The sequence below is a fragment of the Strix aluco genome, chromosome 4, assembly GCF_031877795.1.
Source record: "Strix aluco isolate bStrAlu1 chromosome 4, bStrAlu1.hap1, whole genome shotgun sequence".
Taxonomy (NCBI): Eukaryota; Metazoa; Chordata; class Aves; order Strigiformes; family Strigidae; genus Strix; species Strix aluco.
This window is the reverse complement of record NC_133934.1, coordinates 131,741,000-131,882,391: the sequence shown is the minus strand read 5'-3', so window position 1 is coordinate 131,882,391 and position 141,392 is coordinate 131,741,000. Positions and strand designations below refer to the sequence as shown.

At 52.3% G+C, this 141,392-nt stretch overlaps 1 protein-coding gene across 4 annotated transcripts; it reads left to right on the top strand.

The window, feature by feature from the left end:
- The first annotated feature begins 48,930 nt into the window (after positions 1 to 48,930).
- On the top strand, positions 48,931 to 94,956 carry LRFN5 (leucine rich repeat and fibronectin type III domain containing 5). Of its 4 annotated transcripts, XR_012622887.1 has the most exons (5): positions 49,210 to 49,372; positions 84,052 to 85,459; positions 86,061 to 86,773; positions 93,035 to 93,214; positions 94,910 to 94,956. XR_012622887.1 is itself a non-coding variant. In XM_074821222.1 (4 exons), the coding sequence occupies exons 2-4, from the start codon at positions 84,072 to 84,074 to the stop codon at positions 93,142 to 93,144; spliced, it is 2,211 nt and encodes a 736-aa protein (XP_074677323.1). In that variant the 5' UTR covers positions 49,210 to 49,372; positions 84,052 to 84,071; the 3' UTR covers positions 93,145 to 93,454. The 4 variants fall into 4 exon arrangements, 3 of the variants coding, with proteins under 3 accessions (XP_074677322.1, XP_074677323.1, XP_074677321.1); XM_074821222.1 differs by lacking the exon at positions 94,910 to 94,956 and having other exon boundaries at positions 93,035 to 93,454; XM_074821221.1 differs by lacking the exons at positions 49,210 to 49,372; positions 93,035 to 93,214; positions 94,910 to 94,956 and adding an exon at positions 48,931 to 49,005 and having other exon boundaries at positions 86,061 to 87,595.
- Positions 94,957 to 141,392: the final 46,436 nt, after the last annotated feature.

Here is a 141,392-nt window from a genome sequence, read left to right as displayed (position 1 = left end):
CCAGCACTCTCAGCTTTGGCCAGGAGTTTCGAGTGAATTGTTATAAAAGCTTAAAGATCTCTTTCAAAATAGTATTTCTTTATTAGTGATCAGAAAACAAATGAGGACAGTGGAAGAACAGTGGGGGGTGAGATGACTGTCCCAAAGAAGTGAGGTGATGCCCCAGAGGCTGAGCTCAGCTTCTCTTCCCTGATCACCTTCTGACATGCTTGAGGGAGTCCATTCACAAAACTGTGTTCTTTGGTTGGTGATAACATCTGTCCAAGAAAAGATATTCCCCTTGGCAAGTTGCCTTATTATACCTTGCACTGAGAGGAACACAGAAAATCTGTGGCACATCTCTCTTGGGAAGAGACATGCTTCCTTGGCAAACCTCCCCACTGCCTCTGTGTAAGCTGTCCTCAGCACGAGGAGCTGCATCCCACCACGCTAATGTGCACAATGCCATGAAAATAACGTGCTTTAATCCCCCTCCTTTTAAAGATAATCCCATCCCTGATTTGCCTTTCCAGCCATCGTTCATCCTGCTCTTGTCTGGAAAGTTAACACGGACTACAGACTGCCTTTCAGCCATTTTATACTAGATGGTTACCAAACACTTGTGGGCTTCGCACCTACCTATCCCAGTTAGTCCAATTCCCCAAAAAGAGAACATGAGGAAGAGTCCTCTTGTAAAAAATCCCATGTTTTGGGCAGTCAGTCCAACAGCGTGTGGGAAGGGACAGGCTGTTCACTCCCCACTGCCCCATCCCTCCCGTAGAGCCATTAACTAGCAGTAATCGAGCTCAGCACTGCTTGTGGCACCAGGGATTTACGTCTCCTCCCAACTGCCATCTCAGCTGTCCCTGTGCTCTTTGCACACCTGCACGTGTCCAGACCCAGCTACCGAGGGGACCGTCCATCAGTCCCTCCCGCGGCTGCCAGGAGCTGCTCCCGTGCGCCCTCAGGTCTCCCTTGGGGTCACACCGCAGGCTCCTGCACCCTGAACAGGGCCTAAATAACTCACAGTAGCCACACACACTGAAACTCCTCCCAGTAAAATCTCTAATAAACTGTGCTCAGCTGAGTCTGAGCTCACTCAGCCTGCCAGCCACCTTCCCCTGTACTGACCAAACTAAAAACCAAATTAGATTAGGTTTTGCTATTTATATTTAAAAATAATTTACACCTATTACTCAATGTTTGGACATTGCTGATGCTTACATTTCTGATTTCAGTTGGACATGTGTTATTCTAAAATGAGTCTGATGAAGCCACGAGTTACAAGGGAAATACCAGGTTCATGTGTTAGTTTCCTGAGTCAGAGAAAAGATAATTCTGCTTTAGAAGAAAAAGGAATCAGCCAGGCCTCCCATCACTTGCTGATTTAAGCACTCAGAGTCTCAGAGGTGTTGTACACTGTTGTACACATGAAGATGCTGATACACACTGAGGAGATGAGGGACCAGCTCCCTTGTCCCTCCACTTTCAGCCTCCCTGGCTACTCCCCACATCCACAAGAGCCCTCGGCACTGGGCAAAAAGATGCCACTGCTGAACTCTGCCAGGTGCCCTGGGCAGGACCTGAGGGCATCAGGGCTTCCCATTTTTTGGGTGAAGTACCAGAGCAGGCCCAGCAGGGCCTTTGTGTGGCCACAACTAAAGCTCAACTGGCAGCAAACAACTTCTTTAAAAGGTGCAGCCCATTAAAGTCTGGTGAGTCACATCAGGCTCAGAGAATGAGGAATTTCCCAAGTGTACATCTGACATGGAGAGCTGATAATCAAAATTTTTTACCGGATAGATATGCAAATTATTTCTGAAGCTCTATTGATACTGTTTGTGGACAGACTCACTAAAACTTTCACTCTTAAGCCAGCTGTTGTGAATAATTTCCTTGTTAAGCCATATGGCATAGTTCTTATTTCATTTTGAAATGGGATTATTTTTTTTTTTTAGTTACTGTAGTGCTTTAGTTCCCATCTTTTTGTTCTTCTGTATGTGCCCCTCTGGAGCAATAGCACACTCAGGGTACTGGCCTCCATGATCAGCTCCATGTGTGTCATGCCAGGAAAGTTAATGTTGGTGGAAGGTGTCGGGGTCACCATTAGCCGGGGTCCTTATTTCTCCATGCGGGAACAGAAACGATGCAACACCAATGTGATGATCAGGTCATCCATCTTTTTATTTTTCCTTTTCTGGTTACATTTATATTCTACTAAGTTCCGTACACGCACTCATCTATCTTCTAATAGGCTACAGGTCATCTACACGCACTGTTCACGCGCGTCTACAAGCATTTGCATTGGTTAATTGCAATTAGCACATAAAGCCCAAAACTTGCCAAAACTCCCTTATCTCATACCCTGTTTTGCTCAGACTTGTGTGCTTTTGCTGACCACAGGTGTTTCTCACTTATCTGCTATCTTGTGTGTTTTTGCCAGCCTTATTTTGCTGGCCTTGTCTTCGTCCTTGCATTCTTCTGTCTGCACTAACTTTCTCCCAGCGCGGCCCAGACTCCTACAGGAAGGCATGTGTTATCATAGGAAGAAGGCCTGGATAAATCTTTCCCTTGTCACACCCATTCATTCAGCTAATACCATGTCTAAAGGTAGTGTGTAGTGCTTAAAAAAAAAAAAAAAAAAAAAAAATCACAGCAGGAAGCTAAGACTGTGTTAGGCTCTTGGCACGGAAGGATGCGTGTCCAGAGAATGCTCCCGTAACAGCAGTGAGGATGTGGCGGACCCTCTCAGGGAAGTTGTGCAGAATGATCATCACTGAAAAGGGCAGCAGGAGCAAAGCAAGAGAAGGAACTCATCTACTCTGTTACTCATGCAGCTCACCAGGGCAGAGCAGGGAATCTGCAACCCAAAACCTCCTGTGGAGAATTCAAAGGCTGGTGGCTGCCTCTGGGACCTGCCGAGATCGCGGGGCTTTGTGGAGGACTTTTATTCAGGAGGTGCAGACGAGGTAATCGGAGGATGGAAAGATGTATCACAGCTTTGGGCACACCCCCAAACTTTTGCTGTGTTCTTAGGTAAATTAGAGCAAAAATGAATTTCCGGACTAAGGGTTTACAAACTGTTTGGCACCCAGGACTGCACTCCTAAAGAAGAGTCCAACTCTTGGAAACAGAGCGTATAATTAAAATGCTTACACAACCATCACAGAGGTGGGAACACACTGCTGTAATTACACAGCTGTTCTTTCATTAAAGGAGGAATTTAATACAATTATAATATTTACAGTTCTGCACACTAAAAACCAAAACAAAACCAGAGTTTTTAGGAGCAATACAAATAGTCCTGTCTCCTCTCCAAATTGGCCTTTAGATATCAGAGCTTACAGAAAACTTTTACAAGGGCCAATGTACTCAGGGCGTTACCAGAATTTTCCCCATTCAAATGGTTGAATCCAGAACTGAAAACGACACCAGTGACTGAATGGTCTCTAATGACTTTTCAATGGCAAATTCATCCCAAGGGCGCAGTGCAAAATTCTTGGGATAAGAAATCAGAGGGGAAAAGACCCTGGGACAGAGTCCTGTGAAACCGACACTCGAGTCTGCATCAGCCTGCTCTGTCTAAACCCTCCCAGAGCGGCACAGGGATCCAGGATTTGTGCTGCTCAAGCTCTTGTGCTCTTGCCTGAGCTCAGCGAGAGGAATTTCACTCCCCACTTCCCATGACATGAGCAGAACAGCCCCCAAGACCATCTTCCACCAGGAGATTGAAGAGGGGCTTTTTTTGCTTAAAAAAACCTCGTCTGAACCTGAATTTACATGCAATTTCACAGCACCCGAACTTGCATTTCCGTAATTAATGAATTATTTAATAAAAAATTTAGACCAGATATTGCAAGGAGGTGTAGGAATGGTTTAAAAAAAAAAAATCATTTTTTTATAGAGTGTTGTTGATTACATCTTTGGACCTGCTGCTGAGTTACAGGATTTTGTGGAGGTGGAGTGGGGAAGTTTTCTGCACAGAACAGATACTATCTGGTGTTCATGCACCATCAAGGTTATTTATTTTGTACCTCAGTTTGAGGGTAAGAAACATGACTGTAATCTATTAGCAATGCAGATACCTGATGGTACTCAGCATTGTCACCAAGCTGGGTGTAGCAGGGAGCTGGTCTTCCATCCCTGGGTAAGTGCTTCTGTCCAACACCTAAAGCCTCTTTTGTGTCAGTTGGCTGAACCACTCCATATTTGCCAAGCTGGCTTAAAGGCAAGGGAGAAAAGGGGTTTCCTTCTGTTTCCTTCTGTTTGGACACTTCTGTTTGCACAGTGAAAGACATCCAAGCGTCACACTCCATCCTTCTCATCTTCTGACCTCAGAATCATCCAGGAGATGCAAACAACAAGCAGCAGTGCTCCGATGGCGAGCATTATTAAACATAATTGGCAAAGATGAAGGGACAGAGAACTGTGAATAAACCATCAGGATTTACCACCAGTCCTTTTTTTTTTTTTTTTTTTTTTTTCAAGTGCATAGCTTGGTATAATATAAACTATTACCTGGAGACTGCATGGTAAACTGAGGAACAACTGGAACTATAGCTTGGGCAGTTATGGTATTTAACTTTAATAGTAGTTACTAATGAAAAAGTGAAATTAATTGCACACTAAAGGTTGCACTTGACTTAGATGAAGTGGATGTAGATAAAGTGTCTCTAGTACATCACTCAGTCCTGAGTACATAGTAACAGGAAATCAATTAATCTCCACCAACATTTGTTCTTTCCAGTGTGAAACAGTTTTAATTAACTTATTGTGAGTGGTCAGTCACCGCTTATTCTAGAAGAGCCTTACAGATTTAATGAAGCACCATTCTTTCTAAATTTATGTTGGAAAAGTGACAATGACAAATTTTGAAGCTGAATTACTTGGCATATGTGATCAGTTAATGGAATACCTTCCTCTTCCCAATTATTTAATTCCTGTCCTGTTATTTTTCCCCAATTAAGCAGTGGTCTTCTGACTGAGGCTATGGGTCCAGGAGCAAGCATACTGTTGTCACTTAGCGATAAAACAATTTGTACACAAGGAAATCACTTTGGCACAGGTCATGGCCTCTAATATTTACTTGATACTGTCTAATTTGTTTGAAATCAATAAGAGCTATGCACCGTTCAGGGCAGGTCCTTCAGAGTAGACAAAACAGGATAATAGAGAGCGCCTGGGGTTATCCCACCCAAGCTCAGCGAAGAAGCCGTGGGCCAGGCACACACGGGGGGTCCCTGCCGGCTGCACAGACACACTCATTCTCTTCCAGGCAGCAACGAGCACACAGAGCAAAAAGAATTGAAATGAAATTTTGGACTCCCGATTACAAAAAGGTGTAATCCATGGGCCCATGTCTGTCAGTCACTATTTGAGGGCTACATACCAGCCTAAGCAACTGCAGCAGGAGATGAGTTGAGCAAGGAGTGAAGCTCCCCTGACTGCACTTGGTTTCTTTTGTGTTAATTTTCTCAGATCATTCCAAACATCACTGAATTTCATGGTCTCAAACACAAGATTCTGGTACATAAGGAGACAATAAGCCCAATGCCTGCTAGTTGCACTACAGCCCACAAAGAAATAGCTGTGGAAGAGATCTGAAGAGGAGGAAGAGCTGGTGAGCCAGTCACCTTACCTTAGCAGGCATGAGATACCAGTGAAGGCTCCAGTGGGCACACACAAGGGCCAGTAACCACTTGAGACTTCCTGAGGTTGCCTAGGAACAATATCACTAGGTCAGGGAGCAGAGAGGCTGGGTTTACTTTGAACCAGCTGTTTATACCTTTCCATCTTACCGATATTCACGACTTTCACCTGCATCACCTGCAGGACTTGCCTTGTTCCCACCTGAGCCAAGGTCTCACCAGGGTGAAGGATGGCAGGACTCTCATTAGAAACACATGAGCCATCTCTCCAAAGCTGGTATAATTAGATGACTTTTTAAGCATGAAGTCAGAGGTTTCATGATTGTGGTGATGAAAGTGGGAGTACTGCACAGCTGCTCCAGCACAGGGAGGGGGAGGCATATCTGAAGGTCCTTTATACCTTTCTAATGGCATTGTTTTTTGGTTTTCTTTTTTTGGTTCCAAGTCAGTCAGCTTTATCTTTCTGGGGTTATCACCGTTTGGGAGATCTGTGCCAGAAGACTAACACGGTGTTTATGAACAGGAAAGAGACACACAGCTTCACAGTAGATTCATTAGCCCACTTCTACATTTGTGGCAGAAACATTAAACAAAATACTAAATAATTCAGCCCCCTACAGTCACGGTCATCCACTAGCTCCCCGTCTGTCTTTCCCAACAGAAAGCACGTGGTTATTTCTCAGTGCTTCCCATTATGAATCAGAGAAAGTGATCTGGGTTCCCATGTGAGAGAAGGCTGTCGGAAGAGACAGAAGAAGCTGCAGCGACATGGGACAAAATGCATTAACCTTTCCAAGAGAGAACTGCAATGGCAGAAATCACAAATGGTGAATTATTTTCATGAAGAGTCAACTCTGTGGTTTTCAGCAGCAGCTTGTTTTGAAGATGATCTCTGCACATGCTGCAGAGTTAAAGACTTCATACAAGTGACAGGGGAGAAAGTCAGCAGTTAAACACCTTGTACAGACAGCTCAAGATAGGGAGATGGAAGCAGGAATTAAAAAAGGCAAACCTTATGTAAAGGTTAATGAAAATATTAATAATGCAAGGTTTCAATTATTCATGCATAAATAAAAAGATGCTTAATGATAGACACACACTGAGCATTAGTGTGGTGGACATGACATTGGGATGGAGAAGGAACAAAGGAGAGCTTTGGCTCTCAGCACAGAAAATTACTGTGGAGCACAGAAAATATTGGACAAGGGTGGGAGAGGGGATGGCAAGTGCTTGGGGAGAGACAGCCTGAGGCGGGGGCCACCGTCCAGTCCCGCGGGTCTGGAGCAGCCCTCACTGTCTCCATTCCCCCAAAGCCCCCCAGGCTCCCATCGTCCGAGCGCGGCTCTGCTGGGTGTGCAAGGGGCACGGGCAGGGTAGGACCCTGCAAGCGCACAGACCTTCAGGTTCAGGATCACTTCTGCTGCTCTTCCTGAAGGGCTCCTGCCAGAAAACGGAGCCACGCTCCAGCCTCTGCGACGCTGTGGTACTGCCATGGTCAATGCCCACCAGAAATAATGGGGCTTAGGCTCTTATGTCATAGAATCATAGAATCTCATAGAATCGTATTAGTCAGGTCTCAGATGTTCTTAATTTCTTGTCATAAATCACTGTGTTTGCCAATGTTTATTTGCATTGTTATTTTAAAAAAAGAATAATCAAATTACTAAGAAAAACATGCTATAAGACACCTTCATTTGTTTTAGTAGCCACCATATTTGATCTTCAAATACAGAGTTCTTGTACAGTAACAACTGAAAAATCCCGTAAAATTTTTACATCCTTATTTTCTACAGATCACAGAATCATAGAATCATAGAGCAGCCCAGGTTGGAAGGGACCTCGAAATATCTCATCCAGTCTTTTGTGGGAAAGGGAGCCTAGATGAGATTCTCCAGCACCCTGTCCAGCCACATGTTGAAAACCTCCAGCGACAGGGACTCCACCACGTCCCTGGGGTGGTTGTTCCATTGAATGATTGTTCTCACTATAAAAAATTTCTCTCATATTGAGATGAAACCTCTCCTGGTGCAACTTGTACCCATGACCCCTTGTCTTCTCCACAGGGCTCCATGTGAAGAGAGCGCCTCCCTCCTCCTTGGAGCCACCCTTTAGGTACTGGAATGCTGTGATGAGGTCCCCCCCGAGCCTTCTCCTCTCCAGGGAGAAGGGACATAAGTCCTCCAGGCTTTCCTCACAGGGGCAGGCTCTGCAGCCCTTTGGTCATCTTCATGGCCCTCCTCTGGACCCTCGCCAGTCTGTTCTTCCAGTCTGCTTCTTTCTTGACCTGTGGGGACCAGAGCTGGACCAGATCTGCATGTGCGCAGTGAGGCTGGGGGTCAGGCAAGCAGTACTTCTTTCCAACCTGAAGGCCAAAATGTCCTTAGCACAGTGCTGCCAGGTTTGTCATCCATAAGCCGTGCTGGCTGTGACCTCCTGGAACATCTGCGTGACTTGCAGCCTGCTGGCTCCGGACACCTGCCCTGCACTCCTGACACACCTTTCTGTATATGTGCCCTCCCTGCAGCATTTCTGTGCAAACACGTTGTCTCTGTGCAGCCATAATTGCCTTCTCAGTTTCTCTCTTTAAGCTGTCTTTGACAAATCATTTATATTTTGCCTGCTTTCCTGAGCCTTTATAGTGAGAGAAAGTTGGCAGGCAATTCTCAACTATCCTACTTGTCTCTTGTCTGTCTGATGATTGATTTCCAGTGGGAGTAAGTTTTGATATTTGAAAAGATCCAGACTATTATTACTGAACATTTGAGTTGTGTAATGGAAGTATGTGTCTGACAAATCCAGAAGGATATCTGAGCAAAAGGCTCAAAGGCTTAAGGAAATTCTGGATCATGTATAAAACATTGTCCAGAGCATTGTCTCTAACATCAGACAGAGAATGGAGAGAAGCCACAATGCCAGGAGAGTACAGCCAGGTTGAGGAAAAAAAGAGGAGCAAATGGAATATTTCAAAAAAGTCAGGAGAAATACCAGGTTCTGTGAGGACTGAAAGATACAGCAGACAATGGGATGAAGAGGACCGATCCTGACCTATATATGCAGGCAAAATCCCCGCTGACAGAGAGGAAAAATGATGCCTCTGATCTGCAATTGATACCAAGACTTTGGGCAGACAGAGTTGGATGAATACTGCTGAAAAGGAAAAAAATCGCACAAAACACAGTGGAGTCTGGGAACTCGCTTCAGACATATTAGCAGCTCGCTTTGTGTTCAGCCTGAGCTCATCTGGGGTTTGGGGACAGACAAACAAAAACACCCCACCTGGGGACGGGACATTTGTGATTAGCTGAGGGATGGAGCTCTGCCAGGGAAAGCGCCAGGCTGGGAGCGGCGGGCGGCGAGGCTGCAGAGCGTCGGTCACAGGAGCACCCTGGGGTGCTCTGCCTGGGGGCTCGCTGCCAGCTCTGGAGCTGGGCTCATGAGTCTTACACCCACAGACGTGTTTTTCCTGAAAAACAAACAAAAATTGCTGTCTCGGTCAGAGAATCCTCCCTTCATGCCTCAGAGCCTGACCCAAGTAAACACCTGGACTGATAAAACACTCATTTTACAGAACACATTAATGGTAAAGCACGTGGCCAGTTTTGAGTTTTGTTCGGTCTCGAATTGAGTCAGTGGTCACGATCTCCCCCTGCCACCTTTACTTCTCCCCCAGTTCCCACAGATTTTTGCTGACTTTATGTTTCTTGGGCAATCATCTGGCTTCTGGCACCTTCTGGGGCAGGATGCTCCCCTCTCACCAGTCCTTCTCACCTCCTCACTGGTGAAGGCGTTAGCAAGGCCTGGATCCTATTGGGCTGACCAATAGAGCCGGTGATTAGTGGTCAGACATTGGCAGGGGCTACAAGGCTACAGCAGGAAATCCCATGTCCAGTTCCGGAGGCTGGTTGTTTCCCATTTTAGGACTTTCAGCTTCTTCCTGCTCCACCAGGAAAAAAACATGTTTGATAAAGCCCAAGAAAATCCAGATTTTAGCCACTGCTTCTAAAAGGCTGGTCTGTAGATTTTCACCCTCGCTACTTCACATCGCAACTTTTCCTTCTCCTCCCATCCGTGTGTTTTATTTCACCTTTCCCAGCTGCAAGGGGAAAACTCCCCCTCCCAGCCTTCCCACCCGGGCTCTGCTGTCAGGGAGGGGAGGGCCTGGGGCACCCCCCCCCGCAGCTGGGGGTGGCAGGTGCCCTTGCCATGGCTCCTGTCACAGCTGCCAGCCCCGCCGCCCCGCTCACGTGTCTCCCGACGCGCTGAGCAGATGGATCAGCTTCCTGAGATGCTGCGTATATGGTCCTAAACCAGCATCGCATGGGAAAGAATCCGTATGGCCAGGATTATACCCACCGTCGCTGCATTAAACCAAGAATAACATCAGTCCACAGCAATGCCTGATATTAATGAGCGGCTGACGTTAATAGCTGCTAGCATGAGCTGGGGACCATTAACTCCTCAAAATGAGGTTTTTATTCCCCAGAAAACGCACAGTGCTGAGGCTGTTCCCACCTCAGCATGGCGATGCAGAGACTGCAGGGATGCTGTCCGTGCGCAACAAAAGGGATCCCTGGCCAGGGGGTCCCGTGTCCTGCGGGGACGGCAGCTACTTCTGGCCACAGGGGCCGCCCCTCGGTAGCCACAGGGCTGCCTGCCAGGGCTCAACGCTCCTGGGGGCTGGGGCCAGGGGCTGGAAGCTCTTTGCAAGGCTGCCTGGGCTGCGAGGGTCTGCAGGTATCTGGACGAGGGACACCTGGTTAACAGCTCTCCAACTGAAAACAGACGGGGCAAACGAAGGAATAAACCACAGCTGGTACACAAGCCCTCAGCAGGAGATGGTGGTGGCCAGAGCTGGAGGTCACCAACAGATGGGCTGGGGGAGCACCCAGGGTGACCTTGGGGAGCATGGGCCGTGCCTTGATTCCCTCCCAGGAATGGCAATAAGGGTGTCCTGGGGCTCATGGGGGGGACATGACTCATTATGGGGTGCTGGAGGGGGCTGTGGGGAGGTCTGAGCTTGCAGTGGGCCACATGGCACTGTGGTGGGATGGCAAGGCTGAAGGGTGGCGGAGGGGTCACAGGAATTAAGGAGGAAAGGGCAGGAGGGGATGTGAGGGCAGGTGGGGTCAGTGCAGGGCTGGGGGTGCCTGTCTGGTTTGAGCTGTGTCTCTGTGCGTGTGCGTACGAGTGTGTACGAGTGCTCGCGTGTGTCTGTGTGCTCTCTGCAAAGGGCTCCACAGGGCAAACGAATGCTGACACAGCACATCCTGAAATAATTAGCTATAGCTGTGTTAACTGCATTCCCATACTGTGGGGGAACCCATTGGGAATGCAATCCCGTAAACTGGGTCCCAGCATTTAACAAGGATGTTCAGGTACTTAAATGTGTCTGGAGGAGGGGAACTAACCTGGTGAAGGGCTGAAGGCAGGTGCTGTGAGGAGCGGCCCAGGGCTCCGGGCTTGTCTGGTTTGCAGGAAAGGAGGCAGAGGGGCCACCTCTCGGCAGCATCCTGAGGAGGGGACAGGGAGAGGGAGGTGCTGAGCTCTGCTCCCTGGGATCCAGGGGCAGGACACAGGGAATGGCTCAGAGCTGTGTCAGGGGAGGTCCAGACTGGACATTAGGAATCGTTTCTTTACCCAGAGGGTGGTCAAACCCTGGAACAGGCTTCCTGGAGAGGTGCCAATGCCCCAGGGCTGTCAGTGTTGAAGAGGCATTTGGACAATGCCCCTAATAACAGGCTTTAACTTTCCATCAGCCCTGAAGTGGTCAGGGAGTTGGACCAGATGATCATTGTAGGTCCCTTCCAACTGAAATGTTCTGTTCTATTCTAGTCTAATACCACTCTGTATGTCTCGGTACTGAATTTACCTTTTCTGTGACTGCCTCGCAGTGATGGCAAGCACTGGTGCTGGTAGGTTACTGCATCTCTGCTTCAGCAGCATTGCTGCCCTCTCCCACTGCTCTAGAGATCCTTACAGTCTGGTTTGTACAAACTGCACTTGTTTGCACAAGGCAGTTTGAAATGCTGGTGTGTATGCTTGTCCTAGAGGCAACTCACTGTATTTCCACTTAATTTTGCTCCACCACCTTCAGAAACCTTACTTGGGTTTCCTCTCCTTTGATGAGCTCAAGAACAATTATTTTAACTGCTTACATTTTAAATGTTTCTCAGATTTTAACATACTGTTAAATCAAAGCTACCCATCTGGTAGATTACTGACTAGATGTGCTCTCCATCTGGCAGATTATTGGTTCTTGGTTCTACTTAGGGATACTGACTTTTTCTCCTTTTTAATTCTGAGCAGAATTTGTGAAATGGTCCCTGCCTTCTTCGGGGCACGGTGCCACCCGGAGCTGGGCCACTGCCAGGTACTTTGTGGGAGGTATTCCTGGCAATAGTACATGTGGGTAAAATACTTTGGTACTTTTAAACTTGCTCTCTTTCCTTTTGTAACCTGCATAGTCTCAGTTCAAACCCCCTGCCGATCTCACACGTATTTCTGACCAGTCACCTCTGACCTGTGGTGTGTCCAGCGCTGCGGCGCCTGTGCCTGTCCCCCATGCACAGAGGTGTACACACATGCATGATGGAACAGAGGAACAATTTGCCAGCAGAGCATATTTGTTGCTGTCAGTTGCCGAAAACTAAAAAGGAGCAAAGGAAACAGTTCTGTTGTAGTATCATAATTGCTCAAAAATCTGAAGTAACAGTGTAATTGTTGACTCTTGGTAATTGCTCATGATTCATGAGTGGATGAGGTAAAACAGGGACTTTGCACTAAAGTCAGTAGAACAACTAAAAGCCAAGAGAGGAGACCTGGGAAAAACATTATCACAGCAAACTAGACATGGAGCTGGTGGGCTGTGTTGCAATTGCTCTTTTTTAATATTGCACATTGGGTCCAAAAATGCCATTTCTACTCATACCAGTACTATTGCAGGCGGAGGCACCAGGGACACGGGTCAGGGCCGGGGCAGGCGGAGGCACCGGGGCACTTCTGTCCTTCCTGGCACACACCAATCGCTCCTACATCCCCCTTCTGAGGGAGCAGCTCATTGAATCACATCTCCCCTTTCATCTTCAGCAACGCAGAGCTGTATGGTCCTTCCTGTTTACACCTGTGTACGAAAGAGCAAAGTATGTCCCTAGCAGAATATACATTTCCCCTTGTTTCTAGAAAAGGACAACTTAAGATCCGGACATGGAAATTCAGGCATCATCTCCTAACTGTCCTGATGTCCCCAGCATCTGGGGTATGAGTGACACCAGGGGTGGGAGTTGATAGCAAAGCAGACACGCCTATTAACACGTTGCACAATTAACAGAGGCACGTGTGCTCTGCAGTGGAGCAGGCCTTGTGACTGGGGACAAGGAAACTGGGAGGGGGGAAAAAGGAAAACAAAACTGAGGCGTAACTGCACTGCACACCTCCGAACCTGCCAGAGGTGAGGCATGGCCGGGGTCAAGTTGTCTGCAAATTATACAGCACATGCTGTTATTTTTGTCTTATTGTCACCCTGAATAATGCAGCACTAAAGCCACAGGAACTGTCTGGAAGTGTTCGTGCTGTGTTTGGGAGGCAGAAAATGCTTTTCTCTCCAGAATGTGCTGAGGTAGACTGTCTATCCCCCTCTTCAGAGCAGGTGTCTCTGGCTGAGACTGGTGCCTTCACTTCTCTGCGGCTTTCCCTGCTCCCTTCCCATCCCCTGCGGGCTCCCACCTCCACAGGGCAGGTGGCCCTAGAGCCGCCTGCGGCACCGCGCGCCCAGCCCTGGGGTCACGGTCTCCAGGAGCCCTTTCCAAACACGTCTCGAGGGAATCGGTCATTTAGGGCCAGGTACCAGCGTAGCCATGCCTGGTGGGTGGCTGAGCCAGGGCGGCTGTGGGCGACCATCTCCAGGGGTCAGGCATTGCTCCTCTCCCTGCGCCTCCATCACTGCGTTTCCGAATGGCTGCTGTGCTCTGGACTGAGGGAGAAGGCTTGTTATCAAACAGCTTTTACTGACAGAATTTGAGCCTTTAAATGAGCTGAGAAGTCTGAAGAAACCCCGGGGGATCTCCAGGGGCTGTGGGTGGCAGGAGCTGGCGCAGCCCAGCCTGCTCCAGGTCCTGCCGCGGGGACTCTGCTTGCCCACCCCCGTCACTCCTGCGTGCAGTTCTGACCATTTCAGGTGCCTCTGTGTGGCAGGGTTGCAAGAGTGGGAGAATGGCCTCATTTTTATTTTATCAAGGTAATTTCTGTCAAATACGACGCCAAACAACTGAATTTTGGCTTGCCAAGAGTAGCGTCCTACGAAGGCCCCGTCCCTCATGACGTGTCACTCCAGTTAGTATATAAAATATTAAGTACTGGAGAAAACTGAAGTCTCTGCTCAACAAGACAGTTCTGATCCCTCTCATCATTTTTCCCTCTGCAATAGCTTGGTTTGTTCTTGCTTTTAAGAGGGAGGTGACGGATCCACTACTGTAACCAATATTAATTTAGAAATGCAGTGAAAATAAAAGTACTTTCTTTCCTGGACTTCTGCAACCCCAAATTCTCCTCGGTGCATATAAAACGCCCACACTGTGCTGCACGTGTACTGCCCAACTGCAGCTCTAAGGGGCCAATAGTCAACTCGGGCAAAAACAAAGTACCAAAACATGGTATTTACTATTTTATCTATTAGAAAAGAAGACTTTATTATACCTCTGGAAAAGTAAAACTTGAGGAAAAGTTGTAGTAAGAGGGATGTTTCAAACCTGACCATCTGGGTTATTTCACATTCTATCAACTGACTTAAAAGGCATCTGTGTGCTTCCTTGTATAAATTCAAATGGACAAGCTGACAAAGCAGTGAGAAGAGTGACATTGTGTCAGATTTCTCCTTTAATTAGTCATTTTGATCACTGCAATTTACAATGCAGGTTCCAAAGCATTTGCTCATCTCCCTGATGACAGGTTTTTAATCCCTGAGGCATTTTGTAGAGATGCTTAAGGATATAAATCTGGACTGAACACATTGCTGGAGTTGTCCCTTTATTTGTTCACGGCTTGTGCTGCTGTTGTGGTAACATCTGTCTGTAGGTGTATACGTGCTGTGTGGTACCAGTAACAGCCCTAATAGCAACAATTATTTGCATTTCCAGACACTGAAAATCCTTTAAAAATCTGGGGGCTTGGCAGATTTTGAAGCTTGGTCAGGTGAGACTTTGAAGCGTGGTCAAGATGACCTTGACTAGCGATAGGATAGTCCTTGATCCCCAAACCCTATAAAATGACCAGAACATCCTGGACCATAAAGAGAATGTTGGGACTGTGTTGAGGATGAGTTATCTGACAACCTGGCAAAGGGACTAGTCGATTCATTAACTTGGCAATGAAACGGACTTTTGAGTGTCCTGACAGTGAACTACCTTCATGATAATACTGAAAACCACCCCCCCAGGTCACAAAGCCCCCTGCCCAGGTTAAGACCCTTCCCCTGAGCATGTGCAGGAGTAGCAGCATTATGTGAGCCGTGTTATCGGTGTATGTTAATCACTGACCAATCAGTGTCTAATAGGCGTGTTTGGGAAAGCACTAACCTCTGATTTTTGTGTGTAAAAGAAGCAGGAAAACCTGCTGGTGGTGTGCTTGATTTGTGGAGATGTCCACCCAGCACCCAGGCCTGAATAAACACAGGATTGGGTTACTGCAGGGCCCAGTCACCCCCTTCCCGGCAAGGTGAGGGGCCAGTGTCTCATTTCCAAGCCCAGCTCTTGGCTTGGGAGAACCAGCAGCCGTGCCTGGGCCCTCAGTGCTTTCTAAAGAAGCAGGACTGCAGGTCACATTCCTTTTACCTACTAGACAGAGTAAAATAAAGCAAATTAAACCAATTAGGAAGACTGAGCAGGCTTTTAGTTTCAGTAGTGCTGAGGGCTATCCTCTTCTCTTTGTATGGAGAGGGTTTTGTCATGCTAATTAGGCATTACTCTGCCATTGTGGCCTGCAACAAAAATGGGTTTCCCTGCTGCTTTCAAACCTTGATCAAGCTTCCCCTTGGATTGCTGTGTTAGAGCTGTGAAAATGGCAGGGAATTGACACTATTTCTCTGATTTGTAGCCATCATTTCTCTTTCAGACAGCTCGTGCTTTGCTGCCCGGGCAGAGGATTTGGCCATCCCGCACGGCGGCTGCTCTGGGCCCACAGGAGCAAAGTGACACCACGGGGCTTGTCACTGCAGCGAACGCGGCGAAAACTTGAATCATTGTCTTCCTTCTGAAGCCCCTGCCGTTTTATTTGAATAGGTGCTTTTATTTCACTGCCCAGCGATCAGTGAGGCCGGTAACTCACGGCACAGATGAGGGTTTCTGCCAGGTCACAGTTGCCCCAGCCCAGCCCCGCAGTGGTCAAGGCCATTGCCCCGCAGGTGCTGGCAGGGCCGGGCACAGGGACACGCCGGGTGCCTGGGAGGGGCCCTGTGGAGCCAGGCCGGGCCCCCCCTGGCGATCCCGGGCTGCCCCAAGGAGTGGCGGCGTGTGGAGGGCAAAGGGCCTGTGCTCGGCCTGGGGCTGTGGCTAGGCCTGGCCTGGGGCTGCGGCTGGGCCTGGCCAGGGCTCGCCCCGCTGGGCTGGTCCCTGTGCAGCCCCGGCCCTGTGGGGACAGCAGGAGGCTGCTGCAGACCCCAGCATGCCCCGGGACATCATGTCAGCCCTGGGCACGGCCGAGCCCCGCTCCTGCAGCTCCCTGTATTGCCACGAGCGTCCCCCCGCAAACCTGCTGGGCTGGGGCTGGCCAGGAGCTCCGGCAGAGAGTGGGTGGGAGTGCGGGTGGGCGAGCTCTGCTGAGCCTCCCCGGGCACCCCCCGCTAGCCCGGCCTGCTGTGGGAATCTGCACATGTGCTCCTTGCAGCTGGGGGGGCAAGACTGTTCGGTCTCGAATTGAGTCAGTGGTCACGATCTCCCCCTGCCACCTTTACTTCTCCCCCAGTTCCCACAGATTTTTGCTGACTTTATGTTTCTTGGGCAATCATCTGGCTTCTGGCACCTTCTGGGGCAGGATGCTCCCCTCTCACCAGTCCTTCTCACCTCCTCACTGGTGAAGGCGTTAGCAAGGCCTGGATCCTACCGGGCTGATGGAGCCACAAACCATTGGGCTTACACAAGGAGCCAGTGATTAGTGGTCCTTGTGCTTGATGAGAAACATTAGTACAGGCTAGAGGCCCCACAGCTGCCACTGCCTGCCCAGCCCTGGGTCACCCTGCCATCGCCCACCTGAGCCCTGAGCACAACCTCACGCTTCCTCCCACCCTTTGGTCAGGGAGGGAAAATGTTTCTTGGCCGTTTTCCTGCTGGCTGCAGTCCCCTGCGGTGGGGCAGGCTCAGAGCAGCGCAGCCCACTCACAGCCGCACCGCAACAATGCTGCAGTGGCCGTCACATTCCTGTGCACCAGCAGTCCCCTGAACAGGGACTGGGGACCTGCTGAGCCCGGGCGGGGAGAGGAAGGAGCCTCTTCGTCAGGGAGGGCAGCCCCACGCAGGCGGGACAGTGCAGCAGCAGCAGCAGGGCAGAGGAGCAACCCAGAAATACATCCATCATCTTCCAGAAACACAGCCATCTTCCAGAAATCAGCAAATTTTGAGAGAATAGGGAGGAGGTGTTTGTTTTCCCACAACTGATGAATCCGTGCTCAGAAGTGTATAGAGAGCTACAGCATCATAGTCAAACACAGAAAGATGCTGTAGGATATCTCATTAGCATATCTCTTCTCTTTTTACTAATCAAGTCAGGGTGAATAATTTGCTTATGATTGTGTTTGATTGTATTAGTGAATTATAGACTTGAAAAATCCTTTTTTTTTTATAAGTCTGCAGAAAGCAGCACAGCATTATTACTGAACTATTTTTAGAGAATTTTGCAGATAGCATACTCTGTTCTTTTACTGTTTCATTATAACAGGATTTTACATACAGACCTCCAAGGAAAAGGAAATGTGCCCTACACAGGTGGCGATTAGATAGGTTTGTATGATGAGCGGGTACATTTTCTGGGTCGTAAGTCATTTCACACCCTTGTACTGTCTGCCAAGCAGCAATGGTGATTCCATGCCAAAACTACTGCCCCCACTGATGTTGCTACGACTCCTGGCAATGCAGGAGGCACACGAGCCAGACCCGTGTCAGGCGATGAAGCCCAGGGCCAGTGCTCGCGGCTTCTGAGCAGGCTCTGGCCTGTGGTTGCAGCTCTTTTTAGACTGGAATAGGCACTCAGTAAAAAATCTGCTTTGTTTAAATCGGGTTTATGATCCAGGCTAAGAGTCATATGCTGGATTGCAATATCTGTGCACCTGGAGATCTTTATACTACATGTCTGAAAACAATTTTGCTGGAGGTTGATACTCCACTGCTTCAACTGAACATACGAAACCACGTGTGTGCGCTGCATCAGACAGAGCTTTCACTGAAAAGTGCTGAACATTACAAATGTTAAGGCAAAAATACTGTGTGTTACTTCAGATGTGTAATTAACAGAGCCTGCTGTTAACCCCTCTTCTAGGGATTGTTGGGCCAGGTCAGTAATGCAAGAAAGTAGGCAAAAGCAAAATTTCATGATTTCTGGTGTGGCTTCCACTTCCAACAGTTTCATTAGAACCAAACCTTTCCAGACAATTTCAAAGTTAGAAAAAGGACACAGAGTTCATGTGCTGCCATCTCCTACAAGAAATTCCTCTTGGTCCATCCTTGCCAGGAATACCTGGCAAGGTATTTGTCACCAATCAATTTGTCACCAATCATTAACAAATACTGCCAGTAACTGGGCAAAGAATGACCTTGCTCTTGTTTTCACATCACTACTATATCCAATTGTATTTTTGGTTTTCTATTTTTGGATCCCTAAAATAAAATTGAGCAGGGTTAAAAGGGAGATATACTCCTAGACTACATGATTACTGATGAAGGAAAAGATAACTCCTACCTCCATTCTGTTCTGACTGCAGTGCTGCTAAATAAAACCCAATGGTGCCACTATATTTTTAAAGCTCATGGACAAAATTACATTTTTTTAAATCACACATAACTTGCCTGCATTTACAACATAGCAGAATGACGGGAGATGTTTTCTGCTCCAGTGGTAAAGAGTGATTTATCTGTCAAGCCTGAAGTTATAATTGCAGGTGAAAACCGAGCGAATGTGGAAAGTAGATTTCCTTGTAATGTCAGTGACAGTCCTTTCAGGCCACAGAGGTTTTAAGGCCATTACAGGGCACAGCTTCAGCCCATCGTAAGTTATGGGTAGCTGCTCTCTTTCCAAGGGATTTTGCAGAAGAGGAGCAGTCCGGGTTGGCCTCGCAGCCCCCCCGCATGGCTGGAGTGTGGTGAGAGCCCTGCGAGTCCCTCCCTGGGGAGTGGGGCTGCAGCCCCTTGGTATGGCTGGATTTGTGGAAAAGTCCACCCAGCACCCAGGCCTGAATAAATACAGTATGTCTCCTGAGCCTGTTAGGATTGGGTTATTGCACGCCGGGCACGAATCCACTTTCCAGAGAACACTGGGGGTGACTGGAGCAGGCAGCTTCCTGGGACCCGGCGGTGCTCTGCTCTGTGCTGGCAACCAAGTATTTATGAAACCACACAGGGGGAAAAAAAAAGTTCTGGCTACTCAATATTTTCATAAATTACTTAGATGTTGATATAAAATCAGCACCTGTGCAGAGAGCTATGACCCATTACAGATGGGTGAGTGGTGCTTCCCACACTACAGCCGCAGAGAGGGATCTGGATCTGATGGTGGCCTGATCCCGTCGAGGTGAGCATTGCCAAGCCGGGCTCAGAGCCTGCTGCTCCTCTGGCACGAGGCGTACCAGTGCCGAGCTGGTGGGAGCGGGACGGCAGTCTATGAGCAGTGGGTGCTGGCACGGGGCTGCGGCAAGCGAAGTGACCGTGGGCTTTGGGCGTGCCAGGGGAGCAGTGGGAGGAAGCAGAAGGGAATTACCCTCTTGTAAGACTAATACTGGACTACTGCACAGTGTTCTGCTGTCTGTGTTTTAAAGAAAAATGTTCCAAACGAATCACCAAAACAATTTGTGGGGTGGGAAAAAAAATCCTTATCTGGCAAGAATTAAAGAGCTCCACCAGCCTATCCTGCCTGAAACACAACAATAAAATTGCTGACTTAAGTACATGTTTTCAGGGAGAGAATGTCTGGTACTAAGAAACTTTTAAATCTGGTTGAAAAAACAAAAGAAGAGCCTGACTGGAAGCTAAAGCAAAATTAATTGGATTGGCAATAAGACATGAGTTTGGAAAGTGCTGGAGATTAACTTTGGGTCACACGACCAAGGCGGCTGGTACCTGCTCCAGCTCCTGCAAAGAATCCACTAAGCCTGGACAGAGCCTTTTCTAGAAGACAGATGAGAGAAAGCCCAGCCGTTGTTTCTGCATGGGGGATGCTGCACGCGTTATGGAGGAGGTGCTTCCTGCAGCGCTGTGATCCGCCCAGCTGGGCAGGAGAAGGCTTTAGCTCCAGGGACTGTGCTGGAGCCTCGCGCCACCCATTGTGGTGGTTACAAAATGCAGGAGTGATGGTTGCCCTGGACACCACGATCCCAGCGATCCCAGCTCCCATTTATCCTCCACAAGGGTTATCTGTGACTTTGCTAATAACCCCTGGACTTTTGTATCCCCTTTGGGCTCTGGAGCTGTCTGGTCATCCTCATGTCCCAAGGGCATAATAGCTTCACCGTGAACTCTACCTCCTGGTTTCTGTGCTGTTGTTTTTAACAAAGAGCACATTTTTTTTTGAAACAAAAGCATGGATAAATTTCTTCTGTCCTCCCTCTGAGACTCACAGCTTCCTTGGAAATTACCCATTCCTATTGTGCTGGAACAGGGACTCATAAACTGTGACAAGCCATATCACTTCCTTGGTGTGCTACTTTAATCACGAGTTACGCTGGAAAGTCGCTCTTGCTGAGTGCACGCCTGAGGCCCTTCGGAGCTGACAGGGTGCTCTGAGCAAGCTGTGCCTCCAGCCTGGCAGCCCCGGGGCACCTGGCCCAGGGCTCCTGGCCAGGGGCTCGCTCCCCACCCATCCAGACCCACTTACAGTGCTCCCCTCCCTGAGAGCAATGGCTGGCTGAGAAGCAGGCATGGGGAGAAGGGATTACTCGGTTAGCTGGAGACAACGCTCAGGTACATCTCTGCCTGAGGTGCTCCCTTGTAGTGCTGTTCAGCTTTGGGGATGAAGAAGAAACTTGTGAGGAAGTAAAACATCATCTAGCTCTTTGGCTGAGTGCGTGTCCACACCTGCACGCACATACAGAAAACTCATATTTTTCTCCAGTGAATCCTAAAGAAGATAATTTGAGCATACACTGTTGTTACGCATATTGACATCAACACTTCCAAGGCACAAGGGAAGAGTGAAAGGAGATAAGATGCAAAATGGCTCTGTAATGGGAGCTGAGGATTTTCTGGGGAAAAGATTTTTTTTTCTCTGTTTGCTAAGTTTTCAAAAATAACACTGGCATTTACAAAGAAGAGTTTTTTATTTTTCCTTAGAGATTAAAAGCCTGCAGTCTCCTGTAGTGAATTATCCTGTGGGCACTGCTAGCACAGGTAAAGTCATACCATTCTAGTCATACCATTAGCACCCAGCAAGACAAAAATCCTCCGGAGTTAATTACAGATTTAATAAGAAGAAATTATCGACAACTCCATCATCTTCGCTCTGGCTGATGAACGGCAGCTTTACGTGTTCGCTGCGCTGGCGCGGGGACACTGACGCCCAGCAGCGCGCCCACAGCGGCACTGGCAGCCAGTGCGCCTTCCTGACACCTCCCGTGTGTCGCCAAAGGGTGTGGCGGCTGCAGCAGCTCAGCACGGTCAGTAGCTAATTGCCTGTGTCTTGGGCCCAGAATTAGGCACACAGATAGCCTGGGCCACCTAAATATGCCTGCCAGCAGCTGTGACAACGTTCGCATGACAACCAGCATCTGAAGGGAGGAGGAAACAAGGACTGTGAGATCGAGGGTCTCCATTTCAAGAAAGGTGGCAGAGACAAGACCAGGGCACTAAAGCATCGTGTTGAGTAACGGCGCTATCTTCAGCTGAAACCTTGGCTCTTACACCAGCGACAGACCCAGAAATTAGTAATTCCATTCCCGTGGCCCATCAGAAAGCTAACAGGACAAGCAACCATTGAAATGGTGCAGTGTATTAAAAAAGAAAGCCTGCATTAACTGCTGCTGGCAGAAATTACCCCAAACCACGTCCATGCAGTGTCCTGACTTAATGTGAATTGCGTGTCAGATTAAGGCTCCCCCAGGGTTGCCTCGGGGCTGGGACCCACAGTTGTGTCTAATGGCAGCCACAGTCAAAGGAAAAACAGTCTAGGTGTTTGCCAGCCTGTTTGCAGACTCCAGCTGATGATTTTGTGCTGTGTGAATTAATAAGTTTTACTCTGATTCCCCCACAGAAGGCAGATAAGAAGCCAAAAAACAAATAAGAAGCACAGCCAGAACAGTAAACATGTTTGCTTTGAGGAGTGGGAACCATGGTTAAGTTTCTAGACCATGAAGCTACAGGCATCCTCAAACTAAATTAATTTAATGGTTTATACATTTCCTTCATGGAGATATGGGTACTGAAATGTGCATCTCCAGGCGAGTGTAGGAAGATCTGTCAGATCCTCCTGACACCCCTCAGCCAGGCACAGACTCCATGTCTGCAGCAGGAGAGCTGGGAGGGGGACAGTGGCTCTGGGCAGTGCCCAGCGCCAGCAGCCCCTGTCCCCGTCCCCATCTCGGCCTGGCAGAGCTGGCCAAGCCGCCGCTGTGAGTAGGGGGGAACCGGCAGCCGCACGAGCCTTCCCGAGGAGGGGCCTTGGTGGGGAGCCCTGCCAAGCCTGGGCTCCCTCCATCACCCTGCTTCCAGCTTCGGCTCCTGCCAACGGCTCTCTGCCGCTTCTTCGCCAGGAAGGTTCTGTATTCCCATTCTCCAAATTACCTTTTACTCATTTGGCCAAGCCCTAATTCATCTTCTGTCGAATATTTTTTCCCCATGTCAGAAGCACAGTTCCTATTACTCTGTTCCTCGCATCCACTTTAGCCTAATGGCGTCTGTAAATAATGAATTTGCATAATGAACAGTATTTATGAAAACCAATTGCACTCTGTGTAGGTGACCTTGTGACTTCAAACAAGCTAATAACCTTTGAAGTAGCGACAAGATAATGCAGTAATACATCACCGCTCCCTGGGACGAGGAGGGAGCGACCATCGACAGCACAGGTACGCAGGCCGGCCGCTGCGGCAGTGGCGGGTTTGAAAAGCAGCTAATTGGCTCTGTGAGCTACGTGCAAGCTTGCCTTGCTTAATTTATTGCTGAATACAGAAGCCCAAAACACTGGAAACAGAAATTCGCTGGACTCCCTGCAAAAAAACCACAGCAGTTCCCTGCCTCCCGCACATTTGTAACCCACGGGCCTCTTGTTACACGTGTTCCTATGTTGAACAAAGCACAGTGCTGCTGAAAATGATGAAACAAAGTCAAATGACCCATTTCTTATGTTACAGGAAGTTTCTTGTACTGTGACAAGATTTAAAAGCTGTTATTATTAGATGACGCTTGGTTTTAGATTTTTGTAGCATTTAAGTATTAGTGATGTCACACAAGTAAAATACATCTGATTTTGCCTCTTTTTCAGGAAAATGGAATTTGCTTGCAAAATAATTCATTCCAGACCTGAGACTTTATTCATATAGTCTCCATTTAAGTGTCATTTCTCTCGCTGTTCAATCCCAAGCCCTCTCACATGTCCCTATTTCCATCTGTAAGCTGCATTTCCTTTCCCAGTTACAAAGGTCTCCAGTCACCTTTATGAAATCTCTGAAATGGAAAATTAGTCAAAGGGTTCGAGCTCTCCAGGGAAGCAACACTAAGCTGGAGGGTGGGGGACCCATAAGAAACTTAAAAGACTCGCTGGGGCCTGGTGGGAGACACAGACTGGGGGAACTGGGGCCACAAAGCATCTGCGGCTGTAACTTCCCGCTGGTCAGTCTCTAGGTAGCAAATCAAGAAAAACAGTGTGATGCCCTTTTTATTCTCTCATTAAAGGTCACTGTGCTGCTGCATTCCAGGAAAAGATTAGATTTTGGAGGTGTGCACGCCGCAGGGCGATGATTGGTATGGATATTCCATAAATCCATAGTGTGGCCGTGCCCGCAGAGCCCTGTGCCGTGCTGCCCCTCTCCCTTCGAGCAGGCAGGCGCGACGGCGGAGAGGAGACCGCGAACACGGGGTGGGGAGTGCGGGGAACATCAACACGGCGAGAAACGGCCATGAAACATGTGCAAGGCGGATGTGTAAAGTACCCAGGGAGAAGACAGCTAGTTCTGTTTTCTCTGTTTCATAACTTGAGGGTCTGGGGATGATCACGTATGTTAGAAGCCAGCAATAACTGAATCAGCAGTAAATTAAAGGGAACTTTCCTGGCCCCTGCAGAGCTCACCATGGGGATGCTCTGGCCAAGAGCTTCAGGTCAGGAGAATGTGGGCGCTGCTGTGCACGAGGCGCCTGGTGCAGGAGGGCTGAGGAGGTGCTGGGTTTCCACCCGGGCACCGCTGTGCCGTGATCCACCAGGCGGAAGGAGCCTCCTGCACTCCACAGGGTGGACCGGCCACTGCCTGTCTCCACTGGACCTTCCCGCAGCGCAGCAGGTAGAGCAAACGCCGGAGACAAACACACGGGAGGTCAGGCCCCATCTGGCAATCTCTGTTTTGTGTCCCCTGCAAAACAGATTAATAACTAGAGATAATCTGAAATTGTGTTTTCTCCCATGGGAATTCCTCATAGAAAAAAAACCATGAAAGTAATTTCCGTTAAGACCTTCTGTAAAAACTAAGTTATTTTTTTTAGAAGGGAGGAGGAGTCACTACATTCCCAGATTTCCACCTATTCTCAAATAAGCTGCCTCTAGGGGAGTGTTTTCAAACTAGATGTCTCGATTCTATGCAGAGCTGCAATACTTTTAAACAGAGCTGTAAGACTGGCAGAATTCAGTCTAATTCAATATTCACACAAAAATTTGGTGTTGCACTAAATTTTCAGCATACTTATGGGGTTGTGACTGGAAAACGTCTTAGAGCTTCTGCAGTAGGGAAAGCCCCAGCCTGTGCTGCTCCTCGGAGGCTGCTTCAAGCCACAGTTTTTGCTGACTCCCCTGCTCTGACTTGTGCCCGTACCGCTGGCTCAGCCTTGCTCAGCTCCGTCCCCTTTGACAGAGCTGGCAGCACCTTATAAGAATATCCTTTGATCAGTTTTACAGCATGATTTTAATGGCATTTTGCAGATCTTTAAGTGAACAAGGCAGAGGGCATTCGGACAACTGCAGCAGGGTGACAGCAAGGCAGATGGCTGTACTAGCCGGGCAGGATGAGACAGGCCGAGCAGCTCCGGCCCGCGGTGAGCGCTGTCCCTCAGGCGCAGGGAGCCACGGGGAGGGCCAGCTCCTGCTGCTGCCTGCTGTCCTCCACAAAGGTACGTTTGCTTTTTGTGGGCTTAAATGTACACTTGAAATCAGTGTGGAGTAAATGGCCATGGGCACATCTCTTTAATGCGTGCGATTGGTATCCATCAGCCGTCTCTTTGCAGGAGTTGAGCTTACACCCCCTGTGACCCTCAGAGAGAACTGCCACTTTATTTCTGGCGAGAACTGCCAGAGATCAGAACTTAAACTGCACGTAGGGTAGGGGCTGGTGCTGAAGAGCTGTTCAGCCAAGTTCATGTCCCCGTGCCTCCCATATCTCTGGGCTCAGCGTGGAAAATCCCCTCAGCTCCGGGGTGAAGATGCGCTGACCTTGGGGCATCTTGGGCAAGCCCCTCGGACATCCTCTGTGTGCCGTGGGGGCTGGCGATCTGTACCTTCCTCTCTCTGGGGGACCTCCCCCTCCACGGAAAACTTGCTGAAGTTCATGGTCCTTTCGGATGCCCCACCCAAGGGTTACTGGTATATAAATGGGCTTTACCAGACAGTGGGTTACTGTTGTGCACTAACAATGGGAAGTGCTTGAGCAAAAAGACTTAAATGTGACTCTTCTTAACAGTCTTTCCATTTTAAATGCAATCAACAAATTGCTCTTTCCAGTGAAGCAAGATGGAAGAACAGAGGAAACAGTAAATGTGCATTACTCATGACACATAATTCACTGAACAATCCTGCAATTATTATTATTTCTGACAAGTCATAAATAATGTAGCAGGAGAAACAGTCCTGATGAGAAGAAAGGGATCCACGTCACTTTTGTTGATCAGCTCTGCCTGAAGGAGCAGAAGGAAGGGCGTCACTGACTCCAGGCCATGCCTCCAGTGCTTCCTGCAGTGGGGCTGCGTCCAGCACTGGCCCGAGCTGCTCTGGTGCCCTTGCTCAGGGCTGCACCGACGCCGGGGACGGGGCTGGCTCAGGAACCCTTGTCCACATCCAGCACCCAAATATGACTGGCTGATCCCCTGCCAGCCGCTAGCACCAGCCCCTGAAGGAGAGCACAAGGCCAAGGCACTCCTCGCTCTGCTCAGCACCTGCAGCTCTCCTCTGGGACCATTTATCGAGGGAAACAATTTCATGTGTCTCATGATTTTCAGGGTTTTACAGCAACAGTTTCCAAGAACCAGCCTCAGCCCTGAACCAGTCTGAAAAAGACTTTTTGGGGATGGGAGACCATCTGTGTTGGGCACCAGTGGGAACAGCAGAGCCCAGGGGCTTAGAGTTCTGCAATGCCCAGGAATGGACTGAAATTCACTCCTTGGGCTTGGTAGTTCTGCCAAGGAACCTAAAACGTTAAGAATTATGAGAAGTAAACCAAAGTATCCATCACAGTGACTAATGGAAGTCCTTTGGTGGGATGTGGAGGCCAGACCTGTAGGTGAGCTGTCTCCAGTCCTTGCACCGACGGCCTGGCTCACACGCACAGCTCACTGACCCATGCACTTGCAATGTGACACAAAGTTTGCTGGTGTTTCCATGTGAAGAAATTGCCCCAAATTCCCTGAACAATGCAGCCACCCAACATGCTCACTTTTTTTTTTTTTTTATTTTTTGAAGAATTAGGATAAAAATTTGGATGAATGAGGGGAAAGGTAAAGAAAATTATCTGGTGGAAAAACTTCAGGATTTCAAACTAGCAGCTCATTTTGGCTTGTAATAGGAGGAAAAAATTGCCTTTCTCATTCTTTTTCAGCAGATTTAGTTTAATGAATTTCCATAATGAACCCACCTCATCTTCATTTTTAAATAATTCCACACTGATGTGGAGAACTGCAAACCCTATTACATATAAAATGTCCTTCCTGATATCTATGACATTTCCCTGAGATAATAAAACTGGCTGAAAACTTTAGCCACTGGGCAAATACAACGTTTCTCTGAGCTTTGCTGAAAATATGGAGCTGTCAGTAATTTACAGCCTTGCCCTTACAGGTTATCTAGAACAGCTAAGTCAGTTCACCAATGAGAATCTCAAATATTTTGCAAAATATCAGGCTTTTCCAAAACTTACTGTAAACTTCTTGTTTAATTTTATAACATCAAATCCTGCCCTCATTTTTACCTCCTCAATTTCCCATTTGCTCATGAGAGTATGGAGTCCCCTGCTGATAGCAAGCTGTGGTAAATTAAGTTTATCACTTTAAAAAAAATATGTGTTTAAGATGTAACTGTTAACTCCAGCTGAAATAATTCTACAGATTCCTCCTGCATGCAAAGAAATTCAGTTGGGAGATTATATCTCTATAACCATGTGATTTATATGTGTAAATATTAAAGGCATCAGCTCATCAGAAGGCTTTAAAAATGTCAGAAGCTCCGACCGTGGCTGTGTGCCAGCATCCAGCACACCCCGTCTGAGCGTGCAAGCGGTGGAAAGATGAGTAAAACCAGCCTCCTTTGGCAGTGCGCCCGAAAGCTGGCCGGGGCACGCGCCAGGGCTGCATGCCCGCTCCCCGCCCGGGTGTCTCTGGGCAGGGGTCACACAAACACTGGCTTTGGCCGGAGCAGTCTGCGGGCACAGTCCCCGTTTCATGGGACTGATCCGGTGCTACTGAAGCTTTCACTCGAGAATGCGTGTGCAATTTTTGGGCTGTCAGCCTTTCATTGCCTGAAGAAAGTTGTTTTGGGAAGCCCATGGCCTTAGATGCAGCCTAGATAGCCAGATCGGGGTGGTGAGCGTCACGACATTTCGTGTCAGTGCTGGGTGTTTGACACCCCGGATTCACCAGTGCAGTCGCGGGTGGCAAACTGCCGTGTGCAGGTTCAGCCTCGAGCAGACGAGTCCCTCAGCCCGGTCCCTTGCCAGGGCCCGGCGGGTCATGGCTGAGAGGAGCCCAGGCCCATGGCGGCTGCCCAGGGCAGGGACGGGCGTCTTCTGCGTCCCGGCCGGAGAGTGGCCGGGTGAGCACTTGGGGCAGAAGAAATTGTCGCGGGAGTGACGGTGCTGTCGGCCATGTCCCGCCTTTAAGGGTCGATCATCCCCACCCTACCCCAGAGGCTGACCTGCCTCCCCACCCACAGCAACAGGGAGGGTGATGGTTCCCCCCTCACCTTTTGGGGGGCTCCAGGACAGGGTTCGTGCTCAGGGCCGTGACGCTCTGAGGGTCTGGCTCTGGCAAAGGCTCCGTGCTGTGGGTCTGCCCTCACAGAGCCCTGCAGGCCTCTCCCCGGCCAAGGCGTCCCCTTCACTCCCTGGCATGGCTACGCTGAGTCGCCTTTAGCACCCAGCTGAGCGAAAGCGGAGTCTCTCCTGACACACGTCTTCTCACCCAGTACGAGTGGAAATGCAGGGATCCGTGGTTCATCCCGGCTTGCTGCTGCTCCCTGCTCCGAGCCCGAGGACAGGGGTGGTGACTCTGACCCAGTAACTGGGTGAAGCCGCAGCTGTCCTGCCTGACCTGTAAATCACCTCACTGTCAACCCAGCCGAGTCCCAGACTTGACAGATAGGAGACAGAAATCGTTCAAAATCAAATCATGCAATATTATTCCACAGGAAAAAGAAGCAGGCAGATATCTGCCTTCTTGCTGCACACATTCCTCTACCAGCACAGCCATGGTGAGAGGCTGCTTTGTGGGGCGATGCTTTTCTGCCCTTTAAATTTGCAGTGTGATCATTTTTGGTGTGCTGCCTACTTCATGTGTTGTGAGAAGCAGTAGATAACAATTCCTCATGCACCTTCTTCACCCCGTTGTTGGATACCATCACATCTCTCATGCAGACAGCTCTCCCTCATGCTGCAGTTTCAGTATCTGTGGTTACATCTCGGTGTCCTGCTCTGCACATCCCCTGACTCTCAGACATCCTCTCTGTGGGGGGGACCACAGCTGCAGAAAGCCCGCCGTGGGTTACATGGAGAGCAGCAAATAACGCTGTCTGCTTTGGCTTCTGTCCTGGTTCAGATAGACTCTTTGCCTTTTGCTGTCCCCAAGAGCTGAGCTGACGCCAGGTATTCACGGTGACTACATTTCCCTTTACTTCTAGGTGGAAATAGGTAATTCCTAGCTATGCACAGTGAACAGTTCCTTTCACCCCTCTGTCTTGCCTTCCAGCAGGATCGAACTCAACCAGTTCATTTACTGCCTGGTTATTTAAATCTGAAGCTGACTACAAAGACCTGAAGAAAGATCTCAAAAACCTGAGTAACTAAAGAATAAAGTGATGAAAGAAATCCAGTAGCAATGTCATTACTGACATGATACCTCAGAGCTGTGTAGCCCCGCAGCAGAGCATTGCCACGGCCGCTCACCAGCTGTGAGCTCTGCGCTGAGTTTCCCAGGTCTCAGCAGGAGCGGCAGCGTGGCGGGGGAGCGGGGACAGCCCCTCCGCAGCCCCTTACCTGGCAGGGGAGTGGGGATCCCCGTCCTCCTACCCAGGGTCTCGCTTGGAGCAAACAACTGACTTGTGCCCCTCCCGAGGGCAGCTTTTTAGAGACTGGCTGAAAAATCTGGAAAGAGAAGAAAAGGCCTTGAGCCAGTGGAGCCTGGAGGTGCTGAGCTGTGTGTGGCTGCCAGGAGGTTCTGGGTGACACAGCCTTTGGGCAGCATGTCATGTTTCAGCGTGAGCTCAAGAATTAGGTGCTGCTGTTGTCGATGCTAAAGATTCACTTGAATGAGTAAATTTATCACAGAAAAAACAATCCTGGATTTTTTTTTAAAACAAAAACATTTGAGCCACAAATCCCTGGAAGCTGGAAGAATACTCTAGGATTGCACACTTTAGTCTATTTTCCAGTTAAGTGCTGTCAGCCAGTGTACAAGTCTGTCATCTTTGCCTTAAGGTCTTTTTAATTTCTGCATTCTCCCTATTTTGCATTAATTTTCATGCATTTTCTGCACTTATGAACCAGACTGCCAGATTTTCTGACTTAAGGATTTCATCTCCAGACCTATGTTCTGTTACTGCCAGCATTAGGCTTTAGTTCTTTTCATGATATAGTGCGCTGATTTGCACAGATCTTTAGGATCTGGGATTTGGAAGTACATTGCTTTCTGACACAGCTCATGCTGGATAAATGGTTATACAAACTTTTGGTTGGATCCAGTAGCTGTTTGTGTCTTCTGCTGTATCTCTGACAGGGGAAAACGTTATTATCTTCCCATGTTGCAGAAATAATAAACTTATAGCCATGATAATCTAAATATATAAGTAAGGTAAAATCTGTAGATAGAAGTTATATTTTTTAATAGAACCACTGATATGGTAGGTGAAATTTCAGATCAGAAGAGCTTTTGTTTCTGAAATATTGCCTGTTTTCTTCCAGCTATATCAGATGGTAAGATAAAAGATCCTGTCTCTGCTATAAATCTAGCTTGCTTATATCCTTAGAGCATTGTGGCTACAGCAGCTCTACTGCTGTACCACGTGAGAGACGCGACGTCATTTCAGTCCTCTGAGGAAAAACGTGGCAGGTTTGGAATCCCAATCAGTGGTTTAAAAATAGTCTCACGAAGCTGCTTATGTAAATGGTAATTTGATAAAAAATCCCCTATAAGACAGAAATGTCTGTATTCCCTTCCTTTCTACATGCCAGCACATTCAGGAAGAAGCCCCTTTCACATTTGGTGCTGCACTGGGCTGTTGATAACGCATGTAAGCCTCACACGTATTAAGGATTACTCAGGCTAACTTTATGCTTCAAGCTCTTTTTAATTGCAAAGAAGGATAAAAGTTGAAATACCATAAACATAAAATGTTTCAGGGGTTTTCTTAACATTTGCTGAAGAAGCGTTTCATTTTGCTGTAACACAGGATGTGCCGCATATGACCAGTTTATGGTATGGCCCTCGTAGCTCTGCAGAGCTGCCCCAGAGGAGGCCCCAGCAGCTCTTGTGGCTCCTGGAGCCATGCCCTACCGCTCGCCACGTGGCTGCTCCTGGGAGAAGGCTCTGCTCTCACTTGGAGGTGTCGGGCGCTGCACAAGTCATGGATGGGGAGGGCTGGGTGCCACTATGCCTGGAAATCTGCAGGGGGATGTGGGTTGGTGCTCCAACGTGTCAACTTTGATTCATCAGTTCTGACCTGCAGGGCGGCACTTCCACAGCTGGGTATGGAAAATGTGAAACCAGCGGCTCAGACCTGCTGGGGTCTGCAGGTGGGAAGGGAAAGCCTTTGGGACTCCCTCGGTGGGCGCCTGCCTGGGCGGTCCATCACAGGGAGAGAAAGCTGGAGCACCACCCGTGGCACATCCCTGTGGGGTATCCCCATGGGACATCCCCATGACACATCCCTGTGGAACATCCCCGTGGCAAATCCCTGTGGCACATCCCTGTGGAACATCCTTATGGCGCATCCCTGTAGTGCATCCCCGTGGCATATTCCCGCGGAGCTTCCCCGTGGCACATCCCCGTGGCACATCCCCGTGGCACATCCCTGTGGTGTACCGCTGCAGCCCGGCACAGGCAGTTGTCCCCGCGGGGCATGGGGCAGGGCTGCCGTGGCTCTGCAGGAGCACTGGGAGATAAATCCACAAGAATGGACCCGTGCCTGTGACCTCAGCGGTACTGGCGACCCGCTGGTGACGCCGTCCTCCGCCCCTCGGGGATGGCCGATCGTCCCGCTGGGGCTGCCCAGCCGCCGGGTGCTGGGGAAGGTGAACCACGTGCAGCCCTTGCAGGGAGCCTTGCCTCCCAGAAACCAGCATTTTTCATCATACAAATGTTATTTTAAGCTTTCAATTGCTGACATAATTAATGGAATACAAAGCATACCTTGTATCATATGATACGTCAAACAAGATCTGATATATTACACACATTGGAGAAACTATTGCTTATTGCAGACTTGTCCTCCGCATTTTTCTAAACCTCACAGTCCAGTTTATGAGCCACAGTGTTGTGCAGTTTTGCCTGTTCTGGTGTCCCCTTCATGATTTATTTATTTTTCCTGATTTTTATGCATTTATTCAGCCTGTACTGAATAGTGGTGATTATTTATCACCAGACCACATGGCAGTGAACCCTGCTTGGCCGGTATTCAGCTGTCTGGAGGTACCTCATTTGTCTTGTGTTTGCCTTGAACATAAGTCATAAGCCACCATGTCTGCTCAGAAATACACCCTATTTTTCTGCAAGATAAATACATAATTCTGCAAAATAAACACACAAATAGAGTGCAAATTGTATTGGGTTTGCGTGGCCAGGTTTTGGTAGCGGGGGGGCTACAGGGGTGGCTTCTGTAAGAAGCTGCCAGAAGCTTCCCCATGTCTGATGGAGCCAACGCCAGCCGGCTCCAAGACAGACCCACCGCTGGCCAAGGCCGAGAACATCGGTGATGGTGGTAGCACCTCTGGGATAATGTATTTAAGAAGGGGAAAATGTTACCGTGCAATGGCAACTTCACCTGGAGAGAGGAGTGAGAATGTGAGAGACGCAGCCCTGCAGACACCCGGGTCAGTGAAGGAGGGCAGGAGGTGCTCCAGGCCCCAGAGCAGAGATTCCCCGGCAGCCCCTGGTGCAGCCCATGGTGAGGCAGCTGTGCCCTGCACCCAGGGAGGCCCACGGGGGAGCAGAATCCACCTGTGCTTGGGGAGGACCCCATGCCGGAGCAGGGGGATGCCCAAGGAGGCTGTGACCCCACGGGGGACCCACGCTGGAGCAGTTTGGGAAGAGCTGCAGCTCATGGGAAGGACTCACGCTGGAGAAGTTCATGGAGGACTCTCTGCTGCGGGAGGGACCCACGCTGGAGCAGGGGAGGGGTGTGAGGAGTCCTCCCCCTGAGGAGGGAGGAGCGGCAGAGACAATGGCTGATGAACTGACTGCACCCCCCATCCCTGTCCCCTGTGCTCCTGGGGGGAAGAGGGAGAGAAATGGGGAGCAAAGCTGAGCCTGGGAAGAACGGGCTTACTTTTGCCTCAGGGAGTGCCATCACTCTTCCATTTTCAACATTGCTAGCCCTTGTGGGATGGAAGTTAGGGACTGACCCGAAGACAGGACTAGTGTCAATTTTACTGCATAACCACCCTGAATAAAAGCAAAACGAGGTGTTTCCTTCCCCTACACGGACTGCTGCAATGTACCATGAGCGTGGCCCCACACTGCCATGGGAATGACCCGCTGGTGGCTCTCGTTGTCAGAGAGCTTTCTTGGAGCTGTCATGAAGACAGTACAGGTAAACAAATCATCAGCCAGAAATTACTGGCAACCTGTCTTCCGTTAGTCTTACAAGAAAAGTAATATCTCTGTGTACTGTCAAAGTTCAGGCACAGTGGTAACGGAGACATTAGCTGTGATCACTGGAATGGACAGACTGTCCTTTGGAATGGGAAGAGGATCATTCCAGGTAGCTCACTGCGTTAGGAACAAAATTGTTAGTTACGCTGATTAATGTTAATGAACCACCAGGATGAAGTGATTTGCACCTGCGAGTTCTGTGGGATTCGGGGATGGTATTGGCATACAATCGATTGTAGCCGATGGCCTGCTGCTTACACCCCATGGGGCCAGAGCCCTCCTTTCAGGGGGCTCTGGGGGCCACGCAAGGCGCTGGAGGCTGATACAGTCAGAGTATCAGTACAGACACCCCTCCTGCGCAAGTAAAGCCGAGGCATTGCTGTGTGAGTGCCGCCGCCACCTGATCGCCAGCAGGTTGTTAACGTCGTTACAACACACGGCGCCACAACCCGGCCGGGCAAAGGGGACGGCGAGTCCGGGCAGCGCAGGCATGCCGAGCTGTGGTGCTGAGGCCTGACAAACTTGCTGCAGAGCTCACGGCTGGTGACTGGCCATGGCAGAGCTGTGTCGCAGGGCTACACCCGTACCCACAACACCCTCCCCTTCTCCTGGCAGTCTGTCTGGAATGGACAAACAGCAGCAGTTTGCTTTGCTTTTGCGACTCACAGTCCATCCAGCTCTTGAGTTCAATCCCTTCACTGCCCTTGTTTTGGTGCTGATGAATTTAATGGTATCTCCTGTGTCCCCAGACTGACTACTGAGCAGTGGCAACAAGCATTTGTTAGGGAAGAAATGAACGTCTGGTGTGTGATACAATGAAGGGAGAAAGCAAAAAGGAGAGAAGAGAGAAGTACAACTTCATGGCTGGATTTCTTTTATTTGTTAGTGCTGGGTTTTGGGAAAGTGGAATTAGAAAAACACCTTAATTTAAGTTTTATTCAATGTCAACCTTCTCATCGTCAAAGAACTGTAACAATGCTGGTGGGTTATTTAAGTAAACCACAAAATGCCCACAAAATCTACTTTGCAGAGCTAATAGGAAATCTAGTGGTTCCAAGAGGTTGCTTAAGAAAAATATAAGGCCAGGCTGTAATAGTGTTTTGAGTACCACTTGCTTCAGGAATGTTGCCTTATTTGTTTCCACAGGATTCTCTCAGACATGTGTCCATCCTTGGAGATTTTGCAGAACATTCCTGGAAAAAAGAAAACCCACAAATGCCTGTGGGTGCCCTCAGCACAGAGCCCTCTTCACTGGGCATGGCGCTCAGTAAGGAGCAGCGAACCCTGTCTGGGAAGGGGTGCCAGGAGGACGCGGGAAGCGGTACTTCCCTTTCATTGGGGGTAGCTGGAAGGGAGGGAGGAAGAAACCACAAATATTTGTTTGCCATGAGAGTCTTCCCACCGAGGCCTCCCTCCCCTGGTGTACGGGGTCTCCCTGTCCTGCCTCATCACACCCTTCCAATGAGCCCTCACGATCACAGCGGCGGGTCTGAACCGCTAATTCCCTACAATGAAAATAGGCTGGTTGTTGAGTTTGACTTTACTATTGAAATGTCAACCCCTTCCAGACCAAGACAACATCAGCAACTGGCTGGCCAGTGGATAGACTCATTTTTATAATGCAAGAGGGATACTTCCAGGAGGAATGGAAGCCCTTGAGAGTTGTTACACAAGGCTTAAATTCATTATTAACAATGTAGAACTACTAATTGTAGAATTGTAATGTAGAATTTGGTAATTGCTTACTATACAAACACTTTAACGATTTAAAGAATGCATCTAATTACTGGCTTTTGACAGAAAGCAGGCTTGAAATAAATCCAGGGCCGGTAAAGTGAGTGGCTCAGCATTCTCACAGAGTGTTTGTAGATAAAATTACAAGCCAACACTAAGTGGATCCACCAGCTGGTTGCCACTGAAGGGGGAAATCTTGCTCACCTTCCTCTTCCTCATCCTGCTTCCCCTTCTGGTTGTGCTGTATTTCTTCTGTACAAAGGGCTGAAGGAGACACCAGGAGGCATTTCTTGGTACCATTTTCTGTCCTTAGTGGGAGTTTGACTTCAAAATTAATCCAAGAATGACCGATGCTTTTTACTAATCACATGGAAGCAATGTTGAAGATTATGGAGTAGCAGCGTCTGAATTGGCGAGTGTACTCGTTTTGACTGGGACAGAGTTCAGTTTCTTGACAGGAGCCTGTGTGGGGCTGTGTTTGGGGTCAGTGCTGAAAACACTGTTGGTGACACAGGGCTGTGCTAGTCCCTGCTGAGCACCAAGGGCTGTTCTGCCCCTCACCCTGCCCCGACAGCGAGGGGGCCGGGGGGCATGAGGAGCAGGGAGGGGGCACAGCCGGGACAGCCGACCCCAGCTGACCCCAGGGACGTCCCAGACCGTAGGACGTCGTGCTCAGCAATAAAACAGGGGAGGGAGGAGGAAGGGGGGGACGTTCGGAGTGATGGTGTTTGTGCCCGCTGCCCTGGGGATGGCTGAACACCCGCCTGTGATGGGCAGCGGGGAATGAATTCCTGAGTTTGCTTTGCCTGCGTGCGCAGCTTTCGCTTTAATTGGAAAGGAGGGTTGGTATTTCATGTGTGAGCTCTTTTGCACATTTTGGTGTTTCTCATGCTTGGAGATAAAAACAGAATTGACAAAACTCTCTTCTGGCTTTCTGCTGCAAATGTACTTAGGTTTGGTGAACTGCCATGGTAAATACACTTTAAAAAACTAATCTAAAATCAGATAGAGTTAATAAAATCTCTAGCAATGCTTTTCCAGTCACATGAGCAAGGTAAAAGATGTTTTCTTTTTTTCTTCTTCTGTTTTTTGAGAAAGAAAATGAATTCACTGCTGTTGTTTCAGAGTCAGAGCTCCTGAAATGCAGCTCTCTCAGATGTGACCAGCAATACAATCCCGTCCTGGACTGAGCCAGGGGTTCAACATGCTTGTCTCAGAAACTGAGAGATATTTGGTGGTCATACATGGAGCAGATTTTTGGTTCTGCTGATTGAGAACGTCTTATCCATGAGCATCTGTAGTTTTCCAGAAGGTAAAAAGCTTTTCTGGCAGCAGCTCCTTTTGCTGTGTAGTTTGAAATTGGAGAGGGGAAGGATGAGAGAGAAAGCTAAATGGAGACAATAGTACTTATTTCTTTATTGTATATGAGATCTTTCAATTGGAATGAATAAAGATAAAAACCCCACTTGAATATCAAAAAATGCCTTCTGGAAATCTTAGCTGTGCACTGCTCTATTTAGGTTCCTCCACAAAGGGGAGAATTTGAGTGAAGTTGCCCCAAATGGATGAAATGTTTTAAAGAGAACATAAGGAGTGAGAAAACTTGCAAAGAGTGGGGGAAAAAAGATTATCCACCAAAGGAAACTACATCTTGGAGACAGTGAAAATCTTGGAGAAAGCAAAGATTTCCAGAACAAAAGCAAAAAGAGGCCTTTGGAAAGCAGGAATACCAGGCAAAAGGTGGATCAGCACCCCAGAGGAGAGCAAAGCGGCTGCTCTGGGTTATGCTGGGGGTGAGGACTGAAGGAGATCTGCGCAAGGCACTCAAACTGAGTGGCTAATTCACTTCACGGGTTTGGTAAGGCTGTGGTGTGGAACACCGATGCAGGCGGGTGATGGGGCAAGGAAACGAGTTTACAGAGACAGAGGCTGCGGAAAAGGATGAGGATGAGGAGCAGCTCAGACCACTATGTTTCCTACACATGGAAGGCAGGTGACCAGAAGTCAGAATTTTAATAACTGTCAAATTGGAATGGTGTCATGGGGGAGGAAAAAGCTTCACTTGTTCCTGTATTTTAAGAAAGGGGCTGAAGTGAGATGGGAAAACAGGAATCTTTAGGCTAGTCCTCAGCGGTGTGCAAAGTTGCAGGAGAAATTGAGAAGAAATAGCAGCTAAAGACAAGTGGATGTGGGTCATTTAGGATTCGGACAAGCCAGGCTCCAGAGAGGCAAATTGCAGCAGAGCTCCCCAGACATTTTCTTAATGACCGACTCCCCAGGCAGGATTATCATGGACCTCGTAACGCACGGACCTAACGTGCACAGGCTCCAGGAGAGAAAATGTCATTTAAACTTGTCAGGATGGCGACACCTCCGATAACCAGTGGGCAGGCGAGGAGCAGCCAGCTGGGGGCACGGCTGTAGCGGGGAGCTCCTCGGCAGCGACCGCGGGGCCACCACGCTCGGCCCGCGGGAGAAGCTGCTGCACAGCACGGACGCATGCACGCAGTGCGTGGAGGGACAGCGGCGGGGAGCAACTCTCAGTAATGGTTGGATGATCTTCAAGGTCTTTTCCAACCTAGATGATTCTGTGATTCAATAGAGACAAAGGTCGCCACACGGAAAAATGGTCTCTGTTTCCACTGGGGAATAATAGCCTGAGCAGATGTGATTCTTGCTGCAAACACAGCTCCCAGCCTTGGTACTCTGCTCCCTGGCAGCCTTGTCTGATGGACTGGGAGTCAAACTGGGTGATCTCGTTTCTTCACCATGCCCACCCAGCACCCAGCCACGGGGGCGTGGGTGCTCGATGGCACCTCTGCATCCCGCTGCAGCCCTGTCAGTAACACAGACAGGGAGAAAAGCACCTGCAGGTTGCATCGCTGTGTGAGTGAGGGGGTGAGCTCCATCAGAGTCTCTTGGTGGGGACATATAGAAAAGTGCTGTGACAGGCAAAAGCCAGCCTGCCTCAGCTGCTCCTGTGCCACCTCGCTGCGGTACCCGGAAACACGAGCACAGGCAGCGCCTTTGGGGCTTTATTGAGAAGAGGAATCTAGGGGAAATCCAAGGATGCATCTTCTCAAAGCAGAAGAAGCCAGAATGCCCCCAGCCCAGCACCTCGGTGGCCAGGGCCGCATAAGGCTAGCAAGGCATTAGTTAAGCTGAGCAGAGGTTTCTGTGCTGAGCGTCCCCAGTTCAGCCGCCAGCAGCCCTGAGCTCCCTCCTACCCAGAAATCAGGTAAGCAGATTTCCAGGTCAGCGCCGAGCGCCAGCTCCTGCGCGGGCTAATCAGGAGCACTGCTGAGAGCTGGCTGAGCCGCTGCTGACGGGAAGATGCTTTTCATTAAGATGTCTGCCATTGGCAATGCAGAATTGACACTGAGCTGCAGAAACACGTCCAGATCTCTGCGAGCGGGGAGACTGAGATGGGGAGATTCCGCTGCGGCAGGGTAGTCTCTTGGTAATGGGAGAGGCATTTCTGAAGGGTATTATTTCTAACGCAGAGGGGAGTGCTTCCAGAGCTGCCTTTTAGTCGGTGTGTAGAGACAACTGCTGTGCCATGCAGCCATCTGAAGTGCTTGGTCATTGCCACGCAAAGGACATTTTCTGGAAATACAGTTCACATTCCCTGTGTAATTTCATGTTCCTGCACACACTGAATGCACATTCACATTGTGTATTCATGCTGCTCACTGGCTTCATAAGGGCACTGCATCTTCGCAATCTTGCTTCCGAGCCTGTAAAATAACAGTGGCGGAGGTTGGTTTATTTTTTCAGAAGCCAGAGAATCCGATTAACTGTTTGATAGTCACACACCTCCTTCTGGAGAGCAGAGCAGAGCTGGGCGAGACAGATGCTTTGCCGGGCAGGCAGGAACACAGCAGAGGAGGGTGATGCTCTGGAGCGGGGCGTGTGGTGGCAGCTCCGGACCTCACCGGGTGCGGGGCTTGGGCTGGTGCGGGCACCCGGCTGTGGGGACCAGACCCGGAGCGGGGGGGAAGGGGCTGACCCCCCTGCCGGGGATGCTGGGGGTGCCTGGCTCTGGGGCTCTCTGCCCCCGACCTTCCCGGGAAGCAGCCAGGCCGGGGGCTGGGGGCCAGGCTGGTGTGGGGAGGCAGCTCGGCTGCGGGGCCAGGCACTTGCCGTGCCCTGCGGGGTCCCTTCATCACAGCCAGGCAGAGCCTGGGACCCCCCGGCTTCTCCCTGAGCTTGGGCAGCGGTTCCCAAGAAGCCTCTTCCAAGAGGCTGCAGTGACCGAGCCCTTGTCACCCCTCGGGAGGGCCGGGGTGACCCCCCGCAGCACACACTGTGCCTTTTGGAGCGGCAGAGTGGGGTCTGGCCCTACAGAGGACACCCACTTCCCAAAGGGGTGACGATGTGACCCCAGCACGGCCTGGCAGTACTGACACAAGGGGAAAACCATCCGATAACCAATTTCGTCTGATTTGCAGAGTTTCTCAACCTTTTCAGATGATCAGCCCCGGTTTTGCGGCCACATTTGCTCAAGCCTGTGTGGCAGGATCCGCACTGCCCTCATTCTCCAGCTTTCTGTGTGTAAATTTCCGCAGCTGCAGCCGCGTGACCTCACAGGGCAGGACGGGAAGGGAGGGGATTATGGCTGGAGATGGCAGTACAGTCCTTAATATCTCCTGACCTCTTCCTGTTAGCCCATGGCCATTCACAGCACACATTACCCAGTGCCTGAGAAATATTTCTCTTCAGGGGCTAGACATTAAAAAAAGAAAAAAAAATCCATGTCTGGAAGCCACAGTAGGAAGCTTAAAAGTAGAAGTAAGATGCGCATTTTTAACGATAAGAATAGTAAGTCACTGGAGCAACCTACCCAAGGGGCCGTTCGAATTCTGTCTATTGAAGTTGTTTTTCTCTAACCCCGCCTGGGTTTGTCTCCAGAAGAACTTCAAACAGCAGCAACAACCACGAGCGTGTGGCTGCTGGCCCATGCTCTGCAGCAGGTCACGCCAGGAATGATACACCTGCCTCTCTTCCTTAAGAAATGACGATCCGTGTTTGCTGCCTTTGAAGGGGACCTGGGATGCAGCACTCGAACCTGCTTCCGTGGTCTGAGCGCGGTGCTGTGGTGCTTGAGACCTCGCAGGGCTGAGCATCCCGGCCTTGAAAGGTCAACACCAGCAGAAGCTGCGGACAAGCTTGTGTTAGCAACAAGAGAAGTAAAAGGGTAATTAACAGTGACGGTTCTTGACCCAGGCATCCCTGATCTCCCTGACTCTTGTAAAGGGAGTTATTAGTCAAATACAGTGCTTGTGTGTGAAACAATTATCACTAATTACCATCAAGTCATGGCATTCTGAGATTTTTAAACACAGCATGGAAGTCTTGTGTGATTAGAGAGACCGTCAGGGCTAGGAGTCTTCTAAGGCAACTGTCTAAGTGTTTTCCATGCAGCATATTCCTGAAAACACAAGATTCAGTGCCAAGCAGGTGACTTTCAATGCCTTTTAAACTGTATGTAATATTAAAAATAAAGCAGGCTGGCAGACTGAGACCAAGAATGGGCACAGCTACGCAGCAGGTAGCCCTAGCCCTGCCCTCATGCCCCCCCCCAAAAAAAGAAACGATGGGAATACTTGACCCCTTGTGCCTCCTGCTCAGATTCTGGCTCACACGGCTTATGCCAAGGCCTGATGTGAGCTGGGAGCAGTGCCAGTGAGCCAAAGCGAGCACCAGGTAGCCAGGAGGGGTGGCCAGAAGGAGGCACAGTGCCAGGACGCAGCCGTGGTGACCTGCAGCTGGCTGTCCCCTGCAGCCAGCACCTTCGAGCGTCGGGCAGTTCCGTCAGAGTCTGCTGACTCTTGGAAACGGGGAGTGCCGAACCTCCAGCTGGGAGGTGTGAAACATCAGCTTACCCACGGTGCTTTGGAAGCGGAGCCAACAGCAGCTGGGCTGCCGGAGCTTTTGTGCTTCCCGGTGTGACGCAGGGGACGCCTGCAAGGCGACGAGGGGGAGGGATGAGCATTCCCACCCTCGGCTAGGGAACGATTTACTCACCGGTGCATGAGTTCAGAGTGACGGGTTTTAAGTTATGACAGCTCATGACTTGAGAGGTGAGTAAGCGAATTCGTGTGAAAGACTAGTCTGGAAAAGGGGATCGAGCCTTTGTTTGTTTGTCGTATTTCTTAGTGAGCTCATAAAACAAAGCTTAATTTACAGAGTACTTTGTCCATAAAGTTGAGAGATCCAAATGAATGGTGACACCCCTCTGTCAGGTCTCCTTACCAGCTGCCATCTGTAACAAAGCGTGTTTTTGGCCACGCAGGGCGAAAGCCAGGCAGGCCAAAGCAGAGGTGTGCTGCGCAGGGCAGCAGTGCCCACGGCAGGGGAAGGACTGCTGCTGCTGCTGCCTTCTGCCTCACGCTGCGAGCCGCGGGATGGCAGGACGGCGGGGAGCTGAGCTGCCTGGGGGGTGCTGCCCCAACGCCGAGTCTGCAGAGAGGAAAGGAGGTGGGCACCAGGGGTAAGGAAGTGATTTTTAGCACCTCTAAATCTCTGGAAAGGGTTGAATCTAAGTCTGACTCAGGATCTTGAACCCAGTTTGTGTTACAATCACCATGAGACCCAGCTAGCGAATGTCAACTGTCGCGACCCACCCGCGGGCTCGTGTGCGGCCCCTCAGCATCGCTGCCTGCGCAGGCTGGGGCCACACAGCCGCCCGAGGGCAGCCAGCAGGGAAAGGGGTGGCGGGGAGCGGGGCCACGAATGACCCTGAACACTCAGCCTGAGGCCCTGCCGTCCCCAAACCGCATGCCCGAGCCCCTCCAGGCCAGTGGATCCCCCGCCGCCGTGGCACTGTGGGGGCAGGAGAACCTGCACGGGAGGGACACGCATGCTCCCCAGGGGCTGCCTCACGGCAGCCACGGACTGAAAGGTGGGTCGGAAAGGCCGTGACAATGTGCTCGCTGCCCTGACCAGACAGAGGAGTAAACCCTAGACTGGAAATACTGTGTCGTGGTTAAACCGAGTAACTCAATAGCACTTGGAAATTGCTTAGTCTCTTCCTTATTAGATTTATCTCGCGGCTCTTCCTTCCTCCTCTGTAGGGTTCTTTATTCAGAATTTGCTCAAATATTTTCCTTCAGAAGATTTAATATCTCAAAGTGCAAATATCCAAACCCTGTATCATTTTGCAATTTCATACTCCATGGTTCTTTCATATGCATATCACTCATTTGCTATCCCTTTGAAGAATGCAGCTTGAGTAATGGAAGAGAAAGAAAACCCATTCAGTGTTGATTTTAATTGAACAAGCTCAGAAGCTGTGGGGATCCATGCCAGACTCCAGCTCGCTCTCTTTTGAAGAGTTATTACTAGACTTCTTTTGCCTGTGTGTCTCTGTATTTTTTTTCCAATTAGCAACTTCCCCAAAATATTAGTTACCTTATTATTTTCCAGTTATGCTTGTTTGGATGCTTATGCTTAATAATCATTAAATCTGCTCTTCCCGTTCCGCTGGAATAGCACATTCCTTGTCTGGGGAGCAAAGCACCAGCCTGCATTCAGGAGTAAAATTTTGCAGTGACAATTGACTCATTTTTGGTGTAGCTTTTTTGCTTCAATGTGGTTATGGCAGTGGTGAGCTTCTGTAGGCTTTAAACTGTGACTGTAAAGACTGTAAATTAAAGACTGTAAAGACTGTAAGCGAAAGATTTTTTTTTTTCTTGTGTGCATAAATGAGGTCTCTGGTAGTTCTTCATTCTCCCATCCCAGACAGTTGAACACGAGCCCTCAGCCTGTTGCTTGGGTATAAGAGAGGAGATGAGACATGCAGAAGGAAGACAGTGCAAATGGCTTGAGTGATTGGATACTCTTTTCCACGCAGGATTGGCTTAAGGAAAACACTTAAGTCAGCAACTGGTAGAAGAGCAAACAATTTTCCAGTCTATTATGGAAACGAGCTCTCCACATGGCTCTCAGAGAGCAGCCTGCACGCCAAGGGAATTTGAGCAGGCTGGTGATGTTGATTTTGCTATTTTCTCCTGAGAAGTCACCTCAACAAAGAAGCAATAAATCGCATAAGAAAGAAAGGATTTCAAAAGACCCAACTGAAGAGAGTGCAGGGTTAGGGAGGCAGGTTGGTGCTGCCCTCCAGCTGCTTCCCTGCGGCTCCAGCTGGCCTGCCCCGGGAACGCTTGTCCCGTGGTCTGGAGGTGACAGTGAAACCCAGCAGAAGGAAACAGCCTTTTGCAGGTAACGGGTTTTTTGGGGGTAGGCTGCTTTTTTAAATTATGACTGGGCTTATTCTCTATTTTTGATTTACAACCGTGCAATAAATCTCTTCCTTCCAGTTTCACGTGCAGGGTCTCCATCTGCCATGTCTGCTCCCACTCCTGGATCCCTGCACACCGAATTAACCGAGCTGTGCTGCACGGGTCCCCGCCGCGGAGCAGCCCCTTGGCCGCGGGGCTGGAGGTGGCCAGAGAGCTGTGGGGCGAGCAAAGCCATCTCGTGGAGCCCAACGCTCTCCCGAGACAGATGCCAGAGGCCGTGCCCATGCCCTGAGCTCCTGCGCTGGCGCAGAGGGTTGGCAGAGCCCTGCCCGCGAGGTCTGGGGCTCTTAGACAGCACAGCAAAATCTTCTCAGCTGTGCCTCAAGGTCTTTCCCAGACAAAAATGTGCTCGCGCAATGCAGAATCCGTGCACGTGCTAGATCAGTACTGGACATCCAGCATTGATTTGTGTTAGTCCTCCAGCTTATAGCTAACGATTAAAAAGTACTGAAAGATATAAACCACTTTTTTGAAAGCCAGGTACTAACTGGTAGAAATCTTCATATAACCATGCAGGAGATTTCAAAAAAATCCAAAGTGTATCAGCGCGTTATTTTATTCCTCAAAGAGCAAATCTGTTAAAAGATCAAGCAAACAGTGCAATTACTATAATTATTAATTTAAATCTAAGTTGAACTGGTTTTTTTTTTAGAGATTTAAAAAATTTTAAAAAGGCTGTGCTTCAGCTCTTGTGTATCTCTGTGCTTGCTCTGGTTTCAGTGGATGAACTGAGTCCGTCCAGGACAGCCCTGGCGCCAGCCCCCCGCTCCCCGGGGTGGTTCCCAGCACAGGGTCCTATCCAGAGCGGGGGTGCTGGGAGGCACCCCGAGAGCTGGGAATCAGCCCGTGCTGGTGTGTGACCACTCGCTGGTGTACCCCGGAGAGCAACGCCGCAACAGTTCTGAAATAAAGCAAGAAGTAATGATGAGGAAGGGGCCTCTCCAGAAGCCGCTCGCCCTGTGCCTCCTGGCTGGCGAGGGCAATAACGGGGTGCACCGTGGCTCCCCAGAGTGCCGGCACTTGCTTCTCACCTCCTGCCTGCTGGCTACAAGGAGACTAATGCCTGGGAACCAGCAGGAATTGGCTCTGCCATTTTTTGCACAATGCAACAGCTCCCCCATCTTACAGACTAAAGAACTTAAAATGAAAAAAAAAAAAAAAAGTGGGAAATGAGCATCAGGGTAACTCAACACGCTTCACCGCTGCTTCTGGAGGGCGAGGCTGGCACCGTGCTGCCGCCCGCAGCGCTTCATCTCCCAGGTGCTCTGGCAGAGGGGGATCCACTCCACGCTGCGCGGCACTTGACATTTCGGTGATGAAGGCACTGAGTTTTCTTCTCGGCAGGATGAGTAAACGTTGCCGTTTCCAAATACTTTTTGATGAGGTACAGCAGCCTGGCTGAAAGAGGAACCTTTCCTGCCTCTTGCCGTAGCACTGTGGCCTGGGCGCTCCAGCCCGTGGACGCATCACCCGCTGCACTGCTGCCGGTCTCCTTTAGGGTGTACACACAGCACGCGGTACCCACACTGCTGCCGGTCTCCTTTAGGGTGTACACACAGCACGCGGTACCCACACTGCTGCCGGTCTCCTTTAGGGTGTACACACAGCACGCGGTACCCACACTGCTGCTGGTCTCCTTTGGGGTGTACACACAGCACGCGGTACCAACAGCCGGAGGTGCCTGAAGCGAAAGCGCCGCTTGTGCCGATATAAAGCACTTTGCTGGGTGCCGGGTGATGTTCACCCAAACGGCCCCTCCTGCAGAGCTCCGCACAGCGTCGCACTCCAAGAAGCGTACCATTTCTCCTTTCTCGGGGCAGCGCTCAGCTTCGCTTGCCCAGAAGTTTGACCTCCCAGCACGTTACCTGCTTCAGCCGCAGCTGGGAGGACGGCTCTGGTTTAGGAGGGGGGCTGGGGAGGAGGCCTGAAGTGATGAGGGTCAGGCAGCCCCCGCTGACCACCATGGAGGGCGGATGCATGGGCTTGGACAGGGAGCCAGCTCGGTGAGCACAGCACCCCGTGACCTGCCAGCTCGGTGAGGTTACTCGTGCCCAGGCCCGAGGCCCCGTCGTGAGGTGAGTAAAGGGTTAGAAAGAGTGTGTAAAAGCAGCTCTATGTGTTATTGTACAAGGCACTTTCCTCAAGAAGCTCCCCTTATTTCAGCCAAAAATATGATGAGATAATTTTAAAACAATACCTAGGAAGGAGGAAAGATTTTAGGTTAAGAAGCTACTAGCTCTCCCAGAAAAAAAGGCATTAACACTACGCTTGGAGGGTAGAGTAGGACAAAACCCACAGCAAGCGCTTTTCAGGAGAGGTAAGGGGTGAGGTGGTTGAGCCCTGGTGGCAGTGAGGGGTCGCCAGGGCAGGGCGAGTCCGAGGCGGGAGCTCAGCCGAGTGATACCCCTCAGCCCTGGGGGCCCTGCAGCTGCCACCACCTGTGGGGGTACGCCCCCAGGACACAGACCTGCCCCTTCCCAGGACACTGAGGTCTTTCCCAAAGCAGCCCACCCCTGGGCATCGCAGGGAGCGTTCAGGCACAGACCCCCGCCCTGCGGTGTCACCCCAGGCAGCCAGGAGCACCCCAGGGAGAGACCCCGGGGGGCGGGGGGTGGTGGTGAATGAGAGGGAGGTAAGGGTAAGAGGTCAGGGTAAGACCTGCAGCAGCAGTCACACGGTGTCACCTGGGCCGGGGTCCAGGATTCGCTTTGATTTCCACATTCAGACATGGAATCAAACGTGGTGCTGAGCGCTGCTGTTCGCAGGGTGCTGGGGCTGGCTCTGAGTGGTCACGGAGCTCTGCGTGGTGGCGGGAAGGGGTCCGGCCACACCAGCACCAGCGGGGCAGAGCATCAGCCGCTGGGACGGAGCTGAAGGCGAGTCACCGTACAGCCCCTGGCCCTCCAGAGCCGGTGTCCGTGCCCGTCACTGCGTCCCTGGGACGGGACAGGCGCCATCTCCCACGGCGCAGCGCCTGCTCTCTGCGGGCAGAGGACAGCCAGGAGCAGCCCAGCGCCTTGGGGGCCGCCCTGTGTTCAAGCTGAGACCCCAGCTCTGTACCGGTGCTGCCGCGGGCCGGCACCCACGAGGCTGCTGGACGACAAGGAGCGGGGGGCGGCTGGAAGAGGTGTGTGGTGAGCCCACGGGACCTGAGCCATTGCCCAGGCAGTGACCGGGCAGGCGGCGCCGTCCATCTCGCCCATCGGGGAGCGAACCTCCCCCGCACCCCACAGCTCCCCGAGGCTCCAGGAGCCGTTTCTCTGCCGGGTGCGGTAACAAGGCCGTGGTGCCACTCCAGTCCCACACCCAGCACGGAGTTCAGGCTGGCGAAGAAGCTGCAGCAGCCCTTGCTCAGGCCGCTGAGGCCGGGGAGCGCAGGACACTCCTGTGGTGGGGCGTTTCTGGGCTGCGCTGCAGCGGTACCAGTTCAGAGTGGTCCTGGACTGGGGTGCTTGTGCTTGGACGGCAGCAAACCGATGAGCCCTCCAGTATACACGAGGCCCTGAGCGCAAGTGTCCACTGGGTTCCCACGGGGCTTTTCCATCCCCCTTTCTCCAGGGAAGCCGGACACTCCCTTGCTTTCCCTTCCGCCGGCCAGGCGCAGGGCTGGCGGGGCCGTCACACCAGCCACCGTGCTCCTGGGGCAGCAGAGAGCCCCCAGAGCCGCCAGCGCTTGGGCACGGAGCCCAGGACTGATCCCGCAGGCATCGGCCGAGGTGACAGACGTTCCACCACCACGGAGCATCTTCTCGTCTCTCTGCTCTCTCCAGAGGAGAGCACGCTGAAAGCCGAACCGGGGTGGGCACCAGGCTGTCCCCAGCGCCAAAGCACAACAGTCGAGCTTCAGGGAGGGCAACCGCAGAGCCAGGCCTAGCAAAATCAGCTCACTGACAGGAGTCTTCCCTCAAGGGAGCAGGTTTAGAGTCATTCCCTCCCGCCAGCACTTGAGCCTTTCTGCCCCTGTAACACCCTGAACCAGCCCCACGAAATAGCAGCTGGGACTTGGAGATAAACACCACCTTAGGAGACCCAGCTCAGCTGCCGGGCCCTGGGCAGCTCCAGAGGCTGCTGGCAAGGCAGAAGGCGGCCGCCAGGCCCCGGGAGGTGCGTTCCTCCCTCGAGCAGGGTCGCACGCTGCCGGGGAGGCCACAGAAACAAACTCCCTCTCCACTTCAGAGCGTGCAGGAGAGCAACTTTCTCAGGTGGCAGGGGCACCCCGAGCCCGGGGGCACCACGGCGTTCCCGAGCCAGATCCGCGGGCACAAACCTCCTCGGCCCGCGCTGGCAGAGAGGCGCGAGGCCCGTCCCGCATCTCCCCTCTCTGGCACGGGGCTCGCTCTGCGAGTCCCCGCACGCTGCACCCCAGCACCGCCGCTCCCGCCACCCCGAGCGCAGGCGGGGGGGTCCCCTCTGCACCCCGCGACGGCTCCGGTGCCGCCCGCGTCCTCGGCCGTCGGAGCCGAGCGGGAGTGGGCAGCCCTGGGAGCAGGCAGCTTGCCTGCCATCCCCGCAGGAGGGTGTCCGAGGAGCCGGGACCGGGGGGTGCAGGGCCCCCGCAGCTGCCCGGTTCCTCGGCTCCTCTGGCTGCTCCGCCGCGGGTCCCGCGACACCACCCGCGCTGCTCAGCACAGGCCGTTCGGGAGCGGTGCCGGGGATCTCGCAGCGCTGAATGGGCTCAGCTCCCCGTTAGGGATCCCCGGAGACAGACGGCGCCCGCTGCATCCCCGGGAGCTGCCCCGTTTATTGACCCCGGAGATAACCCGGCCTCGCCTCTTCCTGCCAGGCAGGTGCTGCGGCTCCGGCCGGGCGCTCCGCGGGGCTGGGGGTGCGGGCAGGGCGCGGGCAGGGGGTGCAGGCAGGGCGCAGGCAGGCTGCCTGCCCCCGGAGGGTGCGCAGAAGCCGATCCACCATGCAGGTCAGAGCCGAGCCTCCGCCGCTGTCCCTTACCCTCCTCGCGTCTCGGCTCCGGGCGAATTCTGCGGGTGCCTTTGCCGGAGAAACAACCAGGTCAAAGCCCGAGCGCGCCCCGGGGGGGGCTGCAGCAGCACCCCCATCCCCCCACCCCCGGGGCTCCCGGCGGGGGCCACCCATGGCCGCGGCGGGGCGAGCCGAGCCGTGTCCGTGTCCGTGCCGGTGCTCGGTGCGGCGGGGGGGCGGCTCAGCCGTGCGGGGGGGTTTGGGGGGGGTTGGGGGGGGGGGGGGAGGCGCCCGGCAGCTCCGTCCCGCCCCGGCGCGGGGGAGGCGGCGGCGGCGGCTGCTCCGAGCTGCAGCGACCGGCGCGGCTGCCCGGGGCCGGGGCCGGGGCCGCGGAGGATGCGCGCAGCCTCCGCCGAGCTCCCCGCCCTGCCCCGCCGCAGCGGCTGCTCCGCCTGAGCGCGGAGCGGCGCGGAGCCGCATGGCCCTGCCGCCGGTCGCCGCTGCGCGCTGCGCGGCCGCTCCGCTCTAGCTGCGCCCCCCCCGCTCCCCCCCCCCCGCCCTTCCTCCATCCTCCTCCTCCTCCTCCCCCCGCCACCCCGGGAGGCGCCGGCCCGGCGGCGGGGCTGACCGCGGCTCCTCGCCCCGTCCGTCTGTCCGTCCAGCGGCAGCCCCCCCCCCCGCTCCCCGGGCGCGCCGGGATTACGCAGCGCGGAAGCGGGAGCGTTTTGCGAGGACTAAACCCTGGCGCAGGTACACGGCAAGGTCACCGCCCGGCGGGCGCGGAGCGGGGCGGCGATGCCGGCGGGCTGCGCGGCTGCGTACCCCGCGCCCTCCCCCCGCCTCCCGCCCGCCGCCGGTGCGTCTGTGCATGTGCGCTGCCCCCCGCCGCCGCCGCCCCCCCCGCCGCCCCCCGCCGCCGCCGCCGGAGCCATGGGGCCGCCCGCCCGGGCCGCCCCGGCCGCGGGCAGCATCCGCCGCCGCGGAGCCGCTGTAGGATGCGGGTGGTGAGGGGCGGGCAGGCTGCCCGCCGCCAGACCGCGGAGCCCGCCGGAGCCCGGCCGCGGCCGCACCCGCGGGGGAAGCGCCCCGGACGCCGTCCTGCCCCGGGAGGCGCCAGGTAATCGCGGGGGGCGGCGGAGCCCGGCTCCGGCTGCGCGGCAGCCCGCGGTACTTATCCACGGGGAAAGGGTGGGGTGGGGGGAAGGGGGGGGGTGGGTGTCCCCCCGAGCCGTCCCGGGCAGGGCGAGCCCCGCACCGCCCCTCCCGGGAGGGCGCGGAGGAGGCGCGGAGGGGCGGGTGCCCCGCGGAAGGGCCGCGCTGCCTCCGCTGCCCGCGGGACGGCGCCGGCGGCCGGTGCTGCAGGGCCGCGTGTGCCGCGGAGGCCGCCGCCCCCTTCCGCGCCTTAGCGCGCTGCTGCCGCCGACCGGGGAGCGCCGGCACCGCCGGGGCCCCTCCGCGGGCGCGCGGTCTCCGCCGGCGCGGAGAGGGGCGGAGGCGCCGCGGAGCCAACCTGGGGCGGCTCCGCTCCGCCGGCGGCGGGGGGGGGGGGCGCGGAGCTCCAGCAGAGGCAGCGGGAAATCCGCGGCTCCCCGCCTGCCTCCGCTCAGTAGCCCCGGCTCTCCCGACGGTCGCCCCGTCCCGGCTCCACGGGGCTGGTCCCCGGCATCCCGGGACGCGCCCGCCCCGCGCCCCCTCCCCTCCGCCCGCCGCGTAGCGAACACCTCTGAGCCGCAGGAGAGCGAATGTAGGACAAGATAAACCCTTTTTTTTTTTTTTTTTCCTGCTGGAAGGTTCCCGTTAGGGGAGAGGCAGAGCGGCTGCGGAGGAGCCGGCGGGAACCTCGCAGCCATGTTGGTGTCGGGAGCGGCCGCACGAGCATCCCGGCTCCCGGCAGCGGCCGGAGCGAGCAGCGGGCGTGGGCCCGGGCACGGGTGGGCTGGAGGCGCTGGCAAAGCCCCTTCCAGCGCTGCTGCTGGCCCGCGGCCCGCTGAGCCTGGCCGGGGCGGTCAACGCCAGCGCTGCCCTCTCCCATCCCCGGCTTCCCCTCCTGCACCTCGCTCCCGCCGGGGTCCTCGGGGCAGGGACCGCTCCTCCGTGAGCCGAGCGTCCCGAGCGGGAGCACGTGTGAGGCTCAGCCGTGGGGGCGGACGCGACCCCGCCGAGGCCCTGCGGTTGGGGCTGGGAGGGCTGCGTGCCCCCAGCCAAGTGCGGCCTTCACAGCCCCCGGCCAGCTGGCCCGGCGTCATCGCGATGGCCATCGTGCTGGCGCTTTGGCCGTCGAGCGTCTGGGCAGCCAGCGTTCCCGCCCGGTCCCGTGTTCCCCGACGGGGTCGGTTCGTTCCTTCGGAGCACCCTCTGCTCAGTGCAGCTGGGTGGCAAATCGGTGAGATGAGAGGGTCCGCGGCAGCTCCTCAGAGCCTCTTTGGGCCCCACTGTGTGTCCGTGGGTGGCTGCAGGTGCGGAGGGGCTCTGCCTGGCTCCGTCCTGGCCCTGGACGTGTCCGGGAGCACGGCGCGGGGATGCTGGGACCGGTTCCGCCCTGGACCCGGGCGCTCGAGGCAGCCCCAGGAGTCTGGCTGGGCTCCCCGGCGGCCCACAGACATCGCCAGCGGTGCCCTGGGCCCGTCCTGGCAGGGGGAGGTGTGCCAGCGGGGCCGGGGCAAGGCCTGGCCATTCCGCTGCCGATCCGGGCGTTGGGTTCAGCTCTACCCAAAGAGCCAAACCAGAGCCCGAGCGTTCTTGGTGCCCAAACACCTTCCCGATCCGCGTTTCTAAATATATGCTGTACTCAAGGGATTTTGCGTTTGTTTAAATGCATAATAAATGCATTGAAATGCGTAAGACTGTATCAAAACCCATAGCAGGGCTTGCCAGTTAGGCCTCGAGTCACAAGCCTCGCTAAGAAGCTTCTCCTGGCGGATCAGCTCGCCTTTCTGCTCCCAGAAAGAGCACTGGCTGGTCTCACCGTGGCAGCGCAGGCAGTGGATGCAAACCCTGGCTATTTCAGCTGCCCAGTACAAGTCCAAAGCTGAACTAGTTGACTTGTTTACCGGAACGCATGCAGCTGTGGGAGCGGGCTCCAGCCCGCCCCGTCCCGGGCTGAGCCCTCCTGTCCAGGAGAAGGGCTGGGCTCTGGCACAGCACCGCTCAGGAGGGTTTCCTAGGGGCTGGGTTTGGATTTTTCATACAGCTCTTGTCCGGAGAGGTTCCACCGAAGGCGTGAGGGATGACAGGCTGCAGTTGGAGGAAGAAGGGTGAGGGGTGGCTGGGTGGGTGGGACAAAACGGGGAACTGGAGATGTGGCAGAACCAGATCTTCCCCCAGCAGACCTCGCATGGGCCGCTGCGGTGGCTGGGAGCGAGGAGAGGTGGAGGCGGGAGTGCTGGGGGGGACGGGCTTGGCCCGCAGGGGTGCCTGCAGGCGGCAAGGGGGAGCACCCCGAGGTGCCTGGAGGGCTCGGCCGCCCGCGGGGGCACGTGGAGATGTTTCAGATGCTGGAGAGCTAATGGCTTTCCATCGCTGATCAATATTGCCTGTGCTTTCAGATGTGGTAACAGGTTCAGTTTTATAGAGCAATCTTTTGAATATTCTCTGAGCAAGCAACCAGTCCTGAAAATCGTTCTAATAGCTTTGCTATTAACAGGCCTGCAGAGCCTGAGCCAAATAGAAAAGGCTTGTCTAAGTGCTATTGAAGCGTTTTGGGCCGGGCATATTCCATGCATTAGGGAAGATTTGTACTCCTTTGACCAGACATCACTGAGTGTTGTCTATTTATACGCATCTAAATATATCCTCTGCAGTCTTCAGACTTTTCTAGCTAGTAGTAAAATTACTTTTCAGTATCACGCTATTAAAATGTGCTTGCTGACACTATCTGATGAGTTTTGTGCTAAGAGAGGGGGGTGTGTGTGTGCATGTGTGTGTTTTAAATAAAAGCTACTCTCGAGGTAGTTACCTAAAACGTTTTGGAAACCAAAGCATGTTGTCCATGTGGATGGACAGTGGAAAGAAACATGGTTGAACAGAAGCGATACTGGAGACATGCCTAAGCCTGGAAAGCCAAATCCAAAGCGGTGTAAGGTTTGTTGCTTGAGAGTGAGCCATTCTTTCTAGAAATATATATCAAATAATCACGTACTCTGCAGTGAAATAGAAACATTTGCTTCTAATTAGTCAGATATACCTTCTGGTACCCCGAAGTTTGAGACATCGTTTTGAAAACAGAGTGACAAATCTCAAAGAAGAAGTAACTTCTCGTTTGCTGGGGGGTGCAGCAGGCCGGGGAGCCGGTGGGTGCCTCTGGCGTCGTGCTCCAACCGGGTGGCCCCATCCCATGGGGGCTCTGGGGTGGGACCCGCCCTGCCATGGCAGCAGGGAGAAGGCAGCGGGATTCTCCCTCACGGATGACCCCCCCGGTGCGTCCCCTGGCACCACGGGTCTCGGTGCGCGGGAGCTGTGGTGGTGGGAGCCCGGGGGGGCTGATGCGAGCAGCGGCCTCGCTGCAGGAGCCAGGGGTCGCGGTTCTCCAGGTCGTGTTTGGGTGTTACAGACCCAGCGGTGTCATAGGGGTTCCCACACGCCCCTGCCGCAGAGGGGCGAGTCTGTCTCCGCGTATGCGTTTCTCTGGAGCCAGCTGAGGTCCAGTGGGGCTCCCAAGGAGGGATGGAGACCTCTGATGTTTTCCCGAGTAACGGACGGGATCGCTCCGTGGGTTGTGGTGGTGAGAGCAATGGCTGTCTGACTGGCCTACAGCCCGTCATGAAATAATAATGACCATCGTTTTATTTTCTGTGGCAGCTCTCCCTGATGGTTCTTGGAGGACTAAGAGAGGCCCCAGAGGGAGGGAGAGGGGTTGGTATCCATGGGGCGAGGAGAGGGTGAAGGCAGGGCTCTGGGAGGAGGTCCTGGCCCACAGCCCCCGGTCACTGTGTGCCTGGGGTAGCCCGAGGACAGGCGCTGTGCCCCCCAGGCTACTTCTGGCCCCTTGGTCTGGGTTCCGCTAGCCGCAGGTACGCCGCGCGGTGAAGCGGTGCGGTGCCAGGAGCCGTGGCCTGCCGAGGACCGGCGCGATTGACCTGGCAGCTGCTTTAGCTGCCCAACTGTCCCGTTATTTAGATGGGTGTCAGGGAGCCTGTGGTGTCCAAAGGGCTCCTGGCCCACGCGTCCCCGGCCTCAGTGCTTGTGTTGCCGTGGAATAAATAGCTCTGCAAATAATATTTGCCCCGAGCAGGCTGAATAATGCAAAAGGTTATCTGTCAAATGGCTAATTCAGGGATCATGGGCGCCTCGGTGAACGCCTCTCTTAACTGCGTAGCGTGGGGCCAGCGATAGCTCTGAGTGCTGGAAGGTGGTTCCTGATGCTGCGAAACCCATGTCCAACGCCTGGCTTTTGAGGTTGCTCTTCTAGATGAAGTTTCTCACCAGGAACTCTCTCTTAGCAGAACATTTCCGTGAAAGCACATGATTATCTAGTTTTACTTTAAAGTGGAATATCTTTTTGTTTTCTTGAAGTTTTTGTTTAGGCTTCTTTGTCAAGATCTCGTTGGACTTCTTTTGGGTTGGAGACAGATAAAACTCTTTAGTTTCCATTGCCTCAGCATTGTTATGTTGCCAGATATCTGATATTCCCTGAGTCTTTATTTCTAATTCTTGGTACTGCCTAGCCTCTGTACTTGGCCAGGGGGGACAGAGAAGCAGGAGGCCTGAGCTTGACACAGGAGCCCACAGCAGTGAGCTGTGACAGCTGCCTGGCCACCGGCTGTAATACAGCAGATGTACAAGGAAAACACATGCAAGGAAGAAAAAAGTGTGGTGGAAAAAGTCACAGCGAGAGGAAGCCCCAAAATCTGTTCTCAGTACCCTGGTAACAGTGCTGCTGGTCCCAGGATTTGGGATGGGATTTCTTTAACAACACTGAGAAGTGATGCAGAGATGTTCTGCTGCACGTGGGTGAGGTGTGGGTTAAACTCCGCTGGGTTTTAGCCAGAGTTAAGAGTTTACCTGTTACGTGAAATCTCTGCCCCAGCACAGAAAGGCACGTACAGTTGGCAGCGCTGCCGGCGCTCTGGTAGCTGCGTTGTTTTTGTTTTCACCAACGCACTTCTAAAATACTTTATGTAAAGACCCCCCGATACGGCTCCATGGGAGCAGGTCTGAGTAAGGCGAGCAGGATTTGTCGCCTTGTCAGCTGTGACTCAGTGGTTCTGCCGGGTACGTGGTGTTTCACAAGAGAGCCTTCTTCTATTCGGGACCGTGATTCAGCTCTGCCGCGCTGCACAAAGCTGTTTTTGCCGTGCTGTGGGCAGATTTGCTGTGCTTGGGGCTCTTCCTGACACGTCAGTGTTGCATCTCCTCTCTGCCGGAGCCTGGCTGCAGCGATGCTGCTCTCGTGGGTCGGGACCAGGCTCCCAGCTGCAGCTCCCGAGCGGCGACTGCCGCTCTCCCCCTGCCTCGAGCCTCGGCCGCCGCCGTGGCCACTTTTGGGGACGCCTGGCTGTTTCCAGGCACACGGGAAGCGCTCTGCGGCCCGATGGCACCCTGGTCAGAAGAGCGGCGGGACCCCGAATGCCACGACTGACCCGGGCAAGCTGACATGGAAACTGAGCATCTTCCACCGCTGTGGTGTAAAGAACCGGGACGAGAACAGGACGAGCTCCGGTTCAGGCCGCAGTGGTGTTTGCCAGCGCACAGCAGCCGGGTGTCCTGACGTGTTCAGGCTCCAAACAGATGTGTCCTTGTCCCCAAGCACCTGGCAGGGATTGCGTTCAGTGTCCCGTTCAGAGGGGGATGTCTTCTTTCCGGAACTCTTACACAGAGCCCCCCTCAACGCGGGTGGGCACCACGATGCCCCACTTAGGCCTCCCCTCCCTGCATCCCCGGGGGCAGCGAGGACCCCTCCCGCTGGGGTCTAGAGCGTGTTGGAAACACCCACGGGGACATGGTTAGTGCTCTACAGCAACTCTGGTTGTCTGAGGTGCGGTTGGCTCCCGTTGCAGACAGACAGAAGGTATTCCAGCTCACGTGCTGGTGAACAGAAGCACGTGCATAGCTGTGTACGTGTGTGGTGCTGGGCGAGTGCTGCGCTCCCATGGTGAGCAGCTTGGTGCAATGTTGCCCTCACAACTGTTTTTGCAATTAAAAGTTGCAGAGCAATGCTTTTGTCTTACCCTGGTGGTATAAAGCAGTCTTTTGGTTTTTTGAATGGTTTCTTTGGAAAACTTCAGCACCCTGGGGTGTAGTTCCTGCACCTCCAGCGCCGTTCGAGCGCAGCGCTTCCGCTGGAGCCGTCTCAGAGCTCTGCTGGCGCGGGAGCCAAGAGCGGCTTCTTGTCTCGCTGCGCCTAGTGCCCGGTGGTGTAAGGGCAGTGTAGTCCCTCTTCCAGACCCACGCTTAACGTACCCATATGGGCTCAACTCTGTAGGTGAGTCACCTTCCAGCAGTCAGTAGGACTGTCCCTGTGTCTCGGGGTGTTTGTGGCTCTGGGCCCTCCCATATGGCTGTGCCACTGCCCTCCTTACTGTGGCCGGTGGGATCACACCTAATGTTAGCTTAACGTCAGCTTAACGTCACACTTAGCAAAGCCTGTGTAGCTGTGTCCCTGCTGAGGCGGGGCAGGGGGCACAGGGCGTTCGCTGACACCCCTCGGTGTGGAGAAGCTCCTGGAAGTAGTAGAGGAGTTGTGCCGCTGTAGATTTTAAAAATTTAATAGAAAGCCATAAAAAATCACAGTGCCTAGCAGTTCTCTGGGTGGGGTGGGAGGTTTACGGTAAAATCCGTCTCTACAGGGGTACCAGCTTAGGCGGAGGTTTGCATTTCCTTGTGTGCCGTGCGGTGGCCGTCAGTGCAGAGTTGCGAGGAGCCGGCTGCGCTCCGGCCTGGCAGGGTCCTGCTCGGCTGCGCAGGCCGAGCGATGCACCGGCGCGGGGACGGGCAGGTGGTGTCTGCCCTGCTCAGCCCGGGGGCTGCCCTCGCCCCGCCGCCGCGGGCCCAGGGGTGCAGAGGGGGGCCTGGGGGTGCAGGTGTTGGAGGGGACGCAGCCGGGAGCTCTGAGAGCGGGGCTGGCTGCTGCCTGGCTTCTGCTTCCCCCCCCTGTCCCAGAGCATGCCCAGCCTGGAGCTGAGGTGGCCCCCGGGGCTCACCCCCCTGCCTTGCTGCAGGGCGGGGTCTTGGGGTGTCCCCTCTGACCCCCAGCAAAGCGCTGGGCCCCAGGGAGCCTCCTGGGGACGGGTTTGCCCCGGCTGACGCCCGGTGTCCTGCAGGTATGTGTCGCGCTCGCTGCCTGGGTGTGAACAGGCAGAGCACACCCCGGGCCGCTACCTGTGTCCAGCTGCCTGACCCATGGGCGCTGCGGCGTGGTGAATCTGTTGGATTCATTATTGCCCGTTACTGCCCTGGGTCAGACGCTCTGTTTCTAACTTGTTTTATTTAAGAAGCATTCTGCAAGCAAACACCTTCTGCAGACCGAAGCAATCCCCGTGTCCTTCCGTGTTCATAGATAAATGATACATACTGCGAAAAAAGGCACAGTAGGTCAGGATGGATGGTTAGAGCTGCCTGCTAGTTCCAAATGCAGATTGTATTAATTTCTAAGGGAACAAATTAGGGAAATAGTTTTTAAATTAGTTTTACTAGCGTAGCATTGTGCAGTATATAAAAATGACTAAAAGATAAACTGCTCAGGTAAATGCCCTTTGATTGCTTGCACTGCTCAGCCACGTGACCAGCAGTGGCTCCGTTCGAGCGTTGCAGCCCCTTGCTGCGTGCATATGGGCGCTGTTATTGTCTTCTGTGGTTTCACTGAAGGGTACAAAGAGCTGAACTGAATAAGCTTAATTTCTTCTAAGAAACATTAAATAAGCCTATGTACAGACCCTATGAATTGATATTTAAATTGCATCTGGAAAGTTAAAATAATAACAATAAATAAATAGCGGTAATGAGAGGTGAAATTGTGGCCAGCAGGATTTGAGACTTGGAGTGCGGTGGAGAGGCTGGATGTGCTCTTGGCCAGCTGAAGTTCAGGCCATACATGAAATCAGACACCCAGATGGTTCCCCGATGGTCAGTAATGCTGCCTTGATTGGTACTGAGAATGTGAAGAGTGGTGAGGGATGAGAGAGGAGAGTGAAGGGCAGCAGCATTACAGTTACCGCAGGAATCGGAAGAATTGCTCATACTCTGAGGGTGCAGCGTGTTTCTCCCATAGTGCTGGACGTGGCAGATCTAAACCAAACCCCTCTGTGGAGCAGCACACGCGTCCTGCTGTGAGCAAGCGGCACCCTGGGCGGCTCGGCACAGCCCGGCACGGCTCAGGCAGCGCCCTGTCCTTCCTCTGCCTCTGGTGTGGCCAGCAGTGCCAACTTCAGAAGCAGTGTGGAGTGTGCAGGTGCAAAAGCGGGGTTTTCCCATGAGAGGCTTGATCCTGAGCTGACATCTGCCCGTGTGTGATGGAGCAGGGTATCGGGTTAAGCTGGTCTCCCTCTGCCAGGGCTCTGCTGCCTGTTCCCGTGAGTGCCACGGGCATAGTCTGGGTTCACATCCACGTTAGCGAGTTGTGCGGAGCCCCAGGAGAGGATTTCTAGGGTGAGACGGTGGGTGATGAGACCCGGTGTCCCCACCGCGTGTGTTGGGAGTTAGGTGGGACTTGCTTTGGTGAGGTCCGATGGAGTGGGCACGGACTAGGGGACCAGGAGGTCGCGGCCCTGCCCTGTCCCGCGCCTCACCTCAGAGGAGCTGGCTGTGCCTGCTCGGGGACGGCTCTGTGGCCTGGGGTCACCCGCCGTGTGCCGGGGCGGGCAGGCAGCCTGCTCCTGAGGCAGCTGGGTGCTGGTGGCAGGTGGTGCGGAACAGAGCGGGGCTGGCTGGGCTCCCTCGCTGGCTCAGCCCGAGCCGAGCGCCAGCGTACGACACTCCTTATCTCTGCAGCTCAGAAATGCAGCGCTCAGGGCATCGTGATGGATTTGTGACACTCCCCTTGGGACTCTGCGCTCATAAACCAATTAAAGGATTACATCGTTATAATGTGGAGAGTATTCTTTGTTTATTAAGTAATGCAGGTATAATTCAATTAGTGACAGGCTGACCTGCTGATGTCAAGATGTGGACGCCAGCCAGGTCAGAGTCTTGAGCTCGGCTTCCCAGCGCGGCGGCTCGCTTGCGGCTGACCCCCGAGCCAGGATGGTGGCAGCTGAGGGGAGCAGCCGCCCTCGGGGAGCTCTCCCTGCCCTGTGCAGAGCCGGGAGGACACCAGGCCAGGGGGGATGCTGAGATGTTGTTGTGGTTTGAACTCGGCCGGCATCCCAACACCACGCAGCCCCTCACTCATCCTCCCCCTGCCCAGGGGACGGGGGTGTCCATTGAGGGGTAAAGGGAGACTTACAGGTTGAGATAAAAACCAGTTTAGTATTTGTAATAAAATAAAACAATAACAATAATAGAAAGAACAAACAGGCAATGCCCAAGGTGATTGCTCACCACCCACTGATACCCAGCCCGTTCCTGGCCAGTGATCCCAAAAATCCAAGATCCTGCCACTGCGATCCCAGAAGCAAGAGAGAACCCCCCCTTCCCGGTCACCCCTCCTTTATACACTGAGCATGACGTTACATGATCTGGAATATTCCACCGGCCAGTCTGGGTCCGGTGCTCTGGCCGTGCCCCCTCCCAGCTGCTTGTGCACCTGCACATGGGCAGGACATGAGGGGTTGGAGAGACCTTGATCTCTTGGCAACAACCGTAAACATCAGTGTGTTACCAGCATTCTGCTCATCCCAAATCCCACACTGAATCCAAACTATAGCACTATTCTAGCTACTAAGAAGAAAAATGAACTCTCTCCCAGCCAGGGACAGGCATCCAAGCATTGGTCTGACCCTGCACAGCGTTGTCCCTGCCCCACGCTTGCTCGCTGCCTCCCCGTGAGGCCCCGGGTGCGGAGCTGGGGGCACGATGGGGCTGCTCCGGCCAGGGGCTGTGGGTGCGTGGAGCGGCAGCGGGAGGGCAGGACCTGGCTTGCTCGGGCTCCCAGAGCAGAGATGTTGGTGCCCTGCGGATATCCGGCCTTTGCTGGGGTAGCGCCCTGGTTACTGCTGAGCACTAGTGGAAATAGGAGAGCTTGTTACTGCCGTGAGCCTTTGTGAAACGGTTTCAAGCTAGGCTGGGTATTTAATGTTCAGCCTGGCTCAGAAAGCACCGTTTCAGCAAATGGTGTCCAAAATGGGGTCTGTCTGGGGTCATGGCCTGTGCCCCCGGTACCCCCCAGGGTTCCCACCCTCCCCTGCCCCTTCCCAGCTGAGGTGCTGGGCCCTTTCCAGCGGCCTGGGCTCAGGAGCCGCTGCTTGAGTGCCGCCATGCGCGTGGGGTGTAAATGGGGGCTGAAATATCCGTTGCCTTTGGTGGGGTCCCAGATGCTCTGGGTCCGACACACGGGGAAATGCTTCGGGTCTGGGCCGTGTGGTTCCATCCCAGATGACATGTCCAGGGAAGGCGGAGGGGTTCGGGTGTTTCCCACCGCGGCTGCATGGCCCTGCTCGGGAAGGGGGAGCCCCGAGGTGTCTGTGACTCGTGGTGCCTTGGCATCGGCAGCGCCCAGGCTGGGCACACCCCTGCCAGCAGCGAGGGGGGAGAAATAGGAATGTAAAAAATCCTCGACATCAGTAAGACTGTGCAGGAGTAACTGAGGAGTAGAACAAAGCTAGTTCAGTGCGTCTGGACGTTAAACTAGAGTTTAAATCTTGCCGAGAGGTGGTTTGCTCCCAGCTGAGAGAGATACCATGGAACTCGGCCAGCACAACTCCAGGGGGTAGCTGGGACCGGGTGGGTGCACAAGGCGTTTCCAGACTACCAGAATTTTCCAGAAAGACCAGTAGCTTTCACTGTCCAAAATAATGAATACTGGTCAGAAGCATGCTCTGGTTTTCCGTGCAATCCTGTGACAAAGTTACGCTTCGTTTGCGTAGGTCAGGTACAGGTCAGGCAATGCCTCTGTCCTTACGTGCTGAATGCAAATACAGCACGAGAAAAGGGGGTTATCTACACACAAGGGTGCAAATACCGAGAGAAGAGCAGCTCATGTAACCTGGCAGTGCTGGAGTGATGTAAGCACCCGACGGCAGAAGGGAATTATCTCTGAGGACCGAAGACTGATTTGTAAACCCTGGAATAAATTGCTCTTATTTTGTAGCACTTACTTTCTCGGTTGCACTTTGCAGGGAGTTTGCTCGTCTGCCAGTTACTGTTCGTCAGAAGGAAAACCCCAAACTGCCAGTAGTCTGGCAGCTGTCTTCCCGGGAAACCAGGCGCAGAAGGTAAAATAAATAAGGGCCCGGCAGGGAACTGCTCCCTCTGCCAAAAGAAGTAAAAGGCAGCGGAGGGCAGGAGGGCGGCCCTGGGCTGCAGGCGTGGAGGGGAGCGGGGCAGAGCGGCTGGGGATGCTGCCGAGGAGCTGCCCTCACCCTGCCCTCACCCTGCCTTCGCTCTGCCCTCGCCCTGCCCTCACCCTGCCCTCGCCCTGCCTTTGCTCTGCCTTTGTCCTGCCCTCACCCTGCCCTCGCCCTGCCTTTGCTCTGCCTTTGTCCTGCCCTCACCCTGCCCTCGTTCTGCCTTTGTCCTGCCTTTGTCCTGCCCTCGCCCTGCCCTCGCTCTGCCTTTGTCCTGCCCTCACCCTGCCCTCACCCTACCCTCGCCCTGCCCTTGCCCTGCCCTCGCCCTTCCCTTGCCCTGCCCTCACCCTGCCCTTGCCCTACCCTCACCCTGCCCTCACCCTGCCCTCGCCCTGCCCTTGCCCTGCCCTCACCGTGCTGCCCTTGGCCGGGGGGAGCAAAGCCTCGACTGCCAGCCTGGCAGCTGTGAGGTGTTGGGGCGTAAGGGCCTGACTGCCCTTGTAATGGCCCAGCATGGGAGCAGAGCCGGGACGTTTTTGGGCACAGGAGGAAATTAATGCTGATTTCCCAGTTGCTGTGAGGCCCTTCTGTGGTAACCATGGCAACCGGGCTTCAAAGACAAGGGGTTAAAATACAGGTTTCCTAACTTTGGCATCTTCAGAGGAGATGTCCTCTAAATGCCTTTCCCGGGAAGATGGGGTTCGGGGAGCATGGGGCTCTCCCGCTCCCGGGGCGGGCAGGCGCAGGCAGCACCTCTGCCGGGAGCGCTCCCCCCTCTCAGCAGCCTTCCACTACAACATTTGTAATGCTTTAAACCTCCCAGGTGCTGCTGCTCCCTGTGAAGCTCAAGCAGCTTCTTCAAATCCTTCCCAAAATTACGGGATCTGAGCCTGTTTCCTTGGAGGGCCAAAGCGCCAGCTTGGTATCGCCATGGCTGGTCGCAGCCTCGCAGCTCCCCGGTGATGTTTGCCGTGAGTCTCCCTGTGCTGGCAGTGATCAGCTCTCCGCGCATTTTTCCTTCTCCTGTCCTTGCGTGATGCAGTGTTTTATCTTCTATTTACCTGTGCCCTGCTGCTGCTTCTAAAATGTGCGGCAGGATAAGGCTGTAACTTTGGCACGGCCTTCCTTCCCGTAAAGTTTTGTACACTAAGATGGTACGATCATGTTGCAGTAGGATGGCATCTAAATACTTCTAAATGTCAGTTTGTGTTGATGCATGAATGGTGTTTCATCATGAAATTAATTGCAAATACACGACCCCTGGGCATCGGGGAAGGACAGTCTCTGCATGCGGCCAAGATAACGGCGTGTGACTGAGTTAATGGTAGTTGGAGGGGCTGGGGGGGATGCCTGTTACTGGTTAACGAAGGGGAAAAAGCCAATGGCAGGAAGTCAGTTCCCCAGAGAATGAAGTTGGGAATGGAAGCGACAACCTGCTGACGTCCCTGACTTGATGTAAAGTTGGTGTTACCACCCTTGCAAATGGCTTCGTCTCAGGGGATTCTCAGAGCAGCGGTCCCCACTGTGTGCAGCTGACGGTCCCTGTCCCCAGCCCCTCGCTCCCTGTGCCCGCTGTGCTGCACCCGACCTTGGGGGCTGGGGGGACTTCTGCGTGTCCGGGCGCTTTGGGCTGGGGAGCTGACCCTGCCCGCCTGCCTCCAGCCAGCTCCCGTGTGCGGGGGCTGCCGGGGAGCATCGTCCTCCGGGGCGAGAGCCCTGCTCCCGGGCTGTGCCTGTCACCCTCGGGGACCCCAAAACCAGGGCTAATTCCTGGGGCAGGGCAGGCCCCCAGGCAGCTTGGCCTTTGGCCAGCAGCACCCAGTCCCAAACACAGCCGAGGCTTCGGGTGAGGAGAGGGCGAGTGGGATCCCAGCTGGGGTGGCTGCAGGTGGCCAAGGCTCGGGCTGCCGCCTGTGCAGGAGCTGCACTGGTGGGGCTTCCACCGTGGCCCCTGAGGACAGAGGGGCTGTCCCGCTCCTCTGGGCCATGGAGGAGGGCTCACACAAGCTCCTCTGTCCAGCAGTCTCGGACTGGCTTTACTCAGCAGGTTTCCAGGGGAGACTAGGCACGTGCTGGTGGATGGCGCAGGCCCTGGGGCGAGAGGGAGGAGGAGTTGTTGTGTGGCCCTTTCGTGTCCGGCCTTGGTGGGCTCCCTTCTAAACCTGGTGCGGCTGATGGGGGGGGAGGAGGAGTGAGGTGGGAGTGTCCTGGTGCGTGGCAGTGCCTGTCGGGGCGATGTGCGCCCATGTCCCTGTCCTGTCCCCATGTCCCCATCCTGCTTCCATGTCCGAATCCTGCTCCCATGTCCCCTGTCCTGTTCCCGTGTCCCTGTCCTGTTTCCATGTCCCCATCCTGCTCCCGTGTCCCCATCCTGCTCCTGTGTCCCTGTCCTTTTCTTGTGTCCCTGTCCTGTTCCCATATCCCCATCCTGTTCCTGTGTCCCCATCCTGTTCCCATGTCCCTGTCCTGTTCCCGTGTCCCTGTCCCATGTCCCTGTCCCGTGTCCCCCCCGCCGTCAGCCAGGCACATCCTTCTGCAGGAACCTCCCATCTGTCAGCCTGCCAGGTCTCATCACCTGTGCGGAGGTGATGACACTGGTGTCCCACGCAGTGCCTTATTTTTCACATCAGACCAGCGTGTTCCCGCGGGTGACCACAGAGGACAGAGCTGATGGCTGAATCCTTCCCCGCCGAGCGGGGGCCGCTCTGCTGTGTCGTTAGACCTGGTTACCGAGGGGCACCAGCCTTCCGAACAGAATCACTTTGCTTTGCAGAAAGTCTTTTCCAGTGTATTTCCAGCTGCGCCGTGGTGGGTGCATAGGCTGGCTGAGTGTTGGAGGGAAGTGGCACATGGAGACGGCTCTGTACGCCCAGGAGGTGCAGCGAGGGCAGGGAGATCTCATTCAGAGCGTGTGTGAAGGGAAGGCTGCCGTGGCATCACTAGGAGATATTGCTTCGTGCTTTGGGGATTTGTTTGTTTGTTTTCCCGTGTGCGTATGTAAATGAGAGTTTAACTGATTGCAAATAGCGAAGTAGCACATTCCCCTAATTTAAATGGGTAAAGCAGAGTGAAGCGTTGCCATATTCCTTTCTGGTGGGGTGAGCTGTCTCACGCTGCTGCCCTGCTGGGTGAGAAACCCCCGTGCCCTGGGTCCTTGCCAAGGGCCTGGCAGATGAGACGCTTGTGCTGACTGGTACCAGCTCACCTCTGCGGGCGGCTCCCCCATCCCGCTCGGCCGTGGCGCAGCCGGTCAGCCCGTGGCTACTGCTTCTGGGGTCTGGGGGGCACCTGAGTGCAGGGGCCTGGGGGAGCCTCAGCTGGGGCCGGGGTGGCCACCCGAGGCTGGTTGCTGGAGCAGCGGGGTCGCCAGCATTCCTTCCCTCCCTCCCTTCCTTCTGTGCCCTGAGAGCATTGCTGCGGGAGCAGCAGGGTTCCCCTTCCCTGGGCAGTTCCTGGCAGCTCTCCCCACCTCGCTGTTCCTGACACCCCTTGGGAGCTGCCCCTCTCCCAGCAGCTCCAGGGTGGCACCAGTGGGGTTCAGGCTGTGATGGACCTGGCGCTGCTGCCCCCGGGCACTTGCCCTGGACCCAGTTGGGGTGACACTGGGTGGCTGCTGTTCTCCAGTGTCGGTCCTGGACCCATTGCTGTTAGAGCCGAGCAGGTCCTGGTGCTGGAGCAGGGACATTCCTGCCACTGTGGTGTCCGGGGCTCACCCCGGGAGCTGGCTGAGCTTTTCCTGCTTCATCTGATGGGGTCCTGGGAGCTCTGCCACTGCTCCCGGTGATGCTCGAGAGGTGCTGGTCTGCTGCTACTGGGTATTTATGTGCCTCCTTGATGTTTCATGATGTTTTTCAGTGATTAGACAAAAGCAAACCCAGGGGTTAGCTCCTGCCCTGTGGTGTTTCCGAGCCAGTGCTGCTCAGCCTGGGCAAATCATCCTTACAGCAGATCTCACTGGGGGGGCTCAGCACCCGTCTCTGCGCTGCAGCAGAGCCCCCTCCGCAGGGCTGGCAGGTCCTCAGCAGTGGGAGGCTCTGCCCACGGGCTCTGGCTGCCCTGCAGCTCTTCTTGTCTGCTGAGACCATTTATTTATCGCTTCCTTCTCCCCTTACACAGCTACCCCTTCTTTTTTTGTCTTTCTCTCTCCATGCTGCTTGTCCCTGGTTGTGAAAAGTAGGGAACAAGAGGATGTAGGTTACTGCCACAGCACTGTGGCTTTTTTTTAAAAATAATAATAGTTATTGTTACCAGCGTTATTGGGGTTTTTTTTAATATTTTTTTCCCAAACACTATGAGGAAGTTTATTCTGGAACGCTTATAATCAGCAGGTGCTGCCAGAGGTTGGGGAAAGGTGCTGGTGGTTCCCGGTAGCAGTGGGGTGCTGGTGCTGGGAGAGGGGAGGTGCTGATTCAGCATCCCCGGCCTTGGGCACTGGTGGGGGGGGGGTGTGCAGCCCCCTCGGGAAGGAGCAGAGGTGTGTCGGGGTCTGCTGCCAGCGAACGGGGGCATGGCGAGGGGACTGCACCCAGAGAGGTCATGGCACGAAGGTGTCTGAGCCCAGCAGAGAGCTGCTGCTGGTGGGGGCAGCCACCCCACAGGTGCTGGGCACCCACTGGGTGCCCAGAGGAGCGCGGCGTGGTCCTGGTGTTCTCTGAGAAGAGGATTTGTGCCCGGCGTGCACTAACCCAATCCTAACAGGCTCAGGAGAGATAGTGTATTTATTCGGGCCTGGGTGCTGGGTGGACATCTCCACAAATCAAGCACACCACCAGCAGGTTTTCCTGCTTCTTTTACACACAAAAATCAGAGGTTAGTGCTTTCCCAAACACGCCTATTAGACACTGATTGGTCAGTGATTAACATACCCTGATAACACGGCTCACATAATGCTGCTACTCCTGCACATGCTCAGGGGAAGGGTCTTAACCTGGGCAGGGGGCTTTGTGACCTGGGGGGGTGGTTTTCAGTATTATCATGAAGGTAGTTCACTGTCAGGACACTCAAAAGTCCGTTTCATTGCCAAGTTAATGAATCGACTAGTCCCTTTGCCAGGTTGTCAGATAACTCATCCTCAACACAGTCCCAACATTCTCTTTATGGTCCAGGACATTCTACCTATTTTCTAGGGTTTGGAGATCAAAGTCTATCCTTGATGGATTTCTTATCCCTAATCAAGGTCATCCTGACCACGCTTCCCCACGTGTGGGGTGACTGTAGCCGCTGCCACAATTACTAACCGTGGCTGCTGGCACATGTGAAGTGCACGGATTGGTGGCACCCAGGGGAGCACGGTGTGGTCCTGGCACCCGGGGGAGCGTGCCAGTGGGCTTCGCCCCGCTGGCAGGCGGCGGGTGTACTGAGAGGGTCACAACAATAGTTATCTTCTGGCAGGGACACCTCTAGCAGACACGTGTGTGGTTCCAGCTCCCGCATGCTGCTGCAGGCACGTGGCCGGCTTGGCTCTCCCATCCCGGCAGGACACGTGGACGCCAGGGGAGGTTCCTGGGCGGGCGCTCACGCTGGGTTCAGTCTCTCCATCCTGGGTCCCTCCACCCCAGGTCCCCCTCGGCTTGGGTCCCCCCCGCGCCGGGGCTCAGCCCAGCCCGGAGCAGCGCTCCCGTGCCCAGACTGGGCTTGGCGTGTGGCCGCAGCGCTCGCTCTGAAAGCAATAGGCGGGATGGAGGGAAGGGTAGGAGGAGGCAGATCGTGCCCCAGCCCGTGGCAGAGCCCAGTGTGGCTGTTTCGGGAGCATCCCGGGCCGTTCCAGACCTGCGTGGTTTATCCACACGGGCTGGGCATGGCCGATGCCCGTCCGGACCCTGGTGCCGAGGAGGTGGCAGAGGCTGCGGGGTGGTGGGCGAGGGCCCGACCCTGGGTGGCTGAGCACAAGGGACCTGGGCCTTGGCCACCAACCTCCGGCCTCTCCCCTCTGAAACGCCGGTTCTGATGGATCCCGATGTGACAGTCGGTCTTGTCTGCGGTGCTGGGCCGGGGTCAGCCGCTGTCTCCAGCCAGTTCCAGTATGAACTTCCAGCTCGTTAACGCCCTCGCAGCGGTGGGGCTGGAGGCAGAGCTGGGCTGGCCATGGCTGGCATCAAAAAATGCCTTTTTTTTTGATTACAAAATGCTCTGCTCAAAATGTTTCAAGTGTGATGACTTTTCCTTACACTTAGGACACATTTTGGAATGCCTTGCCCCAGGATTACGGGTTTTGCGGGGGCCTGGAGTGTGCGGTGCTGTGCCAGACATCCCTGTGTGTGGGCACAGGGCGGCTGTGCCGTCCCGGTGCTGCCACTGTGGAGGCTGCTGGTGATACCGGCCCCCTGGCATGCTGAGGTGTTTGGGCTCCGCAGTAATAATTTTGAAGAAAAAAGATTGATTCTTGTTCAGTTCAGAGTGAAACAAAAGTTAAGCAGCTCTAGCAAGATCCCCTGTCTCAGCTCTGTCTGGTCTGCAGGTGGGGGCACACTATTCTCTTTTTTTGCTGTAGCAAACACAGACGGATGAAAAACTATGAGAAGTCTGCCCAATCTCCAGGCAGGAACTGTCCTCTCGCTGCTCTCCATCCCCCGCAGCAGCAGAGGGTCAGGAGGGCTCGTACCCCATCCCCAGAGGGTCTCTCTGGGCAGGGGTGGCTCTGCGGGGTCCCTTGGCAGTTGCTGTTCCGCTGCCGAGCGGGTGCTGCGGGCGCTGTGCAGGGAGGAGCAGCCCCGCCTGGGTTTGTCTGCCTTTCCCTCGCTTCCCCCTGTAAATCCAAGGGGCACCCAGGCAGCCAGGGAGGGTGTGGGAGCCCTGGAGGAAGCGGGAATCGCGGCCAGGCGCTGCTCCCGGGGCTGCATCCAGCCGCTTTCCCTACGCCCTCCTCTCCCTCCCTCTCGTTAAGCTCCTTCCTGACGAACCTGCTGGGGTTGGTGGGTAGGATGTGACATGAACCACATCATGGAAAAATGCATTCCTGTGCCTAGGAGCCTGGAAATGAGGAAAAGTGATGCATTTTTAAAGAGGACATTCTGGGGAGAGGGAAGTACCTCCTTTGATTTCTGTGCATAATTTAAGGATAACTCAATTAGCTTCTGTAAAGTCATGCTAATTTACCTGAGGTAAAAGTTTGAGGTTTCTTGTTTCTACAAGCATTTTCCTGCATAATGCTGCTCTTTCTCCTTTTGTGAAAAGGGAACTGCGTAATTTTCCTGATATTAATTAAGATAAGAGAGAATTATACCTAAACGTAGTCAGCGGAAAATAAATAAATTTAAAACATGCCCGAACTGCAGGTGAAAATCCCTGGCCTGGTCACCGGAGCAGGGGGGCTCCTGCGCTTCCCTGACACAGTGACGTGGCCGGGGGCGCAGGTCGTGGAGCCGCTTGGGGTCTGCGTGCGCTTCATTTCCATTTCTCGTGGCAAACTGTGAGAGAAAGCTTCCGCAGGGAAGAGACGTGTGCTGTGGCCCCTGGGGCTGAAGGATGCTCTGGTCCCTGTGCCGCAGAGCTCGGGGGGGTCACACTCTGCTCCTCTCTGTCCCTCTCCGTGGGGGTGTCCCTATGCGGGGGGCAGCTGAGCTGCTGTCCCCTCCCAGCACAGCGTGGTGTGTCCTCTGGGCTGCGAGGAGGTGCTGGGGGGGTGTGTGGGGGGTGCTGGGGCTGGGCCCCACCTGTGAAAGGCTCAGCCACGGGGGCTGTCGCTGGCCCCGCGGGGAGGGAGCAGCCGGCTCTGCTCCTGGGGAACAGGGAGGTGCTGGGGAGCCCGGGCAGCGCCCAGGGACCTGTTCCACCTGTTGAATTCCCCTTCGCACGTTAGCGAAGGATTTTGTGCTCTGAGGTGGCCAACTGCAGGCTGCGGTGCAACCCGGCTCTGCTTGCACCCGTAAGGCCAGAGTCGCCTTCTACCCCCCAGAGCGCAGGTGGGGCTCCCATGAGCAGGGAAACCACGGTTTGGGAGGGAGGATGCGGGCAAAGGTTGCCCAGATCTGCCCAGATCCCTGTCTTCTCCAAGTCCCGGGTGAAAGGGGCGGCGGGACAGGAACTGGGGACACCCACGGCACAGCTGTGGGGCGGCCAGAGCCTGGCGTCGTCCTCGGCCACCCAGGCTCCCACACAGCTGGTCCGCAGCTGGGTGCAGCTGCGTGATGGTGTAAACCCAGCGCGTCCAGGTGTAAACCCAGCACATCCAGGTGTAAACCCAGCGCATCCAGGTGTAAATCCAGTGTGTCCAGGTGTAAACCCAGCACTTCCAGGGGTAAATCCAGTGCTTCCAGGCACACAGCCCTAGCGAGGCATCGCTGGGGACTCCAGCGGGGGTGAGTCTCAGCTGGCTGTGTGGGTGGGTTTGGGTGGGGGTGTGGGTGTCCATCTATCAGTGTTTTGTTTCAGGAGTTCAACAGAAATCTTGCAACAACAGCACGGTTGATCAATTTTTGAAGCAGCAATTAAAATCTAAACTTCTTTGCCAAGGCCTTAAGTATGTCTCTTATCTAAAATGCTCAGACACATTGCTGAGTTAAGAACATTAGGACCAAGAGATCCATTAAATTATCTGGCACAGAAGTGAGAGCTGTAAAACCTGCAAACTGACTGGGTCTCACACTGCAGATTTGATGGTATCTTCTTTATACACTAAAATGTAGAAAAGGGGGGAGAAGGTCTTTCAGAATAATTCCTCTGCGCTAGAAGTTTTGAAAGCGGCTAAGGATTGCTTTTTCCAAAAATCTGTGTAAAATATTTTTGATCTTGCCCAGCTGAAGGGAAACCTGCTTTGTTTGCGTATTTTTACTTTTTCTGTCCTACAAGATGTTTGATTTGTTGTTTGGAAAAAGACAAAAAGATACAGCACTGTTCTGTCAGCCCTTCCCCGATTAATTAAAATGATCTGTGATAATTAGATTCAGAAACTGTTCAAAACTGTAACTCAGAGATGAGGTAAGGTCATAAAAATAATCACCGTACAGCTTCGCCACGTTTCAGCGATGCTGTTCATCACTAAGCTGGTGTCTTTGCGAGTTCTGAGCTGTGGTTTAGTTAAAGAAATGGGCTGGCATTAAGTCGTAGGCTGCACCTGTTAGCTACAGCTCAGTGTTTAATGGCCAGAGAGCACTTGGGGCAGCACTGCCCCAGTAGCCCCAGCAACCCAGCAGAGGATGGAGAAATGGCCAATTAACACATGAATTAATGATGCACTTGCTTAGGCGAGGACTTGTTTAAAACTGTGGACCCGGAGCAGCTGTCTGGAAGCTGGGGAGATGCTGGGGTGCTCTCGGGGAGCTGGAGGAGCTGGGGAGCTGTCGGGGTGCTGGAGGACTGGGGTGCTTTCGGGGAGCCGGGGTGCAGGCGGGACCCCGCTGCCCCTTCCGTCGGGGCGGGGGCTGGGAGGTGCAGGCTGTCCGTCCTTCTCGCTGCCCTTTCCTGAGCCATGTCTCTGCCAGACCATGGCTTTAATTCTGGGCCCTGCACCCCAGAAAAATTTCTGCCCACCGAGGGTCTTTTTTTGTGCCTGTATATCTGTTTTCTGAGGTCAGTGGAAGTTTGCTAATTAAAATGTTAAATAAGCTTGGGTCAGGTACCAGGTGCAGAAGGAGAATTACATTTTAGATACAAGTAAAAGCCTGTCCTAAGGCTGGACCTAACTGCAGGCAAAGAGAGAAATACTGTCAAGGGTGATGCAGAAGAGAAAGAAGTTTTCAGTGATTATTTCTGTTTGTCGTTTGCAAGGAAGCAGAGAAATGCAAACTCACAGAGACAGTGAGGTATTTTCTACTTCTACAGGAACTAAGAAAAAGGTTAAAAAGTGGCAATTTAAGAAAGACATTTTAAAAGGAGCAGAACTGGATAACTGGTACCCAGGAGTATTAAAATAATTGGCCGAGGAGCTCCCCGAGACAGTAATGATTTATTTTTAACAGATCCTGGAACACTGTGGACAAACCAGAGGAATGGAGAAAGGCTAATGAAAATTGATAGAAAAATTAAATATGATTGGGTCCAGGGGGAGTTGTGCCGTCAGCTCCTCCTGGGACGGATCCCTCTCCTCTCCCTGCAGCCTCCCACCGGCTTCGCTCTCCTCCCACTCGCACGCCCTCACAATCTCCACCTCGGGCTCTTCCCACAGACCTTCCCGCTCCTCTCCTGCCCTTCCTGCTCCCGGGAAGCCGGCTTGGGGATGTGGGGCCGGGTTGGGGCCGGCCGTGCTCGGCCCCTCTCCCACAACCATCCCGCCGCTCTGCCCTCCCCGGCTCCTCCGCCTGCCCGTCCCTGCCCACCCTCGCCCGTGGCTCGGTGTGGGACGTCGGATTTCTGGGCGTCCCCAGTTCTTCCTTTCTTCTGGGCACCCTCAGAGCTGGTGGGGCCGCCTGGGCTGTGTGCCCACCGCTGGCCCCGCTCAGCGTCCAGCCCAGCTGCCCCTTCCCCCCCGAGGTTATCCCGAGACTTCAGTCTCGCGGCTTCGCTTTCCGCATCAGGAAGAGGGGTTTGATTGTCCCCAGCCCGTCTCTCCGCAGTCTGTGTTCCTGGGGGGGGATGGCCCCGCTCCCTGGGCCCGGAGCCTTGAGCTGCTGCACATGTCTCGCTGTTCCTTGTCTTTGTCAGGCACAGTTGGATTTTACTGTATCTTGACAAATGTGGGGGGGATGATTCCAGCGGTCAGTCCCACAAATCCCACCCAGCGGCAGGGGGGGGCCGCTGCAGACCTGGGACCCGTGGCCCTTGGAGAGTCGCGCGTTTGGCTGCTTGGCCGCTGTTTGACTGATGGCGTCGGAGGCCGCAGGACGGGTGCCCAGTCCCTAATCCCTGAGCTGGTCCTGTTGCTGGGACAAACACCTCCTGGTGTCCTGGGACGTGCCACCGGGCACCCGTTGGACGGTCAATCGCGGGCACTAACCCGGCCCAGTGTCCCCTCCCCACACGTAAGCGCAGCCGAGGCTGTTTGATGGCTCTCGCCTGGCCTGACCTTCGTTCGGGAGCAAGGCTTTACCTTTCTCAGCCTCCTGCAGGTTCGCTGTCTCCGTCCTGCCCGGCACAGCTCTCCTTACACATTTCCCCACACCCAGGGAGCGTACCAGGTTTTTGGCGTCATTATTCTGTGGCCTCTGAGTGTGCTCAGCTGGCAATTATGGAAGGAGCCGATAGGAACCGATAGCCCAGGCCTGGCACGTCTGTCCTGATTGCATTGCAGAGAGAGGCGGCGGCTCTCTGCAGTGGTACCTCTGCTGCGGCCTCTGCACATTTACTTCTCGCTCCTTCTGGGGGGGTCAACTCCCAGATCTTTGAATCCGGTGGAGGTGCCGTGAGTTCTGTGGTGTCACCCCAGGGAGCAACTCGCCAGGGGCCACCAGGACGGGGCTGCTGCAGCAGCTGTCATGCATCGCAGCCTGTGCCCGAGCACCCTGCACTCGAGCACCCTGCACTCAAGCACCCTGCACCTGAGCACCCTGTGACTGAGCACCCTGTGACTGAGCACCCCACACCCGAGCACCCCACACTCTCCTGTCCTGCCCCCGTCAGACAGCACCAGGCAGTGGCTGGAGCTCAGCGCCTCTGCCCGATGAACCCTTTCATTTCTGTCTCCCCCCCGACTCTGCCTCTGCTCCCCAATTTGCCGTCCGTCCTGTTTCCAGAGCTCTGCTAATGCTTCGTGTGGCTCATCGTTGCTTTCTTCTGTTGTTTTTCCCTATATCAGGAAACCATAAATATATATTTTAGAGCCGTCAGTTTCTTCAAGTGTGCGGAGCTCTACCTCCTGCAAAAATCCCAGCAGCAGATTTTGAGCCAAAGGGAAGATTGCAAAAATAGTTTCTCCCTTATGGCTCATTGAAAGTTTCTCTTTTAGGCGAAATTGCCCAACCCTGACAGATGTATCTGAAGTTTTAAAAAATATGGGTCCCAGTATTTCACTGAAACTGTCATCCTTGGTAAGTAAAGGGAAATACTCCTTTTAGCATGCCTGTTGGTTTCCTGTGGATCTAAACACAGAGCAAGATCCATTGGTTTCCCGCTGCAGCTGCGTGTGGTCAGGGAGCCCCGTGTTGGTGTTCCAGTGCCGTTCCAGGGTTGCTCTGTGGCCGAGCTCCGCTCTCCGTTCCCGTCGGCAGCCGGAGGGATGGCCGGGAGCCCCATCCCTCGCGGGCTCTGGGTACCAGCTGCTGGCGTGGCGGTCCCCAGCCTTTGGTCCTCTGAATCAACCTGGGGAGAGGCAGGGAGAGGGACTGTCACCCCCACTTGTCCCTGGCCCCCAGCAAGGGGAGGCAGCCGCCCAAGCTCCCCCCCTCACCCTGTGTCCCAGGGTCCCCATTGCATCACCAGTGCCCAGGAACCCGTCCCAGGGGCTGGGGCTGAGGCTGGCCCCGCACTCCCCCCGCCCCGGCACTGGCCTGTTGCTGCTGAACACAACCAGTGCGGTGACGGTGCCATTCGTGGTTGTCACAGGGCTGTTGGGTACTGGCTGTTCGCCGAGTCGAGTCCTGGGGTGCTCCTGCATCCCAGGAATTTCCCTTCTCCTGGAACCGCTCGGAATCTGCTCCAGGGTCAGTCAGAGCCTCTGCCAGGGCCAGCGTCACCTCAGAGGTCCCCGGGCCGTGCTGGGAGCTGAGCTGGGGCCGCGGCAGTCCTGCAAAGGGGGTTGCTTGGGCTTCCAGGCAAGATAACGTGGGGGATTAATTAGATAGTTAAGTGCTAACAGCAATTGAAAAGAGATGTACTTGCTGTATGCCCCTAAGTTTGAATTTATTAAAACTCCTTTCTGTATGGCCTATTAATTTTTGATGACTTTAGATAAATTACACTCAGCCTGAAAATAAATTAAAATAAGTGCATATAAATCATTTACTATTCTTGGCTTCTGCAAAACAAATTTCCATTTCAGCTCTTGTTGTCCTTCTTTTATTACATGTATTCTGCCGGAGCACATAATTCGTTATTGTGATGAAAATGTTTTATCTCCTTGAGATTCCCTGGTTTTGCCTTTGAAGTGTCAAAGCTGCTGTAGACATGGCACATCTTAGATCGTTTCAGTAGCTAATTTGACCACATCCGTTTTGATTTACCAGTTAACAGGCCAGACCTAGATACTAAGTAGTACTCTTCCACGAGAGAGTTCTACGGTTTGTACCCGGTATTACTTGACATTAAATTAAACTTTAGAACTTAAAATCCAGTTTATGTTTTATGACTCACATCCACAAGTGATGTTCAGGCAAGTGTAGAGGCAACCCTAATAAATGCCCGTCTGGTTTTAGATCGTTTAATTTACTATATGTTTATGTAAGAGAACTGTGACTAAGAAAAGAATTGGCCTCAGTTAATCCTGCAACGATTGCAAGATATATTACTGGGATAATAAACGTCCATCTGGAGTAAATCATTGTTAGTTTACTTTTCATTTGATTTTGTAGACTGTGCAGAAGTGGTGCAGTGGAAGAAATGAGTTATTTTTACAGCACTTGATGAAACCCACAAACTGTTTGGGCTTGGAAATCTGTTCAGGATTAACCCCCCGGTTTTAGTGTGCTCTGTGGTGCTGATGATCTCCCTCTGACCGTGCCCTTCCCTCTGCTCTCACTCTGGTGGAGTGGGGTGGCTGCAGCACCCTGGACCCGGGTCCCCCTTCGTGCCCGTCCCCTTTTCAGGAGCGCGGGTGTTGGTGCATTGAACAACCTGGTGCTTGTTTGCCAGAGGAAACCTTAGGAATGACGTTGCTACATTTTTATCAGAGCATTAAGTTTAGGAATTGCCGACATTGGGCGTTCTGTATGGTGGCGGTCGGGAATGGGTCGTTTCAGGGGCTCGAGGAGTTGTGTGGAGGCTCTGCCAGGCAGGCTGTCCGTCCTGGGGTCCGTCCCGGGGTCCATCTGCTCACCCTTACTGGGGGAACTGGGCAGCTCACTGCCTGTGCATGCCCTCCTCGCTCCTTTAACTGCGCGCATGGGTGCAAACGGAGGCAACGAGCTGTTTGGAAAATCTCCCGGGGTGTCTCCCTCCCTCCGGCCATAACCAGTCACCCTTGCAAAGCTGATCCTGGAGGCAGTTTGTGCCAGACCTGGGGTTCCAATCAGTGACTTGGTGCCCCCCTGCACACTCCTGCCCTCACCGCGGGCTCTCCCTGGTTGCAGTTGGGCTTGGCCGGTGCCGACCCTCCTGCCTCCCCACAGCGTGCTGCAGCCTGGTGCCCTCCTTCGGCACATGCTGGCATGCAGGCAGGAGAGCTAGTGCTGTTGGGGTGGGCAGAATGTTTGGATTTGGCTGCCCGCTGTGAGGCTGCCGGCCCCGCTGCGCGACGTGCAGACCCTCTTCCTGAGGTGTGAGCTCTTGATTTCTCACGGGTCCTTCTGAGAGACCTGGCGCCGCAATACCCGAATGCTTCACAAACAGTATTTTTCGGCTCTCCTGTTGTAGGACGAACAGAATTGAAAGTAGTGGGGTTTGTTTCATTTCGCTTTAGCCCTTGCAGAATGCGTTTTGATTAATCAAAACCCATTGTTAACACTGGCCAAATTTTTAAAACAAAGTAGCTGGAGAGGAGTGGACGGAGGAGCCCTCGGGGTCACCTGCCCATGTAAAACCAAGCACGTGCCTTCTGCGCCTCCTTGAACTTGCCTCCCTGCTGGCTGGGAGATATCCCGGTTAGTGTCCAAACAGGCCGGAGCAAAGCATCTCGTTTTGTTTCTCTGAATGGCAAATAGGGGGTTTTTGTGGTAGAAACAATGAGATTTTCCTCGTGGGAAAACTGAATTTGGGAAATGCTGTTTGCTGTCGAAAGCTGTCGAGGGGGAAACTGCCCAGCAAGCCGCCGAGCCACCCACAGGCCCCCACAGGCACGTGCTGTGGCGGTGACTGAGGGCAGGAGAGGCGGTGCTCGTGAAAAAAGAAAATCAGAGCAATCTATTTTGAGGTGGTTTTGGTTAAATTTTCTATGGAATTCTGTAATCTGAGATTAAAACTCCATCAAAGCAGATCTGCAGCTTTGTCAAAAGTCTGCTCTCTCAAGAGTGGTTCTAACATTTTGGTTTCACAACTCCTCGTGTTGAGGAAAAGCCTTGTGACTGTGCTTGTTAGTGGGGCCGTTGGACCTTTCCATGTCTTACCCTCATTTTCATTGGTTTATAACAAAGGTTACAGATTGAGTGTTCAGGCTGCATTTGGGCTGAAACGTTGGGTCCTGGTGATCCGATAGCGTGTCCTGGTGATCCCATTCGTGTCCTGGTGATCCCATTTGTGTCCTGGTGATCCCATTTTGTGTCCTGCTGATCCGATGCTGGTGCTCACTGGGTGACTTTGCAGCAATTGAACTCTAACATTGCCAACCACTGCGGTGTGGCTGTGCCCCCTCCCCGTGCCGAGACCAGGGTCGGGATCTGATGTCCTGGACTGAAGCTGAAGCAGACATCCACTTCCCTTCCCTGCTGCTCCGAGGGGCTGCCCAGGCGCTGGGGCCACCGCGGGAGGACGTGGAGCAGCCGTTTCCCAGGGAGCTGTGGGCACAGGGGCTGCAGGCCAGGGCACCGCCCTGAGGCAGCAGGAGTTTGCCGTGAAGTTGGTGGCCTTGATGCGTCACCGGTCTGTTTTACACTAATGAGATTTTGAGGCAAAGTATTATATCAAAGCACTCCAATCTTACAGGTTGTAATAAAATCAACAGACAAAATAAGTGCAAGTAACAATTTGCGAATTATGTTGAAGATCACAATGAATTGAAGGCGAGTTGTCCTGTTCTAAAGTCATGACTGTTGAGTTATCGCAGCCACTTGGCTGACACGGTCCCAGACGGAAGCGGGGGTGTTATGACCTGGACTGGGAGCCCAGAGAGTCGTAAAGGTTTCGTGATTCCCTTGGGTTAAATTCAGGTGAAATGGCACCAGATGACCAGTTAAAATGTTTTAATTGTAGTAGGAACAACTTAAACTTGGAAAAGGGTAATAAGTAAGTGATGTGGTGTCTTATAAATCTGTAACAAAGAAAAGAAAGGAAGGGAAAGAAAAAGAAAGGAGAGAAAGAGAGTCAAAGAAATCTGGTTACCACCCCAGGTTCCAGCGTTGTCTCTGGTCTGGTGATCTTGGGTGGTGGGTGCACACCCAGCAACATTTTCTGTCGCCTTTTAGGTTTGTCTTACCAGCTGATTTGCATACTAGACCGAGAGAGGTGGGTTTTCCAAAACTCATTTCCATGAGAGACGAGGAAAAGGCGGAGCAGAGGTTCTGCGCGTGCACTGAGGGGGAATGGGGTGCATGAACCCTTTCATCCAATTGAGTCGGTGATCGTGCTCACCCTCCCCTTTATTTTTTCCTCAGTTTTTGGTTAGGTCCATTGAGTGCTGGCCATTTATCTCTCTTATCAGTCTTTTAACCTGAACATCTGGTTTCACTCAGTCCATGTTTCCCCCTGTGAGACTTATCTAAGGGGTTTGGCAGCACAACCGTGAGGGAGTGGGGGTGTGCATCCCTCCATGCTTCCTTGGGTGGCGTTCCTTAGTCTAATCACAGCTTGTCCTTGAGGTTTTCTGTGTCGATGAATGTTTGAGGCACTAACTCCTTCAGTTCCTTGCACGAGGGTGGCTGGAGTTGGGGTACCCGAGCCGGGCTCCGTCTGCCCACGCTGCTCTCTGGTCTGTGGCTGCCTGGTGCTGTGTGGTGCTGGTGCTCTGACGGCCTCACTGGGGGGTGCTCAGGCAGGAGAGCGCAGCCCGCAGCGGGCTCAGCTGTGGGAGACCCACTGTGGCCCTGGCTCAGTTGCAGGCATGGCCCTGGCTCGGCACATCGCTCCGCGCATGGTTCCCCTGCGCGCTGCGCTGCTCGTGGGCTGTGGTGGGCTGGTGGGAGATCCGAAAGGCAGAGGTGTCCCCTGCCCCGGCCCTCACTCCTGGGGGACACACACACCTTCACTCTGCCTTGCACCCCATCCCTGTCCTGCCTTGCCCTCCTTGCTGCCATTACTTGCCGATTTAAGCAGGCTCCACCTCCTGGAATATGCAGTTTGCAGTTTTGCTGTTTGCACCACAGCATTGTGGTTGTCTTAGTTCTTTCTGGAGAAAACGGGTTGATTTTCTGCCTCAGACGGAACCAGAGAGGGACTTTGTGGCTCGGATCAGGGGTCAGTCTAACCCGCGTCTCCAGCTCGGGCACTGGCTGTTGGGGGTCACCTATGAGAGCCCCGGTCGGCGGGATGTGCTGGTGTGGTCCTCGCTCGGGAGCACCTTCCCAGCCCAGCACTGAGCCCCGTCCCTGCCCTCCCCGGGGCAGCAGCATTTTCTCCCCAGCCTCCATCTCTTCTTGCAGCCCTGCCGGGTCCTGCTGCCGGCTGCCCCTCCGGCTGCCACCCCCTGTTCTGCAGGCCCTGGGGAAGGGGTGCAGACCCCCACGAGCTCTTGGCCAGGGGCAGCCTCCCCCTTTCTTTTCGGCACAGTGCCCCGCCACCAGCTGTGAGAACAGCTCTCAGCTGTCAGCCGGGTGTGCGGCGCGGTCTAGGGCTTACTGATACCGGTTCTGCTTTCTCTAGAAATCTCTTTAATTAAAATAATTGTTATTGTTGACTTTAATCTTGCCAGTTTAGACCTCATTATGGGGAGAAGAATTGCCTCCCAGAATGCATTGCTTTGCATGCGTATCCTTTGCAGCTTAAGGCTGGAGGAAAATGAGAGCAGTTCCGTGAAGCAGCTCATTAGCCAGCCAGCCGCTATTGACAGGGGGACGTAACCTCCGGAGCGCACCCACCACCTCTGCAGCAGCATCAGGCGCGCGGGAGGAGGCCCTGGAGCAAGCACAGTTTGATGTCCAGCAGCTTTTAAAGTTCCCAGAGGTTAGAGGGGGTGCAGCTGTATTTGTTGCAGCCTTTGAAGCCCTTTAACAAAGGCTGGGCTACAGTATTTCCTCCCTGGTGTGGCTGCCTGTGGTCATTAACCTGTTCAGTCCTACAGCAAGGACTGCAAGTGTTGGAGAACCAAACCAGCATGTCCTCCCCGCAGAGCGGATAGGCTGGGCCTGGGGAGGAGCGGCCGTGCAGCTGAGGGCTGCTTGCTGCCTGTATCGGGAGATGCTGCTCCTCACCGGTGCGAGGCTTCGCGGCTGGTGGAGCACTTTGTGGATGCTGCTGCAGCGAGAGAACATGGTCCTGGCCAGTGGTCCTGTTCCATGGTCCCAGCCCGTGGTCCTGGCCAGAGGTCCTGGCTGGTGGTCCTGGCCCGTGGTCCTGGCCAGTGGCTGTGGCCCCTCGTCCTGGCCTGTGCAGTGGCTGTGAGACCAGCAGAGCCCCCAGGGAAACCCCTGGGTGAGATTCTTTCTTTGATCTGAGTGTTTCTGTTTTCTCAGGTGCTTTGTTTCCGTTCAGCAGAGCACTCAGGCGTGTTTACAAACCGTTGACCTTTGTGAAATTGAAGCTCCTTGTTCTCTACTTAAGTAGTTTTAGCAGCTGGTGTGCCATCTATCACAGCATCTTCATTTCTATGCACCCGTTTCAGCATGGCTGCAGGATGCCTTTGGTGACTGGTGTCGGCTATTTCCCCATCCTTCATCCCCAGCAGGGGAATAGCATCAGCTTCCAGACTTTTTGTTTTTCCCCACCACGAGGCTACATTTGCAAAGACCTTGAAAATCACAACTTCTGCAGAAGCCTGGAGGGGAGGGAAAGGCAGTCAGTGGCTCTGTCATGACCTTAGTGATGACAGATGATGTCTGAGCCCGTCGTGGCGTTCGGTGTGCTGCGCTGGGTTTCCCCGGCATGGTGGCTTTGGGTAGCACCGACCTCATTGGCTAATTAATAACTGTCTCCTGGATCCCGCTGCTTCTGGGTGCTTTGTAATTCACAATATGTAAATGACCCTTTGTAGCACTGGCTGCCTCAGCAGATGCTGCACGAAGTATCATAAAACCTATTGCCTCCAAAGACGGGGGCAAAAATCCCCCCAGCAAGCAAGAGGGGGTGGTTTGCTCTTCAGAGACACAATTTCTGCCTCTGTAGGGCAGGGAGCCATGCAGCCAGCTGTCCCTTGTAGCTGGCTTTTATAGACAGGTGGAATAACTCAAATTATCAAATGTAGCAACAAAATTGATTTAAAATTTAGTGTATGAGAGCCTTTTTTTGCATGAATCACAAATGTCACGTGAGGAGTCTGACTATCCCTATCTTTCTGCAGACACCAAGTAGTAAATGAAAGCAACGTGCACCTTCCTAGGAAACTAGCATTTCTCTGTTTTTATGGTAATAATATGCTTTCTTCTTTTTTATTTTTTAAGCAAGTAATGAGAATCAGGTAATGCCTTGCTTAGTCAGAAAGGAGTTTTCTGCCACAAGCTGTAAGCTGTGCGGGTGCTGCTGTCACTGCGAGTCGGGACGAGGTGTGCTGGGGAAGGAGGGGGTGCACGGCCCCGCTGACTTTCAAAGACGTGTCTTCTTATGGCGGCTCTTCTGAGCCACCGCATCCCGTGGTTCCTGCTCTCTCCTGGAGTACCCCAGTGGGGGCGGTGGCCGTGAGGCTGTGTACTACCCCGAGCAGCCCCGTGAGGAGACCTCTGTGTTCTCTCAGCAGGGTGCTGCAGTGGTTCGGGGGCGATGTCCAGCCCGGGCAGGAGGGGCTGCCCTGTCTCTGCACGGCGGAGGCACCGCGGGCTCAGCGCCAGCCTGGCCGTTCAGATCCCCCTGTGGTTTGGCCGTTTCTATTGGCTGAAGCGTCCGGTTCTGTTCTTCAGCTGCACATGTCGGTACATCTTTGTGTGACCTGCAGAGCTTGGAGAGCTTGGGAGCATTTGTGCAAACACACATTTTCTGAGCCTTGCTCACATTTCCATTACAACTTATGTGACACTAAAAAAAAACTGATAAGGGTGGATAAGGGATTATTTACCAGGAGCAGCTGGTGCTGGGCAGTGGTGGGAGCCCCCAGGCATAGCTGGCTTTGGGTAAGGCAGCCCAGCGTGGAGAGGGGCTCCCGTGCAGGGCTGGGGCATGGTCCAAGAGAAGCAGCATGCCTGCTTTTCTCTGCCCACCATGTTCCTCGCCCAGCACCTGCCCCCAGCAGTTTCCCCAGCCGCAGCACGAGCGCCGAGGGACTTGGTGGGATTTTCACACAGTCGTGCCGGCGCTGGCACAACCCCGTCTCTGCGGCCCGGGATGGGTCCGTCGGTGGTGCCAGCAGCCACTGTGGTGGGCTGTGGCCTGGGGGTCCCGGCGGGCTGAGCACAGACACCTTCAGAGCCCCCTCTCCCGGCGCAGGCCATGGGCTGCCTCCTCGGGGGCTGCTCTTGGCAGTGAGCGCTCTGGAGCCCGACTGCCCCTGTCCTGGGACCCGTCCCCCATCCCTGCACACTCGCCAGGGACGCTGCCGTGACCGCGCCGACCCCGCAGCCGCCCAGACAGGCTCTAGAGCTGCCCCCTCCCCAGGGCACTGCCCTCGGAGGGGCTGTCCCGCAGGCGGGGTCGTTCACCCGTGTCCGACACATGTGCTGAGCAGACGCATGTTATTTCTTTCATGTGTGGGCAGAGAGGGGTGGTGATGCCAGCACCCTGCACAGAAGAGCTTCTGTGTATTTATACACTTCTGACTACACCAAAACACATTGTAGTGACCATGGGGTCGTTTCTTACCACTTTGTCCCTCATTGGTTAGTTCTATTTAAATTAACCTCGCTCGCTGTGTAAATTAGCTCCTTACAGGTGGGGGGGGGCAAGTCTTTTTGGCCTTTTTGGCCAGAACTGAGTCGGTGGTCGTGATCTCCCTCCCTCCACTGCTGCCTTTACCTTTCCCCCACTTACCATAGATTTTTGCTGACTTTCTGCTTCTTTGGCAATTACTCAACTTTCAGCGCTTTCTGGGCAGGACGGTCCCTTTTTAATCAGTCCTTTAGTTTCTCTTCAAGGGTATGGTATAGTATATATAGTATAATGTATATAGTATAGTAAGGCCTGCATTGTTCATACAAAGTATGAACATATATTAGAGTGTATATAGTATATATATGCTCGAAGTATGAACATACAGTATATATAGAGTATATATAGTATAGCAAGGCCTGCATTGTTCATGGAGAGTAACCAGGCTCTCACAATGAAGCCTTGATTCCCCGTCCTCCTTAGGGGATTTAAACGCAGTGTATCTAATCCTCGCTCGACTAGTGTCACTATGACCCAGGCACTCGTTCAAACATACGGTTGTACACAGGTAACAATTGCAGCCCTGAAAAATAGGAAGTGACCTGGGGTGGTTGTCGGTGGTCCAGCGCCCGTCCTGCGGGGACCGTGGCCCTGGGCCGCCTTGGCAGGCTGCGCCCTGCCGAAGCCCTGCCCGCCCGGCCCGAGCGCTGGGTGACCTCGTCACAACCTTAGCATGCAGGGATGGGTTAAGTCTGCGTCTCCTCATGTCACCCTACCGTCTTGTAACAGTGTTGCCAAACTTGCCCCTGCACCTTGCTGATTCGCTTTTAATCTTGTATAGCTCTTCAGATGAACTTGGCTGAATTCAAGCACGTTACTGTAATCACAGCTACAAATCTAAATTAGCAGTATTAAGGTTGCAAATCTAAATGAGCTTGGTGCCCCCAGCCAAGACCGGGGACCCTGGCGGTCATGCCGCTGATGCCCTGAGCTGCTGAGTCCATTTGCATCTGGTAGGTGCCAGATGTAGATGAAAAGAGAAGAGTCCCTCCTGGGAAGGGCGGGTGACAGCCCTTGCCGTGCCTGCAGCCGCCGCGCCGGGCTTTGGGCGTTGCTCTGCCACGCTTCCTCCTCTGCTGCTCAGCGTCCCCGTTCTCCTCCAAGTCCGTTTCAACGGCAGGACTGCCCCGACCTGCAGTGCTGGCACAGGATGGGCGAAACTGAATCCAGAAAACGTTTGAAGGCTGCCTGGGAAGTTTGCTTCCTGCTACAGCACGCGGTGGCAGTGAGGGGGATGGCTATGGTGCCGGTTCCCAGCGCTGCAGCAGTGACAGGCCATGCCCGTGGTAGCATGCTCCGTTGAAGGCCACAGTAGCATCCTCGTTTTTTTTTTTCCAGTGGGAACTCAAGGGTTGGAGCCAGTAGTCATGAAAACCTACAGTCCCCAGAAGTATCAGGAAAAGAATAAATTGAGAGTGCTGAAGGGCAGGGTTTAGAGGCTGGTGTTTGCACTCATCGTTTCTGCAACTTGTTGGCTGCTCTTAGTTTGCGTGGTGCTGGGGATGGGTTAGGGACGGGCTGGACAACGGGAGCAGTAATTATCATTCTGATATTAAATGTCTTTAAATATTCATGACGATACAAGACTCCTGCTTATGGCTAGTGGTGAAGCTTTATTTTATTTTAGATGAGCTTCGTTAGTACATTTCTGAGGTGCTGGTGAGTAATCCGATCTGTACGCGTAAAATTTCACCAGTCCCAAAGGGAGCTGAGCTCTTCACCTCCGATGTGGAGCTCCTCTGGGTGCCGTTGCTTACGGCCACACAAGTCTCCTCTGGGACACGGAGGTGCTTTTCCGCAGGACGGTGCTCCCTGCTGCCACCGCCTTGGCAGAGGAGCCTCTGCCGTCCCACCGCCCGCCTGCGCTGGGGGGACGCTGACGCAGGGCTGTGCGGTGCCGCAGCTCCCGCGGAGCTTCTCCCCTAGTCACTGATAGATGATTTCATTTAGCTGGTGTGGGCACGGTTGTTATCTGCCTTGTTTCCATACTCTGGGAGGATCCTGGATCTGGCACTGTAAGAGATAAGGCTAATTGAACTGTCAGGCTTTCTGGGAGAAGAGTGCGGCGCTGCTGGCTGTGGCAGCCAGGAAAACAGTGATGAGCTAAAATTAGCCCACGTTCCATTTTTATTTAGATCCCTGTTGTTGTGGGGGCTTTTCTTGGTGTGGGTATTTTTTTTTTGTTTTATTTGCATTTTTGGGTTTTGAATGACATAAAATTAGCTCCTTCTGAGTTTATTCTGAAAATAGCATTAAGAGCTTAAATGTTCGGTGGAGGTGGCTATAAACCCATTGAATTGCCATGATTTAGAGGCCGCTGAGAGTTTTAGCTCAGCAAGTAAAGCCCACGTGAAACATCCTTCATTTTCAGTACATAAGTGGCATTAAGGCGAAGTGACTCCAGGGCGCGGGGTCAGGAGCACCCATGGGGAAGCCGAGGCCTGGAGCGGAGGTGCGCTGCACGGCTGGGATGAGCAAGAGCAGGAGGGGCCCGAGAGGCACCAGCTGCCACCAGCTGCCTCCAAATTGCTTTGTCATTTGTATATAAGTGTCTGGGTGTATGTGTGCGTGTGTGCAAACGTACCTCTCCCTCAGTTGCTCTTCCAGAAGGTAGTGTAGGAGCTCTTGTGTCAGGATACGGGGAATGATAGAGACATCAGGTGACAAAACAAGGATGACACACCGTTACCTGAACCTCAGTTTCATGATTAACCACAGACAGTTTGTCTTTGATTTTTTATTATGTCATTGGCTTATCTTGCAGAGACTAACAGACGTTTGCTCTCCCTTACAGGCTCTTGAATCTGATCTACAATGGAAAAACTGCTTTTGTTTCTGCTGTTCATTGGCGTAGCGGTGAGAGCTCAGATCTGCCCGAAGCGCTGTGTCTGTCAGATTTTGTCTCCGAACCTTGCCACCCTTTGTGCCAAGAAAGGGCTCTTATTTGTTCCTCCCAACATTGACAGGAGGACTGTGGAGTTACGGCTGGCAGACAACTTTGTTACAAACATTAAAAGGAAAGACTTTGCCAATATGACCAGCCTGGTGGACCTGACGCTGTCCAGGAATACAATCAGTTTTATCACACCTCACGCGTTTGCCGACTTGCGCAATTTGCGGGCTTTGCATTTGAACAGCAACCGATTGACTAAGATCACTAATGACATGTTCAGTGGACTCTCCAATCTTCATCACTTGATACTTAACAACAACCAGCTGACTTTAATTTCTTCCACAGCTTTCGATGATGTTTTAGCTCTTGAGGAATTGGATTTGTCTTACAACAATCTGGAAACCATCCCCTGGGACGCGGTGGAGAAGATGGTTAGTTTGCACACTCTCAGTCTAGACCACAACATGATTGACCACATTCCTAAGGGGACCTTCTCCCACCTCCACAAGATGACCAGGTTGGACGTCACGTCTAACAAACTGCAGAAACTACCGCCTGATCCTCTCTTCCAGCGAGCTCAGGTACTGGCAACCTCAGGAATTATCAGCCCCTCGACTTTTGCGCTGAGCTTCGGTGGGAACCCTTTGCATTGCAACTGTGAGCTGTTGTGGCTGAGGCGTCTTTCGAGGGAAGATGACCTGGAGACCTGCGCTTCTCCCACGCTCTTGTCTGGCCGGTACTTCTGGTCGATCCCGGAGGAGGAGTTCCTGTGCGAGCCTCCTCTCATCACCCGGCACACCCACGAGCTGCGGGTGCTGGAGGGGCAGCGGGCAGCACTGCGGTGTAAGGCCCGGGGGGACCCCGAACCAGCAATTCACTGGATTTCACCTGAGGGCAAACTGATTTCAAATGCCACGAGGTCGGTGGTGTATGACAACGGGACGCTCGACATCCTTATAACGACGGTGAAGGACACGGGCTCCTTCACCTGCATTGCTTCCAATCCGGCCGGGGAGGCCACGCAGACGGTGGACCTGCACATAATCAAACTCCCCCACTTGCTGAACAGCACGAACCACATCCACGAGCCCGACCCCGGCTCCTCGGATATCTCCACTTCCACCAAGTCGGGCTCCAACGCCAGCAGCAGCAATGGGGATACTAAAGTCAGCCAGGATAAGAAGGTGGTTGTTGCGGAAGCAACGTCCTCCACCGCTCTGCTGAAATTCAATTTTCAGAGGAATATACCTGGGATACGTATGTTCCAAATCCAGTACAACGGTACTTACGATGACTCCCTCGTTTACAGGTAAGGCAGCCCCCGCCCGCCCGCGCGGGGCCCGGCCGGGCTGCTGGGCGCAGACGTGCTGCTCTGGCTCCAGCAGCCCCGGCGGGGGGATGGTGGGAGCCTGGGGAAGGACTCCTGCCCTTTTCTACTTGCAAATAGAGAAATGACCTTGAATGGTGTTAACTTCTAGATAATCCAAATGGACTTCTGATTCTCTGAACGAGTCTGATTGGCGGAAAGGCTGTAGAGTTAGATGAGTTAAATGGATCTTCAAGCTCTCAGCTTTGTGAAAACACGGGGAGGAAGGTGCCCGCAGGCGCGTTCCTCACAGCGCTTTCTGGCAGTGCCCATGCTGGCGGGGTGCAGAGAGGCTCTGCGCTGCTGGGCCTAACAGTCACACCCTTCAGAACTGTCTGTGCTGGGTTTTTATGTTTTTGATGTGGCCGCTCTCCTGGGGGGCTCTGCCACAGCGAAGGTGGGGCAGTGCTGCCACGGGGACGGGGAGTCGGAGTGGAGGAGCCGAGCCCTGGTGATGCTCGCCACGGCCGGGGGGCTGCGGTGGGCGCGGGGAGGTGCCCGCAGGTCCGCCAGGTTGGCTCATGCTGATTTCCTTCTCCCCCAGAATGATACCTCCCACAAGCAAAACCTTCCTGGTCAACAACCTGGCGGCTGGGACTGTGTATGACCTGTGTGTCCTGGCCATCTATGACGACGGGATCACCTCGCTCACGGCCACCAGGGTGGTGGGCTGCACGCAGTTCACCACCGAGCAGGATTATGTGCGCTGCCACTTCATGCAGTCCCAGTTCCTGGGCGGGACCATGATTATCATCATCGGCGGGATCATCGTGGCCTCCGTGCTCGTGTTCATCATCATCCTCATGATCCGCTACAAGGTGTGTAACAACAACGGGCAGCAGAAGGCCACCAAAGTCAGCAACGTGTACTCGCAGACGAACGGGGCTCAGATCCAGGGCTGCAGCGGGGTGCTGTCACAGTCGATGTCCAAGCAGGCTGTCGGGCACGAAGAGGGCGTCCAGTGCTGCAAGGCTGCCAGCGACGGCGCGACGCAGTCGCCGGAGACCGGCTCCAGCCAGGACTCGGCCACCACTACCTCCGCTTTGCCTCCCGCCTGGACTTCCAGCGCTTCTGTCTCCCAGAAGCAGAAGCGAAAGCCGGGGCCAAAGCCAAGCAGCGAGCCGCAGAGTGAAGCTGTCAGCAGCATCGAGTCCCAAAACACTAACAGAAATAACTCCACTGCCCTGCAGTTAGCTAGCCGTCCCCCCGACTCTGTCAAAGGGGCCCCCACGTACAAAAGAGCACAATCAAAGCCAAGTAAGTTCCTCACTTTGCCAGCTGACACATCCCGAGCCAAGCGCCGGCTCTCGCTGGGCGGGGAGCTGACGGAGCCCTGCGGCCCCGGCAGCGCCCGGGGTGCCGGCGGATTGCGGTCCAAAAGGAGCATCTCCATGAACGGGATGCTGGTCCAGTCAGACAGCTCTGGTGTGGATAGCCGGAAAGCAACTTTCTCCAGTTCTGAGTGGATATTGGAAAGCACTGTGTGACCTGCTTTTTTTTTCTTTTTTTTTTTTTTTTAATTTTAATTTTTATTTTAATGAAAAACAAAACACCAAACGTTGTGTGAAACTCCCTCTCTCGGGGAATTGGATTTGGAAGTCCACTGCTGTCTCGCTGATTAATGGCTTGTTGATGCGGGGTTCTGTATAAGCCACCCAGTGCACACAGGGTTTTGTTTAGTTTTCATTTGACTTTATTTAATATCAAAACCGAAGGCAACATTCAGAGATTAAAAAAAAAAAAAAAAAAAGGAAAAAAAAGATTAAGGGGTGAAAAAAAGCATGAAACAGCACCAGTGCCTTCCCTACTCTAGGACTGGCTTCCTGGTTCTGCAGTAGCAGAAAACAAAAGAGAGAGTTTTCACAGAAAAAGCCTTTTATAAAGGAAATGAAATTTCCTCCAAGCTAACAAATAACCACTTCTGGATCAATCAGTAAAATGGTATTTTTTAAAACGGTCAGACTGTATATTTCTTTTCCGTGACAATGGTGTTGCCTTTGTTTTTAGGCAGATGCTGTACAGAAACAACAGCGCTGTGTTGTTATGTTGTGTAAAATAAAATATTCACTCCGTACACCAGCCAGCCTTGCGGTGACTGCCCGCCCGGGAGCCATGCCCGCGGCCGCGGGGGCCGGGAGGAGGAGGAGGAGGAGGAAGGTGCCGGTGAGGGGTCCCTCTCCTCCCGCTGGGGTCCGGCTCGCGGGGCTGGGTGCCGGTGGAGCAGCGCCCGAGAGGCCCCCAGCACCCCCATGCCACGGCGCGGGGTCACGCTGGCCACGCACCCTCCTCAGCCCCATCCCGGCCCCGAGTCCGGGGCTGTGCAGCGGCGGCTTTGCCTGGTGCCAACGCTGGACAAGCACGTGGCCGCTCGGCACCGGCGCTGAGCCCGTCGCTCCCGAGCCCTGCCAGCCTTGGTTGGCTGCTCTGCCTTCGGAGCTGGCCCCCGCCCTGGCAGCCAGCGTCGGGGGGTGTCCCCTTCCCCTCACCGCTGCTGCACTGAGGCGTGAGCGGGCGGGTCCGTACCTGCTCAGCGACAGTGAGGACCGATCAGAATGACGATGGTCATCTCCTTCTTTCGTAGACCTTTTGGGGTGTATTTCCTGTGAACTCTGCAGTTTGTTCCAGTTCTCCTCCGTCCCCGTGCAGGACGAAGGGGCTGGAGGCTGGTCTCATCTTCAACCTGTTGATTGATTGCAGTGCCGGGGAGACAGAATAATTTCAGGCCACTCTGTAAGGACATAAACATATGGCAATAGGTGAGAGCAGCTGAAAACCCTGTGTGGTGAGGATGGCAGGTGTGCTTCTGCTGCTCTGCTTGTTCTAAAGAAAAGTCTAATATTAATTAAACTCACATGGTCATCATGTTCCAATTAGAGACAGCTTAACTCTGCAACATTAGTGCATTCTCAGATGACAAATAATAGGTTTGAGATGGGCTTTGTGGCCATTAAAGTGACAGAATAGTTAAATTTTACACCCTGTGTGCTTGTTCTTGAGTGTGATGGAATCCAGGCAGGTGCCTGCGGACACGCTGGCTCCAGCCAGGGCAGCAGGTTGTGGCGGGGAGCGTCCCCCCGCAGCCCCCGGGTCTCTGCCTCCGAGGGCCCGTGGCTGGGGGCCCCGGGCGAGCCCCGCTGCTCTCAGCCTTTGTGGGCTGCTCTCGGCGGTTTTACTGCTTGTCCTGGAAGAACAGAATCTGGGTGGAGGTGGTGTAAAGGACATAAAAAGAAGAGGCTGTTTCTTTTTTAGAAAGCCCTTTTACTTTCCTTGGGAAATGCAGAGACCAAAAAGGAAACGAAGCCTCAAAATTAGAATGCCTGCTTCCTGCTGGAAAAGTTTAAAAAAAAAAAAAGTGAAAAAATCCCTCCTTAGATTTCTCTGGAAGTCCGTGTTCTTCTCAAGGGGCTGCACACACAGAAACTAGCTATTAAAATAGCACACGGTCAGAGGCAGTGATGGATGTGTGTTCTGGTAGTCTGACAGGGGAGGCATGGTCAGGCGTGGGAATAACGAGTCCCTCCGTGCCCTGGCGAGGGGCTGCTCTCTGCAGACAGCTCGGGTGGGAGAGAGCGTTAAAGGTTTTCAGCTGAGGTGTTTGTTTTAATTGTGTATTTTAGAAACATCAAATGAAAATGCTTTATGTGTTGTCTAAAATTGGACGTAAATGTGTCTAATGTTTTGTGAAAGTGCTAAAATATTAATAGCTTCTTGTGGTTTAGGGACGTTTATTTTTATATTTTTAGTTTTTTACTCAAAGGAATCATTTTCTAAACTCTGAAGCTGAGTGTTCTGTCCACAGTGCATCTGTATAAGCAGCTTAGGAGGAGCATATGTCCCTGCGTTTGATTTAACTCTCTGCTAATAGCGTAGGAGCGGTTAGAGCTGGGTAGCTGAGGGTGGCTCTGGTGCAGCTTTCTCTCCTCGGCAGAGGAGTGGCCCTTGGAACGCGCCGGGCATGAAACCTGCCATTTCCACTGGAGTAACCCTGCAGCAGGACATCTCGCTTTATTCAGGCTTGATTCAGTCAAAGTGCGGAAATTCTTATGAAGGAGGAAATTCTCTGTCCTTTCTGTTCTGCACAACCAGAGGTTGCCAACAGTTTGAGGCAGAAGAAGTGCTGGGATACTCCTTGATCAGAGCAGTGCTGGTAGGTCAGTGCGGAGCTGCAACGCTTCCCAGTGCTTCGGAACTGGGAGCGTGGGGTCAACAAACTGGAGCGGAGCATCCCCCGTTGCGGGTGGTGGGTGCCGGCCCCTGGGCAGCCCTGGGGGTGTTGGGGGGTTTGGTCTGTCCACAGGGCTTCACCCCAGGCTGCGGACGGGAGTTCACAGTGACTTGAACCGGGGGGTGCCAGCCTGCCCCGCGGGGCATTGCCTCTGGGAAATAGAGTAGCCAGGGCTTTAGCCGGGAGGTGGCGGCTTTTTGCACCGGAGGAGAAACTACTTCAGAAATTTGTTTACTCTTATTAAAATTGCTGGCACATGCTTCCCCTTACGCCTTTTCCTAATCCTTCTCTCAGAGCATACGTGTTGTGTTGAAGAGGGCTGCTACAAACAGTGTTTGGATGGAGAAGCAGAGCTTTGGTGGGTGAAGAGTTTGTTGTGTTGGTTGTTTCCAGTGCTGCCTTTCTGCTTGTGTTCTGGGCATGTTCTTTATGGTGAATATATGGTACTGCTCCGCTCTGGGTGCCGATGTGGCTTTATTTCTGACAGCATGTTCCCGTGCATTTGCCAGCCCGCCCCACGCACGTATCGAGGAGTGACCCGCAAAGCCACGACCATGGGTCCCGTGCCCGGGAGAGGGGACGTGGCTGCTGGGAAGGGCCCGGCGGCCCTGCTGCCTGCCCCGCTGCGGGGGGACACGCTGCCTGCCCCAGGGGGTCCTGCCAAGGTGTGCTGCCGGCTTGTCCTGTCCCCACGGGCTGCAAAGCCTCCGGGGTCTCGCAGTGTGCTGCCAGCAGCACAGGGATGCTCCTGCCTCCAGGGGAGTGTGAAGGCCTCGCTGGTCACTGCTTCGGCACCGCACGGAGCGTCTCCAAGGAGGGCCTGAGGCACCCGAGCATGGTCGCTGAGCCGGGCGGACACCTGGCACAGAGCATCCTGGGCTGGCGGAGCCGCACCGAGCCGCGAAGGCCGACAGCCCTCGCCCAGGCGCTGCGTGGCCCATCCCATGCTGCTGCAAAGCCGTGCCCAGAGCCATGGGCACCCTGTGCAGAGAGGGAGCGCGTTTCTTCCCCTAGTAATTGAGTCAGCCAGCAGAAGTAGCGGTCACAGCCGCTATCACTTACTATTGCTTCTCCTCCTATTAATCGAGAGGAGCTGGAGTCTTGGAGGTACCGCTCGCAGAGCAGCAACATCTGTCGGCATTCCATAGCTCCAGAGCATTTACTGTCCTGGTCTAGGGTGCTGCTTGCAGCCAGGGCTGTGCTGTCGCTCTGCTAAAGCAGCAATGACAACAGCCACGGAATCACAAATGCCTTTCCCCTGGTAACATAGGAAGTAATTGTAATGTTGGTCTAAGTTCTGGTTTAAAGGAAGCAAACTGTGGCAAAGTCATTAGGGTCCTGCTTGCAGAAAACACAGATGCCCCGTTTTCCCTTTCCAAATGTGTTTCTGTGTGTCGGGGTGTCTGGGCCTGGATGCGGCCCGTGGCAGGTGCGTAACCCACCGCAGCACCTCTGCCCAGCCCGGGCTTCCCTCGACAGGTCCTTCCGTATTGCTGTGCCCCCTCTGCTGCCGTGGCCCCCCGAGCTGCATCGTCCCTCTGGGCGTCAGGCGCCCACTGAAGGGTCCGGCTGGCACCAGCCCCCTGTGTGGGCAGCAGTGGTGTCGTTCCTTCCGTGCGGGCTGCGGGCACGTACCTGGTGTTAGGCATGGAATGCCAGATTAAATCAACTCTGTAAATAAGAACATGCGCACCCTATGCTGACTTTTACGGTTTGAATGTGGCCGTGGTCTTGTTTTCACAGCGGTACAGGCATCCACAAAACAAAAGTGTGCACGTTTGTGGGGCTGAAGTGGTCAAAGCACCTGCACCCGCCAGTAAGACAAGGCCAACAAAAGGCAAATTGCACTGGTCTTGCTGACTGTAGACTTCTAATATAATGGATTTATGCACAAGAGCCGGGTGTGAAGGCTGCTGCTGTAGAAAGAAGGAAGCTTAGCTTGCAAGGAAGGAAACTAAAAAGGGAAAAAAGCAGACGTGGCACATCGCTGGCTGCAGAGAGACCCCGCATCGGAAACACCGTATGAAAATGAGCAGAAATAAGCTCCTGTTTTTGTTGGTCTGGGACAAGCTGTGTCCCTCAGGTCGTTTCAAGCACTGCACTTTAGAGAGCGTTCCTGTCACAGATCTGGAAGCTGAGACCAAGTTGGTGTGCCTGGCTTGGCGCCACGCTGGTTTTCCTGCCGGACTGCCAGCACTATGTGTGCGTGCCAGGCTGCTTCTCTAGAGACGCCCGCCGTGTTCTCTGGGCAATCTCTGCAGGGGAAATTTCCGCTGGGAGAGGGAAATGAGGAAAACCAGTAAGAGTTGTGGCCCTGGCCCCCTTGGTTTCCCCGGGAGGCCCTCGGGGGGGTGTCAGCACCAGCCAGCCCATGGTGGGGGCACGCAGGGACCCCCCGCCAGACCCCAGCCTTGGCCAGTCTGTAGGCAGGCAGTAGCCGTAACCCGCAGCAGACCGAGGATGAATTTAAAGGGTGGTGTCTAGTTTGTTTTGGCATACAGCAGCAGCAGCTCTGTGTTCCCCAAGGTAAGTGAGGCCGTGGCGGGGTGGCAGGGAGAGCCCGGGCACAGCGGGGTGGCGGGTGAGTGCTCCTGGGGAAAAGCAGCTGCCCCACGGGCGTCTCCTGTGCCACGGCTGGATGGGAACCATGTGGGAGCTCAGGGCAGGACAATTAAACATCTGCACGTTCTCGCTACAGTGATGTTTTCTCTTGCATGCAAAGCTCACGAAGGCGAGTGCTGGACTCGTGCCCGTCCGCTGCTCCGTTCTGGTGTTTTTGGTTCTGTGCAAACCTCTGAAACTGTGCAAGGAGTTGAGATCCCTGCTGTGGCAAAAAGCTTGGCCTCAGCAAGGGCAGAAGCAAATCCAAAAACTGGAAAATTCTCTGATTCTGGAGCAATGAGCTTTACTGGTTCCGTTTTGGGCTTTGGGGAGCGTTTTTTTCTTAGTTTGATTTTCCCTTCAGCAGCAGCAGTGGTGCTGGCTCGGGAGCTGCAGGCTGGTGACGCCGGGTGCCGTTAACCCCTTAGCCTCCCTGGACTGCACCCCAGCCCTGCGGGGCTGGCAGCACCCAAGCCGGCGGGGTGCTGGGCTGACAGGCTCTGCTGCTGCTCCCGTCCTGGCGCAGCTCCGGCGGCAGCTCCCAGGGCTGTGGGAGCGGTGCCGAGCCCGGGCTGGCCCTGCCGAGCACCTCCTGGTGCCTCCTGCCCCATGGCAGGTCGGCTTTGGCCGTGGGGAAGGGCCGGATCCTGCTCCTGGTCCCCTCACTGTCTCTGTTTTGTCTCTTTGCACAGAAGCCGGGGCTGATCCGCAGGACGCCTGCCCTCCTCTGCTCCCCGAAAACGTTGCCACCGACGTTCTTACTTGGCAGAAATCAATACGATTCCAACTCACCGAAGATTGATGTGCCGCACCGTGCTCACCCCACTGAAACGTTTCCTTGACGCTGCAGCCGCAGCCAAGAGGCCGTCGAGGTTGGCTGCATCAGATAAACTTTCTTCCCCTGTTCACAAATTGCCCATCTCCCATCTACCATGTTAAGTCTAAATACCTTTTTCTGGTGTCCAAGGTTTTTTATAAAACTAAAAATTATGATGAGAAATCTGGTGGCAACAGCTGCAGTCCCGAGTCATGTTATATGTCGCCAGTGGTGAGTTCACAAACTGTACACATGGTAGCTTATATCACCTGAACAAATAAATGTTTTACTACGATGGCGTGGGCATGTTGGTTGATCTGGAGGGTTTTGCCTGGCGGCAGGCGTGCCCCTCGGTGCACGGTGCGGCTTCCCCGGGCGGAAGGGCCCCATGCCACCCGCGCCACCCGCGCCACGTGTGCCACCTGTGCCACCCGTGCTCCGCGCACCCAGTGGCACCGCGGCAGGTGATGACAGGGGTTACCTGCACACTGAGCTGTGCCTGGCCTCAGCCCAGCCCACGGGCGCTGCGGGAGAGCCACCTGACTTTCCCCCTTGGTGCTGCGTGAGGTTTCTGAGCAGGGAGGGAGCACCCTGCCTGCCCCTGCCCGCCTTGGGGACACCGGGCTGTGGCGGGTTACGGCACCACCAGCTCCTGCAGCACCTTGTGCTGGCAGTGCCGTGAAACGGGCCCAGCACCGGGCGCTGGCGTGCCGCTCGCTCCTGTGCAGCGTCAGCCTAAGACAGGAACGTTCGGGGTGGGGGGACAGCCGGGGGCACGCCTGGGGCTGCACCCCCCCACGGCTCCACCAGCCCCCTTGGCCATGCCGCCAGCCCAGCGCGACAGCAGCTCTTCCCGTCACGCCTTGCTTCTCAAACAACACCAAGGGGTTTTGTGTTTTTTTTTCTTTTCTTCCTCATCAAGAATCCCATATGGCTTACAGATATAATTATAGCTTCTACGAAACCCACAGCGAATCAACGAGCTTTAATATAACTTCCGAAGAACAGATAGAGCTGGTATAACTATTTATGATCGGTGGGACAGGCTGTGCGAAGGGCAGGAGGTGGAGCTGCCCAGACGGGGCTGCCCCGGCCTGACTGTGCCCCACGCTGGGGACTGGTCCCACTGGTGGCTTCTGCCACTCTCTGCAGCTGATGGACCTTGGCCTGGCCTGTGGTTCGCCCACACCAGCAGAGACAGGAGCATCTCCCTGGGACAGAGCCCATGGGAGGAGAGCTGGAGCCACGGCAGGAGCCTCACCCCTTGGGCTTCCTCTCCTCCTCTGGTGGCTGCAGAGCCAAGAGCAGCGGCCCAGGTTCACCCCAAGGTGTCGGTGATGGGGACACCAGCCCTGCCGGTGGGGACCAGCACCCAACAGCTTCTGCATGTGCAGAAAACTCGGTGCTGGTCTGGCCCCACAGAACCCGGGGGTAAAGGGTCTGTTGTTCATCCAGTGCACAGGAATGCCGTGCCACGTGGAGACTCCAAGGGGAAAAAACCATCGATTTTTGATCAGGAGTTGGACTCATTGCTCTTATTCTCACAAAGTGTGACCAGGGATCTTTCTGGTGCTGCACATAGCCTGGATTTTATGCGGATTATAACAGCACTTACTGCTCTTCCCTTTTCTTACTATGTAGTGTGATTGGGGTTTGAATTCTGGGAGAGGATGAGCCCAAAATAAACTACTTTTCAATAAAATGTTTAGTGGAAATTGAGTCCCCAACCTCATCGTCTCTTTTATTGCAGACCCTGGTGACTTCCCTGGTGAAGTTACAGGACAACTGACCTTTCTGAGAGCAAGCAGATGACACTCAGGTCTGCGAAACAGCCGGGCAGAGTGAATCCGTGCCTCAGGAGTGTGAGTTACGGGAAGAGCTGAGAGGCTGCCGCTTCCTTTCGACGCCCGCATTAGCCTGTGTGGCTGCTGAAACCCTTTTTAAACCAACATGCTCCAAACTTGCTGCACAGTCCGTGTCAGCTCGCAGGGTTTCATTCACATTAATATCGTGTTATTACCCTCATTCAATGGCTCCAATTTCAAGCTTTCGTGCACATAGCAGAGCTGCTTTTCCCTTGCTGATTCCTTTCTATATCCTTTTAATTAATTGTCAAGGTAAGTTCCACCTGTCAGCTCAATGTTAGTTAGAAATCCAGCTTTCATTGTGGCGAAATTTGCCGAAGTTGTGAATCAAATTTTGGAAATAAACCCTGGGAGGTCTGTGGAGTAGAGCATGCTGTCTGACATGGGCATGAATAATCCTGCTGCACCAGTGACGGGCTGCTTTACCTAGGACAGCTTAGCAGCATTCCATCCATCCGTGAAGAGTTTAGAGGAATATCATCATATCAACAAGCAAAAATGACCTGTTCTACAGACCCAGGACTTGGATACTTACTGAAGAATCATGCAAATCATCTCAGCTGATAAAACTGAAGGAAATTCTGGCCCACAAACAGCATTTTCTGAGCTCCTGATGGGCGCTGTACCAGCTGGCACTTGGTGCACCAGCATCCTCTGCCCAGCCAGGGCACAGGGGGTTCCTCTCCAGGTGGTGGCTGTGATGATTTGAGGGGTTTTGGTGACTCCGCGGGCCTGCTGCCACTCAGCGCCGCCACTGGTGCTCACCAGAGTGAACAAACGGATTCCTGTGGAAAGTGCTTTTCCTAATAGGTTGAGAAAGGTCAGGAAAATGTCCACAGGCACTGAGGAGCTGCTGGCAGGTCGGTGTTCCCGAAAGGCAGGTGGGGATGCAGCACCCCCCACCCAGCAGCCTCCCGGGGAGCTCAGGGGCTGTGCGCAGCCCAAACGATGGTGATGATGGGCTGCATCTTCCTGCTCTTCCAGGGCATCTTCAGTGAGAAAATCCCAGGCGTTGCAGCCTGCCAGCATTCACTGCTGCAGTGTGCGCTCGGCTCTTGCAGTCCTGCGAGGCACCGGGGAGAGCTAGTGGGGATCTTCTGATTAAACCTTGTTTTCACAGAAATACACAGATTTGTCATGGTCTTGTTCTGGTTTTGTTGTTTCTTTGTTTTGTTCTTTCTTGCTTTTGTTTTCTTGTTGTTTTGTTTTTTTTTTTTTTTCCAGTGGGGAAAAAATTAATTGAAGAAAAAAATTTCTGTTCAGAGACAAATTAAACCCTAGAGCAGCCTGTAGAGGATCAGTTCCTGGGAAGCAGGAAACCCAGATGGGACTAGATTTGCGATGGATTTGAATCTCCGTTTCCCATGTCTGATGCAAACATCATTCGATACTGGCCCTGAACTGTGACCCCAAACTGGCGTGGGCATTTCTCCTCCTCCTCTCTGCTCCTGGAAGGGAGCCATCGCCTTACCCCGTTCTTACTGGTTTGCCATGCCTTGCTAACGAGTCTTGCTAATGACTGTCGCTGCCCAGCGGAGCCGGCCTTGTGCTCTGTGCCCGGGGTTCCCTTCTCCTGCGGTCCCGGCAGCGCTGGTGGCAGCAGTGCCCTCGCACCGCGCTTGAGGGAGCCAGGGGTTGTACCCTGATGGCAGAACAACCTTCCAGCGTGGCCCTAACCTCACCGCACTGGGAGAACAAGGCTTTACCCGGGCTTAACCATGTCTTTTAACCATTGTAGAGACAGGCTCAGACTGTCCCAGCAAAGTGGTGTTGCCCCAGCCCCGAGGGCCAGGTCTCTGGTCCCGTGAGCGGTGACGCTTCCTCTGCACGCTGCTGGCAGGGCCCTTCTCACAAACCCGAGTGCCAGGCAGACAAGTCTAACGCTGGAGCAGGCATGGACCCGGGGACTGGCTGTGGGTGCTGAGGGTGCATCCCTAGGATTAGATACCACCGGATTTAATCGACACTGCGAACAAATGACGCTGTCTTTTTTGTTTGGGGGTTTTTTGTTTGGTTTGGTGGTTTTCTGTTTGCTTTTAATCCCCTGGAAACTTTATGAGACTACGGAAGCGTTTCCAGGCTGCACTTCCAGGTTGTCCCTCTGCCCTGGGATGGCCGGGTCCTGGGGCAGCAAGGAGTCAGCTCCCCAGGGATGTTTCCACGTGGGGAGGGGATGTGGACCGTGTGGGAGCTGTGTGAGCTGCAGGCCAGCCTCCTGCCTGCTACCCCAGCCATGGGATTTCCAGAGGCGCCTTCACGGAGATCTGAAACACTCTCCATTTTGTTCATGCATCCAGTGCCAGTGGCTGCAGGCTGTTTAGTGTGTGTGTGGAAAGCAAATAGCCAAAGAACCCGCTGAGTCCTAATTACTGCAGTGCTGGTAAATATGTGCCGCCCTCTCTGATTCCGAGAGTTCATCTTACAAGATCTGCCCGCTGGTTGCTCCTGACGCACCCCTGCAGCCGAGCTGCAGCCGCTCTGTGTCACGGTGTGTGACAGTGCCCGTGTGCATCTCCTGCTTCGGCACGGGACCGGCTCCTCCTGAGATCCCCCAGCCCGGAACCGAGAGGCTTCAGCACCACCCAGCTTGCCACTAGGAAGTCTTTGTTGTGGGCTTGTGCCCAGCAAGAATGGAGTGGGTATGCTGGGAAGTCGAAGCAAGGAACTGCCTTGAGTCCCTCTACTGGAATTCCAGCTGTCCGCTGCCACCTCCCTTGGAATGAGCACCCATCATTCTGGGTCTTGCCTGCAGGGAGCGAACAGCAGTCTGTGTCCCCAGAGCCTGACCAAGGTAAGCGGAAGGAAAGGGAAGCTGCCTCTTAACCTTAGTGATGAGTACAAGTTTCAAGATAATCAGAAAATGTTATTTCACCAAGTGAGTGCACAATTTGGGAGCGTAGAAATGACTCCCAGTGACCTAACTGGTGCGTTCCCACACTGTCATCACATTGCAAGTGGCACTTTGAGCAAAAACTGCTTCAGCAGAAGCACAGCTATAGCTTACTGATACCAGACAGGAGTCACTCCTTCACCTGTGCTGATGAAGATTGAAACCAAGAGGTCAGAACAGTTTTCATTTTTTTTTTAAAGAGGTATTTCAGCAATTCTATGGTGAAAAAAAAAAACCCAAAACAACAGAAAAGAAATTGCCAGAATTGGGATAAAGGTGAGAAGACACAGGGACAAGTGCTCATAAATTTGTCCTGCCCCTTTCCTTGCACCTCTGGCAGCTCAGGCCCGGGTCCCAGAGGAGCACCCACGGCTGAGTGGGGCCTCCAGGAGGTGGTGCCCTGCCTCGGCAGGACGTGGGGTCCCGGTGCTGCGGGGTCCTGGTGCCACAGGGGCTGCGCCAGCCCCGTCCCACAGCCACGGCTCCGTGCGGAGCCCTCGCTGGTGCCCCACGCTGCACCAGGGGGACGAGCTGCAGTGGGCTCCGCGCTCAGGGATGAGCTGTGCTGGGTTCTGCGCTCAGGGCATGCGTCAGCGAGTTAACTGCAGCCGCTGCCACCAGAGACGAGACCTCCCCATGTGCCGATTCGGCACTGGGGCAAGTGTTGGCAATGAAGTGTTGGTCATCGGTCCGGAGCAGAAGGCCCAGCCATGCATTCCTATGCCACAGGGTGGGTGCTGACCAGAGCCCCATCCCAGAGGTGCTCCCCCTCTTTTTCCACCCTGCCGACAGCCCCTGTCTCGTGTCCGCTTTTCCAGGCAGTTCCTGTCAGTTTGCATGTACCATGAATGTCAGGGGGTGAGTTAGAGCCTCCAGAAGGAGCAGCCGGGAGGTTCCCACTCCCCATTACTCTGCTGGAGCAGAACCTGTCCCCGTGCCTCTGCACCCGTGACAAATGGTGCTGCCCAGCAGACACCGCGCGGAAGCTCCAGCAAAGACAGACTCCCTCCAGGGGCACTAAGGTGAGGGCTCAGGGGATCGAAAATCTTCCTGGTCAGGCTCGTCCTCCTCAGCCCGTGACAACATGTTTTAGGAGAGGTGGCACTGACCTTCCCAGCAGTGTAAGGAAGCTGCAGACACCCGAGGAGCTGCCTCAGGGTCCAGGGCAAGAGCTCTCAGCTGTGGGTGTCTGGCGGCTGCAAAGGGACCTGCCCAAACTGAGGCAGGGGGCTGCACCCTCCCGTTCCCACCCAGCCGAGATATGTGGGGAGTTTTGAGGCCAGTAGGAAAAAAAAATAATCTTTGAATTGTGGGCCACCTTTTAAGTTACCATGTTTTCCAGTAATTTTCTTTCATAAATTATCAAGACCTGAGGTGGACTGGTTCAGTGTTGACACAAGCCATTGGATGACAGTTGTTCAACAGGCTCCTAAAAGAGACCTTCCCTGGCTACCAGACAGTAAAAAATGAGGGAGATAAGGAGGACGTCAACATGCTGCTGTCATGTGCCTTGATGCAGACATTTCACTGTTGATTAATGACATGGCAACCCCTTTTCCCAGTTCTATTGGAAATAATGTAGTCCTCTGGAATTATTTCAGGTTGCAATATCCACTGCTGCATCTGTGCTCATGCTTCTGAATGGCAGTAATTATACAGCTCTCAGACATTCATTCTTTTCTAAGTGGTCAAATATTCATCTTCATTATTTAGGAGTATTCATCCCTAAAAAATTGTCTGACCTTTAAAGTCCTAAAACCCTGCTGAATTTTAAAATACTTGGAATCTAATCTGTGTCTGGGCTGATGTCCTGTCACTGTCTCGGAAGACAGATGTGGTGGCAGTGGGTAATTCACTGCTGGGACCGAACCTTTCCTGAGGGCTAGGGAGATAAACAGGTTTTTTTGTATTAGCATTTTGTGCCGGGCCTCTGGAAAAGGCAGGGGAGAGGTGGGACTTGGTGGTCCTGTACTGCCTCGCCAGCTGCTGACAGAGTGGCTCGGGCTGGACGTGGGGAGAAACCTCCCCCGGGCAGCAGAGCAGGGAGGACAGCCTGTGGGATCTCTGTCCATGGAGGTTTTTGAGAGCCCACGGTGCAAAGCCCTGAGTAACCTGGTCTGAGCTCAGGGCTGGCCCTACCCTGAGCAGGGGTTGGAGCAGAGACTCCCCCCGAGGTGTCCCTGGGCAATTCTGTGTTCCTGCGATTCAGGCAGGACCAAGGGGATGGTCTTGGCCGAAGGTAACAGTTAGGCTGGTTTGGGTCACTTAATTCCACGTTTACTGCCCGGGGAACAGTGATGCCCTGGCCATGGAGGGAGAGGCTGTCCAGGGATCTGTTGTGAAGTTTGTCAAAACCAGAGAAAATTTAAAACCAAGTGTGTGCCTCTAGCATTTCTGTCAGGTTGGAACCAGTTGTAAAAGGTAGGTGGGAAGCAAACACTTTGAAGAACATTTCTTTTGTAATTACATTAAAAAACATTCTTGAAAACAAAAAAACACCCCCAAAAACTTAGTTGTAGCTTTCTCAGAAGGCTTCTTACTTCATAAAATCTAACCTGGGGTTCAGATTGGACAGTTCTCCGGTTCATAAAATCCATTAAAAACAGCAGAGGAGGGCAGGCAGATGGAGGGAGCCTCTCGGTGTGGTGACAGTCCCTGGGTGCTCTCAGCTTGGTGCTCGGACGCTCTGTGGCGCTTTGCCAGTGGTGTGCTGTGAAGCTTTTGAAGTCATTAAAAAGTGAATACATCTGACACCACAATTAGAGTCATCTCTGGTGAATAATCGTGCTATAAAGCACAGCTGTGAAGACAGCCAGTTTAGGATATGCTGCCTTGTAGCTCCTGTTACTTGTGCTGGATAAACTTTGGTCTGTAGCTCTGTTGAATAACAATGCTGCTTTTTAAACAGGGGTGAAATATATTTGTATATTTTTGCTGATGTAGTAGATAAATGTAGTGCACAAGTATCTTTTCTGTCCCTATTACTCCCTAACATTAAATGAACAAATAACTAGTCTAGTTTGTGTGTGAAGATGCTGGTTATACTTCAAAGTGATACAGCAGGGTACAAATTGCAAATAACGTTTTTGACAGGCTGCAATAAACTGAACTTAAAAAATCCCTGCAATATAGAAGGGCTGAAGCTGTGCTTCTGTTCCTCATTTGGAAGCGGAGGCAGCGTTAGAAATCGCACACTGACTTGGCCCGAGGGACCCGGGCACGCTCCGGCTCGGCGGGGCTGCGAGTGTTTCCAGTGGCGCTGGGGGAGTGGTCCCATGCCCCCCCCAGCCTGCCGGCACTGAGGGAGAGCTGCTGTCCAGGGGCACTGGAGAGCAACACGGAACCCAGCGCTTGGATGTAGGAGGCAGGAATTCGACTGAGAAGTGGCAGGTCACGTGCAGTGGTTTGAGGAGATGCAGGCAGTGCTGCACCAGCGAAGGCTCAGCACGAGCCCTCGGTTCATGCTGCCTGGTATAAAAATGGGACTTTGGTTTATGGTGCATGAGGGGGTGTCAGGGGGCAGGGGGCGCTGCATGGGGAAACTGGCTGCTGTTTGCTGGTGTTGAACAAGGCCTCGGGTCTGCTGGGTGTGCACAACCTCCGCGTGCTGCGGCTGAGCTGCGGCTGAGCACGTGGCTGGGCAAGGATCCTCAACGCCAGCTCTGTGTGTGCTACCCCTAAGGCAAAGCCCGGCTTAACTAGAGCAGAGAGGAGGCTGGTGGGACAGGCAGTGTCTTGGAGGGGACCTCCCAGTTCAACACTGGCTGCGGCTGGTGGCAAAGGCTGTGTTCCTCCTCCTCTCCAGGGGTACAACAGCCACCGTGGGGTTCTATGTAGACACCCTGACTCTGAGATTTCCTTTTCTCTGCTCAGGCAGTAGCAAACCCCTGAGCTTCTGTCGAGCGGGGTAAGCGCAGGCAGATCCCCCCTGGCCACCCTTGGCCCTGGCACACTCTGTGCACCTTGTGCTGGGGAAGTTGCACGCTTTGTTCTGCTCTGCTCTTGCTGTGGTTGCTCCATGAAAACCCATCCAGCTGCTAAATATTTCCTACCTCTACCCCTCTGAATAAACAACAGCAGCAGCTGCTGATGCATGGCGGCAGATGGAGTTTATGGAATGTTCTCTCTGCTCAGTGGCTGCATGGTACAGCGCCAGCACTGGGGTTCTCGCTCTTCAGGAGAGGTGTGAGTTCAGGGCTGGGCCAGGCTCTTGCTGCTGCACCTCTGCCAGGGAAGGGCTCACGCAGCATCTCGCCAGCCAGAGCTGCAAAGGCTTTGTCAGGGCCGTTTCCCCCTCAGCGTTACACTATCACACGCTGGCAAGTGTCATGACAGATGCCGTGCTGGGAAGAAGGGCGAGCTGGAGGAACAGACCCCGAGGAGGAGGCAGGAGAGGCTCTGGCCACTGGCCCCATCTCCTCAGCTCCAGGGACAGGCGGTTTCACAACCCCAAGCAGAGGGATGGCCTTGTGCAGCCCATCCCAGTGGCGGGTGGCACTGACCCCTCCTGCCCTGGTGACCCGCGGCACCCCACCAGCTCCTCGGGATGAGGGAAGTGTCTGAGAGCATTGGGGCATCTTCCAAAACAGCGCGGGGGGATAGAGCAGAACAGAATGGCCCAGCAGAGCCTTCCAGAAGGTGCACGGAGGGTTGTGTGTGCATGTTCAGATAAAGGGTTCTCCTTCGTCTTTTCCTTGTTGCTTCCGACTCTGTCTTGCTGCTGTAACACAAACTTATTCCAGACAGGCTCAGCATTCAGCCTCTCAACAGAAACAAAATGCCAGTCTTGAAGCCTTTCAGCACACAGTTGCCCCCTTTCTATTCTGTTTTGCTTTTTTAGCCAACCTGGTGCAATTCAGGATTAACTGGTTTCCTACCATGGCATTAAGTACTTGTCTTTGTGTCCACACCACTAAGGTGACCTGTGTTGACCCGTGTCAAGCAGAGCTCAGTAGCCCGGGGAGTGCTGGTCCCCCGCAGCCCTGCCTCGCCCGGGCACGATGCGCAGGGTGGGGGCAGCAGTGCCAGCACCTCCTCCTCTTGCAGCGCCGGACCGGCCGCTTGGCCCCCCCCCGGCACACGTAACCCTCCGGCAGACCGAGCTCTCAGCCCGGGGAGAGGCAGCGGGAGATGGGAAACACTATTTTTACGTCTCGCCCGCCTGTCGTGACGGCGCGGATGCTGGTATGGAAGGAGCGTTTGCGCGGCTCAGCCCACACAGAGGTATTTTTGTGCCGGAGGAACGTGTGGGTTTTGTTGCCGCCGTGTTCCTGGAGTGCCGACAGGCATGGCTGGCAAAACACAGCCCCCTGCTCAGGGGGTGAAGGCTTTGTCTGGGATTTGCCTTCCCAGCTTCTGGCAGGACCCAGGTTTGCAGGGCCTGCTGATGCTCAGCTCACTGCCCTCGCCGCCTCAGGAGTCTGTCCTGGCTTCACACCCGGGGTTGGGTGGGCAGTCGCGGACAGGGCTGGCTGGGGATGGACCCTCCTGCATCCCCAAAGAGTGACCCCCCACCACAACCCAGAGCTCTCATCAGCACGAGTGGGCACAAAGCCCTCGGCCATGAGCCAGACTGGGCACCGGTTTTGCTCTGGTGGAGAAGAGAAGGAAGGACTGATTTCTGGGAGTCGTTGGCTGCGTTTTGAGCCGAGAGCGAGAGGGCTTTGGCTGATCGCAGGCGGGGTGTCTGTGATCCAGACGACGAGGCTGCAGACCTAAAGAAACCAGTGCCCGGAGCTCGGGCAGCGAGGGGGCACGGCCACGGAGGCTTCGGTCCTGCAGGACAGGCAGGCTTGCCTCTGCTCCCCCGAGGGCTACAGGGACTTCTCCTGGGGCTGCAGGTCCCTCAGTGGGTCCCGTTGTAAGAGGGGGTGGGTAAGCTGGGAGGGGTCCAGGGACAGCACAATTAGCAGTCTATGAAAGATGTTCTCTCAGGAAAGAGCAGGTGATTTAATATTTGGGTTAAATATAAACCGAGAAGTGACATTTTGGGACTGAGGGCTATCAAATATGCTAATAGTCATCAAATGTGTTTTAAGGAAGAAGGAGGGTGGTGATTGGAAGAGAAAGGGAATAATCTGCCGAGTGTCCGTGAGGATGGGGAAACCCATCGTGGCTTTGCAGAGCAAGTGGCCTGGAGGAGAGAACTGGGAACTGCCCGAGGTGGTGGGGCTGGGGCCCGGGGCAGCTCCCCCAGAGCGCTGCTGGGTCTTCAGGAGGTTCCTCCCAGGGCAGACACCTCTGCCAGTGACGGCACAGGCCCCGCTTGGCCAGGTGCTCGATGGGGGCTCTGAGGCCATTTCCTGCTATTCTGTCATTCCGCAATAAGAAAAAGTACTTCCTGTTAAACAGAAGTCTTTTCATTTTGGAAGGAAATCAAATGAACTGAGGGACTCTTGCTCCTTCTCTATTCATAACCCCTTGCATCTGTCTTTGCTGCTTCTAAGTAGCTGTTTTGCCCAGCATGCAAAATGAGGAGCAAGTCATGGATGAAGGCTCTTGTCCTACTGTACCACCTGCAAAGTTTCCTTGGGGTGGATCTAGGGGAAAAAGAGTCTTAAACCACACTAGCAATCCCTTTTGAAGGAATGTATGGAAAGGGGGAGTTCAGCTGCTGAGAGAATTTGTCTCTTCAGAAGAGAAATGTGCACAAGTAGGCACTTAGGAAGCAGTAAAAGAAGAGACCCCACTGCCCAGTGAGCCTGTTGCTGAGCGTGGACTGGCACTGCTGCCCTTTGGTTACAAAGGCTTTCCTCTGCTGCCGTTCACTATTCCAGCCGTGATATGTCACCTTGGGCTGGTCTGGAAGGTGCTAGCAGTGATTGCAAGCATAAGGAAACCATCGCAGGAAACATTACAAAACCTAGGCACGAGTCTTGGGCCTCCTTTCTAAACATAATTAAACCATACTGACAGTAAGGTGGGTGCCTGTGATGCTCCACTGTGAACCCTCTGTGAGAATAATCGTGGCCATCACGCCGCTTTCCACTTGGTTCTGATGTCAGTGACTGCGGAGAAAAATTAAGTTTCCTTAATAGGTTCTTGTGGGGATCTTATCAAAATGCATTTGAAATTCTTCAGGCATTTTCCTTCTGCTTTATATAAAGTGTGTTTGTGGCATGAAACAACGGTCAGTGACTGTCACTTACGATAAAACACTTATTACCATTCGCAGCAGCACTGGCCACTGTGAGGCCGAGTGGTGAATACTGAGCGGGTGCTCAGTCGTGATGGTTTTCGCTCGCTCTGCAGATTTCACAATGATGTTGCCCAGGATTTCTATTTTAACAAGCTCCCTTCCTCCCTCCCCTCAGCCAGTTTGTTAAGAAGAATCCCAAAGGGCTCGTCACCTCTCCAGCCTGGGGGAAGCGCGGTCCAGCTCCGGCAGTGACCTTGCCCTGGCTGGACACCCCCGGCCCCAGCATCTGGCTGCCTGGTGCAGGCTGCTCAGGTGGGGGGGATGGAAACCCAAATCCTTGTGCTTCCTTAAAAAGTTAAAAAAAATCAATGTCCTTTAAAAAAAAAAAGAGAATTGAACAGAGCTGATGGGAGGTTTGTAGAGGGTTGTATGTTGGCATTTTTTTTACGTGGGGGAACTAGGGATGGAGTAAGAAGGGTTTTTTCTGATAGATTCCATCCTTGCATGGTGAAATAGTAAAATCCAGTCCACCTCTGGCCCAGGCAAATGCATTCTGGTTTCCAGGCACACACTGATGCTTTAAAGGAAAAAAAAACCAAAAACAGGAGAATGGGGATCTGCAATACTTTAGTAGTATGTTTTTATATTAAATCTTCATTATCTTTCTTCCACTGGGAGTGTGGGATAGCACTTCATCAGCCTGCTGCTGCCTGACCCTGCCCACAACCTGCGGACTGAGGACCAGGTTTCCCACTTGGTCTCTTCTGCCTAATAACTGCCATTAAACAGGCTACTGCTCATGCTGCTGCTGTGTCGAGCCTCTTTCCCTTTTTTCCCAGCTGCAAGCCTATGTCTGAAGCAATAAAAACATTTAAGAAATAATAGAGTAAGCCGGAGGAAGTGTTTCTTTCTGCTTTTCTAGATTATCTCTAAGGTGAATGTAACTATTTGATGTGAAAAAAGAAATTATCGTCTTTAACAGCTCTCTTTTTCATCTCATCTGATCTTTTTTTTTTTTCCTCACAAAAAGGTGTTTAGTTTTACCTATTTTGTGTATCTTCCTCTGCGTTAAGTTTATCTTAGCCTTATTCACCTTTACACCCTATTCAGAATAAACGAGGCAGTGAAAAGGGAGATTTACATGAGAAGCAGTTTGTGTACTTTAGCAAGGGTACTGGAGCCTTCCCCTGACAGTGGTCTCAGTCATTTCAAAAGCAGGATAAGCAGCTCATTTGGGGTATTTTGTTTGTTTGCTTTTGGTTTGTTTTGTTGTTGTTGTTTTTTTTTTTTTTTTAAAAAAAAGAACATGCTTTTTTCCAGTCCCTTTGCTGGCTGGAACCTCTTCGATTCTCTTATGTTTTCAACTGTTGTTCTCACTGATACCAAAGTCATTGCAAATACATTTTTCCCATCAAAATGTGTTAAGAAAATAAATCACCACTGAAATGCTTTTTCATGTGTGGGCTTTTGCCTTCAGTGGCTTCACTAAGCTAAAGTGAGATGTTCCCCCAGCACCTCTTCTGGTGATAGGAGACTCAAACTTGGCAAAAATGGTGATGGATGGGAGAGACAAAACGCTCCGGCTGCTGAATTTGTCACCCGCGCTGCCAGCGTCCCGCGCAGTCTCTGCAGACCCCTGACACGGAACCAGAGTGCTGGTGATGGGACGGTTGTCAGCAGCGAGCCCCGGGCAGGAGGACGGCGGTGAGCATCCCGCTCGGTGCTGGGCGGGCCGGAGCAGGGACCTGCGGGCAGGCGCCTGTGCGGGCAGAGTGGTCGGAACCAGCCACCCGGGACTGGGAAGAAGAGGCAGTTGTGCTTGCCTGGTTATGTCAAACACATCACCCGTCTGAGCCTCAGCAAGGAATTATGGGGTGACTTAAACTTGCTCCTGACTTGTTTCCAGCACAGTCACGTCTCCCGAATCCAGCCTGTCTGGAGATGAGTTGACTTTCCACTAGTTGCTCTTTATAATTTTGGAGGAGGATACCAGCTTACTTCTAGCGAAGGGAACAGGCAAGGTCACCGCTGGACCTGGGATTCTGCACAGGCTTATTTTTTCCTGCTGCATTTGAGTCCAAGACATAAATCTTGTGCTGTGAGTTGCCAGATGGTGCTGAAGCCAGGCCAGGTGAGTGCAGGGAGAGCAGCTGGTGCATCCCCTGGACTACGAGACCACCTGAAAACCAGGGCCTGGCTGCTCTTGGCTGGGCTGTGGCAGTCCTCGGGGTTATTGACTGGCCCGAGACCTTGCGTGGGGTTGAATGAAAGGTTATTCTGGGCTGAAAACAGATTGTGATGGATTACTTTAATATTTTACTTCTAGCTCTGTTCAGAAACTTTCAACAATCATGCTGTTTATTACAGATATTTTCTCGTAAAATACAAAAATGCCGTGTCCCTTGCTGCTTATGAGTAAACTTGGACTAAAAATGTTTCCTGACCTTGGAAGGGTGAAAAAAACCAGAGGCAGGCAAATGCATCCATGTGATGTTTGAGAAAGTCATAAATCCAAGCTGGAATGAAAAGTAATTTAGTCATCCCTTTGGAGTTATTTTCCATAAGAACATACATAATGAATATCAAATTTACATCCAGTTGCTTTGATATCAATGCTACTAGACAGTATGAATTTCTTAAAAGACAAAATTTAAATTTATGCCCTCTGTCTGAGTTTGTGGGTAGCCCAGAGCCGAGCCCGCGGCTGGAGCCGAGGTCTGAGCGGGCTCCGCCGGGCAGCTCGGAAGGCTTTGCTTCGGATGCGACAAGCCGCTTTGCGCAGAGTGTGTTCTTTGAAATGTTGCTGCCAAAATAGTTGGGCCAAAACGATGAGTACATTGCATTTAAAAGATCTCTAAATCAAAGAAAGCTCTTAATTAGTCCAACAATTAGCTTAGATGTAAGATGTAACAGTGTAGCGCAAAGTGCCAGCGTGAGAAGCTTTCTGACATCCTATTTACTCATCCAACGCCCTGTTTTAACCACGATGCCCGGTTAATGGTGACAGACCCCGGCGGGCAGGGTGCTGGCTGATGCCCGTCCCGCTGCCCAGGCCCCTGCCTGCCGCGATGTGCTGGGGGGCTCAGCTCCCTCCCGGGGCTGTGGCGGGGGCGAGCGGGGAGCGGCTGGTACCCCCGGCCATCGCCCCACTGGGTCCCTCCTCCCCTGAGTGTCTTTCCCAAATATTTTAGAATGGCTCAGCTATTCTCAGTGTTTGTCCTCCCCAAATTAACTAACCACTATCTCGTTAGGTTTAATTTTGCTGTTGCTAAAGAAGCGCTGTGGGCTCTGTGTCGCCCGGGGGGCTCGTGCCCCGCGCCCGGTTTGCCTGGCATGGGCCAGTGTTGGCCCTTTTTGCACTGGGGCAGTGGCTGCCCAGGGGTGGGGGGCCTGTTGCCTGAGTTTGTTTTGGCTGTGGTTTAACTGCTTTTTGTTAATTACTTGCTAGTGCTAACAGGGAGCTGGTTGGTGTGAACCATCTGTGACCCCGTAATTAATGAAATTGTGATGAGGAGGAGCGCAGGCGCAGGAGGGTGCCAGCAGCCTGGGGTACCGGTGGGGACAGAGCCCCAGCGCTGGGGAGCTCCCCCTTGCAGAAACACCAGGGAATTTAACTAGAAAGGTTTTAGCTGTGTTTTTAATGAATTTTTAAACAATGATTAGATAATTTGGAGTGTGTTAGTGCTGTTGTAACTGGACTAATAATAACTGCTTGTCATATTTTGATTAAGCTGGTAAAACGTTAATTAGACTAGCAATAAATTCCTGGTACCTCAGATGTGCGCTCCCTTTTGCCCATAACAAGATTTTGAATATAACAAATGAAGTGTATATATTTTTATGGCAAGCCATAACACTTCCTTTGAGGTATCTTAGGTTTCACAGGATGATTCCAGCTAATTGTCCTTGAATTCATTATAGAGAAAACTCTCTGCTGCTATTCAAAATGACTGAGATTTTTAGACAGGGAAAGAGACCGTTCAATGATGATAACCTGCCAGAAATTCTTATGGCAGAGTCCTGTGTTTAATATCTTGGCATTCCTCCTTTGTTTCGGTTAATGTAAGGAAATAATTATCATTACTGTGTCATCCGCCTGGAGTGGGGCTTGTCTTCTGAACTCCTCTTGGTAGAAAACTAACACTGTATTTCCTAATTGCTGGATTAATGTTCGAGCTGGTGAGGCTGAGCTCTGGCAGGGAGGGACGGAGCCCTGCGGGGACGGGGCGCAGGGGGGGAGCTGCAGAGCCCGGCCGTGCTGCTCGGCCGAGGGCAGCACCAGCATCCTCTCCAAGGGCAATTATCCTCGGTCCGCAGCGGCTTTGGCTCATAATTTACAATCCGTTCACTAGGATTATTTTGCAAACATGTGAAAGCATTTGCATTCACACGATTATATACACACATGGAATACATAAACAGAAAATGACATTTGCAGAGGTCGGTGTAACAGTCATACTTCCTACCAGGGGCAGACCTTTCCTTGAAATGGCTTTTTTCCGTCTTCTTCTTGGCATTTCAGTGAAGAAAGGATTTAAAATACAGCATATTTTAAGGGTATGAATAATCATTCTCACTATCTGATTTATGTTAACTTATGTAAAGACTAAGAGCTTAGGAAGTCATCTTGTCATTTGAGGTTTTCTTTTACCCTGTTTTTGTTGAAGGGTTTTTGATAGGAAACCAGATGCAAAGCAGAACACACGTAAAGAACAGACTCAGCCACAGAACCGATGTTTTGCAAATCCTTTAAAACTTTCCACATCTACTGATGTAAAACCTGTGATCAGGCTGCACCAAACTGTTTGACATATGGATCTGTGCCGTTTGTGTCTGTCAAGAGCGTAAGAGACGGCACAATGAGTCAAACACGGTGGCATCTGGGAACCAACAGAGTTCTGGTCCTAAGAAAAGTGAGAATTAATAAAGTTAAGGTATGGCCCGTGGGAACCTGTGCTCCCTCAGCCCTGCTCTGGGGCTGGCTGGGGGCTGTTTGTGTGGAGTGACTGTTTGGAGCTCAGACAGACAGTAAAATAAAAAGGGTAGAAAACGGAGCACGCTCTGGCCATGCCCAGCCCATGCTTAAGTGTTAGCATGGGGATTTAGCTGGTGCTGCTGGAAGGAGCAGCTGGTGCCTTGGAGGATCTCGCTTCTGAACTGCAAAGGACTTTGCTCCAGCCCAGGTGCCTTTGTCCGCCTTAGCTCGCTGAAGAGCAGAGTCCTCACCCAGCCAAAGCTACGTCCCAGCTTGGGCAAAACACTGGTTTCTTGCAAACAGCTGCTCTCTGGCCACAGAGCCATAGTCTTACAGAACCGTAATCTTACACCTCACACCAGATTTATTCTGCGCTTCCAGAGCCGCGCTGAGGTGCAGAGGCGAGCCCCTGGCCTCTGTGCTCCCAGGGCATCCCTGTTCATCTTCAGAAGTTGTCTCTGCCCTGGCATGCAGGACATCTCTTTTGCAGAAATTGAAGCTGAAGCTGTGTCTATATTAGTTTGAAATTTTGCAGTTAGGTTTAAAGAACAATAAAAACTAACTTGACTGTGCTTAATTCAGATGCCTGGCATTGCTTTTGTACATTTTGTGCCGATGTCTTGTTGCTGTTGGTACGAGGAGGAGGCGTCTGTGCTGCAGCGGTTTCGTTGGTGACTGTGTGCCGCAGGATCAGTCCCGTCTCCCTGTAGGCACCTGCCCTCCCCCCAGCCACGCTCCCGGCACCCACCTCCCTGACAAGGAGTTGGGGACCACCAGGAATGGCCACCCCGGGCCAAGCCCCAGGCAGCACTGCAGGCAAGAGCAGGTCCCATCCCCAGGCAGGTGAGGGCAGGAGCAGGGTGCCTTCCCCTCTCCACCTCTCTCACCTTATTTTTTCTGTTTTTGTTTTTTTTGGCGGGGGTGTCATTGAATAGATAACTCCTGCCTCAGCTCGGAAGAGTCTCTGGTGCTAGTTGTTTGAGGTGTTCCTCTAATGATCAGCCTGAAGGGATCAGACCTGAGTTGGAGCTGGGGCAGGGGCAGGGGCAGGGACAGGGACAGACTGCGCGGTGAGAGCTGCAGGACTCCCCAAGCACTGCTGCGTGTGTGCTGAGCAGGGGTTGTGCCTCAGCTGGCAGTTGATGTATTCATATTAACTTGCTAACGCCACAGGAGAGGCTCATTAATTGCGCTGAGAACTGATAGGCGATGGCTGAGACTTGTTACCATTATCTAGAAATGATGCTCTACAAGCTGACGTGGGATTTCAAAAAAAGCACGATCCTGGCAGTTGTCCTCCTTTACACACGCACCAACCCCTGCGCAGCGCCGTGCCTGCTCTGAAGCAGCGGCAGCTCCATGATTGGTATCACTGTGATTCTTCTAATGCTGGGGGCAAAACCAGAGCTGCACCCCCCGCGGAGAGAATCCCCCAGGAAAGGCCGAGAGCTCTGCCCCTTCCCACCCTCCGGCGGCTGCGGGGCCTCTGGCCGCTGTGGGGAAGGAAACTCCAGCCGCTGCTGGAGGGCTTGGGAGGTGCCTTAGGAACAGTCAGTGTCAAGCACAAAAACCAGACACGGCCCTGTGGGTGCCTTTGGCCTATGGAAAAGAGACCAAGCAAAAATAATTTGTTTACAGCTAGAATTTAAAAGAGTCTTTGCTAATTTTCAGAAGTGTATTAGCCAAAGCGCAGATGAAAGAATAACAAACCACAGTGGCTGAAAAGATGTTTGTCCACTTTGGGCAAAACCAGTGCTATGACTCAATGCTGAGGCCACTTGGCAGGTTCATACCAGAGTAATATGGGGAAAATTGTGACTTTAACATTCCTGTAAGGGAAGGAAAGGCTCAATTTCTTTGTTTTTCAGATTAGTAGAAAGAGATAGCATGTCATACTGTCCATTTAAAAAAAAAAAGAAAAAGGAAAGAAAAGAAAATCACCCGTGCCTGATGCAGTGCCATCATAAAGCAGTAGCCTCTGAGCTCAGTTTATCTGTATACAGGAGTCTGGTCTCCAGCTGGTACTTAAATGAGGCAATCTCCTCAGTGAATGCATTTTCAGAGAAAGCCGGGTGTCGGATGGCTTTTTAATATAAACGTTTCAGCAAAGACCAGAATGCTGGTCTGAAGTTGCAGCTTACATTTACGGTGTATATACAAAAAAGATGCTGGTTTAGAGGGCAAAACGCCTCGCTCACCATCACGCCATGCGGCCCGGCGCTCACTGCCAGTCGCTGTCGCATCGCTCCTCCTGCGCGGGGTCAGCTACTGCTCATCTCCAACCAGTTCTGCACCGGGGAGCGAAGGGAAGAGCCCTGCTCCGAGAGCTCGGACGCAGAACCGCAGCTGGGCAATGGACAGGAAAGGAGAAAGATTTTTCTCCACTGACCTTGTTATGAGTTTTACTCTCATGAATCTTCATAACAAGAAAATAAATACATTTTTAATGCAGTAATGGTGCAGATAAGTCACAGGGAAACCTCAGGGCTCAGCCCAGCCGCCGAGCCCTGCAACAAACACCGTGAGATCTCAGGACACGGGCAGGATGCAGGGATCTGAGGTGGGGGAAGAGCACTAGATTCCTTGGACAAACTTCTTTTCCCTGGTTTTCCCATTCCCACCTATAATCAGAAACAGGCCCTTTACCATCACTTTTTTTCCCCAATTTTTAAAATCAGAACATTTTGCACGCTTTTCCTTGGTATTTCTACAAGTGCTGCTTCTATCACAATGAGAGCTGGCTCATGCCAGAAGTCTTGGCAGCTATTACTGGAATACAAAATCCTTAATCCCCATGCAAACTCTTCCCATATTTTGCTCTAAAACCTCGGTCAGGGTTCCCATCACTAACTTTCTCTTTGCCGGCTCATCTTCTGTTAGACATCTAGGGGTTGGGGTCTCTTACGTGTCTTTTCTGCACAGTGCTTTGATATCAGGGATGGAATTATAAAATGAGCATGAGAATGACCTAACTAAAACTACCTTTAGTCATCATTAAATCCAAAGGATGTCCTGGACACCATTGGGCCTAACACCTATAAAGTGAACATGCAGGTCTTGGTTAAATTGTTCGATGTGCCGAAAGGTGATTATCTCATGTAAGATACGTGATGTCACTGGCACCCAAGTGGAACAGCGCGGGAGGAAGAAGGCATCCTCTGGTCCGACCTTCCTATATGCTGGAAATAAACTCAGCCACTTCCCATGAGAGCACTGTGCTGCCATTTAATCATCTGTGCAGTAGGTAAAACAGGCTAACTTGGTCCTTTCTTGAGCCTCACAGATAGCTTTATTTCATTGTGATGTTACCGAGTTAAATACGTATTAATGATGAAAGATTTGCCAAGCTAAGTGACTTAGAACATTTTGATTAAACCCCTTGCATTATTTTATCTTCTTAATTATTTGCACCTTGGTACCATTAAACAATTATATACATATATGTTGATGAATACTGACTTACCATTTCACCATAATGATTTTAGAAGTTCCAAGCCCTAAAAATAGCTTGCAATGACAGTGGAATTCAAATTCTGCCATGAATTACAGAGCATTGCACATGTCTCTAGAAACCCAAGCCACGACAAACATAAAGTGCTGCCACGTGACTGGGTGAGCCTCAGGTGTGAATGCAAATGAAGTGTCATTACCCGATGGCTGCACAAAGCCCTGCTCTGTGGCAGGCTGTAACTAAGACAATTTTTTATCTATTAGTGAGACATCTGGAAGGCAAATAGTGCAATGTGCACGCCCAGCGCTGGCTGTGGACTGCTGGGAAGTGTGAACAGAGCTGGGGGGTTGGCAGTGCCAGGGCCAGAGGAGGAGCAGGAGCTGCCATGCCCGTGCTCACGCCCCTGCTGGTGTGCCACGGGGGCTGACGAGCCACGGGGGCCAGCGAGCCACGGGGGCTTTCCCAGTTGGCTGCAGGCCCATGGCAGCTGCCCTGGAGCCCACCGTGGGACCCCTGAGTCTGACTCTTGACACACTGCAGTGCTGATACTGCTGCAACAGTGAAAAACCCATTCTTCCAAAATCAGGATGGTGCAACAGGCCTGGCAGCTCCATAGCACCACAAGCACTCTGGTCCTGGGGTGCCATCCTGCCCTGGGGCAGGCAGCGTGGGGCTGATACCTTGCGAGAGGAAGGGCTTGTTGGGGAGCGTGTCCTGCAGAGGGATCAGCCTCTCCCAGAGCTGCTCTCAGACGCACACAAAGGGCTCCAGTACCCTATAAACACGCTCCCAGCTACTAAGAAGAGGCACGTGGGGGCCAGGCTGCTCACAGGTGAGTTAAATCAGCTAATTATACATCTGACTCAGCAATTACCAACCACAAAGGCCTTCTATAAAATTGGGTACAGCTGCCTTTTTTTCTCTCTCTCAGTTTTTCAGGCCCTGCTTGTGTTCCTCTGCAAGGTAAGTCAGGAGATAGTAGTGAGGCTTGCTTATTCCAAAATAATGCTTCATGCTTGCATAGGAATTTGTAAGTATCTCTTGCTCTTAGGCTCTCTAGAAAGGTGATTTCTGAGGCTGGAGAGGGCCTGGGAGGGGTCAGGGTATGTGCAACAAAAAGTTGGTGAATCTCCAGGCTGTAAGATTGGCATATATGAAAATAAATAATCTGAGCTCTGCTAGGTGGGGCTTCTGTGTGTGCAGGTGGGGAAGGTGTGTGAGCTGGGAGGCAGGTCTTAATGAAACTTTCTGCAGTATCTACTGTCAGTGCCCAGAAAAGATAGCACCTACTGAAATCTCCTCTAGGCCAGTTAGTGCACTTACTTCTGTATATGCAGAGAAGTGCTGCTGCTTCTTTTCTTCTCTAAGCACAGTTCATTTGCACTTGTTGACACCAGAAAGGTCATTGCCAGGGGCTCAGGCTCCCTCTTCTTTGACAGCACCAAGTCTCTGTCCTACAGGCTTGAACATCCTCAACTCTCTTCTAGTATTTCACGACTTCTACTGCTCTTTGGCTGAATTCTTGACCTCAGAAGCCCGGCTGGCTCTCCTGGAAGGACAGGCGTGATCCTCCTGGGCTGAGTGCTCCTGCGCTGTGTCCTGTGGAAGTGCTCCTGGTGTCAGGGTGGCAGCCTTGGGCTCGGGGACTGGCTCAGCACCCCCATCAGCCACGCTTGGGTGCTCTGGCCGGTGTGCTCCTGTGCTGCTTGTCGGGCTGGGAGATGTGGCTCGTCCCTGGGCATGGGCAGTTGCCTTCACAATGGCAGAACCTGGCTCCTGCGCTGATGATTTCTGTCTCTACCAGGGCTGTTGAGCCTGGGAGCCAGCAAGGGTGGCTGGAGCTCAAGTCTTCTCGAAGGAAACCATCTCTGCTGAAGCAAAGCTGAGCTGCTCAGCCAGGAAGGAGAGGTCTCGGCGGAAGCTCCAGCTTCGTTAGAGGAGGAGAGGTTTTGCTGTGGAGCTTGGCAATGTCTGTGGGTGTGCCCGCTTTGTGTTTGGTGAGCTGGTCCCTTGGCAAGAGGCATCCTTGTTTCTGCAGGGTGTGTGCTGCATGCCTCCTGCCACCTGTGCAAGCCCTGGGTGCTGAGAGGGCCCAGCTCTGTGCAGGGGCCGTGGTGCTGAGCGCCAAAAAACACATGGTGAGGGACAGCTCCTGCCGTGGCAAATTACAGGCAGAACTCGGGATGCTGGAATAAACTTCATCCCACCTTTACAATGGTGCCAGACATGCAGGGCTCGTATTACTCAGCTCAGGAGCTGTGCCTTGGCATCCCAGGCTGCGGAGGAGGCCTCTGGTGCTGGGAGCAGCATGCCATGGGGGGCTTTGGGGGCTGATGTGCTGGTGCTGTTGCTAGCCACAGATTCGTGGGTCATCCTGAAAGCCCAGCTGTGGCTCCCCGGTCTAAGTGGCAAAAACTGTGAGGACAAGGAGGGAACACTGTCCTGTTTCCTGTGTCCTGAGCCTGATGAAACCAGCCTTTCCTTCATTCACAGGCTGCGATGCATCCCCCAGCTCTGTCTTCTAAACCACATGAATCGTTTCAGTGGATTGGTTTTGCATACGAGGTTAGCAACTCCTGCCGTGGGGATAATACTCTAACACTTACATAAATGGGCACAATAGGCTCCAAACCTGTAGTTTAACTAGAGCATCTCCTTCTCAGGCTAAAGGAAAAAAATCTCTTCTCAGTTTGAAGACACCAAGTGCTGATCAGATGATACTGGCCCACTTCAGAGGATTTGTTTGATCCTTTTCTAAGTGGCTTAGTCTCCTTTACACTGAATATACAAAATCTTTTCTTATATCCAATTAAGATTTCTTCTAGGTACAGGTAACACTTCACTCCCTGTTTCAAAGGATCTCCTCTCCCTGCTGCAGAAGAGCTCGGCGCACGGAGCGAGCTGGCACTCAAAGGCATGGGGAAGATGGGAAGTGCCTCGCTTGCTTTTCTGGTCAATTTGTCAATTGAACGGGGCATTTCAGAGTCACAAACACAGAATAATTGGCTATACTGTGCTTCTCTGCATAAGTATCTGGAAATCACAGTGTTGGAGAGAAGCTGGGTCTGCTGGGGTGATGCTGCGAGTGAACAGTGAGTGGCCCTGGGGCAGGAACCTCGCCTGCTCTTTCCTCCCAGTGCTGCAGTGCAGGCACGCTGGGGAGCCCAGTGTGGTTTGTCTTCCAGTTGTGCTGGGCCAAACTGGGTGGGAGGGGTTTGGGGGAATTGCCTTGGCAGGACTGCCCATGCTGTCCTGTGCCCTGTCCCCTCGCCTTCTGCAGGGGTGAACGCTACCCCCCATCCCCACGGTCACACCGGGGTGCAACCTCGCAGGGCTGGCCCCATGTCCTCACTGGGGTCGATCGCCTCTTGATGGGAGAGATGGATGCACTAACATGCTACAAAGGATGCTTTTCAGAGAAATATTATTTTTCTGTGAGCAGTTCCCTGATTTCCAAGTAACGCAAAACCTGTCTGTACTTTTTTTAATTCTGGTGCTGCTGCAGACCCCGTGCAGTGGGAGCAGTGAGCCAAGTTGGCCCCTCCTGCATCTTCAGTTGTTTCCGCTTGCATGTCTGGTCAATTATATTCTAGCAATGCCTTTGAAGGTGTTTTGTTTGCACAGGTGTCACTGAAGATTAAGTTTAGCATATGAAGTCTATTATTTGGAGCTCATGCTTCCCCTATCCGCAGGAAGAAACTTGGCTCAACTGTCAGAGCCTTGGAGAGGTTTGCAGAGCTGGCAGCTAGAAATATAAACATCTTTTAACAGCTCTTTTAATCTAGCAGAAATAAAGTCTAGGAAAAGCCAGTCAGTGAAAGCTAAAACCTGACAAACTCAGACTAGACATAAGACACGTAAGTGGATGGCTGACTCCGAGTAACCAGCACAGCAGCTCACCATGGGTATGGCAGACTCTCTGTCACGGGGCGTCTCTCTAAACAGCTGAGAGCTGGGGAAGGGGTGGTGGTGGTGGTGTATTGGGGGGTTCATAGAAGAGGAAGGTCTGAGGCTGGGGGGGAATTTGCTCCTCACCCTGTCAGGGGACATTTCCTTTAGGATCCTGGTGAGCAGTGACCGCTCTCAATGCGGTGTATAGGTGGGGGGTGGGTTTATTTTAGTTGGGGTCAGAGCTGTTGTGACTCAAATGCCGGTAGAAGAATCTGTATCTTGACTTCTTATGGTTTCCTTCTTTCCTTGGGTTTAGTAATCAATAACATTATTATTGACGATCTCTTTGAAAGATGGCTGAAATGCACAGTAGGACAAACTGTTGATTCATTACTCATTCATGACTGGCAAACTTTCTTGTATGATAAATCAGGCTAGTGCAGTATATCTGCTAGCATGTGAGAGATCCCAGAGCTTCAGAAGATGGGGAGGTATCATGTGAAGAGTGATGATACCAAGCAGTTGGTCCTTCTTCCTTGCGAAACATCACACCCCAATAATTTCAACACTCACCCTCGTGAAGTTCCTATTTGCTGCATTGTGAACTTCTTCAGCCCCACCTTTAATTGCTCAGCTCAGTGTAGCCGTTGTCTTTGTGGCTGCCTTCTGACATGTCTGACAGCTTTGCACTTTGCAAAACTACTTCTGCTTTTGATTTTAAGGGTCACAGTTTGTCTTAAGTTTCTATTTACTAAAATTACTTCATAAAGTGCTATTGAACAAGGTCAGATAGTTGAAGGCATTAGTTAATATATAATCTTTCAAGTCAATACATTAAATACAAGCTGATATATCACGTTGGTTTGTATCTGATGTACTTAGATGGTGAGCAGTTGGGGTAGAAATGGTCTTTTCCTAGCACAGTCAGTACTCTGTACAATGTTTCCTGAAGGTGTCTGGAGGGCCTATAGCCACTACCATGTTGGTAATAGTGTCAATGAAAGATAATCCCTGAAGTAACTAAAAATTGACTACTCCTAAATCAATCTCTGAGATTTATATGAAGTTTTATATGAATTAGTATATCCTTAGGAGTGAAATTCTGAGGCTTGAAATTCTCCACAGAGTCAGTTCAAAGATCCTTAATCCTTCCAAAAGTGGTTTGCTGGTTTAGCCTGGTTAAGCGCTTACACTCACTTCTGTCGCTGAGAAGTCTCTGCTGCAGAGCTGGGTCTGCAGAGCGAATTGGGCGCTAAATATTCCTAACAACAACCAGCCAACGCAGACCCCAGTGATGTTAGTGAAGCAGTGGTTTGTTGGGAACTGAATGCAAGCTCTTTGGCAGCCAGCAAAGGAAAAGGTGCGGGGGCTCCGCAGCCGTGCTGGGAGGTGACTTCTGAGGTGCGGAGGATGGAAGCCCGGGCGGTTTGCTCTGTGCCCTGCCCTCCCCGTGCTGCATGGCGCAGCGGGCTGGGATGTTCCCCATCACTGGTGGTTGTGGGGTCAGAGCGTGAGAGGTGTGCTGCAGCCAGATTTTGGGAATGGCCCAGCCCGTGCCCCATGGCTGGCAGGACATGGCATCAGGAACACGACGCAGGCCACAGCAAAGCCACCAGCTCTCGCAGTGCAGACCCTCGGCACCAGCTGTGGACCATGTAGCTGGCAATGTGAATTGAAATAAATCAAATTTATCACAGAGTGGCTGTGGAGAGTCCGTTCCCCATACCATCACTCCCACTGTCTGGGGTCTTACCTCTGCTGAGGTCAGAAATCTTAAAGCCAGGGCTTTAAGAAAACTCCTGCCCTGCTAGAGGAAGCAGCATGCGCTGACTTTATTGTCAAAGGTGCCCTGCACCATGACAGATCTCTAGAATAAAGACCCCACCACTATTTCTTCCTACTGTGTAGCAATTTGTCCAGGAGATGCAGCTTCCCCAGTGCATTACGCTGATCCCAACAGTGAAATGGATCTTCCCTTGGAAGTGGTTGGAGTGTGGCATCAGCTGATATCGATGCAGAACAGCAGTCTCGTTGGAGCCTTGCACAAACCATCACTGCTGGTGACACTGTTGTACGTTTTTTTTCCTCATTTTCTGGTCTGACAGTCCTTTAGGGAAGCTGTCCAGGCAGCTCCTGTCAGTAGTGCCCAGGACTGCAGTAGTACCTGCTCCAAAATATCTCACCAGGTGTGGGAGCAGGCTGTAATGCAAATGCTAGCATTCAGTACTGGAATGTCCTTCGGGCTTTGATTTTTCTGAGAGTCTTCAGTGTTTCTTTATATATGGGAGCTGTAGAGGTCAGTACATTGAAATCCTCACTGTGCTCTGAGGAGGTGTATTGGGTCTGGCTGAGATGGAGTTAATTTTCCCCACAGCAGCCTTTGGAGTGCTGTGCTGTGTACTGGTAGCTGGAAAGGTGTTGATGGCACACCGGTGTGTTGCTGGGCAGTGCTCCACAGCATCAAGGCTCTCCCCAACATCCCCCCTCACCAGTGGCCTGGGGGTGGGCAAGATCTTGGGAGGGGACACGGCCAGGACAGCTGACCCAGACTGGCCAAAGGGATATTCCAGACCATGTGACATCTGCTCAGCGATAAAAGCTGAGAGGGAGGAGGAGGGGGGGTGACATTCAATATTTACGATGTTTGTCTTCTGGAGCAACTGCTGCGTGTAGCGAAGCCCTGCTTCCCGGGAAGTGGCTGGACATCACCTGCTGATGGGAAGCAGAGAAAAAATCTTTTGTTTTCCTTCGCTTCCATGCATGGCCTTTGCTTCTGCTTTATTTAACTGCCTTTATCTTGTCCCATGAGTGTTTTCCCATCTTATTTACTCCCCACTCCCCATCCTGCTGAGGAGGGCGGTGTGACGGGCACCTGGCCTCCAGCCCAGGTCAGCCCACCGCAGGAGGAGACTGCTTTCTCATGTCTCAGCAGAAGTTCAGCTGAGCCTTGTGCAAGGCTGGGCTGGTGGCTGGAAATCACGGCAGGTCAGGCAACACCATTCTTGCCACTGCTGAAGGGCTTCAACTCTGCTGGATGTTGCTTGGGCTGTGCAAGCAAGGAGCTTTTGCTGTCTCACCATATTGAGGAAGAACAAGAACAAGGTCTGTGAAATTTAAGAGCTGACCCTTTTTCCAAATGCAGCTTTTCCTGTCAGAGCTTTTGGACCCATACTGCATTCCCCAAAGGTATCGATGGGGACTGTTCAAGTTTTAACTAACATTTGGGGGGGATGCATTCACATTTTTCAAGACTGCTGTTGGTACAATTGCTCTCAGATATTACCTTCTCAGTGGTGTAGAGGTTAAGTGTACATTAACAACCACTTTACTTTTGCACTCACTCCAGAGGCTCACCTCTATAGGTGTTTTTAGAAGAACTGATTTTTCTGCAATGTGACCTTTTGAGCAGTGAAATTACAGAAGCAGCAGACCTCTCATCAGACTCACTTTTAAGACTTATTCTTTTTACTTGTAAAATAATCCAAGCAAGTCTTCACTTATGGTTTTAGATTAAATAGGTGCGAGAAGCCCTCCCAATTCCCTGTGGATTGTGTGCTGTCAACCTGATAGATCTCCATTTGCCATTGATATCAGATCCTGTCGCGTTCCTGTTTGCACCTGAAGGTCTCCTTGTCTTGCCCTCCACAAAGCAGCCGTCGCTGCTGTGTGCCATGACAGCGATCACCGCCGAAGCTCGCAGGCGCTGGGGACTGCTGAGCTTTACAGAGAGTTTCCATTTATTGCCGGTGTTTTATTTGTAGTACCTCATGATGCAGTTGCATTTTTGTTTTTCTTCCCTCTGGTGAAAATTCGTTATGAAACAGCAATTCTCATTGCTTTGGGCGTTCAAATCTGCTTTGCCTTTTTATAATTTTTGAGCTGTTCCTTTTGTACCTCTGAGAAGTCTCCATCTGACATACTAAGTCGGCTTCCTTCAGGAAGGCAGTGATGATGCTCTTTGAATGTCCTTAATCTTGCCTTTTTACACGTTCGTGGCTTTTTTTCTCTTTAATCCGTGACATGGGGCACTGGTCCAGAAGCCCTGTCTGGCTTTGGGACAGCTGATCTTGCTGATCACTTCAGCAAGGGCTGTGCCACCAGCGGCTGCTGGAGCAGTGGTGAATCTCAGCAAAACGGGCACCTTTTCCTTGCTGCTGGTGTCGTTATCTAACTGCACTCCTCCATCTCCTGGTTTAGCCCAGACCTGCCCGAGCTCTCCAGGCAATCAGTCAGTCTTCCCCAGGCAGTCAGGTGTTTTCAGCCTCTTCCCCTTCCCCGTGGGTGGCTCTGGGTCAGGCTGCAGTCCTGTTTTTTTTACCCCTAGCTCTGCAGCTCAGACCTGTTCCCCTCCACTCCTGCCCTCCAAGCCCTCCCTGCCCAGGGTTCTCATCTGTAACTCTGGGCCTCGGGTGGATTTTACTTGGGCATTTTTACCATTCCCAGAGACTTGGAAGGAGGATTATGTGACTTGCAGGTGTGTAAGGAATTTATTGGCCAATAAAGAAGAGGGATGTCTGGTGCTGAAGTGGCCAGGGCTGCCTTAGAGGGCACAGCGTACGCCGACAGCCTCTCCCTTGGAGAGCCCAGTGATGGTTTTGCAGTGAAGGTTGGCCATGGTGACACAGCTGTACCTCCAGGAATGGGACGGGGGCCATGGTTATCCCAGATGTGCAGAAAAATGTACTTGTGCTGTTGGGTCTGTGCTACTGTTGGGCACTGGTTCGGGTCTGCAAAAATGTACAGGGCATGAGTGCACCTGCAAGGGACTGTGCTGGAAGGTCCAGGTGGCTTCTGCCACGGAGAGCAAGAAGATCCCTCAGTGGTCTCCCAAGCTATTAACAGGGGTGTAACTCATTCCATTTTCTCCTGATGAAATGCTCAGCTCATGGCAAAGTATTTTGCCTATCAGATAATTTTTAGCAGCCGTATGGTCTCCTCCTCTTACAGTCCCTTTGATGAAAACCGCTAATAGCGCAAAGCCCACGGTGCTGCGTGGAGAACATCACGGCACCAGCCCGACCCAGGATTGAAGCGTGTGGTTAATGGGGAAGTGTTGCCTGCCCCCAAAGTCAGAGCGATGAATGTTGCCAGGCTGCCGGCAAGCAGAGCGCCGGAAAGGCATTGTGATGCCAAAATATGGGCAAGTATGTGGCTCACCTCTTGCTAGGTCTGTGTTTTCTGACTCTTATCATAGAGACCATGGAGGGTTTATTGTCTGTCTTTGGCAGTTACCCTCCTCCTCTGGAGGCAGCAGGCGGCTTCTGTGGCACATGGGAGGCAAGGGAGGTGATGTGGATGCCATCAGCTGCCCCAGAAGAGCCATCACGGAGAGCCTGGTCCTGCCTGGGGGTGAGTGCTGGGGGGAGCACCCAGCCCTGCGGGGTCCCTTGCCGGGGCTGCTGGCAGAGACCATGTGCTGAGGTGTCTCTTTAACGCTGGGCTGGGACCTATTCCTTCTCTGTTATCCTTTTGCTGCAGCTTTGAAAGTAATTAACACTTCTTTTGAGAGCAGAGGCTTCTCAAAGCATTTACCATCTGGTATCACTTACCACATTAATCATAGTCCAAGGAACAAACTAGTTTTGACTTGAGGTTTCCTGAGTAACTGGATTTCTCCATTTCAGATGCTATTATTGATAAGTCTGAAGTTTTGCAAGATACCTTATGTTCATGTCACTGCTTGAATGGAAGAAAGCAAATAAAAATAGTCCAAAAACCCCAGATCTGAAAAGAAAACTTTGACTCTTCTGATTTTGCACTGAGGCTTGGGAAAACATGATGTCTAAATTTTTGACAGTATTACAATTTAAACCTTCATGACCCAAACTGGAAAACATACCTCTGGCAATATTTTAATATTGATAGGCAAAATTGTGATTCATCAACATCAAACTGTTTAGTTCATTAGCCAACAACTTCTATGCAATGTGGGAATACATTTAAAAGTGAATGAGATGAGACCAAGTATTAATTATGCAGTCATTGCACAAATTAGTAATTTTATGTCGCAGAGAGCTTCCTATGTATTAACACTTTAGAACCTGCTTCTTATTTTTAAGTTCCTTTGAGGTACAGGGATACACTGCATTTCTAAATCAACTTTTCTCAAAAATGGTAAGCAGAACTAAGTATGAAAGACTGACATAACACCACCATGTTTTTGGTGGAGGTGAAGCTTTTAAGTTTTCTGATTTCCATATGCGTGTGCGATTCTCATATGCAATTGTCGATATGAATCATCACTAATAGTTTTGTGCCATATAATGCTTTTACTGCCTTTTGTAATGTTTGCTTTGACCACATGAACATATTAATACTTGTGTCTCTTTATCCTTGCTGAAATGCTACCATCTGAAAGTAAAATGAAGGAACACTAGCAGCTGTGGGATGTGAAGAGAGGGTGGGAGGTAGCCAGTTAAGAGGGCTGAGATACTCCGGGTAGGAAATGTGCAATTCAAGCCCTCGGCTCGGAACTGGCATGTAGGTGTTACTCTGGTTCATCACCTTGACCGGGACCGCTCAGAGCGAAGGTCCTGGAGGTTTCCAGCGCCGGTGCACAAGCGGTGCAGCACTGCAGGGCTGTGCTGTCCACGCTCTGCTCTGCCAGCAGCACGTCTGCTCTGGCTGGTGCTTGGTTGTGGGCACGTTGCACCAGGGAAGCCTTCTGCAGCCTCAACACAGAGGTTTCTGCCCAGACTGCAGCGGCTGGGTGCTTGACCCCCTCTCCTTGCCTGCTGGTGAGTGCTGGCTGAAGAAACGCTGCACTGTGCTTCCCTCCCTCTGTGCCAGGCTGGAGCAGACCTGCCAAACGCAGACCGTTTCGGGGGGAAGCTTGCGCTGTGGCCATTGCAGTGAATGGGAAGAAACGCATTTTCCAGCAGGTCCCTCTTGCTTCCCAGTCGCAGTCCTCTGTTAGAGGTGGGGAGCACCCTGCAGCCTGACCCTGCAGGTGGGATCATCCAAGCAGAGAGGAACCCCTGGACCTGCTGTCCATGACACCAAAGCACAGGCCTGTCTTCCCAGGAGGGAGCCAGGTATTACAAAACGTCTCAGAATGATGGGGAAATGCTGTCTGTCCCCAAGACAGAAGCTGTATTTTCATCTTTGCCATATTGCTGATGTTTAATTTTTAATTGCTCTGCAATGTGGCAATCTCCATAACAAAGCATGAATCAAAATCAAAATTTGTCCTGAAGATATGAAAGCTGATGGGTGTTCTCAAAGCCAGAGCTTGAATGGAAAGCCAAAATGAGCCACCTAAGAGCCTGAGCTAAGGCAGCCATTTCCTGCACTGCAAGAGGCACAGAATTAGGTGGGAGGACTCTGTGGCACAGAGGCTTTGGAGGGTGAAATGCTCCCCAAGGCTGGAAGGACACACTGGGGCCAAAAGACCTTATCCTGCCCCTGAGAGGCCTGAGAAGAAAGCTAGGCCCCAAAAGGCACACAAAGCCTTCACTTCACACCATCCTATTAAAAATCTACAAAAGGGTGGCTGCCAAACTGAGAGGAACTTAACCTCAATAGTTTTAAGACCAAAGATCTCAAATTCCACCCTGCCTTGCCAATAACGTATTGGTTTAGGTGAGATTTAAATTGGAACCAAATGTTACACATATTTGGCTGGAGCAATTTCTTCAAGAATGTTTTCCTAAATTAGGGATGATGGTGATAATGCTCCTACTTCTTGGCTGTTGCCTACTACTGGCTGAGATTTCATCTGCTAACAACCATGTTTCTAAAAACTCACAATCTGCTTTTACAGCTACTTCACAGAGTATGTGAAAACACTTTTTAACAACATTGCATTCACGAGCTTTGCTATTTCCATGATATAATTGATTTTGCATGTTAAATTATTGTCTTTCTGCTTCTTGACAGAGATGTGCAATTTTATTAAAAAGGTTCTTTTTTTGCTCAGATAGTCTTCTCAGTGAGTTTTACATTTTTTAAAATCTATAATGCAAGGACTAGAAGAGATCTTTCCCCCCCCAGTACCCGAGGATGTGGGCAGGGATGCCCTGAGGGTGCCTCCAGTCCCCAGAATATTCTGGCTCCGTTTGCTGTTTTGCATACTTCTGTGTGATTTCTACAAATACTTTTTGTAAATTCATTCCTCAAACATTTCCAGTAAAGGGGTGAAAACATTTACAGATGATAGAAAATCTAATAATTTTTTTTTTTCAAATTCATGAAGACTCCTCATTTCCTTCATCAAAGATGTTGATTTGTTAAGTTTTAGTCCTATAACTGTCCCTATACAGATGTAGCGATAAACCCTGTAACAAGGATGTTGTATGTGTTTAACTGTAAAGCAGTGAGAGCCGTAGTCTGCATTTTTCCTATTCATTTAGCTATTCCAAAATATATAGGCTTATTTTTAATAATTTTCAGAGCATTTCTGTCGGTGTATGTCTTAGTAGAAACTAGTACTCTGGTGTTACTTTAGCAGGTTATGAAAAGCACAGAGGAAGCATCTTTGTGATGGTCATTTCCTCGTGGTCCCACGCGCCGCACACGCCTCTGCCCCCACAGTCCCCCCTTGCCCAAGCTCCGCGGGGGCTATCGTCAGTCCGGGGTGTGGTGCCGTGCTGCTGTGTCGCTTACAGAAACCAGCACTGTCTGCTGAATAATAAGCTGCAGGTTGTGTTTTGGCAGGGTCAAAGGGCTAGCGGGGGCTGGATGGCACAGGCGGTGCCTGGCTGGCTCTGCCCCGTGCGTGCCCTGACGGGAGCTGCTGGAAGCGAGGGTGATGCGTCGGGCTGGCCTGCACGGTCCCAGCAAAGGGGTAGGAGGGCGGGTGGGGACGTGGCCTCAGTGCTGCAGCATCTCCCGGAAAGCTGCTGGAGAGGGAAATCGCTGCCGGCTCAGCAAGACTCCTCTGCGTGAAGAGGAGAGCGAGGTGCCTGTCCAAGGGTGAGCGGGCGATGGCTGAGCATGTGTCTGCTCCGGGAGATGCGTGACCCAGTAACACCAGCAGCTCTTAACCAGATGAACCTGGGAAGCCTTTGCCGGAACTGGGATCAGTGTCATGGCACTGGTGGCCACTCTCCATGGGGCAGCAGAACCAAACCTCCCTTCGCACGGGAGTCTCAGCTCCCAGGAGCTCCCGGGGCTCGTCAGGGCACAGGACGCTGGCCATGGCCCTGCACCCTGGTAAGGAGAAGGATGAGGAAAGGAGCCCGGGGCATGGGGAAAGCCAGAGCAGGACCAGGGTGACCTCTCCATTCAGCAGCACAGGATGTGGGGCACTGACCTTCTTCATCCTAGGCCACAGTTCGTGGTATGAGATTGACACTTTCCAATTAACCTGAATATATCAGGAAAAAGTTTGTTTTTTTTCATGTGGCATTATTTCTGAAGGTGAGGCAAATTATTATGAATACTAAGTAGAAATCCCCTAGCAAATGGGTTCAGTGCTGCCACCAGGGAGGCAGCTGCAAATTGCCAATACAAAAAATCTGCACTTCTCCTGAGGTGTGACTGTGCTCTTTACCAGTGAGGTTTGTCCATGAGATCATCAGGTCAGGGAATGAAGTCCATCTGTGTCAAGGCCCAGAAACACATGGTCTGAAAGTCACTTGGATGTGAGTAGATGATGTTTTTATCATATCAGGGAGAATCATGAGAGCAGCCTGGTGAAAGAGTAATGGCAGAGGAAGAGCCGTGTGACAGATGCCTCTGGCTCCTGCCTCCAGGCCAGTGGCTGCATGTTTTGCTGTGACAACGCTGGCAGAGCGATCATAATATTTTTTGCTTGGAACGGGTAAAACCAAACCAGCTCATGTCTGTAGCTTTCTGGCACCGGGGAGGAAAGTGCCTGGTACTTAGCTTGTAATTCTTCAGACTATGCGTAGATGTTTCATGTAATTTTAGATATCCCAGTAATTGGCAGTGATTCATACCAGCTCTGCTGCTGGCTGCCTCCCCACCAAAACAGCCCCCCTGCAGCCACGATCTCTACCCGCCCCCCGGCATTACCTCAGCACATGCTCGCCATGAGCCCACGGTTGGTGATGTGATGATGTGGTGATGATGTGGTGATGATGCAGTGATGATGATGATGTGGTGCCACTCAGCCCAGCTGCTCCACACTGATCATCGCCTGGCCCATGGTGCTTTGGTAGCTGCCACCCTCCTGCCCCACCAGACCAGGCTGGGGATGTCTGTGCGGCCGTGCCGGGGGTGTGTGGGGACACGGACAGCTCTGTCATTCCCACAGCGGGAGACCCCCACCCCTGGGACCAGGGGTGGGAAGGACGGGTAGGTTCAGAGCCGAGGGTCTACCTTTCCCCATGCTGTGGGCAGAGGAACCCCTCATCAGCTGGCTTGTGCGGGATGCTTTGAGGGGCGAGTGGGGAAACTCACCAGGCGGAGGACAGCCCTTTTCTACTCGCCCCAGTGCTCAGCCTTGAGACAAGCTGGTTGCTGAGTGAGTGCTTGGGTCTGTCCCATGAGTTAAACTTGGTGAAACTGTATGTTGCTGAGGTTAGAGAACAAGAAAGAAAATTCAGGATGAAGGACCACACACAATCCTGTACCCCTGGCAAGGTCGAAAGCAACCAGATGTGTCTTTATCCCTCGGCATCCTCTGTAGGAGGACAGAGAAGGCAGTGGGTGGATGTGGAGATAGCACTGACAATGGTTACCTCAGACAAAAAAAGCTGAGCAGGCCTTCAGGCTGATCACGGATTCTGGAGACTGTTCAGAAGATGGTGAACAGAGCTCATTACATGAAACTTCTGGTGTTCAGACACAGCTAGACGGGAGCAGAGAAGAGGCAAAGGTTATGTCTGTGTGTTAATAGGTACAGTTAAGTATCCCTGACCTTAGGTCACAGCTGTAGTTGTTCCTCCTGTCCTCCCATGCAGCATTTGTTTTACTTTTTATTTTCTCTAGTTTTTTCCTTTTCTTTGGCTGCTTTTGAGCAGCTGTTTGTGCAGCCAGAGTTCTCCCTAGGGCAGGCAGAATGCCAGAGCAGTTTTTGGCTGCCCGTACGAGATGGGGCTCTCTCCCCACTCCAGTTACCACCAGCAGTGGGTGAGGGCAGCACCACAGTCACCTTTGATGTCAGCTAACGGGAGTCACTAGATGACAGGGTGGTTCACCAGGGACAGACCTGCATGTTCCCTCAGTTTACAAATTAATTACACTGATTGGAAAGAGCAGGGAGGCTCCTGCTGTTTACTGATATCTCGGATTTGGGAGAGGGGAGATGAAGCCCAGCTGAAGGCAGAGGGGGGTACCCCTGTGTGCAGAGACGGGGGGGCTGCGGGGCTGATGTAGTCTCTGTCGCACCTCTGTGACGCTTCACACTTCATATCAGCCCCATGCTGCTGCCTGACCCTGCGCGACCCTCACTACTAATTAAATTGTGAAAGAGAAGTACAGAACTGCTAGGTGGGCAGGCTGTGGAATCTGCAGACTCTGCACTGGACACACGAGGAAGCGATAAGTTCTGCAACGCGCTGCCTTCGCGTAGCACGGCCAGAGCTGGGGAGATCTCCTTGGTGAAAACAGGGCGGGATAGGAATGATGAATGGGCTCCTTGGGGACCAGGATCTGTGGGTGCTGTTGGGATGATGACTGAGCCTGCTTCTCCCATTTCATAATGCATGAAGTGTTTAAGTAAGCACTTGATTAAGATAATTTGGGTCTAAAATTGTAATAATTTAGGCGATGAATTGTTTAACTCATACAAATGCACACAAAAGCAAAAACTGCAACCTTTCATGCCTATTGTGTGGTGATGGGAAGGAAACAGAAACTAAGCTTTGCCTGGGCGAGAGCAGAAGACACCTGCTATAGACACTATAAAATTAAGTAACACGGGAGGAGAGGACCAGCTTTGCAAGGGAACCCTAGCTGTGGGGAAACAGGTTCCTTTCAATCCATTTCCTCCCTCTAGAAGATCTAAAATTCTGTATCTAAACCATGTCTTATTCCAGCTGTTATTTGTATAAAACCTAACCATTAGTTTCTATTTTTAGTGATGTTAGGATGCTCGTCTTAGAGGGGAGGTGGAGGCAGTCTGACAGCTCCTGCTGAGCAGGGATGCTGTAGCAGTTCAGGTGTTTCCCACACACAGCAAAACCTTCACCTTCCTCCAGAGGAAAAGTTTCTCCACTCACCTTACACAGGGAGGAGGAACTGAACTTGTTCAGAGCTGTTGTGCGAGACTTCATTCTCCACCTTGGTGTGACAAGACTGGATGTCTCTGGACAGGAAAGTAGTCAGCCCAGGTTTAGAGAGCAGGAGTGAGAAGTGGTTCAAGACTATTATTTGTTTCTGCTACAAATGACAAAATGCTGCCTATGGCAGCAAGACCTTCAATCAGTTTTGTCTGGGGTAAAGTGCTGGAGCACTTCTCCTGTAAAGAGGCTCCTAGATGCATGGCTCGAGAGCTTCTCTGCATCACCATCCCTTGTGTCCTCGCTCAAATACAGAAGGATGGGCTCAGTGCAAGACTTCTGCATCTGGATTTTTGAAGCTGGTGCAGTGGCTCTGTGTCACAGTATATTTAGGAGACCCAGCCGGGAGGTGATGATCCCTGGCAAGATGCCACAGACAGTTTCTATTCCCAACAGTAACAATAAAAGTCTTCCTTTCTGGTGTTCTGCAGTACACCACCAACCGCAACGCTGGTAGTGGTGTGAAATATTCCTCTGTGAATTAAATATTCTTCTGTGTTTTCTGGCATCAGTCTCCGGGTGCTCCACTGCTGTGCAGTGTTATCTACCAGGATGGCAGTCAGATGTGCTGTCAGCAGCTGCTGAACTGTGCCTTGCGGGTGAAAGAGAAACGAGGGCTCAGGAGAAGACAGTAGCAGAATTTATTCTGCAGGTGGGTGAATGCAATTTTGAAGGGAGGCGTTTGTTTTTAGGGTGAGATGTGGGTGTGACTTTGTCGGTATTCAGATGTTTTTATGTGTGTGCATTCTGCTTGTGTTCTGTTCAGGTGAATGAGAGGCAGGATGTGAAAGACAAAACAGGGAGAAACGGGCTGTCGTGTCCTCCAAAACCGTGTGAGTCATAAAGTCCAGGAGTGGCAGAAAGGCCAGGATGGTACATGACAGGTTAAACTTCCAAAACAAAGGCTTGAATTATTTTGTTTCTGTTTTGGAAAGCAACAGTAAGACCAAGAGAGACATTGAAATCCTGCTCTGAGCCAAGAAAATGTTTACAAATCCCCCTGCAACAACCAAATCGATAAATCTATACATTCTGCTCTGACTTATCAGAATCACAAGAGCCATAAATAGTTGCTGGTTTTTGGAGGTGTTTGTGGAGAGGCTGGGGGATTTTTTGATTGTTTTTTTCTTATTTTTCCTGTCTCTGGATTTTATTTCATTATATGAGGAAGGCATTTATTTAAGAAGAAATGAAAAACACACAAAACTGTATTTGGCGAAAGCAGAAGGTTTCTCCAGAATTTCTTTTGTGAGAGTTAAGGTGTTGACATAACCTGGAAAACGAGAACAGGAATCAGGAGGCACACAATACGTGGGGCTGCATTTCAGATGGCAGTGGAGAGGTCTGGGCTACATCTTCTCTGTGGTATCGCCATTGCTTTGGGAAGCGTGGGCCTGGGCTGCCGTAGTGAAGGGTTGTACGTGTGTGGACATCTCCCGAGATGCTGCAGGGCATGGATAACGGCGTTGGGAGATGGTGGGGTGGGAGCTGGAGCTGGGGAGGTGCAGGTGGCTGTGGGGAACAGCGTTCGGCTGAGATGCACCTTGGAGGACTTGGGCACCTCAGCAGGCCTCCTCCGAGCCCTCCACAGTGCCGGGAAGCCTTTGGAGCTTCCTCCTTCAGGTGTTTGAGCCTGAACTGAGAACCAGACCCTCCTAACACATGTGGGCTTCTCCTTTGTCCGCTGTTCTAACTTTTCACCTGACTTTGGGTTGTGTGTTAGGACAGGCCGGCAGCGGCGTTGCGGCAGCAGCTCAGCATGGCCCTGGAAGGTGTCTGGCTGCCCGGTCAGAGGGATTTGCAGCTGCAGGGTATTGCTGCAGCAGCACAAAGCACCAGCACTGAGAATGCACCGGTGCTTCTGCCTCTGCATGCCCGAAAGCCCAGAAAGGTTGCCTCATCAGATATTTTCCTGGCAAACACCATCCCCGCTGGCTGATCACAGTTGGCTGTGCTTCGGCAGCCGCCCAAAGCCATCCGTGCACTCCTCAAAGACATTGAGCCGTATTCTCACCACGCCTGGCACCGAGGCCATCCTCAAACACCTTCTCAGCCACTGGCCAGGATGCTCGTTCCCCTCCTCTGCTTGTTTGCTGGCTCACAACCTCACTCATGGTCCTCTGGGCTCCCCATCCTCATCCTCATCCTCGCTTTCCCCAGCCCAGGTACGTTTATTTCACCTTATACCAGCGGGGTGAATTGTAGCGAGGCTGCTGTCCATTGCCTGTGAACAAACCAAATGCCAGCTCCAAGCAGGGTGTCTGTGCTGCCGTGAGCCACCCTCTGCTGACGGATCAGCCTTGCCCTTCTTCAAGGTGGTGGCGGCTTTGGCCAATGCCTTGGTTGTTGGCAGGCGCTTTCCAAAGTCTCCAGTTTTGGTTTATCAGCTCCTGTACCAGAAAGCGTACCTGTCTGAGGGAGTTTCTGTGCTGGCAAAGAAAAGGGGCCATGGGAGCCACCGGGGCGTAATTAATAAATGGCAACAGTTGGATTTACAAAGACATTGCTCCAGGGCAACCAGTGAGCTAACACCAGTTATGTGCTGGAGAGGTAAATGAGGAAAAACTGGGCACTCCAGTTTCGATAAGTGACTAATTATAATTTCTAGATTTAATTATCAACAGTAAACTCTTAAATACCCACTGCAGACAAGTGAACCGCTGTGCCTTCCTCGTGTTTGATGTTCTAAGCATAAATATTCAGCTCAGTCTCTCAAGAAAACATGAGGTTTTACACAAGAACAACTATCCCAGATGAGCAGGATTTATAGCTCCAAAATGGTCTGGTTTCATAATTTGCAAAAGCTTTAACCTTTCAAGCATTTCCAAACCTATTTTAGCATGCAGGGAGTAGCGATGCAGAGACATTAACATTAAAACTTTGTGTGTCTCCAGTGAATACTCTTACAACAAGAAGCATAACATATCCTTTTTCCTATTTCATTTTCTAATATTTCAATGCTGTTTGCTTCCATGAAAGAAAAAAAATGAATATATTCCTATAAAATTAACAAATATTGCAAAGCTTTAGATACCAATTAAGATGAATAATTTAACATGTAGATATCAGTGCATGACAATTCAACGTTTCATCTGCCTGCTCACCAGCTTATGGTGGAAACTTCAGGCAGATTTCCTGAAGCAGTTCACATTCCTTGAAGGTCATTTAAATGAATTTTCAGACTTCCCTTCAGTCTTCAGGTGACCCCATTAATGACTGGAAAAAACAAACAAACAATCAAACAAATAAAACTCAAATGGAAGGGAAAACAGATTGAAGAAATCATATGGCAATCCTTGGTAACCTGCTGTCACATGCACCAGCCCTGGAAGAGGGTAGATCAGACATTTATCTTGGTTCCTGTCCTTCAATCTGAAGACAGCCCCGATGTTGAGCTACCCCTGGAGTCGGTGAGTCCTGGGGCTGTGAGGCACCTACTGCCACCTCCACCAAAAGGGCATGGAGCAGGATCACCCCCACCTTGGCGGTCATTCCTCCCTGCAGACCATTGCAAAGGATGCACAGAGCCTGTCTCCAGCCTCCTGACTTGCACGTTTGCAGGGCAGCCAGCCTTGAGCCTCAGGTGTCTGGAGAGGCGGCGAGGTCTGCTGCTGCATGCCCCCTCCAGGCACTGCTTCCTGCGGGGGAAGGTGGCGGGGCAGGAGGAGACGTGGTAGAGCCAAGGTAGTCACAGGTCTGGCAATGAAGGGATCTAAAATGGCTGAGTGGGCTGGCATTTCCCTGAAAATCCTTCCGTGTGCACTGATGGGGTCCACCATTTGCTTCCCCTGCAGCAAGTCGAGGACCTGCATGTACCTTGTCTGAAAGTGGAAGGTGGGACCTCGATAAGTGACTCTGGCTCCTGCCTTTAATTGAAACAGTGTTTGTACAGAATTTCTGTTACATGAAACCTAGAAAACCAGATTGAGAAAATGTCCCTCTGAATATGCATATAATTATGTCTTCCTTTATTAAAGAGGCATCTCCAAAACTCCTACATACTATCCTGATGTGGACATCTTGCTGCATGCCCTTAGCTTGCTTGCAGCTCTGAAGGCGAAGCACTAATACCGGAGTGCAGGTATTATGCTCCTAACAGGCTGTTCAGCTCTTAACTGCATTGCTCTTTTTTAAAAACAATCTATGTTCAGATTTGGGAAAGGAAGTCTGGTATGAAAACTGCTAGATCACATGCATCTGCTGCACTTGGGAACGATCTATATCTGTCATCATCACCCTGATGGAATCAATTGTACCAGCAAGTATTGACAGCCCCAGGCAGGGGAACAGACCCAGCGTCGTGCAGATGTATCTTGATGTTGTCAACTAATGTGCAGGCTTTTCAGCAGTATTGTGCTTCCTATATCCTCTTTTGACAGCTGAACTCCTCCAGCAACGGAAAAGCAGTGGTAAGGGCAGAGGCTTCCAGTCACAGACAAGTCAGGCAGGAATGATCTCTGCAAGCGTCTGGTTTGGGGAGGAGTTGAGTTGGGACACTCCTTCACCGCAGGCCCGGGGACAGCCTTGTTTTTCCCACTGGAGTATCTTTAAAAATGCTTCTTGAGCACTGCCCTTTGCCTAGATCCAGACAGTCCTGGACACCTGGGTGACTCTGCAGCGGAAGAAGTGTACCGAGCAGAGAAGCATTTGAACCTTGCACCGTGTAATCTCCAAATTCCTCCCAACGCTGGGCAGCAGAATGCTGCATGGCCCTTCTGGCTTGTGACCCCTCTTGTTACGACTCTGGCTCATCTCACTGGAACTTATCAGCTGGTAAAACCCCTTTGCGAAACATTTTGGGGGTTGGGTGTATAATCTGATGATTTTGGAGTGGATTGTTGAACAAGTGTCAGAGGGTGAGAGAACAGACACCAGTGTTATTCCTCTCTACACATTCCAGCTTTGTGGCCAAAGCAGAGGAATGTTTATTGCTGTTGGCATAAGGAGATGGTTTCTCAGAAACTCAACACTCTGCAGCCATTGTCGTACTTTAGAAACAAGAGATGGCAAATGTGGGCGATGCAACGTCTGTAGGCTGTAACTTCTTCCAGCTTCTGGAAGAGTCTTACTGTGACTCTATGATTTGTGTGGCCGAGCTCCCGCAAGGGACGCGGTGAGAGTAAAATCTAACCAAGCGAACAAACTTCAGCACTGTCAGCTGAGCAAGTCTTCAGACTTCCCGTCGCAGACACATTTGTGAAAACTGCTCATCATCCCACGATAGCCTGGTAACGCCAGAGCTGTTTCATAATTAAAAATAGCATGGAGACAGGCTTTTCCTTGCACTGTTCTTCAGTTACCATCTTCCATGCAGCAACCTGTGATACATTTAGAGGGAATAATCAGTGATGGTAAGTTTTATCACCCTATCAAGGGTGGATTTTTCAGCCTTCCTCTTCAGAGCTAAACCAAAGTTTGCAGGGTTGCTGTTCCACAAAAGGGCATTTGGCAACAACTGCGCTTTGGTTGTGCATAAATTAAAGTGGTACACTATTAATAGTGTTGATGATGATTTTGATCAGAGGTTTGCCTCAAATATCAACATAAAGAGCACAGTGGTACTGTATCAGTCTAGCTTTGGCAGAAAGCGAGCGTGTCAACCAGAATTGTGCTTTGAAAATACAGCAACAAAAATCTGCAGGAAAATTTCACAGTGGGACACCTTATACCACCGTGACTACTAATGAAAGGCAGCTGGAGACAGTAAAGCGTGAAACTTTGGGGAGATTTCAGCAGGATCTCTGGAAGGATGCTCTGGGTCACTGACTTCAGAAGGAAGTTGATGTGCGCTGCACTTCTCTCAGTGGTGGAGCTTAGGGCATGCTGCAGTCAAGTGTCTCCATCAGCTACTCTGTGCTGTCTTCATGCCCTTGCAGTGAGAATCAGCAGGACAAGAGTCCAGACATCAGGGTCCTGGAGCAATATCAAATAGTCAGCACTGAAATGATTATTCTGCTGGCTCACTTAACTGGTCCAGTCAAATGTCAGAGATGCCTTCTGTCAAAAGTGGAGTGATTAAAATGATTTTTAAGGACAGCTAAAATAAACTGAATGGGTAAGAAACCCATCACTGACATGATACACCATGCAAAAACAGTGTGAAAGCCTCCCCCACGGTAGAATTCAGGAAACCGGAGGGAGCAGCTCTAGCAGATATCCATTGAAACTGCCCGAGATTGTGAACAAGGTTAGATTAATGCTGCACAGCAGAAAATGCTCGGAGGAAATGGGGCATAGTGAGTACAGGAAGCAACACCTGTGGCACCTGTAACCACTAATTACTGTGTAAATTAGACTAATTTCTCACTTTATGCCATCCAAAATCTTAATTTGTGTGCACTGAGTTGAAAGAAAATTCTATCACCATGTAACCCTTTCAAGAAAGGAAGGTTTTTCTTTGAACAGCCATACCCTTGTCCAGCAAAAACCAGCCTACCTATCTTGATATAAAATGCCAGCTAGGTAGGAGAACTACTTTAGAAGATCCTCTCTGTGGTGGGTTTGTAACTTAGCATTTGCCCTTATTTCTTTTTTTGCCCCATCTTTGTTTTGAGGATCAGAAAGCTTGAATCCTTGGAGATAAAGTGCAATCACTCCTTCGTCTTTCTTTTCGCTTTCAGGAAGAACAGAAGTGTGGCATTATCCCATGTTCTGCCTGCTCAGCCTTGGGATCTTGGAGAAACACAGGAGGTACAAATTTGCTCAGTGCTGTTGAAGAAATTTCATTTTTTAGAGAATTTCCTGTAACTTTTTAAGCGCTGTTGTACCGTTGCAGGCTGAGAGGGCTTAAGAAACTCCTCTTTTCAGGCAGTGTGTGGTCAGTAAGCACCTTACGCAAAGATGCTGCCATGAAGTCACCGTCAGGGTGCTCATCTGTTGGTGTAGGACAGCAGGGCTGCCCTGCAGTCACTCTACTGAATTGTTGAGGAAACCGAGAAGTAATTTCTTATTACTAAGAAGTAACTACTTGTATCTCATATGGACTAATTAAGCATTAAAAATAAGTGATTCAGAAAGAGATGCAAAATGCAGAGAGGTCTCAAAAATCTGCATTTCAGAAAAAGGCTAAATCACTGCCTGCTGCAGCGTACTCGAGAGCGGGTTGCATGGTAACCCGAGTGCAAGCTTCCGCACAGGCAGCAACCCGCGACCAGCTGCTGCGTGTTTCATCTAACAGACAAAGAGCACAAAGGTGGAAGAGAGCTAGATCAACTACAAGCACTCTTAATCTGGTCTTTAGCCAGAGATATGAATGAATTCTTATCATCTGAGTGTTTTTAACATGTCTGCATGTCATTTAGAGAAGCAGTGTGTCTCTAAAGTGGAAAAAGTCAGCGTCCAGTTCAGTGGGGACAAATGGAAAGTTCCTTATTTTGGGGGAAAGAGAATAGAATAGGGAGTAATCCCCTGAAAAGTATGGCTGGTGAATGACGGGCTCAGTTGCAGCTCTTCAGAAAAGAATCTGGGAGCTTATACAAGTTGCAAGATGGTCAGAATTCATCGAAATCCTGTTGGTGTGAGAAAGCCATTGCATTGATGCCTGTGCAGAGCAGGTCAGTCTGGAAGCCAGGGAAATCTCCCTTCCAGCCCCTCCCTGGCAGCCAGGCCATGCTGGAGTAGTGTCCTGGGGGGGACCTGGCTGGAGAGATCAGGCACAGGAGCAAGAGTAACCATGGTGCAGAAACTCAGCCCCTGGAGGAAACACTGATGTGTAAAATATTCGGTCACTGGGGAATAGAAAAGATGTCATCAGCTGAAATACATCTAATGTTCTTTGAAAACCCATGGTGTACACCAGACAAGTCTCTGTTTCTACTACTTTATGTCCACTTAGGAATATTTTAATCCACAATTATGGAACAAATAATACGGACCGTGCAGGTTCCGTGCAGCGTGGTCGCTGTACAGAAGTACATTGCAGTTACCAGCACAGCAGCCGAAGGCAAAGCTCTAAGACAAAGTGGCAGTAATCTTCGGGGCTCAGTCTGGGGGAAGGTCACTGTGCCAGTGAAACAAACAGTTAAACCAAACCTGGGGCTGCTCAGGCCCTGGGAGGAATTTCTGCATCTCTGACTGAAAATCAAATAACCTGCTTCTCAAAATACATTGCTTCACTGTGTTTCTACATGACTCTAAGTGGCACTGCTTTTGCTGTTTAATAAATCTCTCTAGAAAATGTCACTCACTATAAAATTATATATTTTGAATAAAAGCTAATGTCTCAGCATGCATAATATATTATCCTTGTGTCTGAGCCCATGGCCTTTTATCCCAAATAGGAAATAAAACAATTGCTGAATAGAAACTTCTCGAGTGTTCTCAAATTCTCAGCTGCCACCACCCACCATGCCGCAGACTGCAGAATTTCAGCTCTTTCCATCAAATATATATGGTGTATAAATATACTTGTACATACATACATATATATAAGCACTAGGGGTATGTTCATTGCGCACCACAGTAGAACTGGCCGCCCATAGAGCTGATTATACAATGGACCCCTCTAAAATCTAATGATGCTCGCCCTGGGCTTGATCCCAGGAGCAGAGCCCCGAGCTGGCCGCAGCCTGTGGTGACCCAGTGGCCGCTCAGCAGAGGGGTGCTCCAGCGCAGGGAGCTGCCTCGCTGGCTGCAGGCTTGTCCTCACCTCTCCATGAAAGCTCACAGTGTCTGGCCTGTTCCTTGAACCCGTATCCAGGTCCCAGCTGCTGGCTCTGCCCCTGCTCACCTTTGAGTAGATGATTTGGGCTGACTGACAGGGCAGCCTTGCCCAGAGCATCCTGACAGGTCCTCCTAAAAGCCTCTTGCGAGACCCACTGCGAACCACTGCCATCCTCCCCATGAATGACTGCCTGATCACAGATCACGGAAAGAAGCCTTTTCTTTTCTTGTTATTTTACTTATGTTCCTTTTTCATAAAACCTAGGCCTTACCCAACCAAGTGAAAAAACACACCTGAGGTCACCTAATCCAGTACTTTCCCATCCTGTGTGTCTTCATCATGGCAAAGGCGGTGAGGATCCTGCTCTGCTGGAGATCCTCACTCACCTTGGGAAAGCAAGTGGCCACGCACCAGGGCTCCTGGGGACCGGGAAGGCTTCGAAAAGGTAAAGGCAATATTAATAACGAGCACCTTCTGCTGATCCATGAACACATCTATTCCTTATCAGAGAGAAGGGAAAGTCCCACAGCATCCCCAGCTGTGGCCATAGATGCTGGAGGGCATCGGTGACCAGCCCCTCCGGTACCTCTCCAGCATGTCCCTCGGACGCGTGAGGGGACCCGGGGCAGCGATGTCCCTGGTGATCTGCCAGCCCTCCCTCATAGCACCCAGCTGTGCTGCACCCACCGCGCCTCAGGCCAGAGAGAAAACAAGATCGAGGGGGGCTTTCTCGCTGCTTTTCTGCAAACACCGACAAGAATCTGTCTTGAGATCTGCAGCTTATTGCTCCTCTGCAGCAGGGCCCGACCTCAGCCTCTCCGCTCATCGCTGCTCTAGTTGGTCGTGCTCATTTTATCTTGCGTAGCTTCAGAATTGCAACACCTTGCTTATTCAAACTTTTCAAATGGTTGACATCTTCAGAGGTATTTTGTCTGGAGAAAGCATTGTATTTTATTTGTAATCCATTTAATGATGAAGGAACCCAAACAGGTGGTTTTCAACATTTTTAGATGCAAGACGCATATGTCTTGCTGTCATAACAGTTTGTCTCATTACATGGGGATAAAATTCAAGAAAGTCGATGTATTGCTTACAAAGGAAGCAACAACAGTATTGAGTGATGCAGTCCTGTTTGTTCTGTGTTATAACGCTGTTATAACTTGAGAAATTTGGTTGCCTGAATCTCTGAAGGTTCAACTGAGGCCAACAGAATAATAATATTAATTATTTTGTTGTAAAAGAAACAATGTCTCTGTGCCTTTTATATCTTTTTATTGTTTTATAGCCCTAAGCATCTATTTACTAATGCTTTGTGCTTTACAAGGTTGAAAATATAATGTTCCTTTTCTCTTTGTTTACTTTAGCTTTTTATGTTTGTTTTTTGCTCATGCTGATTTTTTTCTTTATCTTTTTTCTTTTACCCTGAGGCTCTTCAATACTTTAAATCACATATATCACCTGGATTATCACATATATCATCTGAATTTCTTTGCAAAACTCAGTTTTATCTGAAAATGGCAATAAATGAATTATCCATGGCTTTTAAGATGTTCTGCCTTTGCTGAATCACAGACCTTTAAAGCACGCTCTGAGGGGCATCACTGATACCTGCACGAAACCCCGGGTTTGCAAACATGTTTTTACAGGAGCGTTTATCTGCGGGAGAGGCTGCAGGAGCAAGTGCGCGGTGCCGGTGGCTGTGGGCAGTGGCTCGCCGGGGTTGGGTGCGTGGGTTCCTCCCCCCGAGCCCGGGTACAGCGCTGGAGGCAGGAGACGAGGCAGCTCAAGCACAGCCCGTGAAGCACAGCTCAGCACACAGCCAGATGAGGGTTCACCATCCTCGCGCCTCGTTACTGAGGGTGGGAGCCCAGGGGGGTTGTGTCACCCCCTCCCCGCACGCCCGTGAAGGACCCACACGTGCTGCACGCGCAGCCACAGGCTGTCAGGGATCTGCCAGCGCCATCTGAGAAATGTCAACGCTTATCTCTCACGGTGAGATAACCAACAGACATGAAGGTAAGACAATAGAGCACCAAGACACGCAGCGCAGGGACTGGCACATGCAGGTGTAACAGAGTTTGGAAGTCCCCGGCTGCACGGTGCTGAGATGAGCAGTGCCAGGCTGCCACGTGTCAAAAGGAGCTTCTCTAGTACAACCTAAACGTCATCTGGTCTAGGACAGGAAAGTCAATGCTGGATGCAAGTGGGTTTTTACTTTCTTTGCTCTATGAATACCCTAAAACATTGTTTACAAGAAAATGAATATAAACCACGGTGCCTTAGCACTCAAAACCTGCTTGTTCTGCACCGTGTGGTGTATGGTGGGTTCTGTTATAGAGCGGTGGTGTACGGTGGGTTCTGCTTAGTGCTCACTGGAGTACATAAATTGTGAGCATCTGCAGCGTTACCAGGGTGAGGCCTTCATCAATGCAGACATGTGCCGCTCTGAACCAGAAGCAGTTACGTTCCTGTGGTTGATGTTATTTGTCTTTCACAGAAGGCGCAGATAATTCCCTCCCATGACTTCTGGTCAGAGAACAGAGGTGCACCAGCCAGGGTGAAAAGCCAGGCGCTAATCCTACCTGCTGGCTGTAATATTGATCTGAAGCCTTGCTGCAAGTTCAGAGGTCTTACTCAAGCATAAGCGCAGAGGAATGATTGTTTGAAATTTAGTAAGTGATAATAATAGAGTTATTGCAAAGGTAACCAGCTTGGCTGACCCTCAGCCCGTCCATAATATCCTGCAATACTGTGGGAGAAGCCTGTCTGATGAGGAGAACAGCTGGAAACGAAAGGCGTTTCAGGTGGGCTACTGGGGGATCCAGATTTGCTGCAAGTGAAGTAATTATGTTTTCATTACTCTGGGGCTATAATAAAAAGAAACTCTGGTGATGACAATTCTGCAACCATTGTACTGAGGATTGAGCTGGCACAGCTTTGTAAAACAGGATTAATTAACTTTCTGCCAGAAGCATGCTGTAGTGAGCCGTCCCGTCCGTCTTCTAAGGGATGCTGTACTTCATCCGAGGCAGTCGCTGCAGCCCCAGAGGGACCAGTGGTAAAATACTGTGTGCCAGAACGTGTCCTTGGGTATGGGCCTTTTGTGTGAGCAATGACAAGTTGTCTAGCAGCATACACTACCTACAATCTGCATGTGAAAGCCTGGTTTTAAA

Coding starts and splice junctions, on each gene's coding strand:
- LRFN5 (XM_074821221.1), top strand. CDS start 84,072: ATGGAAAAACTGCTTTTGTTTCTGCTGTTCATTGGCGTAGCGGTGAGA. Junction 85,460..86,060: donor GATGACTCCCTCGTTTACAG/GTAAGGCAGCCC, acceptor CTTCTCCCCCAG/AATGATACCTCCCACAAGCA.